This window comes from Ylistrum balloti, unplaced genomic scaffold (genome assembly GCF_031769215.1).
Source record: "Ylistrum balloti isolate Yb309-2 unplaced genomic scaffold, AGI_CSIRO_Ybal_v1 Utg370196, whole genome shotgun sequence".
In the NCBI taxonomy this organism is placed as follows: Eukaryota; Metazoa; Mollusca; class Bivalvia; order Pectinida; family Pectinidae; genus Ylistrum; species Ylistrum balloti.
The window spans coordinates 1,184,653-1,326,690 of NW_026782173.1; the positions used below are offsets into that span (position 1 = coordinate 1,184,653).

The 142,038-nt window shown below is 37.1% G+C and overlaps 1 protein-coding gene across 1 annotated transcript; it reads right to left on the reverse strand.

Annotated features, from left to right (window-relative positions):
• Window positions 1–20,335: 20,335 nt before the first annotated feature.
• On the reverse strand, window positions 20,336–101,079 carry LOC132551368 (netrin receptor UNC5C-like). The gene is made up of 17 exons (XM_060215506.1): window positions 100,980–101,079; window positions 60,189–60,563; window positions 54,392–54,495; window positions 48,785–48,962; window positions 44,754–44,921; window positions 41,186–41,351; window positions 35,349–35,386; window positions 33,384–33,518; window positions 31,049–31,105; window positions 29,682–30,113; window positions 28,767–28,868; window positions 27,704–27,870; window positions 27,301–27,537; window positions 26,911–27,057; window positions 22,241–22,411; window positions 21,845–22,068; window positions 20,336–20,540 (listed from the first exon to the last, which is right to left on the reverse strand). Exons 1-17 carry the CDS (start codon window positions 101,077–101,079, stop codon window positions 20,369–20,371), a joined length of 2,973 nt encoding a protein of 990 aa, XP_060071489.1. The 3' UTR covers window positions 20,336–20,368.
• Window positions 101,080–142,038: the final 40,959 nt, after the last annotated feature.

Here is a 142,038-nt window from a genome sequence, read left to right on the forward strand (position 1 = left end):
GCGGACACATTGTTGGCTCGTGTATGGTGACATGGTGGACAGAGGTACTGTCCTTCTCTGTTGTAGTGTATAGATATATTGTTTATTAAATTGAGTAATTGTTCAACTGCTCAGCCAGGTAGCTGAGGAATTCCAATCGCTTCCGGAGCAGGTAGCTCTGTCTAAATTGAGAGACCCGGCGTGCACGCGCGCTACCATAGGGTGCACGTTACATATTCATATGTTTAGATCGATAACATATGATGAAGTCATCGACATAAAGTGCGCCCTCCATTGAAGGGGATAATGTTTTGACAATACTGCTAACCGAAAGAATGCTACCTTGTGGTACGATAATTTCCTGCTGATGAACACCGGAAAAACTCTGATAGAAAATTTGAAATAAAAATTGGTAGATTACCTGTAATACATATATCGTGCAGATCTTTCATTATGCCATATTTCCACGTTGTGTCGCAAGCCTTTTCCAAATCGAAGAATACAGCAACCAAGTGCCCCTTCTTTAGAAAAGCCTCACGCACAAAGGTTTCAAGTCTAACCAAATGATCGTTGGTACCTCGCTTAGATCTAAAACCGCTTTGTAGGGGTGATATTTTGCGATTGGAAATTTGAGTTTAAATGGGACGTACATATCGAAATGTCAATGAAACTCAACAAAAAATAATACCTATGGTTTCTATTTCTTTGAAATCGTCCCTCATATATTCTTAGCCAATCAAAATGCTCCTTTGAACCATTGATGACGTAGCAGCTCAGCCCACTTTCCGGTCAAGATGTCGATAGATTTAGGTCAGGATATAGGTCAACACATATAAAAAAGGCCTTACATGTTTTTTATGAGCGAATTATCTGTCGAAATCATTTTTTGTATTGATTATTAGTAAGCATACCCGAAATTTGTCATGTCTGTCTCTGAATGGTAGAGGTAGTTATTCACGCATGTAGATCAATCACAACGGACATCGTGAAGAAGCTTCGACTAGTGACGAGAGACACATCCGAAAGTAGTGTCATCGAGGTTCTTTCATATTGGAGATTTGGATTTATGCATTAATCTGTCTAGAATTTCCAGTACATGTAGAAGACAACACCATGTAACACAGTTTTATTTAATTGTGGTATTACAAATGATGTTGATCCCTGCTTAGAGAAAACGGTATGCTGTCGATAGTCTCATATTTCCGTCAAGCTCACTAGGAAGTGGAAAAAAGAAATCGGAATATATCACTAAGATTATCTCCATTGTACTATCCGCCTCACATTTCGTGGACACATCGGAGATTGTCATTAAAAATGCCGAGGTCAATCGTCTGCCTCAACAGGAAAGATGGCCCGCCATACTTGGGCTAGCGTTACAATGATTGTCGTGACAACGATTTGGCACTTCATGAGGATATCGAGGCTAAGATTATGAGCATTATCAAAAAGAAATATATTACATAACCATTATTTCAGAATGATAAATATAACAACCGAACAACCATGTTTATTGTTATAGCGATATAAAAGCATGAAAAATGAATTCAGAAATCATAAAATTAGAATCAAGTACAAATGTAAACACAAACAATTAGAACAAAATAATAAGAAAAGGTGATTGGTTTCCACTATTTCTACCACTCGAAATCACCCCTAACGTTACTCGAGAGATAGAACACTTGGCACAGTTAGATATTACTGATGTCATCATAACATACTTTAACATACTTTTATTAGAACAGTAAATAACTGACCAGCCTTTCTGATATATTATAAAAAAAATTAACCTAAAAATTGATTTTAAAAAATGGATAAAAGGAAAACATAATAGTTTAAAAGAAAAACAAAAAATGGTTCTTGTATAAAACATTATTTGCATCAACTTACTAATCATTAATTACAGTTATGTTCCATTTGAATAATCAAATGGCCATATGATTGAATTTTTTATCATTCTTTTAGGATGATGGATGAAAACTCGATTCCACTATCATAACCGCGACATACTAATAGTTGTTCAAAGCCTCAATCCAATCACTCAGCTAGACGCACGGTGAACCCAAATCCCGGTTGGGAAGCTACATGTACAACTAACAATAAAGAATTTAAATAAAAATGCAAACAGCTGATCTCTCCTGGTTCTTTCTAAATCATATTACAGAGCGAGTTTTTTTCGATCATACAGGATGATACCACAATTGTGTGCCACCTCCGCCAGGAAAACCCCACAAGACACACCGGAACACATTCAAAGCAGATATACAACCGTTAAGGTTATTCCAAAAAGAACGTTACCTTATTTAACAGAAAGCTCTGCCAAGGTGAGAATTTTGGTAAACCCATTCCTCTTATAAGGAAGCACGATCATCATCAACACCATCAATTATTTATAATATTGGTTATGCATACAAAAATGCTTAATTCTATCTACAAAATTTGAGATAATTTTTTTTTACCTCACTTCTATGAAAGAATGGTCGCCCTAGAACGTATTTAAGACAAAATCTATATGAGGTACAATTTGCTAATAAATTGGAAACATGTTACAATCAAGTATTCCTTCAAAAATACTAGTTAATGTCTTTCACCAAACGGCAAGACTGTAATTGTTGTCAAATTGTAAGAATACAGGGACCGTCAGTAACACTAGCTTTGCTATGCATATCTTCAGTAAGTGTACCTTATGCCATCGCTGTGCCCATTTTCAGTCACCCCTACAGACTGGACAAGTATGTTTCTTCATGATCCTGGCGACACTATTCTCTGAACACTCTTTTGTTGCAACTTCCACAAGTCGCATAGGCCTCGTCACTTTTAATTTCCACGTAACTATCACAGTCTGTACAAAGTACCTTCTTCAAAAGTGATACGTTGTAAGCTTCATACCCGTTTGAAGTTGTGAATGCGAGAGCAAATTCCACCCGTTCCCCAGCATATGTCTGTCCAAACAACTTTCCTTCCGTTCGAATTGGCACGAAGAACACCTTGATCCTGCAAAGATTTTCACCTTGGTCTAGGTCGATAAACCCAGTTTGCCTTTGCCTATTAGGTCTACATATTGTTCCTTTGAGAAAAGCTAGTCGTGATGTGTTTGACTCACCCTTGACATTGCGTTCCTCTATATGTCCAAAGAATTCGCTTACTGGTACCAAAGCTTTGATTCCATTTCCTTTCCCCAGCCATTCTCTTGGGAGGCGAGGCTTGGGAAAATATGTTTTCTGAAGTTCCTCCCTCACTTCCACAGCCTCCTGTAAATGATCAACGTTTCCCTTGGCGCCATTAGTACCGATTCCAATGACACTCAATACACAAAAGAGATAAAACTTGGACATAGGACTACGCAAGAATCTGTTCCAATGTCTTACCATCAATAGTACGTCGTCTTGTTTGTAGTTTTGTGGGAAAATGCTATGACGTATTGCGTGAATCCATTCCCTGTAACACATTTCAAGTACTCGCCTTTTTTCAATTCGGCCCTCTTTCTGAATTTCTTCAAAACATTCTTCATACAGTTTGACAAGTTCTTCGATATCGCCTTTGCTAGTTATCTTTTCAAGTACCCCAAGGTTGTCATCCTGTCCATACTTCAGTTTGATAGCTGCTGCCTTAAAGCATCTGGCTCCTATATCTCCTGGCTTTGATATGTATCTAATCATGGGAACTGGTTTGTTGAATAGCGTGTTATACATGGTAATATTTCTGTAATGTTCTTGAGGAAGCTCACTTGCATCGACGGCACTGTAACATTCCATAAATAATTCCGCTATTTCTGCTATACTTTCCATTACGAAGCGTCCTGAAGCAGTTCCATCAGCCATCTTCAAAAATTCCCCGAAGTTGGAAATGCCTTTTGGAAAGTTCTTGTAAATAAAGTTGCATACTACCAAACGAACAGTTATTTCCGAAATATACCCATATCCTTCTTCACTGCCGCTGGGCGTAATCTCCCGTCGTTTTGTGAAATGCTTGCATGCACAAGCAGCCAATTCCATGATGTGTTCGATCCGGGCCGGATACTGGTCCTTCGTTGTTCGTTGCACAGGTTTCTCACCAAATCGGCCAGTAAACTTATGTACGCAATTAAGGTAATACATACCAAACATATGGTATATATGCATCAATGTTATTTTCATGCTTTCGTTGATGTCATCGATAACCTTTCCTTTTGTTTCTTTTTGGCAAAGATCTAGCGCTTTTTCAAAACACCCCTTTGCAATTTCCTCTTTATCAGGCTGACATATCGTGTATATGCGCCCAAGGTGTGCATGGAAATTAGGATTTTCAGGGAATGCAGAAACCAACTTCTGAATTATTTTGATTCGCTCTGTGTATGGCGCGTTGCATGGTATATCCTCTATTAAAGTGGATAAAGTCCTCTTTCTCATAGAAATTTCTCCTTCACCAACATCTTTGTAATCACGATGCAGAAAGGTCCTTGTCAATGTTTCAATGATAATGTTTGCCCTACCATTGGATCTTGTTCTTTTCTTGCTCTCTCCAATGAATTTGAACGCAAATTTCATCAAATTTGACTTCGCTTCGACACTGAGGCCAGTTTCTGTCGGCGATTCCTCGTACTGTTTTGGCCATGTAAGAATTTGATCCAGAATTCCTTCGGCTATGAGGTAGTGACATATTCTAATGTTGTTTTTCCTCCCTTCACAAGGGACAATTAACTCCTGTACAAAATATGGGAAATCTGAGAATGACACATCGTAATTCGACGGTTTCCCGAGCATTGCGGCAAAGTATTGGCACGGCATCGACGTCTGCCCATAGTAATATGCCATGGAGAGAAATCCAAGTATTTCCTGCCCTGGTTCAAGGCTTTTAGTTAAGTTAGCGTCAAGTTGAAGATAACCTCTTATGTAAGAGGTTATTCCACGGTACTCTTTATGAAATGTTGTCAGTCCAAATTCGTAAACTGAATGGTGTTGACCTTGATAAACCTCTTCAACTAGCTCCTGCAAAGCAGCTTTCTTTGTATCGTTGTCACATTTATCCATAAATCTCATGCTTATCCCCGCTGCTTCTTTCTCTGATACTTGTCCTTTCAGGAAGAATTTGTTGTCTGCATATTCAGTCCCACTTATGTGATGAGGGTACCTCTTCACTTGAAGAATTACAATACTTACATGACCTAGCAACTTTGTCAGCTGCCTAGAGAGCTTGTCTTCTCCCCCGTCCACCAACAATACTAATGGAAGATGTGTCTTTTCGAAGAGAGATTCTAAGTCATGTGCCAGGTCCTGAACTGATATTGTGGGGTGGATTTTTACCTGAGCACACGGAGATAACTTCCGCAACTCCCAAAGGACTCGTTGCATGAGAGTTGTTCCTCCTGAGCCAGGGGCATGGTACAGCTTGATGACACCGGATCTGAAGGGATCAAGAAATTTTTCCTTAATCCTTTTCACAATAGAGTCCATAATGTCTCGTTCTGCATCGAAATGACCAGCATTGCATTCGTAATATGCAAACCAACGGAGAGTTCCTCCTTTTAGGAAATTAACTCCCTCTTCCTTCAGTACATCCAAATCGATCGGTCGCGAACGCGGATAATCAAGATAGAGTACCTCCAAATTCTCACGAAGATTTGAGACAAAGGCTTCATCAAATCCTGGGTTGTTTGTGTCGTCCGATGTTGGAAGTTTATAGGGAGTCTTCATCTGTTTCAGATCGTCGACAAGAGACGTGTGCGACAGAGCTTTACAAAACTCTTGAAAATTGCACCGCAGTTTGAAATCCACATGCATCGCTTTATATATCCAGTCTGCTGATGATGAGTGTTGTTGCATTTGTGGATCACACACAATTATTGTAGGGGGAGGCTCAATATACTCCTCTAGCTTCGATACGGTTTTAAGCATGCATTTCAATGTTTCCTCATCTTCCGGTAGTATAATGATACATTTGACAGTGGAATATGTCTCTGTAAATGCAGCCATCATCTCGAAATGATGGCCCAATTTGGCCTTCACTGTCCGAAACCAATCTCTACATTCCTTTGGCGTTTTACTGGCTGCTTCCTGAATGGATCCCCTGATCAAGCACCATTCTGTACAATAATCAGTAAATTTGGCCGTGTCCTTCCATGTGCATGTATATATTGCACGCATCTTCTTTATGCGCTCTTCCAAAACGGAAAGTAGTCCGCTACTACGACTTTCGTCGTCAAAGTCGAATACCGCGAGCCAAGGTACAAGTCCAAGGCAGTCAAGATATTTCATTTTTTGCTTGAAACATACCAACAATATGTAGTGCCCCCCAGCGAAGTTTTTAACAAAATCTAGGAAATCTCGTGGGTCAGTATGAATATCTTTCACGTCATTGAGGTCACTTGACCTCGAAATATTACAAGAATGACTTGGAGACTGTCTTGACACCGCTGTGGAACACAAAGTTTTATCGTGACTGCCTACTGCCGCAGCATACGACTTCATCTCACTAACTTTTTTTTCGTTCATGTCTACTTGGCATTCATCACTTCTGTTTTCTGTTTTTATGTCAACGTCGTCGTCCGAATCTGATTCAAAACAAACATTCTGGGCCAAGGTACTGTCAGGTGCTTTTTGCTCATGTGTACAAGATGGAGGTGGATTCATGGGAGACATTTTGGGCATGACCGATTTTATAAAAGTTTTTATAAAATACTTACTTCCATCAGGATGGATCTCAAACCTATCATTATGCTCTCTCAGAAACTGTAGTAGTTTTTTCCCTGCAAAATTATAAAATGTTTGTTTAGCAACATTTTGAGAACGTAACTCGTTCTGGAACTCAGTTTCAAGCTTTTGCAAGTTCATTCCGTGTGTTTTACTTGGATGGCGCTTGATAATCAATTCCAAACTTCTTACAATCTTGTCTTCAGGGGATTCTGCCTTTTCTTCGAATTCATTTAGGGCTGCCACTTCTGAAATTAACGTTTGCAAACAATATAATATTGGATATCAAAAATGATTGTGTGGATTAAACAGGGAACTGTCAGTTGATTCCAACATTAGCTCTGAAACCCTTGTCCAAAACTGTCATGAGTGTAATATTGTTTTACATCAGCGAAATTGACTAACCAGCAAAACACCAGAACATAAAGCCTATTTATGCCATTATTTGTGTATATCCCAGATACATTTACAAAAGGACATTAGAAAAGGGTGGATGGAATAGCTATATCTGTGTAACAAAGTCACAAGAATGGGTGGCTTGGAATACTAAGTTTTTTCATTGCCTTATGCAAATTTATTTTTCCAATAAAACGTGATTATCGGTAACTTTGATGACCAGAGTAAAGTTTGGCGCCTACCTACCTGTTGATGCGGTGTGAAGATGGACACTCTTGTCAGTGATAGTGTTGGTAGTGCCAATAATCACGTTGCTACAGCTTGAGATGTGAAGAGGTACATTGGCAGGTAATGGTCCTGCAAAAATTAATATGCGTTTATTTCTGTTAGCAAAGCGGCATCGAAAGGTCTATTATACCTCGCTCACGTTGTCACTCTTTCACATGGTTATAGACTTTATATTGTAACTTGATTGTTATATCACAATATCGCTATTACAATAAAGAGTGCAAATCACCAAGAATTATTCTTGTTTTGACGGATTCTCGCGAAAAGTTTTAGTTAGATCCATTTCATATAACATTTCTGAAACTCACGTGTTTTTTTAATTAAAATCGCCAAATATGGAGGCTTCACAATACTGGAAAATTAAGCTGAAACTAGCTGCAGAATGTAAACACTTGACAGTGGGTTAATGTATCAGAGAAAATGTATCTTACCTGTCAGCGCTGCCGTCGGACCAAAGGAAATGTCTTGAATAGCACGTATCATTTCGTCATTGTGAAAATGGCTGTCAAGCGAAACGTCTGAAAAAAAGTAAACAGTGCGAGAAATCAGAATACGAAACTATCGCTACAAAGTATCCTCCACGTCCAAAGTTAAAACACTCACCTATCTTTGACAGATAACTTGGCACGAGTGCTTCCAATCCCATTTTTCTCAGAAGGACACATATGTGTGTTTCCGGTTGTTCTATGAACTCTTTAGCGATGTTTTGCCAGTCTTTCAGCATTATCTGAGCACAGAAGCTGTGATCGTCCTTATAGCTCGTTTCCAGCTGAGCTATTTGATACCGAGTAAACCCAAGTCTTAGTCCTAGGTCCTGCCATGATCTTTCTCCAATGGCTTCGCTCAAATCTTTAATGAATGATTTCGGTGGATCTTTCACTGCAAAGTATATAGTAAGCTGGTTATACACAGCTTGTGACATAAGACAATGCACACTTTGTGCAAATATATTTACATTTAATATGTATCCTCCCAATACGAACTGAGAGTAAAGAGACAGATAAAATGCAACAAAAATGAATATATAGACTTGAGGAATACATATGCATTGATCTTGTCATGAATTTGGAGAAATGCATAATGGCGAATACTTTTCAAATTTATTTAGACTGAGATAATTATGGGGTGAAATTGTAAAAACCTTATACTTGGCTTTTAGGATGAAACATATGATGTTTAACGTTTTGAAACATCCAAGATAAACAAAGATGTGTGTCCTTTCAATGAAATTAGGGATGTTTCACTTCTTATGATAACATTTCTTTATGAATTTAGGAAGAAACAAATATTGTGATAGTGCGAAATCGATGCCATATTTATAGTGCTGCCACACTGAAATATACTGCTAAAGGTCCGCAAGAAAGGCACCCTAACCGGTCAAATTGTACTGAAAACTGGCAAACTAGTCGTTACATTTCCACAATGCTTCCTCACAGGCTCAACCTTGGACCAAACATAAGGCAATGTCATGGGATGAGATAGGCAAGAAATGTTGTTTAGAAAGAAGAAAAAAATATCAGATCCAAATTTTAGTCGCCTCCTACGAATCAATCATGGAAACAAGACATACGTTTTAAACAATAATAGTATACTAACATGGGTAATCATTTTCATTATATAGGGAGGGATATAAATGATGTGTAATATTTTGATTAATAACGCACGAGACAAATAAAATATACGTTTTCCTATGGAATTCACAGAGACACAATAAATGTTTTAATTTTTGAATGTATGAAAGTTATATTACATGGGAACACAAATGTACTAAGTACATGTATTACACGGGAACACAAATGTACTAAGTACATGTATTACACGGGAACACAAATGTACTAAGTACATGTATTACACGGGAACACAAATGTACTAAGTACATGTATACGGGAACACAAATGTACTAAGTACATGTATTACACGGAAACACAAATGTACTAAGTACATGTATTACACGGGAACACAAATGTACTAAGTACATGTATTACACGGGAACACAAATGTACTAAGTACATGTATTACACGGAAACACAAATGTACTAAGTACATGTATTACACGGGAACACAAATGTACTAAGTACATGTATTACACGGGAACACTTGTGTTAAAAAACATTTGTAAATGTACTAAGTACATGTAAACATTGCTAAATAAAAGGACCAGGTTTGTGAATATTTCTTCAAATTGATCCGAGATAAAACGACCGTATACATTTATAAAAATAATTAATTGGAAAACAAATAAAGCACAATGTTAAATGTTATTTTTTCATTATTATTAATTACCTTTATTAAAAACAAACAAATAGGGTGTATACATGTATAATTATTTCAATCAGTTTGTAGAGAAGCGAATATTGTAAACATCTTTTTGTAAATCAAATCGTGAAAGGGAATGTTTTAACAAATAAAGATAAACAAGTGTAGCAATCATTGAACTGGAAAAGTTTATACTTTTTCAATGAAAAAAAAATGTGAGAAAAAAACAAGAAGATTTTACCCTTTTTTCTTGTTCTATTATCGGGTACTTTCCTTCTCCGTGACTTAGACCTATGGTCCATAATATGTCATTGGTGTTACTGCAATATAAACAAAATCAAATGAGAAAAATTTCCTTCCTGGGTAAATACATGATACGACTAGGTAATATCTGGAGAGCTATATGCATTTCATACGAGTCAACATTACACTAACCGTCTACATTATCGGGCTGAGTCAAAACCGAAAGTGCAAAAATGAAACTAGATTTCCTTGAAAGACATAAGAGAGTCCTGTCGTGACATATTTAATTTTAACGCTTCCTATAACACTGGATATACCATGAATTCAACAAAAACAAAATGACATGTCTATGCGTCAAACACTAAATTTTAAAACAAAAACGGTTTATACGTAAATAGCGTTACATTTGCTGAGAATCTGCGATAAATTTCGGTCAAGACCGGTGAAGTTCAGTGTATGTCACATTCAGTGCAGAGTCCACAAGCGGACAAAAGTCAGTAGGAAAAATAATTCACTTACATCTAAAGTAGACTCTCTTCCGTTGCTTGTGAGATGCTGAGCTTTATCTTCTTTCATTTATATCCTTTCAAATTGTAAACTAAACAACAAAACCTAAGTCCCTCTCTATTTTGTCACCGGCGAAAACTGTCCAGTTTGTCTAAATTGATCTCACAAATCTTTAAATACGCATGTCAGGGTATCAGTGATCACGTGGCACAGTTCGATAAGGTTGTTTCGCTAGGTGTTATATGGAGCTTTAAACATACACGTGACTTTGTCCATCTCATAGCAACAAGAAGAGGATTTAAGTCGACTTGAATGTTCTCGATTATTTTAAACATTGGAGCAGAAATTACCTCCAAGAACTAGTCGTTTACGTAAAATTCTTGACAAAAATATAAAGGGAAGTTTTTTTTCGACTGCTTGTCCCACATAAACTATACATGAAACTAGTATATTAACGGTAAAAAGCCGGCGTACTAAGACACAATATCTATAGACATGTTCTGAGAAATATCAGTCAAAAGGGAAAAGAGGGGTGCCCCGTTCTCAACCTTTCCGCCCCACTCTGTGATATAAATGTTTTGTTTTCAGGAAAGACAGTATTGAAATAAGTCGCCGTCACACAACTAATAACGGTTCTATTTTACATCACATAGTTCTTTTGCTTATATATATATATATGACCGCAGTCAGTTTTAGCATTTTTAAAAACTTAATTTTTCAAACGTTATACTTCTCTGGCAGAAATGTCACTAAGAGTTGCTTCCCTTCAACCATGAAAATAACGTCTTTAGTTACTGACGAGCTGACGGGATATGAACATCCATAAATTTAACATGAACCGAAGGCTGGGTTACTAGTATTTACAGTTTAAATAATTGTTGTAAATTGTTGTGATTTATTATTTAAAAAATTCTCGTTTACCTTTGTGCTTTACAGAATCAATTTTAGTGATATTCATTTTCGGTTTAGTTAATGTTCGTTTTATTTAACAGAAGCCTCGAGAAATCAAATTCAAATAGCAGGAAGTTGGTAGTAGCATTGTTTCCGCGAGGTTGTTTTTTTATAACACTGATAAGCGACGTTTTTTGGGACTAGGTCGTCGTGTTCGACAAACTGCGTCGTAGTGTGTTAATCTTGTCCAAATTATGTAAAATGGGTGTGGACATATTGCGATTACTTAGCCGTGCACACTACATATATCTTGTTATTTTCGTGGCTAACTTTTCCTTGAATAACGGACATATCTTGTTATTTTCGTGGCTAACTTTTAAGAAAAAAAAGTTTCGTCATCTCAAAAGGAAATATGATACTTTTGATATAAAAAATGCAAAATTTCCAATGTCTTAAATCTTATCGAATTTGACTTTTTAAAAACTTAATGTATGCTTTGATATTTAAAATAGTGGAGATAGACCAAGTCGTTGTTGAGCTAGGTCATATACCACCAGGACCTCGTCATTGACCTGGTCAGATCACGTCCGTATTGGGCTGGATCACACAACACCAACACCTTGTCGTGGAAGTGGAGAGATCCTCGTTTGGTTAGGTCACACAGCGTCCAGACCTTGTCGTGGAGGTGGAGAGATCATCGTTTGGCTAGGTCACACAACGTCCAGACCTTGCCGTGGAGGTGGAGAGATCCTCGTTTGGCTAGGTCACACAACGTCCAGACCTTGCCGTGGAGGTGGAGAGATCCTCGTTTGGCTAGGTCACACAACGTCCAGACCTTGCCGTGGAGGTGGAGAGATCCTCGTTTGGCTAGGTCACACAACGTCCAGACCTTGTCGTGGAGGTGGAGAGATCATCGTTTGGCTAGGTCACACAACGTCCAGACCTTGCCGTGGAGGTGGAGAGATCCTCGTTTGGCTAGGTCACACAACGTCCAGACCTTGTCGTGGAGGTGGAGAGATCATCGTTTGGCTAGGTCACACAACGTCCAGACCTTGCCGTGGAGGTGGAGAGATCCTCGTTTGGCTAGGTCACACAACGTCCATGGTTGACCTTGCCATTGTGTGTTGAGGTGGAGAGATCACATGGTGTCCTGTTTGGCTAGGTCACACAACGTCCAGACCTTGCCGTGGAGGTGGAGAGATCCTGTTAAATGTTTGGCTAGGTCACACATTGTGTGTCCAGACCTTGTGTGGATGGTGAGTTAAATGGTGGAGAGATCATGACCTGTTTGGCTAGGTCACACATTGTTTGACCTAAATGTCGTGGAGGTGTGAGAGATCATCGTTTGGCTAGGTCACACAACGTCCTGTTTAAGACCATTGTGTTGTTTCTGTCTCCACATGGTGTTCGTGGAGGTGTTTAATGGTTGTGTCTGCCTCCACATGGTGACCTGTTAAATGGTTGTGTCTGTCTCCACATGGTGACCTGTTAAATGGCTAGGTCACATAACTGTAAATGGTTGTGTCAGACATTGTGTGGAGGTGGAAATGGTTGTGTCTGTCACACTGTCTCCACATTGTGTGTCCTGTTAAATGGTTGTGTCTGTCTCCACATTGTGTGTCTTGTTAAATGGTTGTGTCTGTCTCCACATGGTGACCTGTTAAATGGTTGTGTCTGTCTCCACATGGTGACCTGTTAAATGGTTGTGTCTGTCTCCACATTGTGTGTCTTGTTAAATGGTTGTGTCTGTCTCCACATGGTGTCCTGTTTAATGGTTGTCTGTCTCCACATGGTGACCTGTTAAATGGTTGTGTCTGTCTCCACATTGTTTGACCTGTTAAATGGTTGTGTCTGTTTCCACATTGTGTGTCCAGTTAAATAGTTGTCTGTCTCCACATTGTGTGTACGGTTAAATGTTAGTGTTTGTCTCCACATGGTGTCCTGTTTAATGGTTGTCTGTCTACACATTGTGTGTCCTGTTAAATGGTTGTTTCTGTCTCCACATGGTGTTCTGTTAAATGGTTGTGTCTGTCTCCACATGGTGTCCTGTTTAATGGTTGTGTCTGCCTCCACATGGTGACCTGTTAAATGGTTGTGTCTGTCTCCACATGGTGACCTGTTAAATGGTTGTGTCTGTCTCCACATTGCTTGACCTGTTAAATGGTTGTGTCTGTCTCCACATTGTGTGTCCTGTTAAATGGTTGTGTCTGTCTCCACGTTGTATGACATGTTTGATGGTTGTGTCTGTCTCCACATTGTGTGACCTGTTTAATAGTTGTGTCTGTCTCCACATGGTGACCTGTTTAATGGTTGTCTGTCTACACATTGTGTGTCCTGTTTAATGGTTGTGTCTGTCTCCGCATGGTAACCTGTTTAATGGTTGTCTGTCTACACATTGTGTGTCCTGTTAAATGGTTGTGTCTGTCTCCACATGGTGTCCTGTTTAATGGTTGTCTGTCTCCACATGGTGTCCTGTTAAATGGTTGTGTCTGTCTCCACATGGTGACCTGTTAAATGGTTGTGTCTGTCTCCACATTGCGTGACCTGTTAAATGGTTGTGTCTGTCTCCACATTGTGACCTGTTAAATGGTTGTCTGTCTCCACATTGTGTGACCTGTTAAATGGTTGTGTCTGTCTCAACATTGTGTGACCTGTTAAATGGTTGTGTCTGTCTCCACATTGTGTGACCTGTTAAATGGTTGTGTCTGTCTCCACATTGTGTGTCATGTTAAATGGTTGTGTCTGTCTCCACATTGTGTGTCATGTTAAATGGTTGTGTCCATCTCCACATCATGACCTGTTAAATGGTTGTGTCCGTCTCCACATTGCGTGTCCTGTTAAATGGTTGTGTCCGTCTCCACATTGCGTGTCATGTTAAATGGTTGTGTCTGTCTCTACATTGTGTGTCTTGTTAAATGGTTGTGTCTGTCTCCACATTGTGTGTCATGTTAAATGGTTGTGTCCATCTCCACATCATGACCTGTTAAATGGGTGTGACCGTCTCCACATTGCGTGTCCTGTTAAATGGTTGTGTCCGTCTTCACATTGCGTGTCCTGTTAAATGGTTGTGTCCATCTCCACATTGCGTGTCATGTTAAATGGTTGTGTCTGTCTCCACATCATGACCTGTTAAATGGTTGTGACCGTCTCCACATTGCGTGTCCTGTTAAATGGTTGTGTCCGTCTCCACATTGCGTGTCATGTTAAATGGTTGTGTCTGTCTCCACATCATGACCTGTTAAATGGTTGTGACCGTCTCCACATTGCGTGTCCTGTTAAATGGTTGTGACCGTCTCCACATTGCGTGTCCTGTTAAATGGTTGTGTCCGTCTCCACATTACGTGTCATGTTAAATGGTTGTGTCCGTCTCCACATTGCATGTCATGTTAAATGGTTGTGTCCGTCTCCACATTACGTGTCATGTTAAATGGTTGTGTCGGTCTCCACATTGCGTGTCATGTTAGATGGTTGTGTCTGTATCCACATCATGACCTGTTATGATGGTAGTCCTTCCTAGTATTATCCTAACTGTATTGTGTATAAGTGTTAAGTAAAGATTCCATCCAAAAGTTACTCAAGCTTTGAAATTGTGTGAGAATCCTGACTAGAATGATAATGTGTTTGAAACATCTGCGAGTCTTGTAGAAATTTCCACCATGAAGGTAAAATTAAGGCAGGTAATAGAAAGGTAAAACTCAGGCAGGTGATAGAAAGGTAAAATTCAGGCAGGTGATAGAAAGGTAAAACTCAGGCAGGTGATAGAAAGGTAAAATTCAGGTAGGTGATAGAAAGGTAAAACTCAGGCAGGTGATAGAAAGGTATAACTCAGGCAGGTGATAGAAAGGTAAAACTCAGGCAGGTGATAGAAAGGTAAAATTCAGGCAGGTGATAGAAAGGTAAAATTAAGGCAGGTGATAGAAAGGTAAAACTCAGGCAGGTTATAGAAAGGTAAAATTCAGGCAGGGGATTGCCTTAACAATACATGCAGTACAAAACAACAGAAAACAGGTGTTAAGATTTCATTTTTCTCAATTTATTTTAGTGACATTTATATACAATAAACATGTTACCATGACAAAAACAAAATATTTTAATCTTAAAATTGCATGATCATTGTGGTAGGCAGCAGACCTACCTAACTTTACATAATTTACATGTATATATGACATATATATTTATCATACTTATAAATGTAGCTTCCTGCTCATTGTGTATCAAATAACCAAGGATGTCACATATTTATGATAAATGACAAATTCAGTAAAAACTGACAAGTGACACATCATGTATCAAGTGTAAAGGATCAAAGAAAATGTGAGAAAATGAAACACACACAAACTGGCATGCTCCCACACCTGTACCACCACATGCATGATGCCTGTCACTTACACACCTGCATTAGCACATGTATGTGAACTAATAATGTTTACACACTTGTAGCAGCACATGTATCACACACGCACCACACACACACCCAATGAAGAAAGCACTCTCCCACTCCATGAAAATGTAAGACACCACCCTTCCCCCTATAAAAAAGTAACACTTGAACCACCCAAAAGTCACTATAATTATCCCATTATGGCACTCATCATTGGATTAATGAAGGAGAAGATGGATTAGGTCAATCTAAGTCCTTCTCCCTTGAAAAATCTACTTAAAAACTGTGGCACGTTGATTGCTTTCATCAAGTTAAATTTAATTTCTGTAATGTGATTCCTCATACTGTAATGGAATCTGGCCATCTGTTACCAGGAGTACTTCTCCGATTTCAATTATAGTAACAGCCACAGTGCATCTAATGCCTCGGTCAAACAGACACATGTACTCTTCTTCTTGGAGCAAGCTTTTGTCTTATGTATGGGTACATCTAAACCAGTGTGGTATCTTTACTTCAAAAAGACAATATCATGAATATTGGAGTTAAAATTTTACTATTTAACTTGAAATTTAGAATCATTCTACCTTTCCCGTAATTCTGATCATACCAAGAACAAATTTTATTTAACTGTTTGCAAAATTCATCCTCTTTAAGCTGTTGCAGAATAACAGATCTCCATGAATACATGAAGAAGGTTCTGCCTTCAATCTCAAAAACAGAATTCATTTTTGTGTACAGCTGACTTTTCATTGTGATACTTAAATCACAAAACTCTAACTCCCATGCAAGACAACCTAACAACTTTTCTTTATAATATAAATATAAGTTAATAACACACAAATTACATAGTTTAATTTTAGGTCCCACCTCCATCAATCTGACTGAGAAAAAAATATATTAATGCTTATAAAGCATTTAAAATTGCATTACTATACTCAATAAATAAACATGATTACTAAAGACACAATGTTAACTCGTTCACACTATCAACTGACCTCAGAGTACCATGGCTTACCACTCTCAAGAGTCATTGCTTCCTAGCTCCGCCTTGGGTCGCCAAGGGAGACAACAGTTACATAAAATACACAAATTAGATGATATTGGTTGTAAAATCTTTGAATAAAATGCAATTTAAACTGATTTCCAGCAGGAGACTAACTGATAAAAGAAAATAAGAATTCTGAAAATGGGAGACTTTTGGGTGTGGACATCCCCTACTTTACCTTGTTACACTTGTTTATTTTTCATTTAGTTTGTGGCCACACACGATTCATATTTGGCATAAAAAAAAAAAATGTTCAGTGGTTGTTTTTGTATACCTGTCAGAAAACATTTATCTTTTTATACTAAATGGGGTTTTTTGTGTGTGAACACGGCTGATGGATGGTACGAAGGAAGCTTGGTGAGAGAGATGATTTATTTTACAAATGATTCAGAAGGACGAGAATGAGAATGATGTGAATAAAGCTAGATCAATACTTAGACAACAGCATTGTGACATTAATTACTCTGCAATTTATCTCTGAATTTTCTATTAGCACCATCTGTGAGGGAGAAAGCTAGCAGATACCAGCTAGATATACCATGGTACAGCAAGCCACTAAACAACGGACCAACAGCTTTACATTGGCTTTCAGATACTATACACTTTCAAATAGTGTTTCTGAAAACATCTTTGCATATGTAAACAATTTTGAAGAAAAAAAGATTATGATAAACACATAAATTATAAAGCATTTGAATTGATCAAAAGTCAAGCCAGAAAAAGGATTGTTCAACAGAATTCTTGCCTTGTGCAGGAATGTGCATGAAGCTATACTGCCACCCGTCCCCTTATCTGTAGTAAACTATATATTTATTATGAATTTCTCTGTAGTAAACTATATATTTATTATGAATTTCTCTGTGAAACACTATTAGCTTTAACATACATTTTACAGATAAACTAAAAGCACTTTTTTTAGTATGAAAGGGCATTTTTCACTGATCTGAAAACTACAAAAACAAAAGTATTTATACCAATTATGATGCAATAAAACAAAAGAAATAACTTGTCTTTTTCAAGGGTTCAGTTCAGTACAAAATACAAAATTGAGGTCGGCATCACAAACCGTTGAGATATGATTTAGAGCAGGTCAAAGTGTAATACTTGTTACAACTATATATCAGACAATATGGTGGGTTTGCCTTCTAGTCAACAGATGAATGAGAAAAAATAAGATACTGCTTTGAAACACATACATAGACAGGTATAATTCACAAATGACGTGTTGATGGCCCCTAAACTGCTCTTACCAGCAGTCGCATACACATTAGTCCTCACTGGCATAATCTCTACCCCAAGTTCCACAGTCAAATGTCAAATAACACACTCTACCCAAAACTCTAGTAAAATGTCAAAGGTCAAATAACATAATCTCTACCCCAAACACCATGCAGTCAATGTCAAATTACATAATCTCTACCCAAAATTCCACACAGTCAAAGGTCAAATAATATAATCTCTACCCCTATCACCATGCAGTTAAATGTCAAATAACATAATCTCTACCCCAAACACCACACTGTCAAATGTCAAATAACATGATTCTCTACTCAAAACACCAATCAGTCATAAAGGTTCACGGACTTGATTTCTTACCCAAACTTTGCAGAATCAAATGTCAAAGGTCAACAGATAAAATCTTGACTGCAAACCAATACAATCAAAGGTCCAGTATCAGTTAGTCTTGATTGTAAATATGTCCACACTTCCCATGTTTTAGTAGTGACAAGTCCTCTAAAATTGAACATGATACAAAATGACTAGAAATTATTTGAAGATTATATATATATCACTAATATTTTGAGAAAAGAGTAGTTTTTTTTTCTCTCAGTCTCTTTACTTCTAAACCTTGAAATAAAATTGAGCTCAAATTGATTAATTAAATCAGCCAAATTTTTATTTGCTTCGTAATTTGCGAGCTCGCTTTTGATATTTTTACTATTAGTTCCGTCAGCTTGGAGCAATTGAACACCAAATTGATTCATCAAAGAGTTGTGGTGTTTCTGCCAGGCAATACCTGGAACAAGTACCACCATGAATTTAGGATTACACCTGCCAGTCGGCCATATTCAGTCATTATATTGATGTAGTAACCACCACCACACAAAGGAGACATTATGGGCAGAATGTGCATTACCTAAACACAAGTTGCACCCTGTGACCCGAGTAATGTGATGCCACTGATGTTGAAACAATTTAAAACTTGGTGTGCTTGTATAACAGGGGATTAGAACAGTGATTTAGACATATCACCTTTAACTTTGTTTTGGTTGCTTGAACAAATTGCTCTGTTGTACACCTCAGGTTTATCCCACGGGTAAGATGTTAAAATCTCTTTCTCCTGTAGCACTAACAAAAACCTGAATCTGTTCTGAATAACCAACAACCTCATCACATTACTGCTCAAATTGGTACACAAAACTGAAAATGCTTCTATGTTAATAATTTATATGTTAAACACTAGTTCATTATTTATGACAAATCAAAATATGTTTTTATCATAATGTTTATGTTGTAGCATAACACTATGGTGTATAAACATAAGCATGTCTGGCAAAATATTGACATACCATTTCACACCTGGTAAAACGTGACAGTTCATACACATATTTGGCAGTTTGAATTGTATTAGAAATTCATCATATTATTGTATCACAATATTTTTGTCATCATATCAACAGTCACTAGTAAGTGATTTGTCACACAGGTCACAGCAATGACCCCTCTATATTTTGTCCTAGTTGAGTAACTTCACAACATATGGATGTGATGCCATCTTTACTGAAGATGTTATTCACAAAATGTTTTTTCCATATCCATGCATATGGGGGCACAATCATCGATAACCTTTGACCCAGTTTGATGAAGCAAAGGTGAATATTTTCCTCTATAGGCGTTACAAGTCTTTGCCAGGTCTAGGAAAAGTCTTTACCTGGAATTGTCTGCTACTTTGTTGTGCAGAACAGTTTTCTAGGAATTGTCATATCCTGAGTCCAAAGTAAACCTTCTGGAGTTAATTATAGCTCATAAGTTTGTACGAGTTCTTTTTTTTGTCTCCTAAGACGACAGCCTTTTAAGGACAACAATAAATAACACTGCTACTGACATTTTCATCAATATATATATAAGTGTTATTATTTTTCTTCTCTCCTTCAGAAAATAGCACTCTTCATATATTCACTAGGAAATTCACATTTAATGTTAGTTTCATTTTAGTACAATACAGATTTTGTGTAGGTATCACATCCCATAATATGCATCAGCAGTCATTCCATATTAGGATATACATTATATGTATAATGAGCACCCATATTCGGCCGTTTTTTCATTGAGACATTTTAATTACTACAAGTGAATTCCCACGTGGTAGTCATCGGTCTTCACCGATTGGTTTGTCTCATAAATGCCACTTATGAATTCACCTCCACTACTGAATATGATGCATACATCTCTAGTTTATGCATCTCATTATCAAATGTCCTTATAAGGACCAACTGGGCTATTCTACTTCACAATAGTTCTACAATCCAGTTGGCCTTGTGGAGCACCAGTGATGTGTTTGCTTATGAGACATATATCTGCCGTTGGAGTCAAAACTCTTCAGGGTGTGCACAGCCTCTGGAGGCATCCTTTCATACAAGATTCTAGCCTCCTTCACAGAGGTCGCGCACCATCACAGCCACATTGCATAGGTTAGTAAAGTCATCGGTACACTGATCATAACCATGATCCTCTGTCCTCTTCCAAGACAGTCGCCGCGTCCAACCGACCCATTACACGGAAAATGTTCATTAAATCTGTAACAGCTGTTTCTTCTCTGTGTCGAGCCTCCCACAAATCCAGTATGTGTTCTGTAGGTGAACCCTTTGTTGCAAAGAACTGAACATACCTGAAAGCCAAGCAAACAATGTACCATTAAAATTGATGTTTGATGTTCCAGTACAATCATAAGAAATATGTTTCTGGGAGGTTAGCATTTGTTTAATGTTGTTTCAATATCTTTTGACGTAATCCATTTGACTTTGGGATCAGTATTTAAACATCTGACAATAGTAAACAAATCTTTTGTTTTAAAATATAAAGCCATACTTATAAAGATTTTCTCCAATATAGGAGAAATAAATTGTAAGAAATCGGTTCAGAATACCAGTAATCACCCCAGCAAAACAAACCCAGCATCTCCCTGATTCTAACTTTAGTACAAACTTGCAAATGACTGCACAAAGTCATCATCATTTCAAGGCAGTTAAGCTACACTTCCTATCTTTTTTATACAAGCATAATCCCCCATCTTTTCCCCTAGTCATTCGGGAAGCTGTCGGGATTATATATAAGTCTAACTGAGCAAATTCGTCTCTGTGAAACTAGGCTTGCAAACTCTATGAAATGCACATGTAAAGAAACTTCAAATCACACACCATTACCCTCATGCTGCCCAGTCATCCATCTATGTATCCCCCAATATCTCGGCCCTTGAATTTTCTAGAGTGGTGGAGTGATCTCCTCTACTTAATTATACACCTTACCATTTTTTGTAAGTATCCCAGTCTTACACAGCGTAAATAACAAGATTTATGACTTACAACCTAGGACAATATTTTTTCAAATGACACTTTTGTTTGCCAGAGAAAGAATTGAAACATGATCACTAATTCACACCGTACAGAATGGGGAAACATTCAAGTCTGTTTCTGATGTTTTATGGTTTATAACACAATCATATGTATCTGATGGAAGAGTTCAATTCTGACAAATTGTTAAAAGAAATTGTGTTGATTCAATCATTTTAGAATTAGTCAAATCAGGCACTTATAAAAGAACAGGCTAACAAATTTACAGGAATTGTCAGTGGATATTGCAAACCTTGTCCTAGCTCCTAAAACTTGAACAATACAACTACTACAGCTAAGGAAGAGATAAAGTGCAGCTACTATTAGCCCTCACAGTAGGAGAGTTCTCATGTAGAGGTCCATGTCTGCTTCCTGTTGTTTCTACATGATAAATGCTGGATTTACCAACAACTTCACTGATCTATTTTTAATTCCTTCATTATTGATGGAGATTTACCTCCAGGTCAGACCAGTAAATTAGTTAGAACAATAGCTGTCAAGTAGGTGATTGCTTCAAACCTCAGCTGTTTTCCACAGTCAGATATTTATAAAATTTTAAAGACTGTGTTTTTTCAATACATACCTATCTACTGTGAGTGCCTGTGCTAACATCCTCCAGTCATTGCCCCGTGCATTTGGAGGGTCTAGTAACATACACAATCTCGTCCTTATATGTGTTGGCAGTCGGAAGTTTTGACCTTGAGGGTCAAGTGTTACCATGGAGCTGAACCCTGAACTGGAATTGGTGGTTACTGTTGACGACCTTCCTTTGAGTGTTGAGGAGGGTGTAGAACAAGATGTCGGTTTCTAGAATAAAAATTAGATATATCCATTTCAAACATTTTTTCCCAATAAAGATTAACTAAAGTGGATGTATCATTTTCATTTAAATGGACACCAAAACAACCATACTTTGTTGGAACTAGACAAGAAAGTGAGCTAACCTACTTCAAAAAGGAGAAATGGAGAGACAACTCACCTCCTTGAAATTGTTGCTGATGTTGAGGACCTGCCTGTTACTAAGAATAGCTTTCTGGTACACCTGTATTTTACAGCTCACTTTGTGATAGGCACGATCCACTAACTCCAGAGAGAAAGAACAGTGCAGGTTGTTCTGTGTTCCACTCCAAATATGTTGAAATGGAATTTCCTGCAAAGATACAAAATATCAAATATGACTTAAAACTGAAAAATCCCTTCAACAATGGCATCAATCAGTAAAGATGCAGTTCTCCTTAATAAAAATATCAAATATTGCTCAATGTTTTTCAAATCTGACAAACCTATTAATATTAATCAAAACACACATAACCAGCTTGGTAAAGTCTAAGTTATAATTAAGGATACTGATACATTGAAATAAACATGGATTTGGCCATAAGTTATCAACTTCCAATGTTGCCATTGGTGAACAGATATTTCAAGAAAATTGAATATTCAATTATATAAATGCGGGATGCACAAAGTGCTCCATAACCATCCTTATTGTGTTAAGAGACTGTTGGTATGCATTAAACAGCACTTGATCAAATTAAGTAGCAATATCTGGGTACTAGGGACAGCAGTTTTCATCATTTCATCTGTCATATTGACACTGAAAAGTGAATCTATTCTAATCAATGATGGGGAGAACACAATGGTGGAGTCCAGATTGGAAGAAATGAGTCGGAGATGCTTATATCACCTCCATTTCATCTGTTAGATTTTATATTACCCTTATAATTTACGAGCCCCTATACAAAAGTTTGACAAGAAGAATTCCTCTACTGACCCTCTCACTTTGTAATCTAACTAAGGGGTTCACTGCATTATCCTTGTACAAAGGGAGAGAATCAAGTGTCGAATTTATGTATGACAGTGGTGGAGATTTGGTGACATACAGCATAATACAAGAGACTGGTGTACATTACACCTGAACATAAGACCTTTATTTGAATTAAGGTAATCTCTTAACACCTTCTGTTTCTGATGGGCATGAATCCTGATATTTTATCAGGTTTCAGTTTCTTTTATACTACATTTTCCTTAAACCTTAAAGGAAATTTTGCTTGTCGTCATAAAACAAAATAAATAGGGAAAGCGGATATAAAGAGGGGGGGCTTCTCATATTATCTACATGGTGAACAGCTATCTCCATCTCTTCCTCCTCTCCCTCCCCTCCCAAACTGACCTTAGGGTGGTACTGACATGCTACCCCCACAATAACAGACGGCTTTCGCTAACAAAATTAAAAAAACAAAAACAACACACCCACCCATCTGTTTGGGATGTCTCCTCTACCCTGGGAGGTATACCATATAATACCAGTAGAATCTGAGGACAAGAAATGGGAGCCTGACTGTGTCATCTTGGTTTAATAGTTCATTCATTATTGTAAATGTAAAAGTAATCGTAGTATGATCTCCCAGGCAAATGAACAGTTGACAAAACGAAAGGCTCATAAATCATAAACGTGACAAAAGTGACTTCAATTGGGGGCATCTGTTTAAACAAATCCCTTCAGAGCTAGATTGATGGTGTTACCAAAATGATTCCCCCATGGAAATTTTACAGAACCTATTTTTCATGTCTTCAAAATGCACCACCATGTGGAGATGATAGGCATGAGACAGGGGGAACCTCTAGTACACATTAGCCCCTAAATGACCCTGTCTGCACCTTCACTGCCAAATCTCCAGTTCAACCTGCTCATTTGTTAATTTTGTATTATCAGGGCTCAACATTTTAGTCAAAGTGACACAGCTGGTGGAATTAGCCCTACCCAAGTGGCTAGATAAGTCTGTCATTATTCACCGATATCTATCACTAAGTCACTTTGCCTAAATCATTTTACATTTTTAGCCAATTAACATAACAGTATTCTAAAGATTCTACAGAGCTTCCCCGATCTTTTATACAGATAACTTATACTACTCTCTTTACTCTAATATACATAATTACTTCAATAATCTTTTATCAGTGTTTTGAAACACTCAGCAAATATTTTTAACAAGTACCGATACTGTTTATGCCTAGAATTAACTCAGAATCTCAAAACTGAATCCTAAATCACTTATTTCTATGTTTTTATTTGAAATCTTTTTCAAACACACACAAAAGATGTTTTCTAAAATCATTTCTGGCTCCATAGCCTGTAATTCTAACGTCATATAATTTCCATTTTACCTATTTTTTTTGGTTTTAGTTAAACATTGCTTCCAACCTAAAATTGCCACTGCACGATAAATATATCAATTTTCTCCAGAATGCATAAAGCATGACAGCCAAAGTTCTACCCAACCATCCATTTAAACTGCAATGAGAAGTTTATCTGTCAAAATTGCACAAAAAATTCTTACTTTAATTCAAAATGATTGGGAGCCATGATGGAGAATTACACTCATTAGAATCTCTTGGAGAGAAAATTTATCTTGTGGTCTTACATTACTTGAAATATGAAATGTACAATTATATTGTCAGAATCCTGCAGCAGCTGTGTGCAGCATTGCAACTGTGGCGAGCAACTTATCAGATTTGTCCTGTATTAATTGTCTCCCCATCATCTCAAGCGATTTTATTTGTGCAGGTGCATGGGTCGCAGTAATTTCTAACTTTTTCAAATTCCTAAAAAGACAAAAGAATTCCTATGACAATAGCATCCAAATCAGAAAATATTTCCATTATCAATAAAAAATTTATATTGCGACTTATCTGTCCTAGACACATTGGCTTTGCTTCCGCACGCTCGAGATATTTGTCCCATCTGAGCTCGTAAACAATGTCTTTATTTTCTCTCAAAATATGTGCAATGTTTTCTTAGGTCTAATGAATTCATGGTCTCCATATTCATTGAGGAAATGAGTTAGTGTCCAAATTAAATAGACATAGAATGCTACCACTCTGAACAATTAAATAGAACTGATCTCCAAGACCACTACCACCATTTGCCAGTCTGTCTGTAATTTACACAGGCTACTGTTACAACTTCTGGAGATGAGAACAATGGCTGGCTCTCCATGTCTTGTTTTATTAACAATGTGATGTCAAACAATCATCCATCATGGCCCAATTTGTGTTTGGGGGTGAGAATATCTGCTGCAACTCCTCCCACTGCCATGTGGGGAGACAATAAAAGAAGACAAGGTAGATATCTGATCCCACCAGCTCTGTCACAATACACTGTAATTATGCTGATTTATGCATGTCATACAAACACTGTAGTTGTATTAAATGATATGCTCCAATACTTCCGTTTCTATTTGGTATATAAAGGACACAGACATTTATCAATTTGTCCAATTTAGGTGTATGTATCTAGCCTTAAATCTCCACAACCTCCTCTTAATTTGCCCCTACTTTTGTTCACAGGTAAAACATTTCATGCGAACTTTTCGTCAAACACATTTGTTATTTTCTTTCAATAATAGACAAGTTTCAAACAACCAATATTATTTCTCCTCCTACTTCAATCCATCCTAACAACTTCAGTTATTCAACCCTGTGGCTTCCATCCAGAACATCCCCCAGTGACATCGAATTGAGATCAACCAACCTGACCATCCCTCAGTGACATCAAATTTAGATCTACCAACCTGATCATCCCTCAGTGACATCAAGTTTAGACCTACGACCCTGATCCTCCTCAGTGACATCAAATTTAGATGACCCTCCCTCAGAGACATCAAATTTAGATCTACCACCCTGATCCTCCCTCAGTCACATCAAATTTAGATCTATCAACCTGATCACACCTTGGTGACATCAAATTAGATCTACTATCCTGACCATCCCTCAGTGACATCAAGTTTTAGATCTACCAACCTGATCACACCTCAGTGACATCAAACCTGAGTCTACCTTCCTGACCATCCCCAGTGACATCCCACGAATCCCTGTGTGACATCAAACCTGTGTCTTGCACCTGAGCTTTCCATCCTGAAATACCTTGGTGACATCAAACCTGACACTATCTCTCTGCCAATCCCTCAGTGACACTGAACTTGCACCCTGACCACCCCTTTGTAAGATCAAACATTTCCTACCCAGTTAATTACTCAGTTACAGACCTGAGATTCCCACCCTGACAATCTCATAGCCTGCCAATTTCTCTGACCCTTATGGATTATAAAAGGTCAAACGCCATATAAGCTAATTCAGATTTGTATCAGTTTAATGATTCCTTTCATAAATGTCAGTCCAGTCAGCATCACCTCAGTAACTACTACTAAAACCATCTGATATAGTAGCCATTATATATCATTTTATTTATCAACAGTACAAGTCTGGTATGCTTTGTACAGGTCCTCTCAGGCTTTCTCAGCCAGATAGCCATACATAGTGGTACCTCAGGTAATCCAGTTCTGTTGTCTATAATTTACATATCTGTATGATATTTATCCTGTAACAAGCCCATGCTTAGTAAAAAGCATAGCCAAATTTATTTCAATTATTACAGGGTAAACAACATAATGGACCTGAACTAGTAAGTATCTATATTTGCGATAACACATGACAATCTCTTCACTGAAGATGTGATGTTTTTTCTAGACAGATACTGGACATGCTTTGTGCAGTATATCACATGACACAATATCATTTCCACATAGATGCTTTGGAACACCACCTACACGTAGTATTGAAGTATCATTAAGTACAATAATAAAGACATACCTGGTAGTTTGCCGCCAATTTACTTCTCCAACCAGGGGTGAGTTCTTCAATAGTAAGACACAAATTGTGTCCACCATCTTGGAATGGTATCTGCTTGGGCTTATCAAGTAAACGTCCTCCAAACTTTCTCTCCTCTTGTATCACACTCTGGAAAGTTGAAAGGTGAACATGAAAATTGTTTTTATCTCTAAGATAGTGAAAACATTATATTACTTCCAAATTTTTCCAAAATAATATTCTAACCAAATTTCTTACATCAAATAAACCAATATAGATTTTTCAAAGTTTCACACACTTAACATACTCGAGCATGTTTTTATGAATTTTTTATCATTCAATCTATATAGTGAAAACATTTGTATGAAACACGATACTGAATTTAAAACTTACTTCTAATGCATCCTGGGTATCTTCTACTACATACACTCTGATGCTGAAATCCATTGAAGGAGGCATCATAGGGGCAAATGCAGCCAGACGAAGGATTTTAATTGGTTTGCCCCCATGGATGGCCTCCCCTATCAGGGCATATCTCTGAAGGTATTCTGTCATGATGTGACAGTGGCTTGGATCTAGCTGAGCATATATTGGTGTATTTATTGTTTCCTGTCCTAGGGTGACAATTTTCTGCAAGAATTAAATTTGAAAATCATAGATAAGTTCGAAATATGATAAAGATTAAAGCTTAAACGTCAGGTTGTGTTTATTTGGACTCTCTCTTAAAATTTCTTTTCACAGATTTTATAAATAATATAGGTGTTTGTTCACTGGCTGGGACCTTACAGTTACTTACATGCCATCGTGGGGGTTCGTCTGTGGGCGTATCACTGGTACAAAGGGAGAGCATCCATCCACCCTGTCGCATGTTGGCACAGTGTTGTAGAGATAGAATAACCGGCTTCTGCATGTCATGTTTGACAGGACCAACCAGGATCACGGGACTTATTACAGTTTGATGATCTGTTTGAAAATTCAAATTTTATTTTTAGATTAATTTACAAAAGTTCATCCCAAAAGTTCCCATGTCTTAAATTGAATTTATCCCAAATGTCCCCATGTTATACATAGAGTTCATCTCAGAGGTCACCATGTCTTACATAGAGTTCATCTCAGAGGTCACCATGTCTTACATAGAGTTCATCTCAGAGGTCACCATGTCTTACATAGATGGGTTTTCAATCCACCGTCATGTATAAATATCATGTTATTCAGGCATAAATGGTATCACAAGACTTCAAAAATATCAGTTGTTATTCGAATACCTTAATTTTTCAGCATCCTATTTCTCAATGTGAATAATTTGAATATGTAACATCGTTTTCAACAGTCAATCACATATATTTCTTAAACATCAGTTTTATAAAATCAATCAACACTGCTATAAATTACTGTCACTAATAATATACAAATATTTCAACTTTAAACATTTTTTTTTTTAACTGAGTAGACGATTTTCTCTCTACTGCCTATTTAATGAAGTTATGTTTCAGCAAAGAAAGACATCTGCATTTTAATGTCACATCACTGTCACCTCCGATGAAAGATTAGGACATGGTAGAAACACAATTTGAATTTTTATTCACTTTTTGAGCTAACACCATCAAAGATTTCCCTATCACACTTACATATCTGATGATTTATGCAAACGTCATCACTTTCTACGCCATCCCCGGTGATGCATTTCTACCCGTCATTAGCAGTGCGGGAGAGGTTGAGGGAATCATTGAGTTTGATCAAGTAATTAGCGTATTATTTGTTTATCATACTGACTATAGGTAGGCTATCTGTTCAGATCAGAGTCTACCTGCCTGGAGGAGCAAAAGTTCACATCAGATAACGGAGAACACTTAGCATACCTGAGAGTTTAGGCCGGTCTTTGTCGTCGCGACACACCGCAATGAACAACTCCTCTGTATGACCCTTTTTAATGGCTCCCTCAGGCACCGTTAGTGCAACACCTGTGCATAAAAAAAATATTTAATTTCAATACACTTAGTTATAACTCAGTAAGAAGTAAGAATTCTATCACTATCTTTCTGTATGTATATAAGCTATTACAGAAGTACATTGAATTGACAATATGATAATATACTCTACATCATTTCCATTTCAATTTTGAGACGTCCATAAATAACAGACAACCTGTTAACACAGATGTCTGAAAGCCTCCTCTCTCTAGAGTTAATGTGGCCCAATATCGACCTGATTACTAGTTTTTAAGGATTCATCATGCAAATCATTATCATTCTTAAAATGTCAAAAGAAAATCAACATTTCTTGTTGTAATGGATGATGATATCATTTGCATTCCCTCAAAATTGAAAAATTTTATCGTGAGGTTTTTTCTCGCATTAGAAATCAAATTTTATCAGATTATATTCAGACTTATATAGCCTGGGGGTCTGCAAATCAGTAAACATGAAAATGGAATTGCCAAATTATGACTACGATAATTCACTAAACAAAGCCGAGACTCACTAACACTATTAAAATTTATAGTATCAGTAAACAAAATCCTGGTTACCATGGAAACAGAGTTATCATGGAGACCAAGTAAGCATCATAAGAATCCAGTCATATTGCACTGAAAATGAACTTCTATCAGTAACATGATTTCATCAAGTTTCAATGGTCTAGGTCTGATCATTACAGTTTCATTGTATCATAACCCTACCTCGCTATTATTTCTTTGACAATTTTTCAAATTTTGAAAGCAGATTCGCCAGCCTCATTTTAAAGTTTTACAGCTAATGGTGTAAAAGTTTTGTTACCTGACTCTGGGAGTACGAGACGTCCACCCTGATGATTGAATGTGCTCCATGCCACAGCCTCCATGTCGATATTGCTAGGTAACTGAACGGACATCATAGACTGGCGACTGTCCATTACATTGTTGTTTTGTATTGTTGGTCGAGGGCCGAGCGGAACAGGAGGAGGAACATCTTTCTCATAAGGTAATTTTTCCTGAGGTCTATTATTCATAAAAGTAGGTTCTACAAAAAGTGTTTTGCCATTTTTGGTTAGAGTGCCTCCTGATAAACGACAGTCCGGACTGATGTCAGGTTTATCGTAAATGTTTTCCACAGAGCTGACGTTGTTGTTTGGAGCCTCTATACTTGGACTGCGCGAGATTCCATTACTCATATTATTATGTTGAACAATCACCACTGTCTGTGTTAGGTCAGGAGGTACAGAAACCACACCTACAAAGCACACACAGTTTTATAATTTCATATAATAAAACTTTCTCCAATGAAAAATACTTCAACTGTTTTAATTCATCTATATCAATGTGTCAATAAGTCCTAATTCAATTTGTTTTATTTTCTAAAGCAGTAAACAGTCTTCAGTTCTCAATCCAAATTTTTGTCAAAGGAAATAGATTACAGGAAGATCAATGATCAATTTGACCTTGTCCAGTTTGCTGGACCTAAAAATAGATTCGTCTATCTGGCTATATTGGTTCTCATGCAGCAAGAAATACAATCAAGAAATAGATCGACCATTAGTTGTTCCAAGACGTGACCAGTAGGGCCATCCATTTGTCTGGCCATCTCACACCTGCTAATCTCTCGGCCATTAACCCACTAATTGATTTCTATTGTTAGAATACCTGTTATTTCACCTATAAAATACGTCTTCCTCTCTAAAGATGACAAATGATAGATGGCTTCTCTGAAGCACTACATAATGTACACCAAATTAATACAGAACCAAATCTGGTAAAAGTGTTGTCGTGGCCTCAAACAATTACCATGTTACCAACACATCAAATCATTCATATGTTCAAGGTTCTCATCATATTTCATCAGAATCCATCATCTGTGAGGATGGCTGACAAATATATTGGCTGGTCTACAGAGCTTACTACAAGGGCTGAGATGTACAGAGGGCACACTAATACCACTATAGGCTAAGGAAGAAATCCACTTGTGTTGAACCTGATCCTGCTGCTGGGCCAGGATGCCTATCACTTACATCAGAGAGTACACTCTTCTGCAGGTGTCTTGTAAGACAATAAAAACACTTCAAAACCCCCGCAGACATAATAAAACCTCATACTTCTTTTATTATTTTGAAATTATTCTTCATATTCCAGCTACAAGTATTTTCCATTTGTTTAACTTCTGATACATACCATTTCCATTTTTGTTAGCCTTCTTTTCCTCATCAGTCAGAGGTGGCTGATGTCTGTCTAAAAACAGAAATTTCTTAAATTAAAATTCCATGTTTTTTTTTTCACAAAACTATAAACTATAATTTAATGATTGAATAACTTTATCAGCAAAAACCTCTCAAACAAACCCTGTCATAACGTATCCTCACATATCACAGGAGTGTTAATTTGTTCAGATTTCTAACTTTTATGATTGTTTTTTGATAAAGTATGTGGTATTTTTTTGTCCAACATGTAATTAGGATTTCACATCAACAGGATCACAAAACCAAACCTATATCCTTTTTATATCCGTTTTGAACTTGGAGATAAACCTGAAGTTTAGCTGAAGTTTATCATGACGTCAAAGAAAAAAAGCAAGTTTTAAATTTTGATCTGAGGAACTGATATACAGGTCAGATGTTTTTTGAGAGCACCTGGTCTTTGGAAGGTGACAAATGTACCGTTTAAGTGTGGTTTGGCATTTTTTATTGTTCCTTTTGTAAATTTTGAGCAGGCGTGGTGAAGCCCCCATATCTTATCGGACAAATCTTACTCCGGGTCGGATAAATGCTTGTAGACATGCTAGCCTCAACCCTCTTACAAGGTTAGCCCTATCAAAAACTCTTTTCTGAAAATTGAATTCTTCACAAATGGGAAAATTGCAAAATTACATTTAAAAATAATTTACTGGTGTCAGTGACCAATGTCGCTCTATCATTTCGCCACAGAATAAAATGACACGTTTAACAATTTTTTTCCTCCATCTGTCAATAGTTCAGCCAAGGAGCAACCAAACTGACACAACTACTCCTTGTACAAAGTAACACACCTAGTCATTTCTCTTTAATGTGTATTTCACAAAATATTGAACCACAGCTGTTCTGGCTAATTTAAATTTGACCTTCTGGTGAGCTTTCTATCTTATCTCCTCTCCTATCAAAATTGTTTTATTTGATTTTATTTCAAAAACAAGAAACATAACCTTTCACAATTACAAACTCTCATACAATCTGGAAAATAATCTAATTTTTCTTTCATCCATTCAGCAGCTAATTCAAATTTAGAATTTTCTTTATCCATTCTGGTTAAAATGCAATAAATCTCCACGAGCTCCTGACTGTGGTTTTGTGACACACAACCTAGGACTAAATTGACTATCACACCAAGAAAGTCCCAGAAGGCCTAGCTATGGAGCAGACCGGTTTGTTTTAGATGTTTCATGTTAAAAGATTCTATCACATCAACAGTCTATGACCGGCTAAAGGTCCAGTGAGGTGACAATACACACAAACACTTTTATGATATTTCTGCAACATTAGAAAGCTGGTGTGAAGTATTGTCTTTATAAACAACAGGTCCGCCTTGTCAGGACCACTGATAGTACCTAACTATTAACCTCTGATCAGATCTTGTTTATTGGAGGTGTTTTTTTCATTGATATAAGTACCCAAAATCCAAATTGTTTTGATTTCCTATAAACCAGTCAGTGAAGGTGTTAACGAGTCTTTGACTGATTCCTGCCAAAGGTTAATGGATGTAGGGGCTACTTTTAATACCTTTTCATAGAGTATTTTCCATTAGGGGTTACTAATAAGTTCAAAAGGAGAGTGAAACCTTTTCATTGGCCAGTCTATACCTGTAAAGTATATATGAATGGTTTAACCTTTGACCCCAGATGAAATATAGATATGGAAGGGGAGGAGTTAAACTTAAGGTGAGGGTAATTGATTTTATGGTTACAAAGCCCATTTGAGCATGCAGCTGTCAAGATCAATGTCCTGGGTCCAAGACAGACCCACCAGTCTAACCCCCATAAAAAAAACACACACATCTGCATCTATAACAACATAACAAATCTGGGTACTGGCCCTATTTTCAGATAAGTCAACAGTTAGACGGAAAATATGTCCTTTCCTCTCCCAAACCTTTGGTGGACAAACAGCTGACCTACATGATGTCATTCTATAAACAATAAACATTTCCATTGTGTGCCTCACATGTGCCTACTAATTATGAGATAAGGTGACACATTTCGGCCATGGACCTGTGCTGAAATGTTGATGGGACCCATTCTGACATCGCCTGTCCACTTTTCCTTTCTATAACCATGAATCAGTCAATATACAACGACAGGTGTGTCTTCACTTCTCTCCAACAAGCACCCCTTTTCAACATTTTATCGCATTTGAAGAAGCAGGCAGATACAAGATGACACATTTCATTAGGATAAAGCTCTGAATATCTAGATGTGGTTCGTTCTTGATATCCATTATCAGACTCAACTTACTCACATCAGTACAATGTGAATACTTACTGTTGGCATTTTGACTTTTCCTTCTGATTGCCAAGGCAACCAGGATGACAAATATGGCAAGGACCACAATAGACACACAGATTCCAATATAAAGGGCTATGTTTCCACTTCCTGCATTGGGTCCAATTGTTGTGGCTACAACATAAAGAAAACATTTGATATTTCTACACTTCACAATTTGAAAATATCTTGCAGTGGTTTTATTCATAATTTGTTTGTATCAAAACCTAGCATATCTGACAAAGAAACAAAGTTCAAACAAAACTAAAACGGGATTTTCCTAATTAAGTTTGTTTAGTTGATAATATATGTCAAGAAAATTACAAGGTATTTTCATCAAATTCTCTGAACTCTGTGTTACCAGTAATAGAAAACACATGAATAACATTTTATTTCCCAGCAGCAAAAATTGAGCAAATCTGAGATTCTTAATGAAATAAGTATATCTTCCTACAGCTTTTGATCTGATCAGTTCTACCAAGGAAAGGCAGGCAAACACAACCTGGCTTGCATTACACAGTCACTTAGCATTCAAATGTTTCAAAGAAGCAGACGTCTGAGGCTGCGAAAGGCTTCCTCAGGAGAAATACCATGATTTATCTAACCCTCTAAAATTGTGTTCATAAATTTAAAAACAAAATTGGCCAATAAATCTTAAAATGCAAACACAAGAATCCAAACCAGCATCTGTTTAGTCTAATTTAAATGTATGCAAGTGTGAAATATAAAGCAAAGTGAAAATTAACGCGTTTTTTCTTCTCTTGAAAACTTGCAGGAAACTTAAATTTATGAGGAAATATGACAGTAAATCTTAACTCACAGGACATGTTAAGCCCATAGAGTATAATCAGGAGGCTATTGTCTTGGTCAATCACATTAGTGAATACCAATTGGTAAAATCAAAGTTCTCAGGCAAATTGGTTATAAGTGGTAGCTTAAATTTCCCCAAAAATTAAAGTGTTAATCCCAATCATGTTTCTGACATCCCAATTAGGCTTACATTGTGTCTTTATTTCCTCTCCCGTTCCCACAAATTATTCAGGAATCGTAAACATTGATGAAAATTACTCTTCTATAATCTGTGCTATCTGGCTACAAATTTGATGCGCCTGAAGTGCAATGATGCACAATGTTACTAGGCATTCAGCGGGCGACCTAGCTTATCTGACGTGAGAGAAGCTTGACGCTTATAAATCAAGACATATCTTGTTGCCCCAATATCTGGTGAGGCACTGAGACATCTGCTACGTACAGTGCAGTGTCTGCAACTATCTACTTGTGACTTTATAACATAGATGATTCTAACCCTTTTTTTTTCCTCAAGAATTTTCAAAGTGCACAAAATACAACATCTGGCACAGATGATGTGAGTTTTATGCTTTTTATATATGGAGGAGTCCCTTCATGTACAACACTGATTTGACTTTTCTTATACTCTTTTAACAGTAGATGTGATTCTTTATCATAAATTTCCTTAAAGTAACTTAATGATAGAAATCAAATTAAATATTGCTAGTTTACAACTTTGATTAACATTATTTTTTTACTGCATACTATCTGTAGATCAAGAAATTTCAGTTGATTGATCAAAATTCATGATCACACAAACTCAATGAACTGACAAAAACTGTCAGTGTTATAAAACAAAAAAATTCAAAGAATTTCTGAAAAGTTCATACAAATATCTCAACATTTTATAAATTATAAAGCATTAAAATTGTTTAAAAAATAATTGGCATCAATTTCAAAATTTCAAATTACAGGGATCCTGGCGTTTATTTGAGAAATGTGTTATGTCATGTGACCTGTGATTGGTGATTTTCATTCCCAAGCCAAGACTGAGTGAAGTGAGAATGGGAGATGGATGAAGGTTTTGGAAGGTTGTGCATGCTAATTTCCAGGGACAAAATTAGACCAGGACAGCTATCCATCAGATTGCTAATGAGAGGTGATCCGTCAACATACCTGTTTTTACTGGGCCTCTCATATCCCCATACAGTGTTCTCTCTGTAATAAATTAATACCTCATAAATGTCAACTTGTATGCATACCATTACCATAATTTACTTAAAACTTTCAAAGAATAACGTCTGTGTTGGGAGGCTTTGTATCCTATCTACTCCAACTATTAAAACTTGGATAAAACATACATACACTAAAGATTAAATTATAGATCGTTTCTGTCGCACTGGTTCACTTGTATGACCTCCTCAACAGCTGTCACATCATTATACATTGACTTTTACACGACAAAACATTTTTTTAATACAATATTACAAATACAATATAAAGTCAATATTCATGATAAAGTTGGAGTCATAAAAAACCATGTAATGATATGTGATCAGAAGGCCTCCCTTTGCGGCATTGTTGTTTACATATGTTTATTATTTATCTGTGAAAGGACAATGCTGGATGGTCACAGCTGTGTTACCTAATTGGAGCGGCATTTGGTTACACAATATCTAATGACAAGGTACACAGGTAAGGTCTTCACATACAACACTTACACATTCTCTCCACATAACTAGAACATATTAAACGTTATTCATTACAACTACATACTCAACTGGAATTTCTGGATGGAATTGTTAATAAGCAAATTTTTTTTTGTGTATAAACTAGACTTGCAATGACAGAATTAAATCTGTCATGTATCTGATGTCAGCAATGTGATAATCACATTTCACATCATATATTTCATTAGTATTGATTGGGTGACCACTGGTGACCACTGGTGACCACTTGTGACCAAAGAATCCTTATCCTGATTAGGTGACCCACGTTTCTCAGACAAAGGTGGCCCCATCTCCCTGGACAGTACAGTAATACTATGGACACAATCCACATTCAGTATTCTACTCAGGCAGATTAAGTGACCACAGCATCACAGTTGTAACTGAGACAATCTGTGGTCATCTGCAGCTCATCTCGGCTATGATGAAGCAATAGGTATTATCTACAGCCCTGATAATAATCTCCTATAGGACATCACTCTAAATGTCACCACTAGGATGGAAAGCTAAATTAAACAATGCTTCCACAAAGAGCATTACCAATAGTTCAACACTGACTGACAAGTACAAATCCTGGATAATTGTTTATTTGTTGATATTCTTATGGATATCTGATATGACCAGGTGATTCCAGGTCAGTTTATTAATAAAGTGAGATATAGATACACATGTAATTGACCATGGTGTAGGTAGCCCATCACTGCTACCTTTATTCAGGGAGGCCAGAAATATTTTTCTCAGCTATATGTCCAAATGAACAACACATGCTAGAATAGTGAAATAATAATGATATTTCTCTGGTCCACTTTAAGATAAAACTAATGTACTCAAGACAAAAGTACTCAGATCAAAGTGTGGTACCAATTCAGAATCACTGCCCACAACAAACACTTGATTAGATTTTAATCTCTGCCAGTCATTCACCACCAGCCATGGGAAAGGCCCCCAAAATATACCACCAGCACCAATCATCTCATGAAATATTACCTGGTCTAATCACATGATCACCCCCCCTTAATAAGTTGATAACTGTTTCTAATCACTAAAACTCTTTAATCGGGTATAAAATCAAGCCACCTACATTCCACGGGGAATAGAAGCTCTACCTTCCAACTCAAGAGCTTTAATGAACAGTGACAAAAAACAGAGACTGTCTGTCTACCTGTTTCAAGAGCCTATACATTGAATCTGTTATATCAGAACTGCAGGGATTTGCATCATTTTACAAAACTTCTGATAATACAACTTAACACTACAAAGCAGGTCTACACTATATACAAACCCTTAAATGTATGCTTTCCGTTTTTGGGGTTTTTTTTTAATATGGTGAATGTTTTTCACTTTTTCATCATGTACACCCAAACTATTACACTTTCAATAAAGAGGCTGTACATAGATATTGTTGTAACCATCTTATTTTGGAAGTTATGATTCTCCACACAATGGATTCCTAGCATGAACCTGTCAGAATAATCAGATAACTGTCGAGTATAGAACAGTGAAGCATCACAAGAATAACACCCCAATTACATCTACCCAGGTAATTACGGCTACACAGGCAAAATGGACGAGTGTATCCTACTGATGTGTAAGAAATCATTGAATAGGTAGCAGGTTCATCAATGATTGATTAAGCCGTCTGCTCCTGTGGGGTTAATCTGACGAGAGTGGATCGCCAGCCAAATCACATCAAAATAAAGTGTAAAAAGCATCATCGAACCCAGCCTTGTAAACAGGTAACAGAAAAATACACACTGTAATTACCACAGAGGGAGGACAAGTATCCATTATCATCAGGCGTGTACAAAAATCCTAGGGAGCTACTTCATGACCTCTGTATTCTATTTTCACTTCTAAATAGTTTACTTCTAATGTAGAAAGAAACAGCTTCTTACTACTAGACTTTTTCTATAAATCATTATCATTAAATGATATGTAAGCTTTACTTTTTCCTCAGTTAAAGATTTCCTGCCTGTCTGGCTGGCCGTGGAAGAATATAGTGACGTGTAAGAACATCGAAAGATTGTGTAAGTGTTCACAAAAACTAAATCTAGAGGAAACATATTACATAGCCACTCACAACCATTATATAAACATACATCACATCTTATACCAACACAATATTTTCACGAGATCCCAGAATTTGTTTATAGAGGTAAAAATGACACCAATTACAGGGAGAGAGTCTGCTCTGAAACAAACACAACTATCTACTAGACATCAAAAGCTAATTTCCTGATTTTTTCATATACTGTTCTCTGAAAAAATCGCAATCTCTGTTTAATTTGCAGACACTACAGGTAACTACATGGTTGAGTATGAAGCATCATGTAACTGACATGTTGCACATCAGCAGATGTTTACATACCTGTATTAGCTATTAAGTAGTTACCATTTGTCAAGCTTACTAAGGAACAGATTGTTTTTTTTGTCTGATGCGAGTGAAATCTTGGGGCAGATAAACTCCATGTGGGATCCATTATAATCACAAAAATTGGAGATGGGAATCTCAAGTGTGTTTAAAATTGTTATGATTGAGTCTTGAAGTGGTCTATAAATTGTGTTTGTGGGATCTGTAAGGTAGATGCTACTAAGTTTCCCCAGAGGTAGGTTGTACACCCTGACAGTTGGTAACCTCTATGTATACATAGGTTCCCAGTGGGTACCCTTATCCAAAATCAACTACTTCAAGACACTGTTTGGCCCACAGGGGAAACACATCTTGTGTCATAGAAAAGCCTACACTGCACATGGAAAGATATCTCCCTGCCTCACCTACATCTGTGTCAGTCAGAAATACAAACTGCCAGCCCTTATTCTCCATTTATTGACATACATAGATAACACTTTAATTTTCCAATTTATGCCAATTACCTATCAGCACTATTCAACAAGTCTTTCAGAGATCTGGCATGTTAAAAAGATACCTTTTTCCTACCCCTGCTCAAATATACATTTCTCATTCACTATCAGTTTATCTACCAGAACTCTAAACTGTGAACACTAAATAAGAAGACAACAAATGTTCTAGTCCCAAACATGCCTGCTTTTATCTGTATCTATAGCCTTCTCAAAAAAGTCTTGAATAAGATATAAGATATATATACTTCCAATTTACTGGGTTCTTGTCCAATGGGAATTAACAGGTTTTCATATGGTCATTGTATTTGGAGGATAAGGCATAGCTTATCATTGTGTTTAGAGTAGAATTAATACTCTCTAGCCCTCTCACATGGTCAGCGTCTTTGGAGGGTAACCCTCTAATTTGGTCAGTGTGATTAGAGATGTGAATTGTTCAATATTCTCTAACCCTCTCACATTGTCAGCATGTTCTGCGAGTGGAATATTCTCTAACCCCTTCACATTGTCAGTGTGTTCTGAGAGCTGAATATTTTCTAACCCTCTCACATTGTCAGCATGTTCTGCGAGTGGAATATTCTCTAACCCTCTCACATTGTCAGTGTGTTCTGTGAGTTGAATATTCTCTAACCCCTTCACATTGTCAGTGTGTTCTGTGAGTTGAATATTCTCTAACCCTCTCACATTGTCACTGTGTTGGGAGAGTAGGATACTTCTAACCCATAATCACATGGTCAGTGTGTTTGGAGAGTAGCTAACAGGGTCAGTATGCTTGGAAAGTTGAATATTCTCTAACCCATAACACTTTCTGCCATTAATACCAACATCACAAGCCATGCTCGACCATTAATGCAATGACAGGAAGTCGTAAATGCCCAATTTTATTTTCCCATTTTCGGTTCCCTCAACTTTGCTTGCTGTAAGGCTGACAGTTTATTTCCTCCATGGTGTTACAAATGAGCAGTAAGTGTAGTAAAGTTGGTGGATTTAGTAGAGTAGAATTGTCGCATGTAACACGAAACTGTGGTAAATACATGTGTATGATCATCCCCATTAGTGACAAACACATTTACACTAAAGAACTTAGTAAACCAGTCATTTCTCCTTGATTCTATGGAAACCAATTTCCATATTTTGTTTTCTTCAAGCTGTCAGTGCATTAGTCATAGTCAGGCGAATCCGCACTATCACAGGATCAAAAATTTGCTAAAACTTTTAACTGACGTTTGCAGAGTTTTATATAAATAGTTGCACGATAACCATTTTTGTTGGGTATTTGAAGGTAACTCTTGGTGTAAAAAGATTATTTGGATCTATACTTAACCAACTAGTCCCAGGATACCAGTAAAACGCATTTCCAGAGAGCTATGCTATTTTACCCAAAGAAATAGACACTTGACTTTCCTGATTACTTTGATCTTGTCCATAAGCCACATCCAATCAGATGATGAAATCAATTAAAAGCGGAATCTAAATCACCTAAACTATGGCATATTGGTCTCATTGGGACCAGTATAGAGAATAAAAACAGGATGGTAATCTCGTGGCAGAGATATCTTAACATTTTACAATGCAGGGGTTATATCCCAAACATGAAGAAGACTCAAGTTAACTGCTGATATACATGAAGCTCGGTTTGATTCATCAATTCTGTTCCTATTTTCTCATCATTTCACTGAAAATAAGAACACAAAGGAAGTTCTTGTCCCCTTGTGAAATACAATGTTTGTAGACACCCATGGCTATGCTTCTTCCGCAATAATTTGGTAAATAAATATAAAGGACCCTTATCTCTTTATTACAGCGATACAGACTAATGCCTTTAGCTATACTCTCTTGTATTTCCTCTGAATTATTCTATCAGTGAAAAAAGCTTCTCCATTATGGATGAATTGATCAGAGCTGGGTCGTTAATTTCTCCCTCCCCAGCTACTTACCCACCAGACGGCCATTAACGATGTTGGATTTCATCCTATCTTCCTGACTTGCCAAAAATGCTATCTTACTATGTCAAACAAAATTACCACCGAAAACGTTGTCATATCAAGTCTGGGTATTTGTAGCTATATAATGCTATCATATTAAAATGTGTATGTTACTCTATTTCAAATGCAGTTTTGACATGAGGCCAACAAAAGGGAAACTGAGCACCATTAATCAGCGTGTTGTAGGGACATGGGATAGGCTCGGTAAAGGAAGTGATAGGGGACTTCCGTGTGTTTATCATGACGGGATGAATGTGATGTCGACCATTGTAATGCAAAGTGCAATTGTGAAAAGGTATCTGCTTGTAATTTTTACATCTCAAATTATTTTTTATTATGAGGGAGAGGCACATTTTTGTAATAGGTGAGAAAATGAGATTTTCTGCTTTCTGGAAATTTGAAATTTTTTCCATTTTCAACAATTATTTCATTGGAATGACACGTACCTCGACACATTCCTCCTGTACAGTTAGTGGAGTCAAGGTCATTTCCGCTACAGTATCCTCCGCCATTTTCAGGGGGAGGATCATCACATGACCTTCGGCGATGATGAAGACAATCAGGACTGCAGGTTGACCAGGATGACCACATTGACCACTGTCCTCTCACTGAGGCAAGGAAAGATAACTCTTTAAAATATCACTGAGATAAGGAAAGATAACTAACTCTCAGGAGGGTTTTCAACACTAAAAATGGACATACCATTGAAATAAAATATATCAAGGCCACATCAGCAATATACTCTTGTTTCACAGTCAAATCTACCAAAGTTTACCAAGGTAATCTTTCATGAAATTAACATGTAATTTTAATTAATGCTATATAATTCAATAAATCACAAAATTAATAAAATAGCAAGGCTTATCATTTTGAAATATACCTCACAAAATATCAAGGGAAAACAAATCTTCAACAAAAATTTTCACAAAAAGAAATTCACAAAAATGACAACCAGATCAAAGAAACCAGGAAAGAAGGAGTGTAAAATCAGGATAAGGAGTACAGTGTAAAATCAAGATAAGAAATGACAGATAAAATAGAAATCCTAACAGGAGGGGTCAGGAACAGAACCAGAACAAAGGGGTGGCACCATTTGTATACAGACATAGGGGTAAATACAATACAAACAATACAACTCTCCCACAATTCTGTATATATCTAACACCTCTAAATTTGTGGTATGTTAATTTATGGTGGGTAAACTCAATATGATATTTGCCTGCAGGAACTATTTGGATGTAATTTATCAGCCAGGTCAGGCTCACTGGCAGTTTCATTGAGTTTTTACTGCTTCACTTTATCAACGGTCAGCTGCAATTTTGTTTTCTTTATCCTTGATAAACTAAAAACTTTTCGGGTGTAAAATCTCAAAATAGTGATCATAAAATTTCTATTTAAGTGTCTTTATAACAAGCAATTTCAGCACTGAAAAGAGAATCAATTCTGGTACTATGCTCTGGGTTTTTCTGACATGTGTTGAAAGGAACCATTAGATATTATGAAACAAAGACACAAAGATGAAAATATTTAGTAAGTTATCTACTTCTGGGTTGATGTTGTTTCCTATGGTAACTTTTTCCTATGCTTACCTGTATCTACACCACGTCCAGGTAAAGTGAGGCAAAAACAGTAACAAAGCCAACAATTACACAGTGATCTGGTTAACACGAAATAATCGCAGATTTATTAACAGTTCTACTTCACTGTTAACATGTTATTGACTGTAGTAACTCATCTTGTTAACACGTTAATTTATAGGATTCAAGATAAGCAGTCACTGTTAGAAACACAGATAAACACCTGAGGTTATATGACTTTCAGGTAAGTTATATGATCACAGAATTTCAGGAAAATTAACTGGTCAGAAAATTTCAGGCTAATAAAGTTAAATGATTAAAAATTAGCAAACAATGTTGAATGATCATAGTATATGTTACTTTTAACTGACACATAGAACCAGTAAGATTTCTGATTTACACTTTCATTCATTGTATAAATAAGTTTCTGTAAATATCTACAACACTAATATTATCAGCACTAATTGCTATCTTCAATTTTTCAATTAAGGATTCCAAATATATTTAGTCTGAAGATGAAAATTAAAGTGATGATGTTTTTACTTTTGAAATGAAATCCATTAAATATAATACAATTCAATGCTAGCAGCTTTATGTTTATGTACAACATTAAAACTCCAGGTTTACAGTATGTTATATGGATGTTTACTGATAATGAAAACGGGCTTAATGAGACATTTATAATGACTGTGATATCAGCCTGGGTGACTGACGGGTACAGCACATGATGTTAGACCGTGTAAAGCCACCATATCACCCAACACACTAATGAAGATGTACAATCTACAGGCCATATCAAACTGCTATGATATAAACAGGAAGGGCAGTCTTTGTCAAACAAAGGTTCATACGTCATAAGTCATCACATAAAGCTTTTAGGTGATCTCAACCATCACAAACACACTGGTGTAAAACATCTAATTGATCTAGATCCATGGAGATATTATGCTAATACTTAATGAAACCAACACTTTTCAAGCATTTAATTGAACTAGATTAATCAAAACATTATGGTAAATCACCACTACTACCAAACATTTAAATGGTCCAGATTTCTCATAACAAGAACCATAATGATTGTCTTGGTCACTCCACTCCATTGGCTCCTTCTGTCACATGGCTTTAGTGTGAATCGTAGTCAGATGGTCTGAACAATTTTTCACCATAATGGTATTCATCATTGATGATGTATTTTTTTGTGGAAATGTCATAAAAGATTTGCCGTAATTTTCAGTAATATCTTTTTCAAGATGAACCTCCATTTCCTCATTATGTGAGGCGTAAGATGCATTCTGTAATACCAAATTCCAAAACCCATCTTGTTTCATCTGATATTATTAGCATGAAAGCCTCTTAAAGAATGATGATTTGGGGCCTTTAACGATCTTTCTCCTGATAATGAACCTGTGCCAAAGATTTATTTATATCTCTGTCAAATGAAATGACTATTTAGATCACTTATTCCAGTTCTAGAGTTTGGTTATGTTATGGCAAACACTATAGCTTCATGTCACAGAATGAATTATTTAAATAACTACCTAATTTTCTAAGGATCACCATAAAACATCTTGGAATGTTAATAATTTGCAAAAAGATGGCAAAAGAAACTAACAACATGGTGTTCCTGTGATTCCTAACAACAAATCACATGACTTATGTTTGTGCATTCTTGAATCTCCTGGGCTCATGGGAGAGTTGTTCCTTGCCTCTGTTTTTTATTGAATAAGTTGTAATTACAGAGGGAATGAATTTGGCTCCAGGGAATTAGGAATTGTCTAGACACTGGGGCCCACTGGTACTGGTGTATGTAATACAATACAGATTCACTTGGCCCCTTCGACTCCCAAATCCTACCACAGGGTCACTATGTCAATGACCCCTAAAATCGTCCCCCATTTTGAGGTAGAGTAGAAGGGAACCTGTACAGTAGTTAGACTGTGACATATAGAGCCCCTCTGTAACCAGCCCCTCCACGCACACAGACTATTTCTAACAGAACACGGGAGTTTTATACAGAACATGTTTTCAATAAACGGTATGGAGCCTACTTAAGTGTCTCTCAAAACTCTGTCTGGGGTAATTTATGTAGAGAAATTTGACATATGTTTAATAGACAGAGAAACTAGCTTTTATCTGAGAGATGATCAAATGAAAAAGAGAAAATGAATAACTAAAAAAATTATTTTTACATCCCAACCTAAAACTACTTTATAAACATGTTGGTAAAATTGCCTTGTCAAACACTAAGAAATTGCTTTGTAGACTAAATAGAACATATACCACATAGGTACAGCCAATAACAGCAAGCCATCCTGTTAGGTACCTAAAATCTCAGGGGCACATCATTTCCTCCCTGCCAAACAAAACTTGAGAAACTGAGAGAGAGAAAGTGAAGAGATGTCAAAGGATGAGTACAGATGATAAGGTACGTACCTGGACAGATAGCAGTACATTCTGCCTTCTGACTCGTCTCCCCAACACACGGTGCACCTCCATTTAGAGGGGTTGGATTGGTACAAGCTCGATACCGTTTCTCAGTACCACGACCACACTTGACTGAACAACTTGACCACTGACTCCAGGTTGACCAGCTACCATTCACTGCAATCAAAATCATTAGATTTTCAATGTGAATTGTTTTTACTGTGAAGACAGGGTTGGTTACAATGAAGTGGACATCACAGCTGTCACAACAGAACTGACAGATGCAATTGTTTCTAACTTGGCTGTGACATTTAATGTCATTTACACAATAAGTTACTTTTGGTGTTCCCAAAAAAAAAACCAACAATCGGATTGTACCAACATACTCCTAATATCAAGAGTACAAATCTCTCATCATAATGAATCTGACCTAAAACTCCATCAACCTGGAGTCTGACATCCACTCCTTCGAAAACATTTTAACCACTTAATTGAATTGAAATTTTTTAGACTATTTGATCTTGCTGCACATCTCGAAACAGTGGTCATGCTTGATTAGAGCTTGATTGGGATGGGCAATCTGTTGGAGTGCCGACATCTCAGTCTTCTCCAGAGATATTACGCAGGAAAATCAACTGCAGCAGACAGTGATTATATACACTGGTACATTACACCACACCTACTACCCACAACTCTACTCTAAATCAGGTATCATTTTTAAAGCATACCAGCAGCATAATACGCTATGCAGAATTCTTTCCTGATAATTTTTTTTCAATTTTTGTTATACTTTCCAGTTTTCCAAAGACTGAATTTAAAATTAAACTTTTATTTATCTTTTTTTTTTCTCAAATTTTGAGCAATCTTTATAGTCCTTTCATAGAGTCAAAATGTTAAACACACATCAAGTGTATAGGGAATGCAAATCCCTGCCAGGTGTTGTCCTTAAGACTGATCTAACATCTCACAGAGTGACTAAATTATGTTAACTCTCCACAATCCCTCCTCATTAGAGACGTCATTACCAAAAAGTTCTGAGCAAGACTTGTTTATGTAATCTGTTGAGGGCATACTTAAAGCTGTAACAGTCATCAAGCTAAATTCAACTCTGTTCATTTGTATTAAAGTATATGACAGGGTCTCTGGTGAGTAGTAACTTCAGTTGATGTACTTCCACACTAAAAACAGCCATTTGAAAACAGATATGGGCTCACCTTGTCACCCTGACGTGCTGTTATAGATATTGTAGTGATGTACTGGTACTGTATTATGATATGGCTGTTGTACAGTCCTTACCAACAAGGATAGATTTTACAAACAAAAAACAACATACAGTTATTTTTTGTCTTAAGGACAGGGTCTGTCCATTATGAATACACCGCCTTAACACAAATTGACTACAGAGTGTCAGCAAAAAATAATGAAAGTTTTGTGTCTCCTTACAAAGTTAGGATGTATACGACTACTGTGGATGCTATAGTTAATTGATAACAGACCCAGAACTATTTCATGAACACTTTTTTATGTTCTTGTAGATATTCAAAATGTATTTAATGTTGTAACTGAGAACAATCAACAGAGAGAGAGTTTATTTGTAAGCAAATGATTGGTGGATCCTTGTATTAATCACTGTAATAGATCACAGATACGCCCAGTATACATGTTTTTCTCTAACTTGTCTTTGATCACAGGAGCATAGAACAATTAAAAAAAGTTGATAAAAACTTGACTATAATCTCCTGTCATTTCTATCGTAGATGTCCATGATCGGCCTAATCACTCATGTTGGTAGTCAGATGTCAACGGAGACTCATTAACACATTGGTTATTTAAACATTTCAACCGACAATATCTCCTCTATAAAAAATCATTTTACATAAAGCTTTCACAATTAAATATTGGTCCGACATACATCTGACAGATCTTGAGTCCTTTGAATGATGGTAAATTGAAGCATTAATTATTTTGATAATAAAATGTCAAACGAGTTACACTTCCTTCAAATTTCAGACCCTTATGCATTGTCTTTTTTTCTTTGAAAAATTGCTTTCCTTACTGTGTTTTCCTTTTTAACTTTTCCCTAGATGTGTACACTGTAGAATTACCTCCACCTGGATGTACATGTCAAATTAACTCTATTTCTGTATATATTATTGTATAACTGAAGACATGGTAAAAACAAAGGGAGGTTAAAAAATTCACATACAATTTATGCCGAAATAACAATTTTTTTTTTTTTCGCACCAGAACACTCCAAAATACAAACATATTTCTTTGTTTACTGCCACGTGTGTAATCTTTTCTTCGGACTCTATCTGGTGGTCAGATTATGACCCTTACCTCTAATGCCAAATGACCAACAGCAAGCTATAACTGTCTGTTTGCGGCACAAAGTTTTCATTATTAACCCCATTTGGTTCTTGCTCGTCTACAGCCTCCCATCATCACTCACAGACTAGGACAGTTTCCCAGGGTTTTATCAAGGAATTTCAACTGCTCTGATTTTCAACACCACATAATCAGGAGTATGTGTAAAATGTACCAGGAAAAGCTGAGAAAGATCAGCTCACTTTTCTAATAACAAAACTCATTAATAAAATATCAGTCAGGTGTCCAGTTCTACCACCAAAGGAGAAAGAACATCCTTTCTTGGTGAAATTCTCCCTAAAACATGCTGATTGATTATTCAAGGTCAGGATGTTCTCATAAATCCACAATGCTCTACCTCCAGGAACTCGTGTCTACAAGACTTTCCTGAGAAAATCTGTTGATATTCTTAATTGTTACCATGGTGATTATTGACTTGATCAAAGTCTTATAAGCATCAATTTAAACTGAAAAATTAATTATATGCTTTTTTCTGAGGTTTTTGAGTGTCCAATATCTTAAGGCACCCGTTACATTATAAATATCAGTATTTTTCAGATACCCGTTTGTTTGTTATCTTAAATGATACAATAATAACTGGAAAAATAGACACCATGAATCAGAATAACAATAGAATAAACAAGCATCCATTCCATGATTTCTACCAATAACACATCCCTTTTGTCTCTTAGCTTTTGTTACCATCACCAATATTTGAATCATAACAGATATAACGATCTTTACAGTTAATTAATGGCATGTTGTTCCTAAATAAAGACACAGCTATTAGGAACATTTGAGGGGGAGAGGGAAATCAGGATTAATGAAAGGGACTATTTAGTTCAAGGACATCAATCAGACAACATCAATCAATCTTTACTAATGAAAATATTGAGTTTTAAATTTTGTAGTAAATGTGATGAGAAATGTATTGGAGGCCTATCTATATAAGTAGATGGGCATATCCTGTATCACGGTAATTAGCACCAACACAAAACACACCTGCTCACAATAGTACAGATATCCTAAAGTTGTCCTTTAAAGTCAGCTGTAATTTCATGCCGAGGTCAGACAATGGGGTGACCACTGACCACATGACAGACCTTAGAATGGTGCTATGGGTGTCATAACTACGAGATAAACATAATCAATATCATTATAATAACCAAAACACAAACAATTCCTGCATCAAATTTCAAACGGAATCATTATACAAATACTGATTGTTCTATCAATAACAAGGCATCAGAGTGAACTCGGCTGGATGGATTATATACATACAATTAAGTAAATGGGTTATGATATTGCTATCTGTGTGTCATTCCATACCACCACCCCTAGCTACACAGCTCCAATGTAGATAACATCAGAAGCAAAAATACTGAAAAACCTATTAATAAATGAAACTTTTATCAGCTCCATTTCAATTTTTCATCTGGTATTTATCCACTGTGTAGACACTTGTTCTGTCAGATGTACATTTGTAAGAGCACATCACCCTATATAAGAGACACACACCAGAGACACTTGTTCTGTCAACTATAGCTTTACAAGAGAGCACTGCTCCACCACTCTAATTTGACAATATCTCTGTCAGAATCTAATGTGTAGAAAATTCAATCATCTTTGACCTTACAGGTAAAATATAACTATGGGTTTTCATGAATACCTACCATAGACAGTCAAAATAGCTGATTGGCTGAGCCGCTTTGCCACAACATTTCGAGCCCCACAGGTGTAGTTTCCTGTATCAGAAATACGAACTTGTGGAAACAGCAAATTTCCTTCACTCGAAATAATGTTATTTGTCTTCTTGATGTCAATTTCCTCTCCATTCTTCAGCCAGAATACCTGAAAACATAAAATCAATGAATAATGAAAAAAATTCTTGTAACAAAAAATTTTTTGAACTGAGATATCTTTCTCAAGGAATAATGACACAAATTGTGCATGTTGATCATATTCAGAACAGTAGGTATCTATAGAAGGAAGGACAGTGACAGAAGGAAGGACAGTGACAAATAAAGGGCAGTGACAGAAGGCAAGGGAAACAACTCCAATGAACATATGATTTGGGAAATCTTAGAAATCAATTTCGTAATTAACTTTGATTTGAGAACAAAGGCTATTGATTTCTGTGATATAATTTAGAATTAAAGGGACCATGCGTACTTTAGTGTGTCCTGAGGCAGACTCATAAACCAAGAGTTTAGCTGAAAGGTGTTTTTTATGAAAAGATCGCTGTCAAAGATTTTTAATTAGTTATTGCACGTCAGCTGTCTTCCAAGTCTACACCACCCCAAGTATTTCCAGTTTAGAAATCTCTGTCAATCTAAATAAAACCACTGCACTTCCAATATTGACAATAATCTTCGTAATCTTCCTGCAAATGGCCTTGGTAAACAAATGTATCTGATGTGGCAAAAAAAACCTCTCCCTTCTTAACAAAGATACATATTCATTATTTGACTTCAAAATTTCTGTAACAATACAAACATTATGAAAGGATTTTACCGACTGGTCACAAGGCAGTCTACTATCTATAAGATTCTTGATGACTTTAAATATTATTAACAAACTGATTATGACAGGGCGTGTTTATCACACATGTTTGTTGGGTGTTCCATTTTTTTGAAACAATAAGCAGCACTCCTAATACATACACCAGAAAATCAGTGATCTGTAACCACACATACAGATCACATAGGTATTGGTTTCATCAGCACGTCTTTGACGGTGACATTTGACGTCAAGAGTTCTTTATAGGTAACATTTGTTGACTCATTATCTTAATTTTTTTTTAAAAATTTGAAACGGAAATGACAACCAACGACAGATTCTGGATTGAGATAGCCATTTGTTGGCTAATCTGGAGTTTTGAACAGGATGACACAAAATGGTAACACAACGCCTAGTTTAAAAGCAGTCTGAAATAACACAAAGAAACACACAAACATTTGGTCAAGCCCATCTAAAGTTTGTATATAAACCTGAGTTCCAAATGCTATACACAGGTGACCCTACTGACTTTTGACAATTCAATGTGCTCTACATTATGCTCAACTCTCGACATATCACATTTTTTATTTAATATCCATCAATTCGACCACAGAATTTTTTTTACATGTAATGGTATCAACATGATTTTCACAGCACCGTAAATCGAAATTCGACAATGGGATACATTATTAGGTGGATAGAAATCTCCTCTTGGGTGTTCTAAACCAGTGATTTACAAACAAAGAGCTCTCCTGCTTATAATGGACATTGTTTTTAGCAATGTTGTGTTGGGTGAAACAAATATGACCCTAAATAAGATAGTTGAACAAGATTAGCTATATTGTCCGTTTTGCAGGTGTCCCATTCAACAATCATAGCCACTGGAGCGCTCAAGACATTACACCCCCATAACAGAGGTAGGTATATGTGGCACCTCTGTAATGACCTGGTGTTGACATCCTGAGATGTGACCAGTGTGATAACACTAGTATTTATTTCAAATAACTACTTAGGCACTCCACCATATAGCCATACCAAATATCTACCTAGGCACTTTACCACACAGCCATACCAAATATCTACCTAGGTACTTTACCACACAGCCATACCAAATATCTACCTAGGCACTTTACCACACAGCCATACCAAATATCTACCTTGGCACTTTACCACACAGCCATACCAAATATCTACCTAGGTACTTTACCACACAGCCATACAAAATATCTACCTAGGCACTTTACCACACAGCCATACAAAATATCTACCTAGGCACTTTACCACACAGCCATACCAAATATCTACCTAGGTACTTTACCACACAGCCAAACAAAATATCTACCTAGGCACTTTACCACACAGCCATACAAAATATCTACCTAGGCACTTTACCACACAGCCATACAAAATATCTACCTAGGCACTTTACCACACAGCCATACCAAATATCTACCTAGGCACTTTACCACACAGCCATACAAAATATCTACCTAGGCACTTTACCACACAACCATACCAAATATCTACCTAGGCACTTTACCACACAGCCATACCAAATATCTACCTAGGCACTTTACCACACAACCATACAAAATATCTACCTAACACTTCACCATATAACAAAACCAATATCACCAAACTACTATAACAAATAGCCATACCAAATACATGTATCTAACCCATGCAGACATATCAAACAGCCATATACCAAATACCTATCTAATCTTCCAGTCCCTTTTTTAATACTCTTGAGTATATACATTAAGCATCTAGACAATATTTATCTCATCACATCACAAACAACCAAGTAAGTGTTTCAAGTGTGATGAATATTTCCAAAGTAATTACATGTAGAATGTGTATAAAGTATTGCCAGTGTTCCGACTTTTTAGATATACTGGATCTGCTTTCTGATCTACAAATGCTTAGCTACACTATGATAATGTATCATTTTATTTCATTTTACATACCAAAGAAAATATCCTGAATTTGTACAGGGTTTAATTTAATGTGACAAAAAATATAGTGAAGACTTATCATTGCCATCAAAAGTAGCTCCATTTTTCTTCTATTTCAAAAACAGGGAATTTAATGGACCTGGTGTATATTTCATCTAGAGGAAAAACCACTGTGTACGTGAGGCATACATTCCAATAAAACATCATAATACTTTTGGAGATTTGTAATCGAATATCTCTACGTCTTCATAAAACTCTGATAACACTGCAAAAGGCCTTTAAAAAATATGGCCCAAGATTGATTTATTTTCATAACCGTTCCTCATTCAATTTCGTAAAGTTAAACAAAACTTCAAAGACATGCACCTGTATTTGGAGAACAAATTTGACATTGCCTATTGAATTCTATAAGGGATTTAATCTGTAAGTTTTCCCCTTAACTGCAGATCATTTCAACAATGAATAGGAATCTAATAACAAACTATAAAATTTCAATAAAATTATGATAATTTCAAGGTAAAATTGGATCTGTCATTGACAAAGAAGTCTTAACAAACCGAGGAACAGACAGGTTATGATAACCATCTCGGCCCTTGCAATGACAGGTCCGACCCAATCTAAGTCAACAGAGGTGGTTTTGTGTTTGCCAGACCAAGTATATATCAATTATAAGAAGTTCTAATTCTGACCCTACACCATACATATTATGCAATCAAGTGCAAGCTCAAATATACCCATCATTCCGTGTCTTTCACGGCCCACAACTAGACAAACTTTTATCTCACCACAAACCTGAGTGGGTGTCACAAAACTTCTCTTAATTTCTTCCAAAAATGTGTTTTGATTTTTTACATTGATAAACTGGTATGGTTACTACCATCACCCTTTAACTCATTATGTGGAATGTCAGGTCATTTTCCCCAAACCCAATAGCATTTAAAGTTTATGATTCCAATTATCAAAAGTTTGTCAAAAATTCTGTAACGTACAATTATATTTAAATACCTAGAAGCAAAGTAATTACTGTATGGCACGCAAACTAAGGTAAGATCGCTGCCTAATTATGTAGCTGGGTGTATTCAAGCGACTCCCTTCCCTAATTACCCTGGTCAACTTGTACTAATCATAATCTTTGGCTTCCTCAAGCGACATCCTATATTACAACAACATACATAAAACATCCAAATCTTTCCCAAAATACACAGACAACCGACAAGGACCACTTTGTACAGAAAACAAAACAGTGCTCTCCGTACAAGAGGATTGCATGGTGTTTAAATTATCATCCATAACATTCCTGTAATATTCTTCATTGATAGTTTGAAATCAAGAAATATTATATATATATGCTTGATTACATTTTCAATTCCACTTCTTCAGAGTATAGTGTTTGCTTTCTGGTGAAGGAGAGACCCCTGATTACATATTTCTTGTAGAATCTAATTACATGTGAACGTACATTCCCGCAATGACAGCAATTGACATATTAGTTTTAATTTCTAGACTGCCATACTGCCAGTACACTTCCAATGAATCAGACAATATTACCATAGGACAATGTATTTCTGTCTAGAACAATCACCTTACGTAAGATATATTTTCCTTCAAATGAAATTTTCATGCAAGAAAACCTAGGTGATATTATGTGTCTGTGTTGATTTGAAGAAGCATGATTGATGGGGAACTTGTTGTTAGTCATAGATGAATGTATATCCTGATGTATGGAACGATTTATTGAATCCAATAACAAAAAACGCTCAGACTGCACAACACCCGACAGTCCAGGTCTCTCATCTCAACTCTATAATGAGTCACATACTATGATTAAATCATCTGTGACAAAACAGCTATGTAAAACCCTTTAATGACGAAAACAATAAAAATTTCAAGTTAAAAGTATTTAAGAATTTTGCTATCTTAAAACTATAACATTACAATAAAAATCAAGAAATAAAGAATTCTAAATGTCTGAAAACAGGGGACAAATAACAATGAAGACCAGCTGAGTTGAGTATGCCATGCGAAATAAACACCTTGTAGCAGCTAGGGCCACATCTGCTATCGGAATCCTTGGGAACCTGATACGAACTCTCCTGTCATAATTACAGGTATCACTGTTCTACCTTCACGCAGTAGTGACAAGATTCAAAGCAGATTTTGCATTTTTGCTCTTATGAATTCAATTACAGGGCAGTACATCAGTCTTGAGGATACCCGCTGTTTACTTTGTGTGGAGTCTCGTCCATTTTTCCTTACCTACTCTCACATGTTGTTTATTTACCTGGCTTTTTAACCTCAGGTATCAAAGTCACCATGGATCACATGAAGTAAATATGTCCAGCTTACTTATCCTATTTCGAATAATCTCAACACCCTATCGCACTACATATCACAATTTATAATTAGGTTTTATACCAGCCTACCCAACCATTTAAGGAGGATACATGTATAAAAATGAAAAGATGAATTGTAAATGACATGTGTATTGATAATCGGAAGATGGTATTACCATCTGATGTCCATAAATGTATAAATTGTTCGAGTTTTTTATTCAAACATCTAATTCTCAATCATATCCCTTTATTGGTCATATAACCTCGATTCCTCATAAAAGAAATTAGAGAGTTAAGTTGCAATTGATGCAGTGAAGATCAAATGTATCTGAGCACAACTTGTCATCATCTCCAACAGACTAATCCTGATATTATGTGACTTCTGGGTAATTCTAGCTAACTATGAAACCATGAAAAAACATGGCAGCATGCAAAGTCAAAAGCTCAAGAATCAGTGCATTTGTGTGTTCACCACAAAACCTATCCCTACCTCTGGCATCGGTTTCCCTTCTGGAGGTAGACAGGTAAGCTGAGCGTCTGTATCAAGGGCCGCACGCAGCGACATCGGCTGATGTTCAAACCGTCTTCGCATTACTGTAACAAAAACGAAAAATATTAAACCACCTTCAAATCAACGCAAGGAACAGAAACAAAACACCACATTGATATTGTGGTAACAAAAATATCACTCTATATAATACAAAGTATGATATCCTCATCTTCAGCGCTCTATAACATCAAAATTTTAATTTGGAATTGAAAGAATGTGCAACAATGAACATCACTAGAAAACTATATACAAAGTTGAGTGGAATTAGTTTACGATTTCAATAAATATCTTACCTATCTACAAATGCTATTATCAATCCAATAGTCCTGAAGATTTGTGATAAGCTATGAGGCTAAATCTATGTCATGATTTATCTATAACAGGTATTTACCACAATCTCCTCCTACTCATCAATATTCTGTGTTTGTTATTTTCTTGGTTATTGTAAATATCAGTAGATATATAATCAATTTCTGATGAATCAATATTGAATCAGGTGTGAAGCCACGATTACCATCTAACATAATGAAACACTTCCCAGGGTTGGTTATGCTAAATTGCTCACCCTTATTCAAATATTTATCGACTCTAACATAATATTTTATCTGTAAGCACTTGTTTTGTGAATGAACATTTATTTTTGTTAAAATCCTGCCGTTCTGTAGACTATGAATCTGTATGATATATTTCGCTGTTAAATATTGACAGAGGTAGTGTTATGAAAGGCTCCGATGATTACTCTAAACCTGCACAACGCCTCAACAAGGACAGTTTCATGTTGTGACCTCTCCTTTTCAAAGTGTATCACATCTTTCTCAAATTTAGTCTCGATCAAGATAGGCAATAATTGGAAGTCATTCACTTCTGTGTTCTATCAACTAAACACAGGTGCAACTTATTTGAAATGGAAGTTTTGCAAAAAAAAAAATTTAAGTGGAATTTTAATCGTCTTGGGTTTAAAATTAATCCTGAAATTTAATTCGGCCCAAATAACATGTATGACGATGACGTAATTCTGTCAAGAAGTTCTGTATCAGTAAATGCGTCTTGATTACTCTCACTTTCACCGGATTTGTAATGGATTGAAATAATCTCTTCACAGCTGGCTCAGCTACCTCATGATTGGTCAATATACCCAGGACCTATTGGCTAATCTATATAAGGAAATTTTCACTGATAGATTATGCATTTTTTGAAATACAAATATTTTGTAAGTTTATCTTTAAATAATTTCTCATTTATTTAAGGCATATAATATCGTTGGGATATTAAAATGTAATAATTTCATGAACACATTAAACATCCAAATTTATTAATTGTAATAATTCAGATAAAACATTTAACATCCGGTTTTCCTAATTGTAATAATTCATATAAAACATTTAACATCTTGATTTCCTAACTGTAATAATTCAGATAAAACATTTAACATCTTGATTTCCTAACTGTAATAATTCAGATAAAACATTTAACACGGATTTATTAATTGTAATAATTCAGATAAAACATTTAACATCTGGATTTATTAATTGTAATAATTCAGATAAAACATTAAACGGATTTATTAATTGTAATAATTCAGATAAAACATTTAACATCCGGATTTATTAATTGTAATAATTGATAAAACATTTAACATCTGGATTTATTAATTGTAATAATTCAGATAAAACATTTAACACAAATTTATTAATTGTAATAATTCAGATAAAACATTTAACATCCGGTTTTCCTAATTGTAATAATTCATATAAAACATTTAACATCTGGATTTATTAACTGCTAATCATTAAGTAGTTAAAAAAAAGAAAAACATACATGGAATCGTATAAATGTTAACCGTTAGTGGGAAACAATGGTTTGTTCTGTACACCTCCTGGTAAAACAGACTCTCTGTGTGTTCCCAACATCTTCTCTAATGTCCTTAAAACCATTTTAAATGCACTACTTCATTCATAAAGGAGATTTACATTTCTATGTTTGATTGTTTGATCCCAAAAGACATTTTGTTTTTAGATATCCCTGAACACGACACACCTTTGTATTTATGTTACATATATCTAACCTGCATGGATGCGATAGTTTACCCTGTCTGGAGCAGACTGCACAGTTAAAGCAACTATAAAGTTTCTATTTTATGATGGTAATACCTCGATGCCTGCCACAGAATGGCGGTGACCTTCCACAAATGCTTTAGCCTCTGGAATTTTAATTATATTTTAACTGGGAATTTAATTGCTTGTCAGGAAAGTTGAAAACCATTCATCCACTTCTTAATTGACACAATATCCTAGTTTTAATTTTCACAATTTATAATGGTATCAAGGTCTACCCATATAAGGTGAAGAGAGGCAGTATCAAAAGATCTCATGAAAATCATTTCACTGAAAAGGATGACGTTATATATCTAAATATTTCTTCCTACAGAACAGTTTTGCAAGTAGCATTAAATATCTTTTCTTAAATACTTCAATTTGAAAAATTGTGTACACAAAACTTAACAATTTTTTTTTAGCTTTTAGGACAAATTTTCCATATATTGAGATTATTTCCCTCATGAAAATATAATTAATGTTGTGAGTAAAATTATTTCCAAAGTACAACATTAGTACATATTTAACAATCTTGATAATGCCTTGTAAAGCTACACGAACCAGGTTACATGTTCACCAGCCATTTATCAACGAGATATGGGAAAGCCTGGCGTACAAGTGAATGACTCCCGCTCGGATAGCTGGCTTTACCTTTTATTCCTCTGTATTATGGAACCATGCAATTACACCATCTCAACTAGCACATTCAATCGCGGTGTTGGCACAAATGATCGCTTTAATACACCACACGGCCACCATTGCATCACCTAACATGCAATTGAGTACCTATCAGGGAAATAGCATGGATCCAAATCTAGAATTAAGGATGATTTCTATCCACTTAAGATCAATAAAAATTGGATTTTTCCTAACTAACTTTTTATAGTTTAAAGCTAATGATTGATTCAGTTTTCTGCAGTTTCTACAATGACTGGCTTTATGTTGTAGTAAATTGGTAGGTACAAAAATATAACCAATTCTGAAATGTGAATTCTTAGTGTTCTATGCAGTCTTTCCAATAGGAACAGTATAGATTTGTGTTTTAAACGAACATTATAGAGGGGACCTACATTTGTGTTTTAAATGAATCTCTTCATTTTTTCAAATTTGTCCCTTTCTTTCGTTAAAACATTTCCTTTCCATTCCTCCCAAACACAACATGATTTATATGTTTTTTGTCTTTCACTCTCCAGATTTTTCTGATCAAATGAATAACATGAATTTTTTTTATCTGGCATCAAAAAAGTTCATTGCTGACATATCATATAGACTTTGTGCTGTGATGTAGAGTTATGACTTGGTACTAGAAATTTTATAATCATGTGTTACAGCTGGGCTGGATAGTACGACCCTTCCCAACCCCTCTATACCCAGGGAGGTAGAGGGATCATGAATATACATAAAAGATGGCTGTTTCTCTTCATCATCATCTTATACATTTTCCACATCTTAAAAATATTTAACAAGACACTTCTCTCAGAAATGTTTCTCTATAACAATATTATTTCTCTATTACAAGACATACCAACAAACAAGATATATGTCATTAATTTGTACTTTTATTCATACACTAGTGATTTCTATCATTACATGTGTAATAACTTGAAAATAAACGCTGACACGTTTCAGTATTAGAGTCCTCCAAGGGCGCTGTCCCTACATAACGATAGCATAGGGGTTTAGTCAACAGGAAAAACAGGAAATTGACTTCTATTATGAATTTCAGAAAAATCCATGAAAGGTGCTAGATACATATGAACTGAAGTATGATTTTAAATAAACTAACATCATTCTGATATAAAGCAAACTATAGTTGGCAAGAATACAGTTTTTTTTTTTAATTTCTTATAATCTAAGGGTCATTCTGGAGGTCATATAAAAAACCTCACTGTGCAGACATTTGTGATGGATGTAGAATGTAGCATATTTGTTTTACTCAAGATTATCTTTGACAGATATAAATCTAAAAAGTTGTCAAAAATATCCACTTCCTGCCTGCTGCTATCTTTGTACTGTCCATGTGGCCTTGCTTTTCATCATTGGTCTCACTGCCCACTGTCTGATCAGTAACATACACAAATACCCAGATAAGAGTTTTGAGGGCCAGAAAAATTTGACTTTGATTAATTATCCAACAACTTCTTTTTACAGGTTAACCCTGGTCGAGTGAGATAGAGGTGATATCAACAGACCTTGACCCCATCATCATCGCCTGGGAAATGATTAGCTACAAGTAGAATGTTTTCATTTCATGAAAGTTTGGATTCTGTACTCCATTTAGTTTGATATCTTGGAAGTTTTATATAAGGATTTCAAAAGATTATAATTTGTCATAAAATGTTAAGTCTATTTGTTATCTTTCTGTGTTTTTGATTTGATGCAAGGTTCCTCAAGCTTTTCAAGAATGTACCAACTAAAACCTAGAATTTTTTTTTCCTTATATAAGTTTCTGACGACGCCCTGAATTTCAGGACAATGATATATCAATAGGGAAATACATCACACAAACACATAGATTTGTAGAAGTTTTCATGAGGTCAAAACCTGGTCTTGTAAATAGACAGATTTATTGGCTGAACAATAAAAATGTGAAATTTATGCTTTATGACGACTGAGAAAGACAACAGTTAGATGATGGATGTAAAGAAAACATACAGGGTGGTCTTTTCTGTGTATTGAAGAATCATACTGACCAGTAGTGTGCACATGGTCAGAGTGAACATTGACCTCAGCTGGCCAACAAGGTAAGTGTCCTGACTGCCATGGTGACAGGGACATGCACTGACAGTCATGGGGACTATCCATCATGTTCCTTCCATATAAATCAACCTGGAGTCGTGTATAACCATGACAACCATTCAATATGGTGAGTTATACTTATTCATGTACTTATGACACAATGCCTCTTTATCAATTATCGTAATAACTTGATATATAACTGTAATGGCGTCGCTGTCAGTTATACCTCTGATCAGAGCCTTCAGCGATCATAAACAGACACAGTGTGTACATTCTGATTCCACCGGGTAAATTAATTGCTTAATTGAGCACCATCATCTCTTGTACATCCAATGTTTGCTTTTTTCCTCCATTTAAACAATAGATGGCCTTTGTGGAAACGATAGAAGTAAATTAAGCTGATCAAGAACAAACCAATGTGAATTTGTTTGATATTAATATAGGCGCAGTGTGAAATGAGTCTATATGTATCATTGTCATCAGCGAGTACAGCCATAACTGTAATGGATGGTATCCACGTTTTTACATCCAGTATCAAGAAAAGCTGGTCCTATCACGAAAGGTCAGTCTGTACGTATCAATAAAATCCATTTCTAAAGCCTGCAATGTGTTTTAGGTTTGTATCTGATATGTCCAATAACTGTAGCTGTTAATTCAATCTGGAAGAAGTATCAAAGGCAGTGTATTGATCTTACGTAACCAAATCACAATTTGCTTAGCTTCAATAACAGTTATGATAATGGTCTGAAAATGAAAACTGATTACTAAATGTCAATACTATTATACTTAAAAGTTGATATTTCCATCACCCATTACTTATCCATACTGTGTGGATAAAGTTACAGAGTACCAATTATTTCTGATATTCCTTAGTTATCTCCCTTAGTTGAGAATAATTGACTTACTTGCTATTTCCACCAGTCCTCTTCTACTCTTGATTTTCTTTCCATTATTAGTATCCAGTAAACTATTGGTCGCATAACATTCACACCAAAATCCACCCTCTCCAAAATAATCTTGAACTTCATCCCGTGTTACTTCCAGTCGACTAGATATCACTTTTTTATTGAGAGTTGAATCAAAATATTCTTCAGTTATTTCATGGTACTGATCCACACCAGCACATCGAAACTTTATTTGGACTGCACTAACAGCCTTACAATGAATGTCGATTGGTCGATTTTTTACTATGTAGTAGTAAGACTCTGGTTCCTTGATGAACATAGGAGACCCAAGGAGACGTGGGTCACTACTTCCATGTACTGCACCCGGAACAAACTCTGAAAAACATAAAAGTACAGAAATTAGATTTTTTAAATTGATACATATAAAAATTGATGTCTTTCAATTATTTAAGTTATCCTTGTATCAAATCTCAAACTAGTTAGTTTAATAATGACCTGCTTAATATTGTTTTTTTTATAAGGTTCATAAAACATGCAGTGTACCTCATTGTGAGGAGGCCTAGTGTACGACTTCCAGTATGGATGAAGGGAAGGCTAAAGCTGATGACAGGTGAGAAATACAATGTCTGCTAGTTGTTTACCTAACTCCTAACTATCAATCAACAAGAAAAGCTGCCTTCATGAAGATTGGTATTCAATGTCTTAAACAGTTTTATTAATGGCTGGTAGATGTGCACAGCAACACACACAGTTCAGGCAAATGAGTATACATCATTTTTTTTCTGCCTCTCTTCACCTAGTAATTCTTGTGCAGGTTGGCCAGATGGCAGGACTCCTGATGGTTAGCTAACCTATACACCACAATCCCAGAAACACAGATAACAGTGCTTAAAGTGTGGAATACAGCATTGAGATATGGGAGTCTGACACAAAACTAAAAAACAGGAGACTGATACAGAGTATAATACAGGAGTTGTGAAAACAGTGCCGTACGATTTTATTTACACCGATACACACATGAATCTCATGATCCAGATTTCATAATTATCATTTGACCTTATGTTGATGATAAAGAATTTCCATCTAGTCCTTCTCTGCATCTTACATAAGAATTTTACAGTGTTATTAATCAAGAGTACTTTACTGTGATTAGTAAAGAATTTGTAATTAACATTTCCCCATTTGTCTGGCTCTATATGATGCCAGCTTGTAATGATGATATAGCATCTTAGGTATAGCCAAGACTGAAAAACCTCTTTAAAACACAAATCCACATATGTATTGGATTTACTTCTTTAAAGAGGGGCCATTTCATCATTGCAAAACCAGATTCAGATAAAATAATCATATTATACCATATACAATTAAAGAAAGGTGATTTAGATTTTAAATGGGGAAAAAAACAATAATTGTTGCCTAAAGGTTTCATATTGTTTGGTTGTTTAAGAGTAATCAGATTTCAAATATCACATACTACTTTAAAAAACATTAAATATCAATCTAGCATAACATATGTTAGCATTTAGAGATTTTTCAGCCTTCTCCCCACCCCCAAACTGTCTTAGATGGATAAGATGAGGATGGCGATTACATTGCTCCCTATGTAAGGGAAGACAGAATTAGAATTGATAGCCCATAAATACTACAGCAATAGAAAACTTGGGTGTTGAATTCTGATATTTTGGAGCAAGCTTTAACAGGAAGTTGGTGTGGGGAGGGACAGCACACAACATTTGTGAGAACATATTGGATGATTAATGGGTGCCGGAAACCTAATCAGGCCTAAAACTGCCGTACATGTTGAGTGGGACCTGTACCAATGTGTGTTAGAGGTCACACCACACACCAACAGGGGGGCAAGGGGATCCATACCTCCCCACACACACAAGCAAAACTTGTTGATATATTAATGACCATGTTATGGTCACAGTTCCAGTCTATTCCTACAGCTGTGTGTAACTAGAAGATAAAATCATCTTTCAGAACTAGCTGGCAAGGTAAGGACAGGCTAAAAACAAAATAAATCACTTTACAAAACCAAGGACATGTGTACTTGTTTACTGATTCCAAAGATCAGAAAAAACGTTAAATAACTGTCTTAATATTAATTGATTAAGAGATTTATCTGATTAATAAGTTTATAGTTTAAAAGGAAATGTCAAAATAACAACAGTCTTTAATCATCTTCCAAATATAAATTGCACAATCAACATCAAAAATAATTATAGAAACAATCAACTCTAAAAGGTAAGTAATGAATTAACTCCCCTTAATTAAATCTTCAGCTTTCCTAGACAACAGACTCTTGTTAATTACATCATGAAGGGTGTGAGACACCATTAGTCATACACACATCCACCATAAATTGAACAATGGATTTTTACATAAAATTAATAGTTTTGTGTTTAGAGAAATTCTCGCAGGCTAAATTATTTGATGCAGTCATTATATACAGTGACTGCTGTCAGTGTTTTTGTGAGGAATTTAGAAAGATATACCAAGACCCTGAGGGATTGTAGAGATAGGACCAGGCTATACACTGGCTAATCTTCATGGCCCATTTATAATTGGCTGCAGCAGAACAGTATATACAAGAAGGGGGACATATACCTACTACTCATGGGTATGGCACTGCTAGTTATATACACATCCCCTCATTACTACACTATATATATACAGGTAATATATTGTATATGAGGGGTATTAGTGTCAATTATCACTATTTTATACATTTAAAAGACCTTTATGTAAACAACGAAAAACTGCTGCATACCTATGATTTCTCTGTCTATTAGAATATTTTTTGTTATTTGTAAAGGACTTTAAGGTTGTAACAACAAACACATCTCACCTCTAATGATACAATCATGTGACACAAACATACATTTTTGGGGTATGATCAATTTTCAATACGACTCAAATGTCCACAGGAAAAATATTATTGCTGGATTGTACACATCTCCATATAACAATGAAGCATTTATTTATCATAAACTGACACTCAGATAAAACCAACAGTGTCTCCGATACTTTTGGCAAGTCATGGTCAACATGGGTATTTATATTATATCATTCCTCATATAATTTAAATTAAGAAAAAAATAGACCACCAAAGTTGCAAGATGCCAAATGAACTAGATACAATGTGAAATTCATTACGTTACATAGTATCAAACAGGATTCAAATTACAGGATTTAAAAACAAATAAATTTAATCCAAAAACTGGAAAAATAAACAATATAGTGATGATTACTATTTTGCAAGTCATGTCTGTGTAATATTTCCAACTGACCTACCTCAGAGCAAGTCATGAGTAAGGACAGTTTGAATCAAATCAGTAAATTTTTCTGGTAATAAGACATCACAAAGTGGACACTAGAACTTTACTAGTTTGCAATCATGTGTGCATTTAAATTTGAAATCGCATGACTGAAAGCATTTAAAATGAAGTGATCTAGATTTTACAAAAAAACCTGACAATGAAGGGAATTGTGAAACAGTACAAGATATTAGAACAGACATTTAAATTATCACATATTCCAAACTCTAAGAAATATGCCCCTACACCAACTAACCTCTACAACAGAAATTATCTAACTTAAACAAATTGAAATGATAGTTTCTTTTTCTGTATTGATCATTAGTTAAGAGCTTGTAGACAGAATTTTTGTCAGTACATTTTGGTGTCCATTTATATAAGCTACCCTATGTAAAGATCTTCTCAAATGTTATCCTTCTAATTGTGGCCAATTACATTCAACATATTGTTCTAAATGTCCTTGTGTCAAATTTTTCCAGAACATTTACTCAAAATTCTCAAAAGATTACCTTGAACCAATGGTTAACAATTCTGTGAAGTCATTGTCATATAAAAACTAGGATATAGAAATACCAAAGCAAGGTGTGAACTAAGCTATAAACAAACACAACTGACAGGTGTGTATATTTCATCTGACCTCCTGGATATGACATCAGAGACAAGAAGGGGAGGTCACTCTTTCTGTCACTGTACAAAGTGTGAAGACAAATGCTACTACAAATGGAACAGGACAAGTCATACTTCTTCTAGACAACTGGGTGTTCCATTTTGAAAGCTATACAGCACTAAACATTAAGCATTATCTAAGGTAGAAACTGAGAGCTGTGATATATCGCTAGCATTGTCAAACAACAAACGATTATGTTGAATATCTTTAAAGGTCAAATAGTAAATGATGACAATGAATAGATTGGGTAAGATTATAGAGGAATTTGATAAATGATATTTATAATAACCTGATGCCCTATGCTCCCTATCAAATGTACTTCAAACAAGCTGTACAATTGTCAATGAAAAGTGAACAATGATAAGGGTTGGCAAGAGGGACAAGCAGAATAATAAATAGGCTACAGGTTTTAGTGGAATAGTACAAACTCTGCACTTTTATTGGGTCTATTGATGAGGTTGTGAGGTCTGTACAAGACATGTCTACTTTATGAGGCTTTGCTTCATGTTTATTGTCCATTTCACAGAGGATATCAAGCTAAGACATATAGACTGGACGGCCTTATTGAGACAGTTTGACCACATACAACTGTAATGGACCCTCCTGTCCAGCTTGACAAATGAGACTTGGTTTTATTTTGAGATGTTTATGGGTCCCCCACTGGATGAAATTGGAGTCCCAGGAAGCCAGCCTCACCAGATGGGATATTCTGCCTCTGGTGGCACTCCATGCCATCCTATTTCATGCCATTTCCATAATTCTCCCCATATAGGTTAACATAAACACAGTTTTGTTTATTCCAACTGATCCTCCATCCATCTAAATCCTGCAGCTCCACGTACCATGCCTGATATATAGTGACATAAATATTTTGGTTGAGAGCAAGGCATAAAATCTAAATGTGTTCTGTCCTTTCCAGAGTTCCAGCCATTATTTCATCAATTTCCCTGGACATATGTCAATCTATTGCTTGTAGTTACCTTCCATCTCAGCATTCTGACCACATACCGTTTCATGCAAATTCAGCTGTACAATGAAGATCCAATATCAGAATACAAACTCTACAAAATAGGTGTGCAACTTCCCAAATGATACAAGCCAGAGATTTGAGTCATCATATGAACTATCTACAGAGATATACAGGGCTTAGTGTTATCTAAACAGTCACGCAATTTTAATACTAGCAGCTTAGTTCTGTAGAATATCTGAATATGCACTCTCTATCCCTTTAGCAACCATAAATACAAATCCATTGTGACATTGGAGGAAATCTGCTGATGACTACAGGATATGAATTTCGCAATTAAGTTCTTAAGCTTTGTCTCCTGTAGTAGCCTATTGATTGGCACCAGGCAACGGTTCAAAACATAGATTTTAAACAGCAATTAAGTTTCCCATAACATCAAGATCTAACGGAAGATGAGCATTACACACAGAGAATGGAGAGACTGAAGACGTCGCAGTAAAGTCTGTAAAACTAACACGGAGAAAACCCCGACACTTGATTAAGCTTCTAACATCAACCATCAATATGAGCAAGTTTAATATCCTTACTTTTACACACTGAATCGGCAAAATGCCAGAATGTTGAGAACTTTCATGAGAAAACTTAAATGAATTTTTCCTACCCTTAATTGGTAGGACATCAAGCTAGTATGGGGTAATTGCTAGGTATTCCGGTTGCTATGGTGATGCAGTTTCATTGTCAGTGACTTCCTCTACTGTTTTGACCGGAGTTTCTTTTATTGGGGCACTTCGATGCCTTCATACCAATCACATTCATAAAGGAAACAATCAATAGCCATCAAAGAAACTGATGAAAAAATCACACATGTTATGTTAATGAAAGTTTTACGATTTTTTCTCTCCTAGATAGTGCTGTTCTTTTACACATTATGGGAGGATGCAGCAGTTGAGGCGTGATATGGAGGACTGTGATTTATGACATGGCTATGCCAAACCCAGGCAAGGAAGCGGGACATAAACACAGAAATATTGCACTTTCCAACGTCCTGTTATACTAGTACACTGTCCACATGCTGAGCCAGTATAAGCCAATCAATGTAGCTTGGGGATTTTTAACACAGTCTGTCAAATAAAAAACACCAAATGAACATTACACTCAAAGGTTGGCCAATTTCTCCTGAATAAATTGATTGGAGAGTGTCTTTGATGTTCACTGATACTAGTTTATTTCATTTATGTCGGTACGTTATGGACTAACATCTCACTTGGATTCCAAATCTGTATCCGAGGCTTTTAGTCTAGGTAGCACCAGGCCCTGGTGTTCCATGCTCTGTCACGATCAGCCGTCTGCGACATCTCTAGACTTCTGTGACAAAGAACAGCTCGCTGCAGTGTATCACAGAATACATGTTCTGAAGCTCAGCTAACGACAAAAACATAACGAGGGGCTCAAAAAGTCACCGTGTTAATATGATTCTGTAAAAGTAGGATTGATTCTTTGATTCAATAACCATTATTTCTATTAGGGGTGTCTGCGATACAGGCCGGTTCCCAGAGCCACAGCGCCAGGCACACCGCCACCACACTATCATGTTCAAGCAGGCAACTCATTTCCAAGCTCAAACACAGAGAGTAGTGCGACAGCATTTCCTTTAGCTATGTAATCTTGCAGGAGCAAAGTGTGAGATTGCTAACTGTTCTCAAAGGAAATCATAGATGGTGTGATGCAATGATTAAACTCATAAATTCCAAATATATACAGCAATTTTTAGATGCAATGAATTTTCATCACACCTTTGAGCTTCATTTCATTACCTTGGTGACAGCTCATCCACTTACTGATGTACTGCCATTCAAAGTCAGACACAAGTTTGAAACAAATGATGTTCTATCGTAATCCATCATGTTACAGGAAGGAGAACTCTTCTGTGTGATTCACAGACAAAGGCATATTTAAACTATTAAATTGATTCCATCATCACTTTCTAAATCAGTGTTTTACAAAACAATACTGAAGACATGCATGTATTGTAACATCCATTGTAGGATAAGATTTTTTATTTCTCTGTTACAAAAACTCTAAACAAAAAAAAAAGAGTATTAAAAATCTGTATTTAACTTTATTTCTCACTCTCTCTTCAAAGTCAACCTGGCATGTCAGAATGCTTCAAATGGACAGTGAACCTTCTCACCCTAACCTCCTAACAACAGGCAAGCTAGTCCTAAAACACCCCTAAAGCACCCTTATTAAATACGGGCTGATCACCCACCAACCCCTACTCATATCCTAATGATGACATGACACACAAAAGAGTTCAGACGTTTATTTCCGGATTTTGCATAGCATAGTGCTATGAATTATGACAAACAGATTCTAAATATGCAGAGACTGTGACATGAAATATTATTTAAAGTCTTATTAACCAAACACAATAGTCGATAGTTGGATTACTTAATGACACCTTGGCAAGTCCGTGACTCTGGTCAGGTCTCTTCTACCGTTAACTAAAATTCAAAGCTGAGTAGAAAAAATTAATGGATACAAAACTGGTAAAATATGAAGAAAATATGTTTCCTTTATTTTCTGTTTTTATTCTTCAAAAATTTCTGTACTTCTGCTGGGATTGGCAGTGTTTTTGGTGTGAACTGTACAGACTGGATGTTTTTTGGTGCAGACTGCTGTGGCTGGGTTTTTTTCAGGGTGGACTGCTGTGGCTGGGTTTTTTCAGGGTGGACTGATGGAGCTAGAGGTTTTCAGTAGAAATACAAAGATGTTGAACCATTCATCTATTCTGTTGCCATTCTGAACAGTTGGTATCTACACTGTATTAGGTAAAGTTACTGTTCTGTGTCATTATCACCTCTCAATGCCATTGTCTTATAATCTTTTGATTAATACAATCTGTCTAAATTTTCTACATGCAAGTCTACTTTCTTAAAGGTGAAAATATGATTGACTTCTGAGGTGAAAAACTCTTGACAATCAATACAATCAGCTGTGTTAAATATGTCAGTCAGTGAGCTGAAGAATTTCTGTACAGAAAATCTAATCTAGAGATTGTAAAAAGGCTCCCGTGACAATTAGAACTTATCACATACCCAGGAACAATGACTTAACCCACTCTGTTCATCAAAAACACAATTCCATTTATTCTGCCGGGATACGGTTTGTAGTTTTGAAGAGATTTATTTAACTGTGAAAAAAAAATCTGGTATAGAAATAAGTATGAAGATAAACAGTTGACTGCTCAGTCGGCACACATCAAGGCATACATCAAGACCCTCGCACACAACTGTTCTGTGATTGGCTACCCCATAATTATGATGCACCTGCACTGAAACCACAAAACAAACACTTGCGGTATTGTTAGTCTCTGATTCCACCTAGTGGAAAAGCAAGCCACGTCAAATAGAAAGTAATTACCATCATGTAATAATATGAAAAGTTTCATCCATTTTTTATGAAGACAACTGAGGACAGACTCGTTTAGCCCATTTTATACAAACTTGTCATTCCTGTCTTTGGTTATGTTACATGTCACTCAGACACAATTTATTACAGATAGGAGCATACGCCCTTGACCTTTCAAATAAGTTCACAGCTGTCAAATACTAACTATTTTGTCAATCACCTTACAGATGCTATCAATGATATAGCCTATTTACTATAGAAGTAATATCCTCATCTTTTGTAGGAGGAAATGGTGATGGTAAGAGAACACATAAAACACAGCATTACCTGAGGTGCAGTAACAATCATCCTTTACAAAACCTGACAAATAGCTCACACACAAAAGTATGCAATAACACTTTGAAAGAAATGTTACAAAAGTGGTCTCACAACAGACATTAGTTTTTGAACCTTAAACTACAGAAAACAGCATGGACACCACCTTTGACTGACAGTTCCAGCACATGCCAAGCACAGGACATTTAAACAAAATTGTCATCAGACCATCAAATTAGGATTTCAACCTTCTCTGAATAAGAAATAGTGATAGAATATTGTAATTTTTTTGAAACACATTTGAACTGTGACGTGTCATATAGACTTTGTGAGATTACTAGCTAAGGTGTAATCCTGGACCAATAGACACACAGACAATACAACAATACACCTTATAGTAGCTGATGACTATCAGCTGTCAGGGATGATGTGACAACCAACCCACACCTTCTCACAGGGACTGATCACCAATTGTGACCTACTTCTGATCAAGCTTCTTATAGATAGAGATCATGACGACACTAAAGAACAAAAACCTGGGTATCGAGTATTCACACTGTCACACACAACACTGAAATGTAAGTCGTGGTTGAATTGGTTGCCACTTCATGAGAATACCATATGACATTTTTCTTGTTCATTTGAGTATGCTGCCGGAAGGTTTTTTCCTTATAAAAACCTCCCATTTAGTTCAAATTTCGTAGACGCTGTCTGATTCAACACTTCCTTTTAACCATTTGTAACTTATGAAAGGCTAAGGAATTTCTTTTCAATGAACATGAAAATTGTTACATCACAATTCCGACTGGTGATCTGAATCAATGTTAAAATCATTAGACATACCTGACTAACTGGCTGTGAATGTGTTTCATTAAACGGGCCAGTATTATACACCCTCAATGGTAAATTGTGTTCCCTTCAATGTCAAATGTCCTATAGTACCCGAGAAAGAACAGCAAGCCACCCAGGACATTATACCTAAAGTTCTCCCATGAAAACTATAGAAATAATGATTGTATTATATTATAGAGAAGACAATATGTATCAAACATCTCATTTTTCCTGATGTCTTTTAATCTTAATTCCAGACTTGATGTATATGTTATATGGAATTAATGGACTTTAACAACTACCATCAATGAAAGCTCTAACAAAAAATAAACAATGCATTTATACTATATCTACATCTCCGGAATTAATTGAGAAAGTTATGACGAAAACCTTTCCTGTATACAAAATTTGCCAATCATTTTGGAAAATGAAGAGGAAGACCAGATGAACAACTTACGTTTATATACTCGGCCCTCAGATGTAATGCAAGGTGTTTGTTTACTCAACTACACTACAGACAATGTAAACCATAAGGTTACATATCTGAATAGCTCACTACCTGTAATCATCGGGAAAAAAACTTTAGCTCTAAGCTTCCATTTGGTATTGTGTTGTGAAAACGGCTTGATTTTAAAATGAAATCATTAATTAAAACAATGTAAATCTTCTGTCTGGCTATGCAGGAAATTAAATTTCACCATGTTTTTTTATAGAATATAAATGATACCAATCTGTTACAAAGCTTTCAATCGACCCTGATCAGGCATACTTCATCATAAAGGCCCATTCAGGCATGCCTCCATCAACTTTATGTTATTTATATAATATGGAGAATAACAAATTGTATGATCTCCTGAACAGGATGTTTATGAACACTTTTCATCAAATTGCAGTGTTAATTTCATAAACTTTAAGTAATTCTTTTCGCCTGCTCATTCCCGATCTTCAAGGGTGCAATGCACCATAGAAACTGACAGAGTGTATGTCATGTTGGGGACTCCCAAATGAAGTCAGTGGTTAATGTACCTTACCGTCTTTACACAAGCAAACAATGACACCACTTGTGTTGGCAAACTCACCTACTGAAGTTCTCAAATAAGCAGCCAGGTAGTAATCAAATGTTTATCATATTTAAGACTGAACACCTGCACCTTCCAGGTAAAATACACAGGCACAGAACTGCATGAACTCTGGAGAAAGATCAGCATGCCAGTTAGTGTAAACTATTTACTAAGTGGGTCTGGATGTATATATGATGGAGGTTGAGTGGCCAGCCCTGAGGCCCATTTCTGTAGACCTGAGACACGTGTAGGTATAACCCCCCTTCTAAATGTCCTACAGGACTAAATATACTGTACTCAGAATGGTCATTTAATACAAATCGACCACCTTAAGCCGAAACCTGACTGGAAACTAACAGCATTGTTGATTGACAAGTTCAATCCAATATCTTTAATTACAATCATACATTTCACTTTAGATGAAATTGACATTATGTGTGTTCAAATATTGAGTTTTATCGGACATGCTTAAAACCAGTACTCCGATGAACTGACAACAATGTGTTTGCTTGGCCATGAAACTGAGAGCTAGAGGATGGCAAACAAATTGCACACGGTCAGAATAGGCCAATATCCCTGCTCCCTTACAATCTAAACATTTATTCTATCATAACATGATTTCCTCATGTAAACACGACTATTCTAAAGAAATCCATAAGTGTATAGCCAGTTAATCAACAAAAAGCAGTCTGAAGAGTTCTCAAAAGGGCCATAAACATCAATCAAACAAGCTGGTTTTTGGAATTTGAAAATCTAGAATGATTGTTTATACATATTTGATATGTAGGTCAACAATGATGACAGGAGAAGCAATTTGTTTGTGTGACGAAATTAATCATTTCCAGATGTCCTGGTTCCATAATCAAATCAACTGAAGAAAATTAACTTACCAATTATACCTCTGATGAAAACATTTTCTAAAACATTACCTTCTGATGAAAACATTTTCCAAAACACCAAATCTAAGCATTTTTCTTCAATCAAAACACCTACAGGGGCACCTCCTTCCATTGTATCACTTCAAAAGCCCCTTCACATTTCATCACGTTATCTCTCTCATCCCATCCATGCCTAATCTACATAACAAATGCACTGACTCAACTATATCACACTTTGACAAATACCATGATGTAAATATATCTATGGTTTTCCTTTTATTGAAACCTCCTAAAGGCTAATTCTGTATCAATTTATCATGTTTCCTCTTTTTTTCTTATCCTTCTTCCATTTACAGGAGATTTACAACAAGATACCACATTTTGTCATGTACAACTACTCAACAGCCATGTGTGAGCTCTTCAGTATACAAAAGTGTAGGAGAGGGACTAATGCTGATGCTCTCACACTCATGACAGAATGTTAGGCCCCTTCTCACAAACATTTGCAAGCCTTTGCAGAACATGAGATATTACAAATGTGGTCCACTATACCACTGTTTCCAGGCTGATGACCTGCTGGCACTTTCAGTGTGTTGAACTACTCTGTCATTAGATAATTACAGGCTGTTTGCTTACATTTCCCCATGATCTACAAATGGATTTTAAGAATAAGCAAGCAAACAGGAGATAACCCCCAACACTTAGCACAGAGATATGTTGTGCTGATGTGCTTGGACCAGACTGGACCCCTAACAGTTACCAGATCTAAGGGTTAGGTAAGGTTGTGGCTACTGTGTACTACTGTATTAAGTCCCATTAATACAGTGTTTGTAGTCAGATAATATTGTTGATGGTTTTACCACAGAATGCTTATTTGTTTTACTTACCCGCTCAGCAGGAACCATTAAACCACCCACTACTGCAGGCCACCATATTGTTTACAGTGTTGGACTACAGCATCCTTGCATTAGGTACTTTAGATACAATCATTACCCCAATGAACCAAACACATCAGACTTTTCTCTCACAAGCGCTAAATTTCTGAAAGAACCTCTATATGGGAGTTTCACTGACATATAAACAGGATTTAAATACCAGATAGACCCACAACTAAACATTAATGATATCTCTGCCAAATGTATTATTGCTTGCTTTCCCTTGCACCTAAACACAGACTTCTGGAATGCCATAATTATATAAACAGTATTGTTTTAAGATGACAAAATGTGCTTCAAACATTTAGGGGTATTTAATCAGTATAGGCTTTTGTGTGCACTGGTTTAGAGTGAGGCCGGTTGTGGTGTAGAGTTGTGAACATCTTGAAGGTTCCCATGCTCATCAGAACTCAAGGACTTCCGGAGCGTTAACGGTGCATAAACCCCCAACGATCCACCATAAAGAATAACACGTATGACATAAGGAAACCCTACAAAGCTTCACATCACATAAACACTGCTAAAAACAATATCTTCTGAAAAGTTCTGAGGCAAAAAAGTACCAAATCCACCATTGGAATTATCAGATAAGCAAATTCCCAAGTGATATCATCACCTGAAAAGTGATACGGAAAATCCAAACAAAATTTCTTTTTCCTCGGAAATGTATCCTTTTTGTTAAAACTGTGTTACCCGCCCTTCATGAAGATCTAACATGTGAAGGGAATTAAAAGTGAGGAGATAAAGCCGTGTGATAAATCTGGAGTTGAGGAGAGTACATTGTGACACTCCGAACCAGTATCTTAGGATTATATCTGTCAGATCTTACAGGTACTGCCTTATCTCACAGGTAAACAGTTACCTCTCATCACCTGTGTATCCTCCATCACCTGTACTGGACATACCCAAGGTACACAACCCTAACGAAGGAGGGGCCAGGTTATGACCGATTCTCAATGGTCATCTATGTTGAGGAGTGACCACTTGACCACTACAAGCAACCACTGATATGAAGGATAGATTATTGAGTACCTGCACCTGTGTACATAAATAATACCATGAAGTATTGTCCCAGAACGAATCGTTGTATAGATTACACTTATAATGGATAATTAATGGATACACACAAGTACCATAAAGCTCTTTGAAATTAAGATAAGATTCTTGGAGTGCAATAATGAGAATCATTTCTAAATTCAGAAAAGACTACTGTCCTTTTACAAAATCTTAAACTGCAAGTGTGAAAATGTAGGGAGTAATGATTTATTGTTGTTTAAGGAAAGGTAAGTCAAGACAATATCTAGTAAGCTGAATGGTGATTCTGGGCTGCTCAAAGGTTTCCCACAAAGAAAATTAAAACAAGATCAATACCCCTCACTGTTTCATCCTGTGTCACCATGGTCACAGTCCCCTGGAAGGGCTGTCAAAACTGGTCGACCTCCTGTTCCGCATCATCATGCACAGTGATGCAATAGTAATTTTATTAATAGAATAAAAGATGGATTGTTTTTCTGTCTGCTGACAGCACCATTAAAAAACAAATGGAGAAGAATACACGGAAATGGTTGCACAGGATAATGAAAGTCTTGGCTATCATTGTACATGGCTCAATCTTCCTTAAAACAGAATTGGGTATGATAATAGGATCCCTGGCAGAGACAATGATTGGTCTGTGTAGAAGGATTTGATTAAGAATGAATCTAACCACACTGGTCAAAGATTATTACGGAATGGTCATAATAACAAATAATTACCATTAGCTGTCAGAAGTGGTCAGTTGGTTTGACCTGGTATCTGCTAGCTCATGACAAAAGCAGATGGCTACTGTAGCTTGACCAGATGACCAATACTGACCCACTCACTAATTTACCCAACAAACAGTTTGTTTACAATCATCAAGGAGTTTTGTCCACAATCTACTCTCGCTAATTTTACCCTGCTGATTTCGTGATGGTGATAATTTGTGGATAATGATGGCCTGCATAGTATCTATAGTAAGAGAGAGGGCTGGGTGATAACTATGAGAACACTCTGGAGTGATAAACCTAGGTATCACATTAAGTGATGACCATTGTATTACATTAAGTAATAACCTAAGTATTACTTTGTGTGATGACCAATGTATTACACTGAGTAATAACCTAGATATTACTTTGTGTGGTGACCTAAATTCCAAGTGATATTTTGAATGATAATGATAGCTATCACTTTGATTATCTTTGGTCATACAATACATTGATCAACACAGTCAGATTCTCCAGTGTTAATATAAGCCATAACCATAATTTGAGAAAGAAGGAAATTTATCATCTTTCCTCTCCTCCGTCCTGCCTCTTGTTTCCACTTTCCCCCCTCCTGCCTCTTGTTTCCACTTCCTCCCCCTCCTGCCTCTTGTTTCCACTTCTTCCCCCTCCTGCCTCTTGTTTCCACTTCCTCTCCCCTCCTGCCTCTTGTTTCCACTTCCTCCCCCTCCTGCCTCTTGTTTCCACTTTCCCCCTCCTGCCTCTTGTTTCCACTTCCTCCCCCTCCTGCCTCTTGTTTCCACTTCTTCCCCCTCCTGCCTCTTGTTTCCACTTCCTCCCCCTCCTGCCTCTTGTTTCCACTTCCTCCCCCTCCTGCCTCTTGTTTCCACTTCCTCCCCCTCCTGCCTCTTGTTTCCACTTCCTCCCCCTCCTGCCTCTTGTTTCCACTGCCTCCTCCTCCTCCTGCCTCTTGTTTCCACTTTCTCCCCTCCTGCCTCTTGTTTCCCCTTCCTCCAGCTGTTTCTCCACACTGGTGACTACATATCAGGTACAAAGACAGGAATTCCAATTCTCCTCTCCCACATCATTCCAAAGCAACCCCTTACATTCCCTCCAGTAGTGACTTAGGGTACAAATCCACAATTCTAATTATGACATATGGATGGGTCTGGTCATTTCCTATGTTACACTGGTATTCAGTAATCAATCACATAGGCATACCACAGCCTTCCACCAGGTGGGGCTACTGTTTGTTGACTGCTATAAAAATAGGAAGGGGGTGTTGGTTCCAAATTTTACAAATGTTCCTATTAAATGGGTGGCAGAGGTCCCTGGTGTGTGTGAATAAGAATACAATACAATATCAACTGGACAAAAACACGACAATTTTACAATGACCAGTAGTTCTTTTTGAATTGTCCTCGAAGGAATCTTTAATGATACAATGTCAGCTCCACTAGACCATCCATTGTCTGAAACTATCATAAGATAGTATATGGGCCAACATGTAATATTTCTATGACTGACTTAATGATCCAAATAAAAAACTTCTTCCTTTACAAGGGGTTCATTGGCCCCCCTATAAACCAACTATCAGACTCTCAGTCCTGATCTCTAGACGAGACATCCAAATCTCTGCATCTGTTGTTATTAATAGCACTCTCTGATCAAAGTTACAACAGGTACCTTTAAACTTTAATTCTTAATGCAACACTGGCCATCAATACAATCCAATATATGGACCCATTTCACCCCGATTTGACAGGAGGGTGACTAGAATACCACCGTTTACACCATGTGGATATTTTAATTATCTATCCCTCCAACTGTCAGTGCCTTTAGAAAACAGCCCAACAGAGCAGAAATTATCAAATTGACTTTGATATAATAAACTAGTGCATTGCATCTCTCTATTAATTCAGCACACATGGTTTAACTAAACCCCCAGACCCTCCCTCGTCTTATTTCCCATCCTATGGTATCCTCCCCTACTGCAAATGAGGTACAACTTAACAAGGCTGCCATACAAAATGCACATTAGAAACTTGTTTTAAATCATATCCTTTATAACAAGTCTGACATACAAAATCCACCTTTTAAAGTTGTTTTAGACCATGTCCATTATGTCACGTATTTTTAAACACATGATGTAAATTGCATTTTAATCATCAGTAACATAGCAAAGTTTCCCCTGCAAGGAACTTCAGAGCAATACTGTTTCAGGAAGAAACATTTCAGAGAGAAACAAAACATTTTTATGGACTTCAGTTTCAACAAAGTGTTTTTTTATAACAGTCAAATATGTACAGGTATATTATCTAAAGAAAGGGAGAAATGAATTCAAAATTGTGTTTAAACATATGTTACTGGTGGTGTAAGATGTGAGACAGGTGAGAGATACCGGTAGGTAGAGATACAGGTAAGATAGGGGGTACACTGCTTTGGAGCTGATAATGGTGACATTACCGCCCTATTAAGTAGTCATTTTCAGTTGATTAACTCGCCATTTTGTTCAGTTCGACATGGTCATTCAGCTGGTCAGACTGTTCCTGCCCACCTATTTACCTTTGATGTGTAAGCAAGCAGCATTCTCTGGTAGTATAGCTGGACTTGGGTCAATACATACACCACATTGGTCCTGTGCCAGCTGTGTGTAGGAATGAGGCTAGTCTGACCCTTCACAACAAATTATACCCCCATTAATGTGTTGTAATACCTGACTCTATTCAAGTACCATTAGCTCACTCAATTTACTGACCATTCACTGACCAGTGACCACCTTGTCAGTTGGAACTTTTATCACTGATTGTGAAAAGTTACCACTGACCAGTGACAGCCATGTGCTAACAACATCCAATTTAATTCACAAAGACTTCAGCCATTGACTTTTGACAATAAACTCTGAAACCTGGCCAGGGGGCCCTATATGAATTAACATACAGTCTGCAGACATGTTTTACACCTGTAAACCAATCTACCTGTCTATGTGGTCAAATCAATACATATAAACCAATTCGGTATGCTAAAACTAAAGTTGTTATTATAAAATCTTAAGCAATGTGTATAATTAAAACTTCTCGATCAACTAAAAAAAAACCGAATAATTAAAGCATAGCTCCTTTACCAATCTACTAATCTGTTATTACATACAGAACTCTCACCTTGAATGTTGACCATGGTTATGAACCCATTACTGTGATGTAGGTATGGTGAAGAATTTACAGATCAACGTCCATGTTTTCATACATGAATATAACCTTCGGCTTCAGTAAATAAGAACCATAAGCTTGAGCCTTAGATCCAAAATTTACAACTCTCATACTCAAAACTTACAAAAGAGAATATTATGATTCTGTTGTGACAGTTTTAAGTAATAAAAAAGTTTTACAGCTTTACACACAAGCCAGAAGGCATAGCCATACAGTTCAGTGTCCAGCAATGTGCCAGAGGCGGTATCTCTTCAAGGGTTAAAGTGTGACCTAATCTCTGCCTTCACACAGCCCCATAAAATGGGGACCATAAACAGTCCTCGCATAGGGACCAATGCCTGCAAGTCAACCATATGGTTTCCTGCCAGCTACCAACCTTAGAATTCATTAAAAATTTAAACAGAAAAGTTCTCCTTGCCAAATATCAAAGTGATTTTATTAGTTAGATAGAGCCACAGTGCCAGCATGGCCAACATGATTTGGTTTCAGGGTGGCAAATTCCAGACTCTGAAAAATGTCTAACTACTTGTATTCCCTGATAAATATATTAAGACTTAGCAGGAAAATAAATTTATTTTCCCTCCTCCTCAAATCAACTTTCAAGATGAATGTATGAGTACCACTAAATCTTGATATCCCTAACTACTGTTTCTGAACAACTATAACACAAGTTGTAATGAAATTTCCTTAATTAAAACCGCAATTTTCAAATCTTTTCACAACATCTAATTTTCCTGGCATTCTTTGCAATTGGTAATAACACTGCTTTGATAAACTGGTTTTTAAGAATATGAACCTGTCATATTTTTTTAATTAAATTAACAAAATGTAATAATAATGTTGAGAAGCCAGCTATCTCGTCGTGTGTATTGTTCCTGTGTTATGATAACTAAGATGTTAAATTGACACAGTAAATTATCTCCTACCAATAGAGCAGACAAAACAGACTAGTCGTCCTAACAATGGCCCTACGATAATCTAACATTTAAATGCTACCATGTAAATTACGTCAAATAGATGCGATCATTATTTCTATTCAAAACTAGAAATTAAAATCTGATATTTTCCTGAACAAAATCCTTTTTTGGCATGAGAGAAATAAGACTGGTAATAGACGCTATCAGAACTGCCTGATCAATACATTTTTAACAAACATTGATTCTGTAGTTTTATAAGAATGGAGACATATCGGATGTTTTTGTCTGTTTGTGGGGGTGCAGGTCGATCACATGACAAATGTATAAACATGAACCCAATTGCCTGAAATCATATAATGCAGTAGCTCGATGTTCCCATAAAATGCCAAAGGTCTTGCTATTGTAATCTTTCATTCTGCTGAGAAATAATCTAATAATAACAGCTCAAAATTAATCAGCAATATGCAATATTCAAATTTCAGTCTCCTCTCAACTCCGAGTTCAGCAACATATTGTTAAGGATTTGATACGCATATGGATATTACGAAAAAAGTAGACATATACAGATATTTCGAAGTAAATATATGACGTTACCAGACACGAGCCTATGGGTAATTAAAGATCCATGTGATCTTAGCTCTCATCAACAAGCACTGTTTTTATACTTCCAAATTAGTTCAGTTTAAAAATATTACTTCAAAATAGGCTGCCAATCCCTGAATTTTTGAGAAGAATAAGTTGCTTTATAGACATGTGAGGATGGTGTACATGTATTTGTGAACTAGGAGCATAATGCCTTCACTGGTTATTATCAGTTTGGCAGTTATGTCATAATTTAGTCTGTCACTGCCCTGGCTTTACCACAGAGTGTTTTGTTAACAGTTTGTACCATACTAACTGATAAAGTTGTAATTTCAGCCATGAGTGGGCCTGACATAAGACTTCAGCTTAATGACTTGGAGTAGATGAAGAGGTTAGGGTCCCTGCTAGATAATGTGACATCCTAGAACAAGACATTTCTATCATATTCATCTACAGTAATCTTCCATTTCTATCCCTTCTGAACTCTGAAAATTGTTTCCTATCTATTAACCACGAGATACATGTATCGTTTGAACCCTAAAAAGGTTTCTCCATTCCTCAGATCCATCAACATCGTTAACTCAATCTACAATCTGCACTCGACTGCCCCTGTTAACCGGCTCCTTTGTATCTAAACAGAATTATCTATATCCTTTTCCAGTTTTGATGTTTCCTCAGGAAAACGGAGACATGTAACAAAATACAAAAATAATCGATCATTGCAACAAGAAATATAAAAAAGACAAATCTGTCACTACTAGAGGAATTTATTGAATAATAATGATATTTACATCAAAGTCATTTCTTCTACTGAAACATGTTGGCCTTGCCCTGAAATCCGTTTTATTCCACCAATTCATGAGAGTAAAACATCTGTTGGCATATGATAATTCCAGACAAAGCGGACATTTAATCAAACAGTAACACACAATTCTACCAATTTGATATCCCAATAAGTTGTTCCTTATTCTGCAGATCTCCAGGGGAGAAAATGGCAAGCCAGTAATTACATATCGTGCTGCAGCAGAATGATCGTCGCCCTCAATAATTGTATATTGAGCCTTAGATCCATGTTGCTATGGTCAAATTGATAGTTTCCATGCCGACACTGACCACCAATGTAACAATGTACCACCCTAAGTGCAGAAATAGACTTATCTTTTGTCAGACTGACATAAAACACAAAATGGCAGACGTAGAAAAACACATGGGGCTAGCACCTTACCGTTCTCACCTTGTCAATACTGACACTTGTCCGTTAACACTTCCTGTTTTCAGGGAAACCAAACCCCCATCTATAACTGCTTCTGCATGGCTCATGCATTCTTACTCATTCATACAAATAGCTTATTATATACCAAAATAGTCACACACAATATCTCTCCTCCTCCCCCCTTACCTGTCAAGTTTTGAGCTGGTGGAGGGAAATATCCAGGGTTACAAGTCAAATATATATAGTTTGTCATTTTTTAACAAATTTTAATGTCACTTTGCACAATTAAGCTTTTAAATAACTTATGATAGTCAAGGCGTCTCTTTAATTTATCTGTATTGTACAAAAACAAAGGCTGGAGACATGATGGCAGTGTAATATGTCAAATAAAACCCACTTGTTTTCTCTAATCCATTATTGTTTTTATAGCTAAACATTCCTACACGACAAAATTAGCCATGTCCCCATGCCCGAACACAATTCACAAAAATATGCCTGAATGAATTGTAAACATTCTGATAAAGTAGCCTGATAATGTTTCATGCATGATTTACCAGACTTAACTGGACAGATTTGACTCAACATTTCTTCCAAATGTTTTTCTTCTTGTGGTCCAGGCCAAACCAGAAAAAAAATCATTTTAAGCAAGAAGGACAATAATTGTGTATTATTGAGGGCACTTCGAGACAGACGGGAGGCTAGGAGATTAGTAGTCTCAAACACAATGCGTTTATCTCCACCGTCATCTAGTCCAATTGGCCGTAATCTGATTAGCATGCATAACTCCTTGTCCAAGTAAACTTTCATCTAAATATTTGTATTCCTTTCCAGTCATGTTAGACGCTTACACAGTGCTACAATACTGGTCTTAGAGGATGGAGCACGTGTCACTGTTTTTCACACTGCAATTAACGCAGCATGCTTGGCAGATATGCACAAAAGATGCATCTCTTGCACTTGCAGGAATTAAATACAAGGTACAAGCCAAAAGAGGACTTGCTTCATGTCAGATTGTATGGTTTCAGTTGTTTCTACAACAAAATACTGTCTTAAATACACACTAAGGCATGACATTATTTGCAAAATGCATCAGAAATAAATAGCACTTGAAACCTGGTGTTGCGTGACTTCCCCATGATTACACAACACTGCTCTTCAAGAAGATGGACCTTTGTTTATTTTTCTGACAAAAAGTAGAGACATCTGATACGATTTCAAGGCGATCATCTACTAGTTTGATTCTTTTAGCCTCTTGAAACTATTTAATCATATTGACATGAAATACATCATGAGCCTTTTAAGAAACAGTTTTAAAGAAAATCCAATCATTTTGATTTATGAATTAAATATTTCATTGTAAAGTAATACGGAGAGTTACGTTCAAGTATTTGTGAATGAGCCTCAGGGAATCAACCACACAACAATACAGGTGTACAGTAAGAGGGGCTACAGTTTCAACTGTGGAGCAAGTGCCTTGTGTCGTGGAAAGTGATAGGCCACACTTTATTTCTGAATGATAGAAGGCAGACAAGCTTTAGGGTGAACTCTGTGAGAGTATTCCAGATGTTCCTTAATGTATATACACAAATTATTATGTTTTTTAAAATGATCCAAACCTTAAGCTATGCAATACCATACCAAGTTGTCTGACCTATATATACCTATACAAACATACATGTTATTTGTACCTACCTGTAGGCACTAGTTTAAAGTTCACACACTGTTTTATTGCCCAATCTTTTGTATGCTTTCTTACTCAAGTAATCTAAATATTATATGGTCACATTTTAAGGACTCTTATTTACCTTAAATACAAAACTTTCATTTCTATTCCACTTCTAGTGCAATGACCTTTTGACTTGAATGGATATTATAACTTAAGAAATTGAAACATCAATTAAATACAAATGTCCAGACCCCTGGTAAACACAGCATTCACTTGATTGATTTTATTTTTCAAAGTAAGAAAATTAACTGTTGAAAATTGACTTTAATTGTGTGCCTACTGACCCTTACCTGCCCAATAAACCTATATACCTGGATGATTTTAAAACTGACTTGGTGTGGTCTGCTGACTGACCCTTACCTGGCTGGTACACCTGTGAACCTGAATAATTTTAAAGGTACACATTTCGATTACATCCTACAAACATGAATCTTTTGATGTTCACTGTCCCTAAGTAAATGTTCAATATTTGAAAATTAGCATGGACACAAGGAATTATCCCAAATGGCCAAATATACACATGATCAACATGTTTTCCTAGCGGACTTCTTGACATCAATATGCCCGTACAGGTCATTTTGGAAATCTTTATATTTAAAGGTAAAAATTGATTTGCCTATTTTTTTTTCTCTTCTACCACGTAAAGATTTTACAATAAATACTTTGACTTGGATAAGTTATTGACCTTCATTCTAATTGACAGGTCTTACATAAACATAATGGATCTGCTTAATGACATGCAACATGTTATTAATTTATCATAACAGATCAAGATTTTTATTTTCCCCAAGTATTATATACAGAATTAACTGCCGCTGATACACGTAGAATAAATGGCCACTACCGGGTGATTGATTGCGCCAACAATGCTGGAAATTTTATACATCCATTCACCATAATTTAGCCATGTTTTCAACGCTTTCGGCTTTGTTGCCAATGGTTAAATTGTATTGTCCACAGATGAGTGTTGACATCAAATGAATTGAATACACCAGGGATAAATGGATCTGAACATTACTTCTCCATTTTATATCCTGCCACTGTTATTACATACAGGGTGTCTATTTGACCCGCAAGCTTTCCCTACTAAACTCGACACCAGTAGGCCCTAAACCAAAGCTTGCTTTCTTTGATCTTCCACAGGTGAGCAGGTTGGAAACCCTGAAGTGTCAGCAGGGAAGAGACAGGTCATCGGAAGCTTAGCATTTTATGAGGAGCAGGAAGGATGTCACAAAAACCATAAAATTGTCTTATGAAAATAGAAAGCCATCGAGTCTGATTAAAACTCCAGCAGGCAGACATGAAAACTCTTGAGTGTGAAGCACCAATTGACAAGTGTCTGTAACATTAGGTCAGAGATCACAAGTAGTCAAGGTCAGGAGGAGTGTTGTGGATGGTTAGGGAGGGAAGGATTATCACTACGGGGGAGGGATGATCACTACGGGAATGTCAAGTGAACCATGAGAATATCCTGTGGACAGGTTGCTTGTATGAGGAAGGTGCAGAATTTGTTATTTCCTTTGGTTTTGGGTCCGAGACAGCTGCCTGCCTCATGGAAGTGCCTGCAGTAGAGGTAGTCCTGATTTATGTCCCTCCTCACAAGTCACCAGTGCACACTGTTCAGGAGCAAAGCGTGAAATTTAACGATTTCCCCTGTAATCCTGTTGTGCTATATGGGCTTTTATGCACTGTCAGATTAATCACACTGACAGTGGTCACACCCCTTCACACTTGTACATCTCTCTAAGTGTTCACTTGTCTCCTTGACCCTCCCTAGAGCCCCCTATCACAATGCTGCCCAGCTGGCTCAAGTCTCTCACATCCTTTTTCAAAATTTATGAAAACAAAACCTCCTTACATCATGTATCCTGGTGCCAATCCTTGGAAAATCTTTTATCTTTGTGATTAAGGTAAAATCAACCTCTTCCGTCCCACAATACACCCTTTATTGTTGAGCCCCACCCTTGACAGTAGAAGGCAGACCTTAGCCCTCCCAATACACTGATAAACAGAGAGCCTGTCCACCCCATTGATGAAGGCCATGATAACCTACTACCAGTAGTACACTAAGAAGCTCCAGTAGGGGAAAACTTAAAACTCAATGAGGCATGAGACAGCAGGCAAAACACTGGAAAGGGGGGAGCTTTGACCAATGTAACAATATCTCTCTCCCTCTCAGCAGGTGCAGGTCTACCTCAGACCACAATTCCCAGGCCTCTTCCTCCCTGCCGCTAACCTGTTACAGTAAGATCTAGTCTCTCACCAGCTGTCTGTATCAGAGTATCTGTCTGTATCATCAGATAAGGGGAGAAGAGAACAATCCTCCTATCCATAACAGTAAGATAGTCTTCACTAGATTTTAGAAGTGTTTTAGATCAAAAAAGAAAAAAGACCAATTGTTTTAAAATTGAGTGAACGCAGGACTATTTCCTATTTTGTTGCGATACTTTCGTCATTTCCCTTACAATCCTTAGAAAGGAATATTGTACATATCAATGCTATAATTCTACCATTATCACTACTGAAAAGAAAATGATTACCTCCCCTGAAATAAACTGAAAGCAACATAAACCTAACAAATGTCATTTTCCATTGCCACCAAACCCTTCAAGACATTCTTTGTCATTTTTATACAGCAAATATCGCATGAAATATTCATCAAAACGACCGTTTTTTTCTGATAACCAAGTTTTCTAGTAGTTACCATAGTAACAGTAGTTTTGGTGACAAACTTTAGTACTGCTGCGGTCAATACTATCTTCGAGACAGTAAGCCCCTATGTGACTTTAAGAAATAAAGCCTATCCCTTCACAGTGAACGAACAGGATGATCTACAAATAATCCAATAAAGTAAAAATGTCTTGCCAATGGCTATACTGTAATCATTTCTGTACCGAGGGGATGAGGATATGTCAGCCATATTTAATTGAATTAACCCACATTGACATAGCATAGGGATCTACCACCATCTGGCCTTCAGATCCCCCGGTGAAAACATGTACCAGGGTGTGCTTAAGAATGACCTCCCCCTTGTGAAATCATTTCAATTACATATAAAAGTGCCAACACAGTGTCTTTCTACTTTCAAATTCCTTAAGATTTGGGGAGCAAAGGAACCACTCACAAAGTGGTGAAACTAGTCAGCTTCAGGACCACTTTGTAGCTACTCCTTGATGATCCGAGTATAATGAGCAGAAATTATAGTAGATAAGTCATAACAGATGAGAGACAAACATGTTCATAAAGCACTCTTTTAAATATATTCATCTGAAATTACTCACAGAAGGAAAATGTCAGTTAAATGATTTAAATATGATGCTCCCAAGGTCTTGCTCATCACTTAATTTGTCAAGAATGTAAAATGACTAAGGCAGGTGTGTTCTCGGTTACTGAACAAGTTAACACCGTAAACAGTACATGGAGTTTATCAGTAACTTATGTCTAGGTCTAAATGGATTTTAATTGAACAACATGTATCATGGTGGTCAGTTTTGACCTTTAATTGACTTCTGTTGACCGTCTGTTGGGCATTATTTCCAAAGCTCTGGTACCAAATGAGCCTGCATTAACCAGACTGACAGACTAATTGCTATCAGATTGAATGAGAAATGGAATATTTGAACATGACCTTAAATACGTTCTGCATTTCACTGGTATATCTAGGACAAAATCTCCACATTGTCTGATCTCAGTAGAAAATTCTACACCAGGTCAGCTTAGTTTACATTTTATTTCAGAGTAACTAAACCAAGTCTCTGGTCACTTGATCAAAATGATTGGTCAGCTGGTCAGTGGCTAGTCCAATACCACAGCTATCAGGGGGAGTAGATGAAAAGTTGATTGATGGTTTTCTTGTAAAGCCTGATCATGAACCATGATAAGATACATACAGTAATATGTTTGCCCAGCTTTGATCAGGGTATATCATTCTTATCTGCATAATATATGCTCCCAGCTAGCTGTTGTCCACAGAAATGTCCACCACACTACTCACCATGACCGATAGTCACTTACTCTCTTAACTGGTCACAAAATCTCTTCCTCACAACTGTCAGTCAACAACAAAATCTGGACAAACAATACCTAACCCTCACCTTATCAAATGATAAAACGCTGAAGCTATAAATTCTTTCTGTGTCTCATCCAAGTTCACCATTTGTACATAGCCTAAATCTCTCAAGACAATCTTATCTACCCATTTTCTCACTGATCAAAACTTTCACAAAAACTTCGGGCAAATATATTACTGAAATGACACCATAACTCACTAACTGGAAACAGCAAAGAACGCTAATTAACTCCAAAATGGCATTCTACAAGCAATCATGTCTGTACAGGAATGAGTAACATTAATTCTCCAGTACATCTGTTCTCCTCCACAACAAGACTTTCCCAGTCCCGTCCTGTAACTCTTGCACTTCTTGCTGTTACACCTTGTTAGTACATGTTTGTATAATGTAGGAAAATATTTGAAAACACAACTTTTCTGACAGTTGGAAATGAGCGCGGTATGGAGTCCGCTATCTGTAGAAGGCTAACACAGCTATACTCCATGCTTACAGCCTGGTTGGTTTGTTGATAGTACAAACAAGACAAGCCACTTTGAAATCTGCAGAAACTATATCAAATCTATTACTGATGTCTAAACTAAGATCTTAAAATAGGCAACTGTAACAAAAACTAATTAAACTTTTACATTCCATATTTTTTTTCAAATGAAACAACAATACCAGTAAAATTGTTAGAATTATAATCCTAACAGATGTTGTTTGCCTCTTTGTATACTTGTGGACAAATTTGGGATTCAATAGGTGGGTTAGGGAAGGGGATTTGATGTGCCTACAGGTCCACTTTGTAGATTTAGATCTAAACACAGGAAAACAAGCAGGTAAACAGCTCGGATAAGACCCAAGAAAGCTTCAGATTGTTAGGTTCTCCCAAGGACACTTAGAATGTATAAACAGACACAGCAATCCCTCCGCCCAGTCTCCTAACACAAAAACATGGCCACTGACATTTGGCATATTTTGATTTTCTATGTACAGCTATTGAGTGATCCCATTTCAAAATAGCCATAAAATGTAATGACCAGAATTTTGTTTGGCCATGTGTTGCTGACCAATGAGCTATTAGACCAGCATCGGTCAGCAGTGGTTACCATAAACACCCAATAGAGACTTGAACCACATCTGTAGGCAGTTTCATCCATCCACACACTAGGACATTATAGCCATTGAGATGATAAGCTAATTAAGTCTGCCATTCTATTTATCATCAAAAATTGCGGGATTTTACAAACAATAGAATATTTTCTACCTATATTCTTGCCAATTTTAAAAGTACACTCTAAATATAGTGTGCTTTCCAGACGTGTGAAGTAATAGTACATATTTCATGTGATTAACACAAAACCAATTTAGGCATTCTAGATATTGCTTCCATGCTGCTTCCAGATTGATGTACACACCGATACTGTATATAGTATATAAAGTAGAAATATGTGAAATGATCTGCCTCCAGAAAATTCTATTAGAATCTGACCTACTGTAATGAGAATTAATTAGCTGGAATATGCTGTTCAAAGGTTGTTGTTGTGCATGGTTATCAAACAAAGTCATTCTGGGTCAACTAACAAATCAATGTGCTAGCCCAAGTGCATGAAATTGCCTAAACTGTTTGAAACCTTAGGGTAATATCCCTGTGCACGCAGAATTGCCATGTAATTTCTATGGAGTGTGATAACTAACAAAGCCGCCTGTAACAAAAACATGTTATTGGTCATACAGCATGTCAAATGTGATCTACCCAAGAACCATAAAAATAAAGCTTTGAAACAGGGACTAAAGCTGCGCATTTAGAGGGTACATTAGTGACGATAAAAAGATTGTGAAACAGCAATGAGAGGGGATGATAGTGAGAGGGGACAGCCAAACAGCTAGTGGTGTGAGGGCATGATGGTGTGGGGACAGCCAAACAACTAGTGGTGTGAGGGCATGATGGTGAGGGTACAGTCAAACAGCTAGTGGTGTGAGGGTACAATGGTGATGGACAGTCAAACAGCTAGTGGTGTGAGGGCATGATGGTGAAGGTACAGTCAAACAGCTTGGTGTGAGGGCACAATGGTGAGGGACAGTCAAACAGCTAGTGGTGTGAGGGCACAATGGTGAGAGACAGTCAAACAGCTAGTGGTGTGAGGGCATGATAGTGAGAGGGGACAGTCAAACAGCTAGCACTGAGAGGGCATGATAGTGAGAACAGTCAAACAGCTAGCAATGAGAAGGAGAGGTGTTACCTGATATACAGGATATACTCTACGTTTATTACCTTGAACTTTTAAAACCAATCAGCAAAATACTACCGATCTCTTTGATGTTATCCACTGACTTTTTCCTCCAATATTACTGCATTGACTTTCAAAACAAGCTCCAATTTCTAATTCATCATCACTAAACATCTTTATTGGATTCTCAAAAACTGACATCAAGAGAACTTTAAAGCTCACCATAAACCTCTTCCTAAATGAATTTATCTCTCAATCAATGAAAAAATGAAACTCAAAAAGCACAAAATTCAATTTATTTCAAGCTCTGAAATGATTTAGATGGTCACATGACCCCTGTAAAATTGTAGCTGTCTGCAGGTGTTTGTTTCTTTACATTGAGTGTAAACAAATTGATTAAGCTGGTTTTAAAAGTGATGTGGCCATGGCAGAGGAACAGTAACAACTGCTAGGGCCAGTAATTGACTCTGTAATTTGAGCTTGAATGGCATCATTGATTCCAGTGTGTCACTCTAAACTGCATGACAATTCTGACCACTCCACCGTACACAGAATAAATACTCTCTGACCACTACTGCCTGACCACAAAACAAGGACCAGCAGGGCTTCTTCCCGCCCAGAAATACAGCCAACTGTGGCTGTTTACCCAACTGTGTTATACAGCCAACAACCAGAATTCTTATGTTATATTGTAACAATGATAACAGGATAATGAAACAAAATAAGGACTGGAATGAATTATGTACAGCTTCAATATAACTGATCATCAAGTTCTATTAGTAGAGTTTCTAATGTACTGAGGTAGTGAAGAAATTGTCACTACATATATAACTGTCTGGGATTGAAATTAGCTGGACATGAAGCAGAGTGGTGGTCAACACTGAATGAATCCAGACAACAGTCAAACTGGACACACATCTAGCTGGTCAAGCAGGAGGCTAACAAAGCTGGACAGATGACCATGTCATTGGCCCAGAACCTTACAAGCATGCTCTTCCTCTATATGGAGAAACTGTGCCACCCCTGGTGTACCAGACTGTACACCCTAAGTTGTATCGCCTATGGTTGGACACACTTCATCGATGTAAATCACTTTGTTCATTATTCCAGAAGTGCCTTGTGTTGATCAATTGATCACAGTTTTGATACATAACAGTATGTTAGAACAACAGTCCAAAGGTTCGATATGATAATCAGCACAACCAAGACTTCATGTCTCCAATTTAACAAACATATGCGTGAAAAAACCAGTTCACTATGCCAACTGTTTACAATTTCTTACACACCTATTTGATCTACAAAAATGGTCTTGTATAAAAACGCAGCAGTTTATGTCGGTTCTTTCTTCTGTGTTTGTATAACTACAGTGCATTCTACAAATATATGAGAGAACCTGACTTTTAACGTTCAATGCACAGACGTCTAGTAAATACCCACTTAACGCCAACTTTATCGGTTTTAATCAAAAATCACTTTGCATGGACAGGAGAACACCTGATTTCACGACATGTTGGCATTCATTAAGTCATGGTGATGGATGCTTTTACAATAAACAACCATCATTCACACAACCAACCCACAAAACACCCAATTCTAAGATGGTGTTTTCAATTATTTGCTTTGATAGCCTTTTTTTGCTAATATAGAAATGCGACAGGACACAAAACAATCAGGCCAATTTAACTAAAACTCTTTCTTCACTGTCCTCAATTGAGAAATGGACTGAACTGATCTTGTCAATTGGTTTAGTTTAAATAGGTTGTGAGGGTGGATGCCTTTCTGTATCCCCCGGAATGTTGAACTTCACTATAACACCAATAGTTCATTTTACATGATCCACTAAAAACCTCCCAAGTACATGTGGACCTGCATTGTGCATCTGAATGAATAATCCCATCATTTTAAGATAATTGTATTTTTAATCAAGCAAACGAAAACACAATGCATTCATAGAAGCAAATCGCCCATGACTTGATGAAGGACAAAGACGGATGAAGGTCCCCCTCCCTCACCATTAACGACAATTGATAAATATGGTGACAATTTTGGTTTATAATTAAATTATTTATTGTGTGCACGTGAGATCATGCCGAAGGCAGAAAGACAAGAGAAGCAATGGTCTACTCAAGACGCTCGCCCACACCAGCAGCAGGCTGGTGACGCTCAGGCCAAACGAAGGAAATGAGATAGAATTAATTCTCATTATTGGTTGGTCACGAATAATAGTACTCATAACAAAATTCTCGTAACCAGTTTCACCCAAGGCTTCTGACAATAGCCGATTACAACATGAGCCTGATGACATAACAATCTGTAAGGATTCTGATTACCAGTATATATCCGGAGTTACTAAGTCTATTGTTTTTCTTCACATTTAAATTGCTATTACAGCCATAAGTTTAAACTTGGGAGTTAAAATTTCCCGTGATGAGAGTCTTGATCACATTATCCCCCCTGCTGACAAATGTATGAGAGAGCAAAAAACTGCTAATTAAAACTTTTAAAAGACCCAATTAATTTCATATTCCAACAAACAAAGTCATAATTTTATCAAATCTGAATTTGAATTTGCTTTCCATCTTAGATCTGAATTTAGATTAGAAAACAAATAAATGAATAAAGAAAGAATCTAAAAGAATATTTTTCACCCCAAGATGTGTTCGTACAACCCAACCTGCTCCCTTTTCATCACCATGACTTGTTCCCTATCCTCTACATTATCATAATGTGTTCCTCTAACATCCCCATGACATGTTCCCTTCTACAATACCACAATATGTCCCATATTGATCTGTTCCCTCACACACCACTTTTTTTATCTATGTGACTTGTTGGCCACTATTTTGCATAATACATGTTTTTTTCATGTACAGGATAATTTCAAATATTATCAAACAGAAGCTACTTCGTTCGCTAGTCAAGGTCATGGCTAGCGTTGGCATCATTTCTCAAATTTTACTTGTAAACTCATCTACGCCTCCAGACCTCCTAAAAATTGAAAATTGAGCAATTTTACATAAGAAAACTTGGATCATCCACAAAAACATTATCTTCAATATCTTTTACCTCATAAAGTTTGAAAAGCAACAGACTTTATCCGTAAATTTCATAAGGTCGACATCACTGGCAACGTAATACTTACTTAATAGTTGTGCTGAAGGTAACAGCCCAACAAACACCTGCTTTCATCTGCATTTTCAAATACTCCACAAAATATAAATGTCAAAACTGTGGTATAAATTGAAAAATAATAGTCGCACTAATAAACAGTAATTGTGAGATTTGGGCAAATCAAATGTCTTATTGATAACGGCACCAGATAAAATTACCTGGCTAAGTGATAATGTAAGAAAGCAGAGGTCACCAAGAATGCACCCTTGGGGAAACCTGATCAGAAAATGTGTACTGCATTTATGCAACAAGCATTCATTATATACAATCAGCAAGATAGCACAAACTAGCCATGTGGAGAGGGGGTGATGGGATCACATCCCAACAAGTAACAGAACTCCACCTCAAAGGGCAAAGGAAAAGGGCCCAGGGTCCAGAAGGGACTTACTAATAAGCCCCTGGGGTCCAATATTAGGAAAATCCTATTCAAGCCTCGACATTGATGAAGGATTTGGTGCCTCCCGTTTCTCTGTAGTTCAGGGCCCATTTATTTCACTGGTAAAGCAGTTTTTCTGGGTCTCTGACAACATCAAACACATTTGTCTGCTCGGTTACTGATTTTTATACATATGCTTGTATATTTATCTATCACAACTAATTCTTTCTTGTATGAAATACTTATCTTGTATAACAATAAACAAAATATTATCCAAATGTTACAAGTTGTAAACCAAGTTCATAATCAGGTTTGGCTAATGTCATATTTGCAGCATTTTTTCCATTTTTACTTGTTTGTTATGTGGTAAATGTACATTATTATGACACAAGCTACACATAAACAGCCATAGTCTGCAATGTGATATGCACAAGACATCAGAAAAATATACCCATCACTTTACTGGTTTCAATGGGATAACACCAATAGCCCAGACTCATTCCTTTATACACATTTGTACACTAATTTTCATCTTACCAAATGTTCTGTTTCTATTTACTTTCCTTTCTAAAAGTCTTCATCAGACATGATCACTTCGGATGCATTAGGCCACAGGAAGAGCTCTTACAGATATGGTAGATATGGAGTCCAGCACCTGCTTAATCTGGCTTGTGATGAATTGATTATAAGTGCAGTCTATTTAATTCAATTATGTACATAGCCATTTAGCTGGTTGACAAGTTTACCTTTCTCTATAAACAGTGAGTTTACTTTTAGTCAAACAGCTTTCCCAGCCCCTTACTTCCCTCGTCAAATCAATATTTACCAAACGCTTTATCAAATCAATCTTTTTACTGTAAATTTCACCACATTTTTCACTTCCTCAGGAGGTATAAAACATTAAGATTTTTTCTGCTCATTTATACTTGACTATCCTGATGAAAGATCTGGTTTGATCTTACTTTTCTTGCCTAAGGAAGCAATTCAAAGAATCAGCTGGAATGCAACATAAGAGATCTAATTTCTTTTCCTGCAGAATAATTCTGCTTTTTATGCTCATTACATAACCCTAAACCAACTAATCCCCAAACATCTAGGTGACATTGCTAAGAAGTAAAGCATTCCAGGGATTTAGATCAATGATTGGGAAATCTATACCATGAAGACTCCTCTAAAACAATTTGAAATATATCTATTATGTCTTTGAAATTTTAAACTTGGAAATTAAAAACCAAAAGATAAATATTAATCTCAAAGGATTTAGAGACAGGTGAAGCCAGGATATTTTCAGAATCCTGTTTTAATGGTGTTATTTTATAATATACAAGTAAATCAGCCAAGTCATTCAAATTGCAACAGTATTGAATCGACTTAGGCATTATGTGTTTCCTTTGTCAGTATGGCCAAAAACTGTCATTGTCATTTTTTAAATGATACTGAAATGGTGTAACCTTAGCCATTGTGGGCATTGAGAAGGACATAAAGATTGTCTACAACACATAAAACTCAACTAAGGCTGTTCACATTTTATAGGGAAACACCAACACCCTGTGTGTATCGCTAACGACGAACACCTGCACGACGTTTGTACACTGTTGAGGACATTGTTGATCACAGTGCGAGTCCCCCTTTAACAGGACTATTGAGTGAGCACAACCAGGTGACAGCAACGTTTTAGGTGCTCTTTGGAATCTCGGCAACTCTGCTCGAGCTACCTAGCTTTTACCTGGACAGGTTTTGCCTGCATGCTCAGGTATGCAGATTTAAACGTCTTATCTTTAACTTACAATCAGTGCCTCATTTTCCTCCAGCCATGTTAACATCCCGTATTATCACAATTAATTACAGATACTTTACTACTGAACTTTCACCCCTTGTACCACTATACCTAACACTAATAACCTCCCATCTCTCCTACCTGCAACTCTGACAGGTTCAACCCCTACTTCTTGGTCGTTATCCCTCACCACTAACCCTTACACTAAACCCGCCTACACCCTATCTAATATCAACCCCTACTTCTTGGTCTTTACCCCTCACCACTAACCCTTACACTAAACCCGCCTACACCCTATCTAATATCAACCCCTACTTCTTGGTCTTTACCCCTCACCACTAACCCTTACACTAAACCCGCCTACACCCTATCTAATATCAACCCCTACTTCTTGGTCTTTACCCCTCACCACTAACCCTTACACTAAACCCGCCTACACCCTATCTAATATCGACCCCTACTTCTTGGTCTTTACCCCTCACCACTAACCCTTACACTAAACTTGCCTACACCCTATCTGCTATCCTCGGGTATCCTCTATCCTCTCTCCCTAAAAAACATATGAAACCACCTTCCACATAATGACAGCTGTACACCTGAAGTTACTATCCAGTAAGCATGTTCCCCAGATGGTGCCCTTTTGCTAGACATGAAAAGTACATCAAAGGTAAATTGCTGAACTTTTTCCAAAACTTTCCAACTTTTCAATTTCAGGGAAGGCACATTAAAGTATAAAACCATTATTGAAGTATAGGATGGACTACAGAGTTATCACATTAAAATGTTTCTCTGTCTTCAACCACAACAATAATTCTGTATTCTTTTTCAATTAACAGGAAAGCACTGACACTACACAACAGTAATACTGGATTGTGGTCTGGATATTCTTGTCCACTTACTGACCAACAGTAGGTCTGATAGACAGATTTAGAAGTCAGTTATTTTATCATTATGACATACAAAATCAGCCCAGTTGTCCACCATACTCTACTTATAGCACTGTTTACTCTAGTTTTTGAGCAGAGCAAAGAGGATTGTGTTGAAATATCCAACATCAAACAAACCGCGTAGATATTGACAAGTTAGATTGAACATATATAGGCCTATATACAACTTAAGGCTTATATAACTTAACGTGTGGCAGAAAAAGTGAACTTTGAGTAAAGGCTGTTATGTTCTCCCTATAATAAAGTTATACAAAGTCAACATCACGATCAAAAGGCCTCCCTCATATAGTAAACCATCACACATCATAGCTCAGGCAGAAAATTATGCACTTATGTATGCAAAATTGGTTAGAAATTCTCTACGACTTTGAAAAACGGTGATAAAAGATGGCAAACCAACGGAACACAGAACACTGACAAAAGAAGAGTCATCCTTTAAAGTTATAACACAGTATCATAAGTTTTCCAAGGGATAACGCAAAGCAATTATCAACAAGGACTACCATACATCAACTTTAATAGGTTTATATAAACTGACGGCAAGCTAATGTCTATATAATAACACAATATAGGAAATTTTAATTGTAAATGTTCTGAAGAAGCAGACGTTTATTTGACCAGCCCAACACTTAATAAGGACATTTTCTTTATAATATTACATCTGACAAATTTTGTGAATGGAAAAATAACCACAATGTTTGACCCTGAAGATTAATATAAAGATTTCTAGACTATGAAATCAAGATGAAGATATCCTAGCTGTATGTAAATGGCTGAATATTTGGAAGGAGCACGGCTAAGTCTAAAGATACCAGTCTATTTTTTCATTAGGTAGGAATATACCAGACAAATTATATAAGGAAAATCTTTCATATGTAATGTGTAAGGACCGAGTAGCATTCAATTATAAAGGATGTATCACCCACAACTCTGTACAGAGGATCACCCTGTTAAATGATTTTCCATTCAAACTGTCCCCTCCCAACTCTACAACAATGTAAATGGGTACCTATGATCCTCGGTTATATATAGCATAAGTTAGATATCCTCCAAAATCCAGGTACTGATGGATTAACTAGGGATTTCAATGTGCACACCTGGCATTTACAGCCTAATAAAGCTGAAAAATACTGACAGCAAATATTTTCAGCTGAAAAAATGAATTTGGCTAATTCAACAGAAAAAGAAAAGAAAACACATTTGAACAGTGAAGTTTTCTGCCAGTTACAAGTCATAATATTAATTCTAGTCAGTTTTTTTACTGCATGTTTAGAGAAGTAGAAGTAGACAGCACATTTAACAACTGTTGTGAAGTTTTAAACTTCAGCATTTATACATTGTATTGACATTACAAGCCAGCACCATTTCCAAATCACCATACCAAAATGTCCAACTTGCTTATCTTTGTAGCACACTGTATTTCTAAAATAAAAAGTTTTTAGGGAAATGAGGTGGCACCAACTTTGGGTCTTGTCAGTTTTGTGCCAGGCAAGTGTGGTGTTACAGTAGATTTATGGGGGACCTCAGAAAGTCTCACCTGACAACACTCCCTGATAAAATCATCTCTCCCTCTCACTTCTCGCCCTAAACTGCATTTCCATATGGGCTTTTCTCCTATAAAATGGCCACTGTTGCAGTGCTGGACCTTGACAAAGTGTAACTACTCTGATATTTGATTCCACTGCCTCCATTACGTCCAGTCAGACATAATTATGGAGGCATGGCAGGCATAAGGATACCAACTTACATATATATGTTATATAGATATTCAAAGGTGAGAAAATGTGTGATATTTTTGTACTGGAGCTGGGGTGGGGAAGGCAAGATCTGTCTAGTAGTGTATAAGTTTCATATTTGTTGTTGTAGTTACAAGTAATGTTTTCTTTCCATACTTAAAATAACATACAATGTTTGCATACTTAATCACCAAATTATGATAAAAGAAAAAAAAAAAACAGATTATTTTCAAATTTAATCTTGATATTGAATTCTGTGCCAGAATTTCTCCATTTCTGTTATGTATAGTACTTATTATGCCATTAGAAATTGTTCATTTAACTCTAGACAAATCTGTTGAGAAATAAGGAAAGCATTTCACATAATTGTGTTGTAAACTCCTTACCAACTGTTAAATGACTGTTATATAAAAGTTTGTGGTAAGCATCCACTAAGCACACAAACACCTGATTTTTATTTCTCTCTCCAACCAAAAGTCTGTCAATTACTTGATAATTTATCTGGAGAACAACCCTGGAATGTATGTGTAAACCCACTTTCATTTTGGTTTATCATTTCAAGCTGCTATCACCAAGAGATTATGGAAAGAGGGAGACCCTTCAAACCCCTAAAATCTGCCCACCTGGCCACGTACACCCCAGCCCTTTATCTAAAAGGGTTATCATTATGTTTATGAAATGTTAACTTTACCCCCATAACAACTGCACCTGTCTCCAGGTTAGAAATTCTGAAAAATCTTACTTTCAAGGGCCCATTTATGGTAATTACATTATAAATCACCCAAGTCAAATATAGACATAATAAAAGCTTAGACACTAACTAAATATCAATTTATATCAAGTGGCGTACTAAATATTAGTAAACAAGAGAGGGGCTATATAAATAAAATATTCTATTTGTATGGTAGTAATTTGATGGGGAAAAATTTACTGATTTTTATGCCTGAATATTTTATAAGATTTGCTCTCAACTCAGGAAATAGGGTGTGTAATTCACCAATACACACATAAATAATTCACCTGTCTATAAAACTATAATTTAGACTAATGTTGTACTTAAAAAGAAATTTTGTTTTCAGAGAGTGAGAGGAAAGGACAATCCTTTGTTTCTAGACTGTATATAGAAATTGTTAAGTTATCAAGTGAATTTCAAACGAAACAATAGGAATACCAACATCCATAGATATTTACTACATAAATTAACAGTAAGTTATTCAAAACAATGTTTTTGAACATGAAACATATTATTGGTTATCAGAATGAACTATAAATATGAAGATTGTAAACTGTCCATGAAATTTATTTGAATATACCAATGAAGTGCAGGCAGTTTGTACACACAATATCACCCAAAATCATGTCAGAAAAGATAGTAAATATATGAATTTGTTAGAAAAAATTGTGAAATATCTTCCACTCAAATGATCAGGTGGAAGTTTCACTCTGCATGTAAAAAAAATTCTACCTTAAACTACACAAGTTGGGCCTATCTCAAAAACATCCTTTACTCTAAAACGGTTTCTTTTCATCCAATAGCTTACAAAAATACTCAATCACTGAAAATTTAATCCCTCTACAATCCCTAGCCTTTTGTATTGTAATAGAATGAAACCTACACCGGCGGAAATCAGATTAGGGGAGAAATGGATGTTGATGAGGGATACAGTATAAGTGTTGGAGGGTAGAAAGATCTAGATGATGAGCGCTATTGTAAGGTTAGCACAGTGAAGTAAAATAGATTTTTGTGGAGTTAGCAGAGAGCTGGATGTAGCTAGTGAGCCACAGAGGAATGGGTTTCAGATGCTGAAGGCATACATTTCACATTCTATCATCGAAAAGATCAAGCGGTGCTGCTGACATTGTGTGTGTATCTGTACCAGGTGGGGCGTATCACATCCCCGATATCATCTACCCTATCATCTAAACACACCTGGATGTCCATGTTACTAGTGGGCAGAGTCGAGAGACTTGTGTTAGGTTAATTCTTATGTAATGACAACTGATGACCTTTACCAATGATTCATGCATATTTCAGAAGATTTTCGAAACATTACTGATAATACATGATGACTGTATATGAAATTGTATATAACACTACTATACAGACAATGGTTTACACCCTGTGTAGCGTTATCTAAACGAGGCATGATGAATTCTCACTAATCTTTTCCGGATTACAATTGTGCACCACAGAAAAATGATTAAATTTCATGGCTTCTGTGAACTTTCCATCAAAAAGATTTCCCCATATCAATTTTGTTTTTGAGGAAAGGAAGTGGTATTTTATGGAAGGAATATTATGGGCATCTGTTTAGTACCAGAATAGGACTTAAACAACATAAAGAAGTTCGCTTATATGATAGACACTTAAAAGTTTTTAAAAAATCTTTTATCTAAAAAGTGTTTTATACTGAAATAAGTTCAATGCACTTGAGAGGAGATCATTTTTAACATCAATTTATTTTAAAACAAAAGAATGATTATAAACATTTCATCTTTTTATTCTGTTTGTTCTCAGGATTTTTGCAATATTAATAAGCTTTGCTGCTTTTTTTAGAAGTTTTTACTAATAAAATACAATTTATCTTTTCATTTGATGACTTTTGTGTTATGTTTTTACATCTTTAATTTCTTTTTTTTTTTTTTTCTTTTAGGTTTAGTCGATACCATTACCAACTAAAAATGTCAAAATTGTACAGAATTTAATCTATGAAAAGCACACAATATATGGCTATCAACTCCTATCTATGACATTTTTGTGATAATGCCAGAGAGATGAGGTTATCTTCTCTCTGTTTTCATAATAATATATAGCTAACAGCAATTATAAGCCTATATCAGAATCTTTATCAAACATGTTGTAAAAACAGTCCCACATGTCCCCTGTCAACACAATCATAGAAGTGACAACCAATACGTGTAGTGGTCGGTAAGGACACAAGGGGTGGACAGTCCATCTGACAGGGACCACGCTGACCATATGAAAACGTGGTTAGAACATTGTCTCTAGGCATTAGGTTGCGTAAGGCTTATCAGATCGGCCATTCTTAGGTCATCGGCTTTAATCGCATTACAGGTGAACTGCTCGGCGGGTTAGAGGGGTGCTCCCTCCACCACCTACTGTCATCAAAGAACTCTTCCTAAGGTGACCATAGGTAGCACACGGCACATTAATCACACTCAATTAGTGGTCACTACTGCTATTGTCCAGTTTTATCCGTGGAACATTTGTCAAACAACCTTGTAATATCCAGCAAATTATCGATCGGTAATTGATTTTGGTGTCCAGCAGGCAAAAGACCTTCAAACAATTAGAACAGACTTCGCGCCTAACAATTTTCTTTTTGAATATGGATGGAAATTCTTTCTTTGAAGTAACATTTATCTTCTCTCTCCCCATTAATGTCAAGATTTATAAATAAACATACACATAAAAAGACTGCAATATTCCTGTTCTAGATCGTACTATTCATGAAATCCATTTCGACTTTTCTAAATAGAAATTATAAACTTTCTTCGTGAAAAAAAGAGAATATTTATTTGGATTTTATCTTGCTAACATTCTATGGTTATTGGTTCTAAATCACTTCACAAGTGCGCGTTAAAACGGCTTCACTTTGCGTGTATTTATAAACATGTATACAAACTATTGATTGTCGGTTCGCCACCGACTCGAACTCCCGATTCTTCTCTAAGTGACACCGTTTTAAACAAACGATAAATAATCAATGTACAAATCCAACTTTCTACATTAATCAAATTTCCTAATCTACAAAAAAATAAACTAATTGATGGTTACACAATTAACGGCGAAATATTGAATTTAACATTGAAAATCAATATTATAAATCACAGGGTTTCTTCGGCAGTATATTAGTTTGCTGACGAGAAACATCGATGTTATTGCTTGTATTTGTGATATCAATAGGCTATATAAAGACATGTTCTCGACTTCAACTGCGTGTGCTCTGCAAGCCGCCGTAAGGAACCATCATCGATTTTGCACCTTGAGTAAAAACGTTTCTTAATCACTGAAGTCAGCCTCAGAGTGATACTTCAATAAGCGTTTTAATATACAAATGGCCATCACGAAACTTCCGTCAAGTACCAAAGTTCAAACGGAGAATTAAAATAGTGATTTTTTAAATCCTTACTTAAATAACGATGGTTAATCAACCGTGATTTTAATTGCATGGTGCCCGTGTTGTATTTATTTTATTAGCATCTTCTTTCATAAACATACTAAATACCAAGATGTAGGGAATACATAAAATTAAATAATTCCGTAGTTTCTTGATTTTTCTATCATTTATTAATTGATTTTTAAGCTTTTGAAATGAACAGGTCACTTAGGATGTAGCGGGTTTTTTCCGTCTGCTCAGCCCGTCAGTATTTAATTAATCAATATGATTTTGTATTATTCACATTTTGTTAGATATTTCAAAAAGAGTTTTTTATTATTATTATTCAAATAGAATGACAGAGGTAAGGGATGGGGGTACACTTGCAGAAATAGAGTTCCTCAAATCGATACACTCAGCAGTGTTGAGAGATGATTGAAAGGAATTGTATTACACCTTCTCTGCGGGAAGTAATCGACTAAGAAAACTGAGTGGTTCTTTAGATGAACGCAAAGAGCCCTTATAATATTCTTCACGGCTTAATGTCTCCCCTATGACAAATGTTAAATAAACAAACATAAAAACAAGACAATATTATTGTTTACTTACCTCTACTTTCAGAATGTCCACCATTGACTAGAAAAACAACAGTCAAACACACATTAAAAACAGTCGTTGAAATAAAATCACTTTTCCTTTTAAACTGCATGTTTGCAGATTAAAATTATTAATTTCCAAAAATTGAGTGAATATCATGCCATGAATGTATTATGAATTAAAACACAACAGTTGATGTGTCCGGTATAAGTAATCCACTATATACATAACTGTGTGTTTATATTCCTGATATACTCCCTACGGGCACACTGCGATACACATCCAATCACTTCCACACTTTACAAGTTGGTAGGTGTAAATGCTATTTTTTCACGTTTTCATACTTTTCACATATGCATATCATCAAATCATCAGTATCCACAAAAATAATCCTCTACTTCTCAGTAGTCTCCTCTCCGTGTCGTTTCGGCTATCCGATAGAACTTGCCGGTTCTCTAGCCATGTACTCCAGCCCTGCAATGTGACATTACGGTTATCAATTTCAGTGTGTTGATTTTTCAGAAGGAAGTTTTGAGATCCCCACTAGCAGCTCCGCTCTACTATCGAAACCCTAGTGGTGTGCTTGAAGCGGACAAACTAGCCTGGCGTAACCAACCGTTTAGCACCGAGAAGGCTGGCAAAAACGATAAATCTTTGGAAAAAGGCGGTAAAGCCACGCCTACTTCTCAGATCATTGGTTCGCATTGGCTGGGCGTGTCTTTGTTCATTCATGAGAATTTAGTAATACAGCAGTAGTACGGACTTGTTCGTGTTAGCGTGTATATATTACAGTGTATTCATTTGTAAAACTTCAATTCAATGACTTATCGTTGTGTTAAAATGAGGTAAACAGCTATTAATCAATTTTGATAATTTAAAAGATAACTTGTCGTTGCACATTTTGCATATGATAATATTTTGATTAATTAATTATCCATGACACTAAATTAATTGGTTATTTTTTTAAGATATGATAAACGTTATTTAAAAACAAGTGTATGTAAAAATTATACTTATATGATATTGAACATTGTGGAGATGAATGGAATACAATTTTTTGATTGTGTTGGTTTTACTGATTTTGTGTGTGTGTGCGTGCATGGTTCTTTTTTTTCTTTCAGTTTAGATATGAAAATTTGTAAATTTATTGATCAATGTAATTTTGCAATATCGACAGTAAAGAATTTGATTCTACACTCAGATATATCAGTATATTGTTGTCCCAGTGTATTTTGAGCCCTATGATACACCGACCCCCGTAAACAGTGGATATATCATAATATCTATACTATATATAATATACTGACCACCAATACGGTGGGTACATTGTAATATCTATACTATAACACACTGACCATCAATACGATGGCTACATTATAATATCTATACTATAACACACTGACCATCAATACGATGGCTACATTATAATATCTATACTATAACACACTGACCACCAATGGTAAACAGTGGAAATAATTTATATCTATACGGCAAGAAAAATAGATAGAAATCACTATATCTATGAAATATACAGAACAAATTTTGTATATACTTAACTTCTTTAATATGTAGTTATTAACGTGAAATTACATATATATTTTCATTAGAATGGTTTCTACACTAAAACTGAAGTCAGGAATTAGTATCGATTCCTGACTATTCAGATAAAAATAGCGCGGTATGTCAACCCATCCACACAATAAGATAGTAATACAGTTGTATTTTTATAAATTTTGCCAGATATTGTGCGGTGTGCTCTTCCTTGTGTCGTGTTGCGTTATGTTGACTTCTCTCTGTTTTACATCAATATTTATACTCTGATAAATGTGCTTTTAGCATTTTCTTTTTTTCTTCTTCTTTTTAATTAATTTATTTACCGTTATTTCGTTTCAAATTAATATGTTTAAATGTCGACTTGAAAACTTTCATTAAAACCAACATAGAAAACCATTTTAATAAAAAGATATTTAATTTCTATAATCCGTCTTTATTATTCCCTTATTTCCTCCAAGATTGAAGATTGCACAGGTAGAAAAAATAGAATCAAAATACAATCCACATTTAAACAAGAGTCGTATTAATATACATAGCAAATAAACAGGGAAAAACATTACGTAATTAATCATGAGAGTGAAGTTTATAAGTTTTAAACATTTGATACAGAAATCTTGTATTCATTATTCTGTATAAACCCAAAACTCGATCATTATTGCTGTGTGAGGGTTACGCCAGAATGAAACATATAAATATCACACGGAACAAGTTGTGATTAGAACTGATTACAATTAACAGCAGAAATACGTTTATACAGCCATCAAACGCTCACAGCAACACTTTATTGTCACCACATAGAAATACGTCTAAGTTGAATTAGAATCAACAGAAAATTATTATTCGGAACATGTAGAATATTAAAGTCATGAACTGACAATATAAAGGAGAAGTTCTATTTCGGGATAAAATTGTTTTGAACCCGTTGTTTTAAACTAAATGTATAATACACCTGTATTGCGATCCGGATGATGGGAATGTGACTGTAATTGATCTGTAACAAATGATTAATTAGACTCAGTTAGGACGTTTATTTGTGTGTTACAGTAAGGTGACGCATTACTATAATTATTATACTTATTTTATACATATGGAAATTATTTTGTTCAGTAAGTCAGAGGCGTACATGTTATATACGTCTCTGAACAAATGGAATAGGGACCTGTACAACTTTTGTGTATGTCCCTGGCTGGGACGAACATCGTTATCTCATTATCAGTGAACTACCTACACAATCTATTTTTCCTTTGGGTTGGGTGATATATATAACAAGTAACAGCCAACTTGCCTGTAAATAAATTGTGGCCGGACAGGACGAAAGTCATAGATTGAGTGTTACGGAGGGATACACACGAATGTGTAACTGTTGTGGATCCAGCAATTGAACAAATAATTATAATAAGTACAACAGGAAAAAGAAAATACAAATTGGAGAAATGAAATAGTATGGTTTTAGGTAGTAAGTTATCTATCGTGTTACGTCTGCTATTTAGACCTTCCGACAATTACAACATTTCATTGGGTTTATTACACTACAAGTATTTAGAATTGAATATAAAAGTTTATTTTTAAACAAGATTTAATACACAGTGTTAAATGCTCTATGATAACGTCAACAGATGAGATAAAAATCGTTAGTTTACAAACAATGCGTCCAATTTTACATATGTTTTTCCCCAATCCTGCAAGTCTTTTTTTCTAATTCTCATTTTTGGAAATACCATGAAGACTGAGAAAGTCGAGATTTATGAACAAAGTGGTTATCACGGAGACAAAGAGCTAACCAGCAGAAAACAGTCTCCAATTGAAAAAAAAATAGAATAAAAAGCCCGAAACTAAAAAAAAAAAACAGGAAAAAGTAGTGTCACTTTCGTTTTACTAATAAATGTCACGATAGTTTGTCACATAATAAAGAAACATACATGTGACGTCAGAAAACAAAAAAAAAAAAAGATGTTCATTGAAGCATACTTAAACCATGGTCTTCTATCGATAAAAATATTCGCCGGAAACATTTTTGATGAGTTATATAACCTCGGCCAGGGCTGGGACAGAAGTAAGGCAGAGACATGCTGACTAGGGATTATCTGTGTGGGGCCGATTAGCTTCTCGTACTGCCCACACCATACAAAGACTACTTTAGCCCCAATGAGATTATCTCAAGGAGATTGAAAATGATACAATCTTATTTACCTGTTTCTTTATCCCCCGTTCAAGTATGACTTAATCGTGTCCTTTCTGACGTTTACTCAAGCCATGATAAAAGGGAAGTTGTAATCAAAACAATCCCGGGACATCAACTTTCTTCTATCCCTACCCCTTCCCTCCTTCCTTCTTATCAAACGGACACCTATAATCTTCTTTCTGTTTCTCCCACTCCTCAATCTATCTCCCCACCCACATCCTACACGTTCAGATGCTTTGTATGCAATGTACCCGACAGTCTGTACGGTATTTCTGGTGACAGTTTTGTAACCATGTACCCGACAGTCTGTACGGTACATCTGATGACGTTTTTGTAACCATGTACCCGACAGTCTGTACGGTATTTCTGGTGACGTTTTTGTAACCATGTACCCGACAGTCTGTACGGTATTTCTGGTGACGTTTTTTAACCATGTACCCGACAGTCTGTACGGTACATCTGATGACGTTTTTGTAACCATGTACCCGACAGTCTGTACGGTATTTCTGGTGACGTTTTTGTAACCATGTACCCGACAGTCTGTACGGTATTTCTGGTGACGTTTTTGTAACCATGTACCCGACAGTCTGTACGGTACTGCTGATGACGTTTTTGTAACCATGTACCCGACAGTCTGTACGGTTCTTCCGGTGAATTTATCCGACAGTCTGTTCGGCACTTCCACTGATTTGGTTACGCGGCATTCGTACCAAGCTTTCGCTGACACAACATGGTCACTGTCTTACCGACAGATTGTACGCTTCAGGTGACATAATATCTGCTAGCTGTATTACAGTCAACACCTCAATATGGTCTTCTTTCCAACACTATATTGATTTTACCTCCATTTTGGCATTTTTTGGTGCAATCTAAGATAGTTATTGCGCGGTAAATGTTGCCCCTCTCCCCTCCATATGTCCTATGTCGTAACTTACGGTTTTATGACGTAATATAACGGTACTCGGAAATCCTCGGCAGAACGACTGCAATAGAAGCTTATTCAGCTAGGCCGGATTATCATCACTCCCTAGAGACTGGATATATCAAAATTAAATGATGATTAAGATAACGTCTTAAAGAGCAGATTTATTCTAAACAAGTCACTCGAGCAATCTTTGCAAATCTGGATTTCCTGTCAGTTTTATAGACGTATATTTATCTACAGTATGACATCACTAATTTTAATGACCGCGGTCTGTAATTAAAATGCAATCTAAATCCCCGATACGCACCGAACGGAGCCTGGTATTGGTGCCTCCTCTGTGCGCACTACTTAGGTGATCGTTTGTAAGTCTGCCTGACTGGAAGTGACACCAAGCTAAAATATTACACATAATTAATGGACAGTAAATATTGTATAAGTAATTTGTTAACATTTCTCGTGTGTGATTTTGTACTAGACTATCAGTAGTAATGTTTTATCTACGAATTTATGCAGATGTTTCCCTGTTTTTTAATTATCTTGTTTGTTTTCATCATTTTATTTGTCCTCTGTTTGTTGTTTGTTTTCGAGACATGAGTACGATGAAATCGATTGGCGCTCATCCACACAGTGTTCCGACACAGGTGTTAGTGTAAACTACACACCCGACAAAGGCACACCTGTCCAGTGGTCTACCTTTCATCTACGCCGATAGGTCACTAGATTTTACATCTATATCTTTTTATGGCCTTGTCTATGTTGGATATGGCTTTGTTTTAGGGAAGCTGTGAGACTTTCCCGACATGCCCCTGTGTCGTAGGGAAGCAGCGAGACTTTCACGGCAATGTGTTCATGTGCCGTAGGGAATTGATTATAATGTTCTTCAATAAAATAAACCAATTGCTTTCGTTGCAACAACATATCCAATGAACTCCGTACCCCCAGTCGAAACTCGTTTGATGGCGTGAATATGACCTTTCGTTGTGCCAAGGCTTGTCTGCAAGTGTATTTTAAAGTTGGATCCATTGGGTTATTCACTAATAAACTGTCAATATCATTGCCACACAGAGATATGTATATAAAACCAGGTGACATTTTGATAGAGACTATTATTATGACATGTAAAATCATAAAAAATTACAAGACAGACGAATGACGTGAGGCATTGAGAAGACTATATTTACGAAATAATGTGACATGAAGGGTATTGTTTTGATATACGTTGTATATTGGCCGTTTTCCTGAAATCTTTGACAAAGAAGAGTTGATGTTGCTGACACTGGGAGCCAGTGCACTTGATGTGCTGTCATGACCTGGCCGCTAAATGTGACATTTGAAAATGAAACCCATAAATTGGTGGTTTTTAATACGCCTCTAATAGAATAATCAAATAAAGTTTACAGACTAGTGTCGTATCCATTTTATCGTTCTAGTTTAAACCTGACACTTTTAATTACATATCAAGTTTATGAAATAATTTTCTACATTCTATAGTTGTCTAAATCCGGATATGTCAAAATAGTGTCAGGCAGAATTTTTCACCAAGTACGTTTACCAATCATTACGTCTCCAGATAGAGATTGTAACTATGGTTTCTTTTACAAATTAGTTTAGGGAACGTCAACATTTATCCTTCAATTTAGGAGTTGCAGTAATATGAAAATTGGTAATTGAGTGTCTAGCTGCTGAACAATTCCCTGCCATCAAACGGTTACATCCTGAAAGACTTGTACATGGTACATTTTCGTTGCAAAAATGAAAGCATTTTTGTCGAGTTTTGATACAACAGTGGCAAAAAATGGCATATCATGTTTACCAGTATGGGAAACAAGGCCAGTGTTGATAGCAAAATATCCCATCTGTGGAATGAGGAGTGAAGGTTGGAGCTCCTCTCGCGATTCTATGCAGTAGTATGTTTTCACAGTAATAAAAGAGAATACTGTCGAATTCGGGCAAAGGAATTAGAGACAAGTGTGAGAGTGAACAAGAGACCAGCATGTCGTTCACATTGACGATGACACGATGTGTTCAAAATACGACCAAGGCACGTTGTTTTCGTTAGAAAACAGACTTGAAATAATGCTACACGATGCTAATATACAAACTAAAATATAGAAACATTTCTCAAGATAACAGCTTGTCAAATAAAAAGAGTATTAAACAAGACCGATTGGTAATTTTTTTAAATTTTTAAAATATATTATCTTAGTTTTTTTTGTGGGTGGGGGGGTTGTCTAAATTTGGGAACATTAGAGACCTGAATATTAAACCCTCTCATATTTATTTCAGTTATGTACAGTACCTATGTATCATAGTTTGTACGAGCAAACCATTGTTATTGTGTATTATGTTTTCCATCTAGAGTTGTAAAGCAGTGATTCTGTATGTTCTCTTTTGTCAATGAAGGCTAGCATAGCTCAGAAACAGTTGCTACTCGGGCTGAATATGTCCATTCGAGATTCGTGAGAAACAAACAAACTTTCTCGAGGATGAGAAAACGTATATCAGTCGTAATGATTTTCGTTACAGTACACACGGGACAACGGGACCTACTCTCTGCCCGGGATTGGGGTAATATGATATAAAAGACTTTTATCATGGCCGTATGTAATTTGTGTACCAAATGGTACACAGTCACGACACGACATCACTACTCTATACCTTAAACATCTTCCCGGGTTTGTATAACATATACCTCTTCGTCATTAAAGGTGATCCTTGTAGTATATAAACTTGTATATCCGGGTAGTCAATGGGCAACTGATATGGTCTACAGAAAGAGGCGACTATATCCTAGTATGTTGGTTACTATTCACTATAGTGTAGTAGTCAGTATAACCTATTCACATATTATAACACAGATATCACATTTGGTCCATCATTCATTAGTGAAGAAATTCTTCCATTTATTCTATTTAAAGAAAGAGTCGTGTTTTAAGTGCACGTATGTTCTTTACATACAGAAGTATAACGACTATGATATACGTCCTTAATATAAAACAAATGTAGTATGTGACGTTTGCGATCAAACGTTCATCCGCGCTGATGTAATGTCCGCCTAGACGTCAACTGGTATCTGTCATGTTGATAGGAACGTGCGAAGCATCAAACCGCGATATCTACACCCTCACACACCCAGGCGCTATCACACGGTCTCTGGAACTACCCATGCTACAGCGGTACCGGCATTCACGGAAAAGTGATGAGCGAGAACTATTCCCGTTTAGATATCTTGGCGATAAAAGACGCAATCTTTGGTAGTACGGTTTTATTCTCTGATAAAAACGTCAACCTTGAAAAGAAATATATTCCATTTGTGCATCATTCATCATAAAAGGAGCAGCAGCGGTAGAATTAGACGGCTTTATGACTTATAGACTATTTATCGCACAGACAAGTGCTGCTTCACCATTTATTATATTTCACAGTCAAGTTTCGCCAACAATGACGTCACTTCCGTTAAATGTGAGTATGGACGCTAAGGATTGCATAATGGGCTCACATTGCATCAATATATACAAAACGTTTATTCATTGCATGCACATTTAAATTATATTTAAGCTTTGCAATATGGCGTTCCGTATTGTCTCGTCTTACCGGACATTGAGCGCCACCTAGTGGGAAATACATGATGGATTTCTTACATGATACATTGTCTGGGGACGATGTGTCAAAATTAATGACGTAAGTTTGGAAATGAGGAGATTGTGTTTGACTGAACCATCAGTCACCGTACTTCTGCATACACACGAACGCGTTTCTTTAAAAACCAAACGCACTTTGGCTTTCCATCAGATCATGTGATACGCGACATCAAAATGGCGTCACTGCGGGGAACAACGTTAATTGCGAACAAGGTTACAAAACCGCAAGTACGTATGTATCCAGTGATGTATTTATAGAAAATTATAAATACGCCGAAAAAGGCACATGTGAGTGTATATCAAGGGATTCACAATTAGAATGACAATAAAGGAAAAAATAAAAATTTAGTTAAAATTTTAAGAGCTGATTGCATGTAGATACAATTGTGTACGATCCCTTATGGCGTACCGAGCATAAAGACACACGATTCATATACACCAACATTAATCTTTATTTCTACTGACATATCGAAACAGCAATTCAAAATCATGGACTTACTGACGATGGACAGTCTAGCCATGTGTCGGTATTACCTTGCCTCGGGGGAGCTTACTTAAAGGCGAAGTTACCAACTATTTATCCAAACCATCAGGCTGGTATATCTACCAATATCATTTTAATAACGTTTGTGACGGAGACATCTGTCGGCGGGGGAAAGTATCGAGCTAAGAGTCGGTTTCTACAACCGTTATATTAACTGGCAACTTTATACCATAACTAAGATCTTACTGGAAATTCATTCAATGTCATTTAACGTTAATCAGTCGTTAGCCTGATCGACCAGGGTAGGGTTTCAACAACGCTCCTATCATAGAATCTATTTGTTGGTCTCTCGGGCTATGTCTAAAGCAGAAATTAAATGCCATCCACGAAAGTCAGAGACAAATTTGAGAGGGCGCCCAGTCTTCGAGTCTGCTATGACCAATAAAGATGTCGAGGGGTTGCTTTCTGTATTTGGGAATCTTGTGCACACTAAGTTTGGCTGGTGCCGACTGCTCGGCGTTGGTGGGATCGGGACTTGGGATCAAAGCAGGACCGAGCCTGTCTAGATAAGGATGGAGGTGGTTACGCAATGGTACCGACTAGTAATACATGTTTATGGGTGCCTTATCATGAACACTGGAACGGGTCATTGTCAGACTTGTAACTTAACAATGTGGGAGAGTGTTAGAATACAAGATATTTCATTGAAGGTCTCGCTAAAATCCGCTTCGATACAACAATTTACAACCTCCGCACAGGCAAACGAGGACATTGTAGACGCTTCTAGTGTGTTCGCTTGTACGGTTAGACTTACAATGCTTAATTAGCGTTGCATTATGCTATCGACGACTAGAAGTTGCCAGGAATATTCTACTTCATTTTGTGTCTGGTGCTGCCAATATCAGTAACTGTCCAAAGTACACACACCTCACATACTACACGTGTTCAGGGAAGCTTAGAAGCAAATACAGCTGTAAGCGTTTCGATGGGATGGAAAATGAAATAGTGCCTGGACATGTAATGATTCAAGCTTCTATGAAACTTGGATTTCTGCACTCAAACATTCCGTGATTCCGTTAACAGTACAAAAGCTACAGGCGATGTGCGTGATTCTGACATGACATGGTATTATCACTAGTACTTAATCAAATTGTCCATTGATTCTGAAAATGCACTTTTCTATACATTTTCTCTGTAAGTTTGCTCACGATGCACCGTGTAACAGCCGTATATTGAAAACTTTCTAGCCAAAAATATTTTTTACCTTTTTTTCGCTGACTCTTTGCCCCAAGCTTATGTTTAAAGTGCATGGACCGGAGCAAACCCTTCTCGGCGGTATCTGTGTAACGTCAATATCTCTACAGCCATTGAACAGCTCGTTCTATACATGTACACAAAGTAACGTCAGACTCGAAGTACGCCGCAATATTTACCATTACATCCTATGAAGTTCTCCTAAAATAGCGACCGTAAGTGATAGTTGACGAGATGAAGTAGAATTGGCAATGGGAAGTAAAAACACTAAAAAGGCAAGCCGAAGTTGAAGTTTCGCGGGTCGATTTGGTACTCCTGGCAATAATTGGCGAAATGTCTAGATCTCTTGAGTGGATAAGTGGGGACGGATTTTCATGACATCAAAATCAAGACGTGTATCTTTATGGCAACATCGTGAAATGGATCGAAGGAGACGTTCCCGCGTCTTTTGTGCATCCGGTCGTCTGCTTGAGGATTAATATTAAATTAATGTAAATTGGGTATATTTTATGTAGATCATTTTGATTGATGATTGAAAAGGGTTATGAAAATAAATTAAGTTTAAATGAAGAGTTCAAGTGAATTAAAGTTTAATATGCTCACGGAAATCGCCTGGAGAGCTAGTCTACAATCTGTTAAGATATAAGATATGCTCAGGCTCTACATTAATCTATTTAGGAGGAGATCGACGATTAGTAAGCAGGTACCATGAAAAATGGCATTCTGAACGATTAGCAACATGTCAAAGGTCAAATCATTAAGATTGTTAACTCGTTCTCGTTAATATTACAGTGCAATCGACATAGAGAAAAAAGTGTCGGACCCACGTATATAGTGAAGAGGATATTGAAATAGAATGAAACATGACGCAAAGTTCTGTCACATATGTTATTAAATTATCGTGTATTATATCGTCTTTAACGTTAAGTCGTATGTCAGCGGGAAGAATGGGCCATTGATCCTTAAATGAAACAAATAATAGCAATGATTTGAACATTGATAGAGAGTTATTAATCGGTAGTCTTGTCTGGCTCGTAAATCATTTTGTACTATATACCGTGCTATATCCCCTGTTTCGTTTTAACAATAAAATGTTATGAGAAATATCTATCCATGTTTAAGTATGTCTGGTTGTTTGTATCCGAGTCTCTTAGGTTTATTTTGTCCATAAACTCCGCTTGACCTCCTGCGGTACATGTAGATGGCGCCAATAGTTATCAGTGACGTCACATGGCGACGACGTAGTAAAACTGGTTGCTTGTGTTGACATAGTTTGATTGATGCAGGTGACGCGTTGTGAAGGTGTAGATGGGGAAGGTTTGGTGTATGTGTGACTATACCATCGCTTAAACAGAATAATCTGGTTGACTCTCGATATTCAAAATCGTCATTTTTAATTCATTCATCACGAAAAAAGAATGACGAAAAACAAAACAAAGTAGCGTCACAATGACAAATTACTGTGTTATCGTCTACATTTATATAGACATATGTCATTATGATATTATATGGCAGGAATGTATGCATGTTTTGTATATATAAAGGTAATTACCACCACCGAGAATGTGACAATAGGTCTCCAGTAACCATATATTAGTAGAGATACCATCTTGACTTTCAACAAAAACTTCAATGTGCCAGACCCCTCTACACTCTGGCATAAACATATACAGTTGTCAAGATGTAGATAACAACACTCAGAAATCAGATATTTTCTTCTGAAATATAAAACAACACGACACTCAATATGTAGTTCAATATAAATGAAGGTACCTTGTGAAAGAAAAAAAATCTTAAAGTTATTTCCATAAAAAGGGATAAGATTGCATGCAAGCGGTGTATTTATGCTGAGAATGGTTCGCATTGTTGCAGATATAGGATATTACAATAGGGTTTTATATCTTTAGAAAACATTCAAAAGTTAACTTGAATTGAAATCGGAGTGGAGGTTGTTTGCGTTTTAAAATCGCAATGTGTGTGTTCAGAATGATCATGAATGGTGATCATTGCTACCATACGCCAGCGATTTGCAATGTCACATTCACCGTGAACTGTTGCAGGTGTGCGCTCAATTATCACACTATATCTACGCCCGTCTTTTTCAATGATATTCAATGTTAAAATCCTACTTTCTCTCCATTGAAATTGCCAACTTCCAATGTCATGTTAATTAAGCCGGTAACCTTTTTTCGATCTGTTTATATCACAATCGGGTCCAATCTACCGCCTGTGTAACCTACTCTACAAACGAAATAGCCCAATGTTTACACGCCCGCGTAAATTACACGGTTTTCACCATTTGCATTCTGGTGCATCTACGCCCATTTTGGGTCAAACCTCGCGACTGCTGTGACGTGCCACATATTGTCCAACGTGGAATAAGCGATATACAGATACAAAAAGAGAGAAAAAAGGGAAATAACGAATATTCACAGCCAATCAGGTTAAAAACCGGAACTCGTTCGTTAGGACATTCAAGACTTGATCATGAAGACAAATTACAAATCTCTATAATAATGTAATCGGGAAAATATCTGGAGAAGTTAATGGCAGATTATGTCATGACCGTCCGTGTGGATAGATAATGGTATCGTCCATGTTTGTGGCACTGTATCAGCATTGTTCGTGGGAACTGATGCTGGCATGTCTTGGTGATACTGAATCAGCAATATCCTCGTGTTGAGATGAACCATGACACGTATTTTGGTGTTCAATAACACAACATTGAGAACCCAAGATTGTTTAGATATGTAGAATAATGTGATCTTCTTTCGCGAGTTAAAGAGGTATCATACTCTGTCATACTCTCTAGTGTCAGTCAATCTTGTAACTACAAACTTATAAAAGGCTAACACGAACATACTAATTTAGGTCAACACTACCTTACACGGGTATACACCTACCCTTCTAGCCGGATTTCATGTATTTAACCCGGTCTTATGTCCCATCCCACTCTTTCTTGCCAAGATCCGTTTCAATATGCACACCATTTAACACACGGCATTTTTGTTCGGAATCTGACGTGAACCAGAAAGCCTTGGCGATGTTGCATGTCATGCGGTATTAAATTGCCTCCCTTTCAGCTCCATCGTACCAGCATGCAACAGTAACGGTGTAACGAGGTAGACTCAACAGGTGTTTAGGGTATCGTTTCCAAAGGACTTGCCAAATGCCTCCACACCATGGACGGGGTATTGTCAGATCAGCGAATCGCTTCAGAGCTCACATATAGTCACTTTTGCGTGTTCTCGAAATTAAACGCTGCTCGTGAGCGTCATCAGGTGAGAAAATGTTTTTTAAAAAAAAGCTGATGCTGTACAGGTTATTTCTAGTGACGGGTTGCTCTCAGATATAAGCCACATACCTAGACAATGTTGAGCCTAACGGTGAATCACCGACTTACCGTGACAGCTAACATTACAGTGAAAGTGTGGGGGACCTTCAACGTCAATGATGAACAATATGGAAGCAGACGATACCATCGACCGCCATATGCTGCAGATTTTGGCATGTTTCCGGTTAACATGCATTTGTATTTCGTTTGTAATCTTTAAGTCTTTTGTCATTGGAGAACAAAGGAAATGTACCCCTCTCGTCCTCTTTACCAGTCGGAACACATGTGATACATTTTTATTGCTTTGTTTTGTGTTTTCTGATAGTGCAGATCGAGGGGGGATAGGAGCGAGACTCGCGCTGTTGATTCGAGCGGAACAGTCACGGTCTGGACTGCACTTTATCTGCTAGGGTGTCAATTTCATGCTTTATCCCCGCGTGTTAATTTCCTGCATTGATAATTTTTTTTAGATGAACATTGTGTCTGGATAATATTGATTTTAGTTGTTAAGTTACACAACAGAGTGGATTCGAGTTGTAGAAGCAGTTAAACAAGACTATCAGATCTTCGTTACATCTGTTTAAAGACGTCTCGTGCTTTTCTGTCTCACATGCTATTATACGCTACGTAAGTATTACAATACAACGGTCGTGATTGCCGATAAGAACTACCTCAATTTAGCATCCCTCGCGACAATGTGTATCTACCGTGCCATTACATCAATTTCCATGTACTTATATAGTCCACTGTAGGTCATTACTGCGTTAGATATTTTACTGCTTTAAAGATTTAAAGTGCAAGAGACATTTAACCTACCCACTGTCGGTGATCGATGGGCACCTTTCTCACCTCTTCCCACCCAGATCTCTGCGCCAGGTGATAAAAAGGACCGGTACGTCCAAGCAGTGCACTAACGTAATGTTATACCTACCTATAAAATGCGTTAGTGCATACCTGTTCGGCACGTGCACAGATGTACAATAAGAAATACTGTGCGTGTGTTACGACCTTGATAAAGAGCAGTCTACAATCTATAGGTCGCTATATACAGAGGTAAGGAGAAATTGGTACTATTTTAACATATGAATTAATTCACAAACTAAATCAAAGAACACGTGTGTGATATTACAACCGTTAAATATATGTACATGTATAATATTACGTAGCCGTCGCTGACAAGATAGTTAGGATATATTACAAGGTTGTGTTTCAAATATAAGAAAAGATGAACGACGACACTAGGGTCGAGATTTTGGCAAACCTTTGGAAGGTCGTGCCGACACAGGAATCGATGTCGACCCGTATAGAGGCAAAGGAACCAGCTAAATATGACGTCAGGTGCCACTGAAGTAACGTGTTTGCCGAACACACCAACATCACAAGTCTTATCTGAGGCTCGAGTAAGGGGCTTTCTTGACAATACGGGCAAGACAAAGCTCGGTGATCAGTAAAATCGACTTGATATGAGGTTTTCAATGTAATCCCCATGTTCCGGTTTAGTGAGTTCAAGTACCGGAATTGGATCGGCCACGTGTGGTCAACTAATTTGGAAACCCACGTGTGTCCATTCTTTTGGTCACCAAGTGTCATATTATATCACATATCTTTCCAAATATGGATTGCTGATGTTTAGCGCGTGTCGGAAAAGTGGTGAGTCGCACGTGCAGTTGATGAATGATCATAAAACATAATGAGCAGACAAATTGTCCACTGGTCCCCCGCTAAGGGAATATAGCGTATCACCGACTCCGTGCAAAACGGACGGTCGTCATAGAAATTATAATGACCAATCTCTGGGACGTGTTGAAATAAGTGCTGCTCCAGCGACCATCTTCATTTATTGGTGGACTGTATTGAAACTGAACGGCAATTAACATCATAAAACGCGTTCACGTGCGAAAGTATAACGGTCTCTGGTATCGGAATAAATACCAAAAATCACATAAATCATGTTGAAAGATCACGCGGGATTATTCCATTAGATCGCACCAAAGTGACAGACCACGGTGTCGCCAAGAATTGTGGTTGTTGTTTTATTCGACAAGGTCTGTTTTCTTATCTCTTTTCCGAAATGGACAGGATATTGACTTTTTTCACTATTTTTGTTTCGCCGATATCTAGGGGACGTAGATGGGCGACAAAGATAGTCGAGTTGAAAATCTTTATGAATACTTGACCAGTTCCGTCGATCCTGTCGCGATAGAAGGCGTGAATTGACAGATCCTGGCCTAAATTTATAGCACTAACACGTGACCTTGGGATAATTTGATTTTCTAGAATGATATCATACTGTCACTAGTTAATTAACTTTATGGTTTATTCGAACAATGATCGTCGTCAATCGTACCCTTCTACGCAAATTTCTGATAATCAATACACGACTGACCAGGGATTTTTTTCCTTGGGTTTGATGTCCTTACAACAAAGGAGTTAGGTAACGGTCCCGCGGAAAGCAGACCCGTTTGGTTCTCTTAGCTTTCTTCATAAACACTGATATTGACATCCCGAATCTTTAATTAAACCGATATTAGCCAAGTCTTACAACAACATATTTGGCATATATTTATTCGTAACTCAATGATATCTTAATCAAACGATTGTGTCCAGGAGATTGGAGAAAATCAATGATAAGTCGCATACACTACTTATCAAGATGTCAAAGTGTTTCCGCAAATTCCAATGAACACAAAGTAACTCTACTGACGAAAGGATGTACCACTACTGACTAAACCAAATGCCACTACTGACCAAATTACGTGCCACAACTGACCAAATCACGTGCCACTACTGACCAAATCACGTACCATTACTGACCAAATCATGTATCACTACTGACCAAATCATGTACCACTACCGACCAAATCACGTACCTTTACTGACCAAATCGCGTGCCACTACTGACCAAATCACGTACCACTACTGACCAAATCGCGTGCCACTACTGACCAAATCACGTACCTCTACTGACCAAATCATGTACCACTACTGACCAAATCATGTACCACTACTGACCAAATCATGTACCACTACTGACCAAATCACGTTCCACTACTGACCAAATCATGTATCACTACTGACCAAATCATGTACCACTACTGACCAAATCATGTACCACTACTGACCAAATCACGTTCCACTACTGACCAAATCATGTATCACTACTGACCAAATCATGTATCACTACTGACCAAATCACGTACCTCTACTGACCAAATCGCGTGCCACTACCGACCAAATCACGTACCTCTACTGACCAAATCATGTATCACTACTGACCAAATTGCGTGCCACTACTGACCAAATCACGTACCATTACTGACCAAATCATGTATCACTACTGACCAAATCACGTACCTCTACTGACCAAATCGCGTGCCACTACTGACCAAATCACGTACCACTACCGACCAAATCATGTACCACTACTGACCAAATCACGTTCCACTACTGACCAAATCACGTACCACTACCGACCAAATCATGTACCACTACTGACCAAATCACGTTCCACTACTGACCAAATCATGTATCACTACTGACCAAATCACGTACCTCTACTGACCAAATCGCGTGCCACTACTGACCAAATTGCGTGCCACTACTGACCAAATCACGTACCATTACTGACCAAATCATGTATCACTACTGACCAAATCACGTACCTCTACTGACCAAATCGCGTGCCACTACTGACCAAATCACGTACCACTACCGACCAAATCATGTACCACTACTGACCAAATCACGTTCCACTACCGACCAAATCACGTACCACTACTGACCAAGCGACAGATATTCCAGTATCCCAGCTCAGGTAACTTACCTGGAGTCTTAGCTTGTACTCTATGTTATCCCTGACACTGATTCCTAGCTCCTATTTTTGTTCTGTAATGTATATGTAGGTTTTAATTTAATTAAGTATGTTAAATAAACCTTTATTTGTCCTAATGAGTTATATTTCGTATAGAATATTGTCCATGGCTTGTATGCACGTATAGTATTATAATCTAGAAAGCTTGACCATGTGTCGCCGAGTGACGTTTTTATCATAAAGATAATTTGCAGGGGAAGTTTATCCTCTGATTCTGTTGTTTCTATCAGATTTCTACAAATATTTACACCCAGAGAAAACTATAACCACAAAATTGATATTGTAAACACAAAATGTTTTGATTTCGGATTAAGATGACAGGTATACAGGTGAAAAACATGTACAATGAGTTTAGTGGACATCACGAGTGGCCCAATGACTTGATACTGCTAATGATGACCTCAAACTCTCCCGATACTCGACACACCTTGCCGTATCCATTGGCGGTTTTGAGTCCCAACATGACAAGTTTAAGTAGGTATTTATACTGGCACGTCAAAACTGAAATGGCCCTCACGAAGTACAAACATCTGACCACGGTAAGGATGACACACGAAGACGCTACATACAGTCAGGTAGACAATTAGAAAAGTCAACAAAGTCAGGCCATCGTATAAATATTACAACATATGCTAAACTTACAAGAGGACAACAGTGGTCATTATCTTGTTTAGAAGGTAAACAGCAATTAAACGGAAATCGTCAGTCGTCAGAAAACCGGATCCGGTACCCATCTGATCCGGTACCCACTTTGATCGTTAGGAAATCGTATCCGGTACCTACTTTGATCGTTAGGGAACCGTATCCGGTACCCACTTTGATCGTTAGAGAATCGTATCCGGTACCCACTTTGATCGTTAGAGAACCGTATCCGGTATTTTAATCAGTAAGGTACCAACGATACCCATATTAGTCTTAATGGAACCTCGCCCTTTGCCCTATAAGTCGTTAGGAAACTTATCCGTTACCTACTTTAAACCGTATCCAGTGCCCTCTTAAGTCATCAGGGAACCGTATCCGGTGTCCACACAAACCGGCGTGTAGCAGTGGTGACACCCACGTTCTGTCAGTTATGTGATGAATTCGCCTTATAGGACTCCTACCGAAACTGTTTGGTTGTCGGCGGGCAAATTAAGTTTGGGTTTAATTCGGAGAGGAGAGAAAAAATCTTGGGTCAAACGGAAATTACAGTCGTAAAAGGGAACGAGTGAAAAGACATCTGTCGTTTTATTATTTAGTTACTTTTCATCTCCACACAAAATACGTCTCAACAGAGAAGGCAGGCTTTGGTGTGATACACACTGTGATGTAAGGTTTCAATATCACATAGCATGTCGATATATCATCGCCGACGAGGGATGTTCACCCATCATAGAGCCATACTGCACATGTAGGCACCACTTAATATCTATTGCGCCATAACACTTACTCAAACGTCCGGACGGAGCTACCAACCATTGGGACTAGGTTTGACACCTCTTAAAATCTCAGCGGGACGGCAAGAGCTCCATTGTAAGATAGTGTATCTACCTTGCTGCCTGGAATATTTATTATACATACTTCATATTTGTATATAATTAAGACACAGGTGCATCATTCATGCTAATTTGATACAACTACACTCGGTAATAACAGAGGCCACATACATAAGGATTTGTTTACATATAAATTGTTCATAAATCCTTCCGTGAAAAGTTGTAATACATCGTTTTCGATAGCATGCGACCCCGCCAGCACGTCAAAGGGCTTCTTTGATCCAGGAAGGCATTACTGGCGATATCATGATGTGACGTCATGTCTGAGTATATTCTATTGTCATTTTCCTTTGTAGTTATAGAATGTGTTACAATTAGTCTCTTATTTTCGTTTTCGTTTGTCTTAGTTACTACTGTGCATTGTTGAACATGTCAGCTAAACATGTATTGGTTTTCACTGGGTACATCGATGGGCGCGTCCATGTATTGGTTTTCACTGGGTACATCGATGGGCGAGTCCATGTATTGGTTTACATTGGGTACATCGATGGGCGCGTCCATGTATTGGTTTACATTTGGTACATCGACGAGCGCGTCCATGTATTGGTTTACACTGGGTACATCGATGGGCACGTCCATTGCACATGTGTTGGTTAATACCGGGTACATCGATGGGCACGTCCATTGCACGTGTGTTGGTTAATACCGGGTACATCGATGGGCACGTCCATTGCACGTGTGTTGGTTTGTTCTGGGTACATCGATGGGCACGTCCATTGCACGTGTGTTGGTTAATTTCGGGTACATCGATGAACACGTCCATTACACGTGTGTTGGATTGTACTGGGTACATCGATGGGCACGTCCATTGCACGTGTGTTGGATTGTACTGGGTACATCGATGGGCACGTCCATTACATGCGTGTTGGTTTATACTGGGTGCATCTGACGTGTCTAATTTTATAAGATGCTGTTTATTGCTACATTGTTACCTTAGACCACTAGATTTTAACTGAAAAAATATTTGACTGTAAACTTAAAAAAATACATATTCGTTAATTTTCTGTTACATATTAACTCCTTAACAGTGTCATGTGAAATCCAGTTGGGAAAATACTCTGATATTTGACAGTATTAATAGTGACGGTATTCCCCAATAAGCACGTATGGGACGAGAAAAGCATTGCCATTCGTCATCAAACAGACCCAAAACAGGGATAACGTGACCCCAGTGAAGCCCTTGCTAATTAACATAACTCGACAGGACTAGATCGGAACCCACCCCCTTGTCTGATGACATCGACTCGGGTCGGGTTTGATGACATTTCCTTCGCGCTTTCAAGACAACTGAAGACCTAGTGAACACGCCATGTGTTACTAAAAGTAAATTTAGCTGTCTCCGGTTTTGTGTATTCGGAACATGTCCGAGAAGTTGATGTTTAAAGTCTGTTACTAATTTCCACTAATTTCCTATGTCTGATCTACGACTGTGTTGGAACTATTCGGGTTGGCAAGAACAACAAAGAAAATTGCACTGTTTCCCGGTTTGTCAACGAGCGCCCAGTCGCGGCGCACAAGGAGACGACTCGGCGCCTGTCGTCTGCTACGCGTGAGTGACAAGGGGGTGGTGTGAGGATGATGGAAAGGTTGGGGAGGACGAGCGGGACCAGCGAGGGACAATGAGCTCAAGATGGATGACATTTACCAAATTCCAAAAAAACCTTTGTCGCGTTGCATGTGACATGATGACGAGAACAATAAACACTGTTACAACAGAGGCCAATTAAGGCCAGCCATTATTGTTGTTTCGCATCTGGCTAAATTAGAACTGGCCTAATCCTTATCCAGCCTGGCTCCAACATTCCTCTCCACTCTATGGCGTGCTAAGGGATTTTTCTTCTTCAAAAATGCCGTATCTTAATCTATACGTTCACACGGCGCTACTGAATTATTTATTCAATCCTTCTCCTCTCTCACTGACAAACGGGTAATTTTCTACATTTCTCTTGCATGAAAGTTTCGTCTAGAGAATTAAGATTTAGAGCTTTGCATGGAAAATTCTATTGATAAAAAAGGTATTGTCCTTTTTAAGTGAAGTCGATATTGAGTGATTAATGGAAACGTAACGTAAAAAGAACATCGCCGTCAGGTGTTGCTTTGGAACAAACAAGTGTCGGAATTGGGGAAAATGTTAAAAAACAAACAGCTCATTTCTGCAATATTTCACGTTTACTTGGTGTTTCAACAACTAGAACATGGCATTACAAATTAAACGCTAGACTTTCTAACTTTCTAATTTTGAAATTCACTTTTGTTCGTTATAGATGTCATGTTGAAGTGGCAGTGACCTGGCGGCACTGACATAGCGCGCGATATGCCGTGCACAAGTCGCTACGTACGTCCATTGTTGGAGTGTGGTATCTGGGGTACCATCTCCCAGAATTAACATTGTCAGTTACACGTTGGCGTGCCAGCAGATCGATACAATCAATGGATTTTCCGTTATAATTAGTCCCCCCTCCTGTCAATTTAGTGACATTTCATTTCATCGTAGTTGCCAGCGGATCGGTATATCATCCAAGTCTTGATTGGTTATTGCTTCCAACCGCTGACACTGATATGTAGGCAAGTTCTCTTACGTCAGACCCGTCAGAATAACGTGAGAAACTCGGCATCTTACACTCCCTCCTAACCAGATACAGTATACTACCGCTAAACCTACTATCTACCACCATCCACCATCATCATTTGCTGACGACTCATCTTCTCTCATTTGTCACGTTCCATGAATGTACCATCGTAAAAAACACAACCTCATCGGTTCCCTACCTTCAGTTTTCTATGTGATAGACACAACTTCTTAGATATACATCACCTGTCACCTACCTTCAGCGTTAAATGCATGAAACAACCTCATTTGTGACCTACCTTCAGCGTTACATGTTAAAAACAGCCTCACCTGTGACCTACCCTCAGCGTGACGCGTAAAAGACAAACTCGTCTGTCACCTACCTCCAGCATATGTCAGAGACACAACCTCATCTGTCACCTACCTACAGCATATGTCAGAGACACAACCTCATCTGTCACCTATCTCCAGCATATGTCAGAGACACAAACTCATCTGTCACCTATCTCCAGCATATGTCAGAGACACAACCTCATCTGTCACTTACCTCCAGCGTTTGCAAAAAAAAAAAAGACCTCATTTACTTTCGTTGGAATCTGTGTTACCCTAAATCAACGAATGTCCAGGAAATTATAACCAGATCAATGTTAATTACAATGCTAGTGAATCTTGTGAGTAAGATTATCAACGATGAATACTTCAATGCAAATGGATATTTTTGGAAAACTGCGAAATTCTAGCCCCATGAAAGTACATGATTTTACAGTTCTAAAGGCACTCTCACCATCAGAGTTTGTTGGCTTAGCCAAGAAGGGTTGTCACTATGACAAATGTTTCTATATTTCCTCTCGCTAAAGCTTCCGACGATAGCAACAGAAACAAAGACTGAAAATTGTCTGCTGTCTAAGAGACAATAATCCATTGCACCGGTTCCCAAATTTCGGTTCCCATCCCCGCTGTAGTGCAACACGTGCACTCCCGATAAGTTTTTTGGCATTTATTACAAAATATGCAGAGTTGTGGACGGCCACAGATGGTCTCCTACAAGAGCGGTTACATCTACATCAGCGGCCTTCTCACTTTTGAAGTCGTAAGATCACAAAACATTAGAGCCAGCCCATTGTGTATCTTCAGAGAACTACACTTAGTTGAAAAGGAAGAATTTTAAATATTCCCTTGTTTACGTAAAAGGGGGGTTCATGTTGGTGTTTTGTGCATGCCTGGTATCGACCTCAAAACACTCGTTAATTTGCTTGGCGTAACTAAATGTATCAATTTCTGAAGAAAAGTTCATAAAAACCGCCTGCCTACAACCTCCTGTGTTTCACAACTCGACACATCATCAGTGTCTATACATCCAAGTAATTGTGTCGATTTAAAGACGATACTATTATCATCGTCTCAACGTGTCGATCGAAATCGCTATTAAGTCATAGTATTGATATAAAACTTTTTTATTACGTGCATTTGATAATAATCAATTGGTTTAAAGCTATCTCTTTATTCTTTCTCTTTTTTCACGCGACGTGTTCCCAAAGTCTATTTCTAATATAGAAGATCAGTACTTGTTTTTGGATGTACATGTATGCGTGGCCCACACGAGCGAAGACCCGGATGTCTCGCGATTGTGTCGCGCACCAATGTGAACTTGGAAGACGTTCTTTGGAATGTTCGTGAATTATTTACATGTAAAAACGTATTTAATTGACGAAAAAGATCCCGAGAGAGAGGGGAGTATTCTTATTTTGATTTGCTACATCCTCGTTTTTCTCTTAATATACATCTGCTGTTCTCATTTAAACGGCACTGGGCCGTTAGCACGTTATGAGGGATACATACAAAATTGCATTCAAAGATAGCAGACCAGTCTGTTTGTGGAGACAAAAACGAGCGCCGTTTGATAAACTGTTAAACACTCCAATATCGAAATGTACACAGAGAATCATCGATGTGGAACATATTAATAACTGTATGGAAGTTACAGATTTGAGTTGTAATTGGGAGGTAGTTTTTAGAACTGTACTCCACTATCGCGCTATCTCCTTTCATGCAGGTGCGCGGTAGATGTAATGTGCGCATTTCCAGTCAAATTGTAGAAAATATCAGATTTCTACAAATATTGTTGGAATTAAATTCCAAGTTATTTTTATGTTTATTCTTGGTTCTTATAGCAAGCGAAAGGGAACTACTGGAAGTTACTTAGCTAGCCACTACTTGTAGATGTTACTTAGCTAACGACTACTTTGTGAGCGCGTATATGAAAAACGCATCGCTGTCTGTACATTCCCTGAAAACTGACGTCAGTTCTCCGTTATTAATGAAAGACAATTTCATAAACAAATATGAAATGTGAAGGATGATGTATGTCGAAAGATGATGTATATAACAGCACGCTAATGTTGGGGAAAATGGTTCTAATTAATGAAGTAATACATATTACTGCTGTTTAACGGTTATTGCCTACATCAATTAATCATACAACATACGGGTTTTTTTTACTGTGATTACAGTAGAAATATGTACATATTCCACACAGTGAAAATACATATCTTAATACTTCATTGAATACACACATCTAACATATCATGTACAGAATACACGCATCTTACACGTATATATTATACATCGGATATCATACATATCGTACAGTGAATGATATCATACATATCGTACAGTGAATGATATCATAAATATCGTACAGTGAATATCATAGATATCGTACAGTGAATGATATCGTACATATCGTACAGTGAATGATATCATAAATATCGTACAGTGATTGGTATCATACATATCGTACAGTGAATATCATAGATATCGTACAGTGAATGATATCGTACAGTGAATGATATCATACATATCGTACAGTGAATATCATAAATATCGTACAGTGAATGATATCATAAATATCGTACAGTGATTGGTATCATACATATCGTACAGTGAATATCATACATATCGTACAGTGAATGATATCGTACATATCGTACAGTGAATGATATCATAAATATCGTACAGTGAATGATATCGTACATATCGTACAGTGAATGATATCGCACATATCGTACAGTGAATGATATCGTACATATCGTACAGTGAATGATATCATACATATCGTACAGTGAATATCATACATATCGTACAGTGAATGATATCGTACATATCGTACAGTGAATGGTATCATACATATCGTACAGTGAATGATATCGTACATATCGTACAGTGAATGGTATCATACATATCGTACAGTGAATGATATCGCACATATCGTACAGTGAATGATATCGTACATATCGTACAGTGAATGATATCATACATATCGTACAGTGAATGATATCATAAATATCGTACAGGGAATGATATCATACATATCGTACAGTGAATGATATCATAAATATCGTACAGTGATTGGTATCATACATATCGTACAGTGAATATCATACATATCGTACAGTGAATGATATCGTACATACCGTACAGTGAATGATATCGTACATACCGTACAGTGAATAATATCGTACATATCGTACAGTGAATGATATCGCACATATTGTACAGTGAATGGTATCGTACATATCGTACAGTGAATGATATCATAAATATCGTACAGGGAATGATATCATAAATATCGTACAGTGAATAACCACAGTTAATACTGTGGATAATGTCATGTGAATGTTTGGAGAAAGAGTTGTAGGCTAAGTATGGGGACGACTATGGCGTTTTTCTTCCAAGCTTGAGAGTTTTATTATGTCAATATGTATTGTGGACCCACCCATGTTACACAACATAAAGTCTTTGTTTTATGATAAAGTAAATAAGGCTCACCTAAACATCATAAATGATGTTAAACGTTCGTTCTGATTGGCGCTAATTATACATCTATGTAAAGATACCAAAAACAAGTGGCATTTTACTCTTCCAGGAACATGTTCCACCTATATTGAACTGAAGATACAAAGGGTTTAACGTTAATTGGTCACCATGACCCTTGGACAGAAAAATGCCGTGAAGAATTGTTAAACAGACCGTTCTAAGATCTGAAGTTTTTATTTCGAGAAGACACTGAATAAACCGTATCTTTATTTGTCCCGAGTATACACTGAAGAGTTCCTTAGACCGGAAGTCTTTACCACGGGTATACACTGAAGAGTTCCTTAGACCGGAAGTCTTTACCACGGGTATACACTGAAGAGTTCCTTAGACCGTAAGTCATTACCACAGATAGACAGTGAAGATCGCTTTTGATCTATTGCCTAAACTAAAGTCAGAAGTCTTGAAAAGTTCTTCAGACCACAAGCCCTCAGATTGTAGGCACTTCAGACCAGGCATTTTGCCGTCAGTGAAACATTTCAAAATGTTTCAGACTTTAAGTTATTGGCCATGGAATTTCAAACTATAAGCTATGAGCTCCAGTATGTACAGCTTGTCCACTAGAAGGAGTGTTCCGACTAGAGGTGTTTTGCTATGAGTGTTCCAGACCAGTGTTTTTGTCGTGTCTGCTTCCGATTTTTAAAGTTCTTTATCGGCCTGAGGGTTTCAGACTGTCAACAACGTTTTTTATCATGCTTCCGATGTAACTATGAGTATTTCAGTCCAGTTGTTTTCAGCCCTGAGTGTTCCAGGCTCGATGTAATATGACTATTTTACTGTCCTTGTGGCAACTGACTTAAATCAGTGTGAATTGATAATCAACAGCCAGAAGTCAATCTACGTCACTAATTTACATTGTTGGGCGTGTATTTCTCAACAGCTTACGGGGAAAGTATCGTTCATCTGCATGTATACCGTCACTGATGCAAAAACAACACTTTAATTAGATTAACCCCGGAAAACGCAAAATTCGCGACACTCGAAATGCTGGTTAAGTCTTGTGTGGTACCGTTCGCTTTCTCTTAACTGGCGAAGAACACTCAACATTCGTAAGGGACACTTGGGAGCAACACGACCAGGAAATCTCGGAAGAAAACCCTGACAAGAGAAACCCTCGCGAGAAATACTGATGAGAAACACACAGGATAGAAACATATAGAAACAGCGGAAGCAACATGACGATGAACACTCTGGAGAGGAACAACAACATGCAGGGCGACATTCAGAAGTGCTACGATGATCAGCAAATAGAAGCAGCGCAAGAACCATTCTGCTAATGAAAGGAATCGTTTTTACCTCACGAGGGACAAGCAGGAGAAACATAAGAGTTTTTTTAATGCATATAATTTTCATGACTGTCCTAACACTTATGTGTTTGCAGAGTGGGGAAGGAAAAGACCCCGAGGTTGTACACGACGCGATGCCATATGGTCCTAGCGATATGCAATCGTAAACTCTCTTTATCAAAAATGCCCTAACCATGCATTGACAATTCGGAAAGTTCAAAGGCTCGGGTTACATCCACTACTCGGGTAGTATCAGTATGGACGATCTCAGTATCCTCTGACTCAGTCGTTAACGGTCAGTCTGTATATTATGAATATCAATGAAGTGCAGTGGGCACGTGCATAGTAATATTACACAGACCTACAGGGTATCGGTAATCCCGTTTGTCCGACACGTGTCGTCCCGTACCTAACATCAACCGACCCTGTAAAGGGATTGATTTCCGTATGTTAAAGATTCGCAGCTATTGATTCCCAACGAAGGAATTCCCAATTACGTAAAACCTCGGAGAGGCTGCACAAATAGTCAATGACTTATGTTAAACAATACAAAGGCAAAACTGTCGAATCTTCTGCGAGATGACAGTCGAATGTTCAGATTAAGCTCCTTCTAACCTGACTCATGTAATCGATTGTTTATGTAACTGACAGACAAATGTCGTACACGTTCGGCATATAGATATCGTCTGTATATCAAATCACTTCGTATTTTGTCTGTATGTCGATCGATTTTGCCCCACTCACACCCCTTAGTTGCCCCCCTACCCCCCCTCCCCCACCACCACCACTTAAACTAAAGATATCATTCAAAATGTGCATCGCTTTGTGTCGTAATTCCCCTGTATATTGATATTATCATACAAATCTCTGTCACCTTATTTCGTAATTCTTGTATATCGATATTGTCATTCAAACGTGTGTCGCCTTATGTCGTAGTCCCCGATATATCGATATTTTGCATATTATGTCGCTATCGTTTGCCTCTTTATAGTTTGTTTATTACCTGGTTTATAAAATCACAAGGGAAAGTAAGTAAGAGAGTAACGTGATCTGATCATCCGTGATGGACCTCCTCGACATTATCATCAATCTTAATCCCGGAGATACATATGACAAGAAAATCGACGAAATATTTAAGATATGGAGGGGATTGGTATATATGATTAAAGTAATTAATTAACTGGGACACAGGAACGTAAAACAAACAACACACATGACCTTCACAATCAAAGGTTACAGGTTTATCACAAATTTTAATAGATTCATCATAAGAAAACTTGAAATATGTTGGGTTTTTTTTCTTCGAATGTTTTTGAAAAAAAAAACATGGATGCTTCGTTAAGTAAATCAAAGAACATACATATTTGAAAGCCGCATGTGTCCGTACGTGGTGTTGTGAATCACCATAGCTGAGTTATTAAAACATGCAAAAATCAGTATTAAGCCTACCACTTCAAGCGGAGATTCGTTAAACCTGTTTCAGGATACATTAATGTCTATAAACAAGCTTACATGTCTTAGGGAACGTTGAATTTGTTATATCCTTTATATTCACGCCTTAATTATATAGAATTAACATTCATGTGTGTGGACATTCTCTGGTGAGCCATGTGGTATACAATACATTAAAAAGGCATAACATGTCCCTGTGGCACGGGACTCGTGTATCAGCAGACCAACAGGGGGCGGGGCTATTACGGCAGCTCGCACTGTACCATACAGCGTGCGCGTGCGGCGACAACAGGCGAGGTAAACGGGTGTGAAATTGATCACTCGTCACGGTGATCGAAAAATGCATATAGACTATCAAATATCAACAGGGAGATGAGAACCTGTCCAGGTTCACAGAGAATATCGATACAGGCTATTGTTGGTGTTGATACAGTAATTAAGATACTTCCGTCAGATAGGTACAGATGCTTGGCATTATCTAACTTCGGACAGCAGGGTGCCCTATTGTAACGTCTTTGTAGAGATGGGTATACGATGCGCCGGATGATAATAGAACGGCCACACAGATATAATAATATTGACATGCTCCATTGTAACGGCCCGATTGCGGACCCTTTGTGGTTGCCTTTGATCCTGATATAAGACAACAGAATATTTATCTCAGTTTGCAGAAATTTGCCAACATCTCAGTGTGAGGTTTACAATATTGTATACTTATACCGGCTGTCGATGAGGCTCTAGAAACAAACAGCCTATATGTCCCTACCCAAAGACATTTATCGCAATGGGGCACCTTGTGTTACGATCTTGGCTCGACCCAAAACTATTTCCTCCAATTATTTAATTCAAAATAATATCATTAAGTGCTCATTTATCTCTTAATGTACAAGGAACTATTAACCGTTCATCGGCAAACCATCCAGTAAATTAGCATTGCGCCATAGCAGGGTTTAAGGTCACATGACTTGCGAGCCAAAGTACGTGATGTCGCGCGCTCAAATATTCTACCATCTCCTTCATTCATTTCAACTTAATTAAGTACACGAATTGCATAACTTGCTACACAAACAATGACGTGCATGGAATTGACATTAGAATACCTTAATGAACAGTATCCTAGTACACACTGCCGCTAGTATACTTTGTCTACAGCAGAGTCGTGTAATCTTTCAGAAATAACTCCAGCAGTGCATGTACATTTGTATTTTCCAAATAATTTAGTCCCATACACTTTTTTAGCCTTCAGTTTTGATTAAAGGTCACAAACGCTCACCTGGGGCAGTTTAGTGGTGTAATAATCATATACATAGACACTGACAATCAAAACTCTATAATATTCTCCAGGTTACAAAGTCTGTCTCCAGACAAGGTTGTGTCTGGGTTTTGTTTACATCTTAATTTGGTTTGAGTTACAACTATAAAAAAATAAAACGCGAATAAAAATGTGGAAAAAAGTTTGTAGAAAAGGAAATGAATTCTTTAACGGTAATCAGATTTATTAAGCGTTTATATGTCGATAAGGTACCACTTCTAATGGCCACGTTAAGGTACCACTTCTCATAGCAACAATAAGGTACCACTTCTCATGGCAACAATAAGGTACCACTTCTAATGACCACGATAAGGTACCACTTCTAATGACCACGATAAGGTACCACTTCTAATGATCACGATAAGTTACCACTTCTAATGACCACGATAAGGTACCACTTCTAATGGCAACAATAAGGTACTACTTCTAATGGCCACAATAAGGTACCACTTCTAATGGTCACGATAAGGCACCACTTCTAATGGTCACGATAAGGTACCACTTCTAATGATCACGATAAGGTACCACTTCTAATGATCACGATAAGTTACCACTTCTAATGATCACGATAAGGTACCACTTCTAATGGTCACGATAAGGTACCACTTCTAATGGCAACAATAAGGTACTACTTCTAATGGCCACAATAAGGTACCACTTCTAATGGTCACAAGAAGGTACCACGTCTAATGGTCACGTTAGTGTACCACTTCTAATGGTCACGATAAGGCACCACTTCTAATGGCCACGTTAAGGTACCACTTCTAATGGCCACAATAAGGTACCACTTCTAATGGTCACAAGAAGGCACCACTTCTAATGATCACGATAAGGCACCACTTCTAATGGTCACGATAAGGTACCACTGCTAATGGCCACGATAAGGCACCACTTCTAATGATCACAATAAGGTACCACTTCTAATGGTAACGATAAGGTACCACTTCTAATGGTCACGGTAAGGTACCACTTCTAATGGCCACGATAAGGTACCACTTCTAATGGTCACGATAAGGTACCACTTCTAATGGCCACGATAAGGTACCGCTTCTAATGGCTACAATAAGGTACCACTTCTAATGGCCACGATAAGGTACCACTTCTAATGGTCACGTTAAGGTACCACTTATAATGGTCACGATAAGGTACCACTTCTAATGGCCACGATAAGGTACCACTTCTAATGGCTACAATAAGGTACCACTGCTAATGGCCACGATAAGGTACCACTTCTAATGGCAACAATAAGGTACCACTTCTAATGGCCACGATAAGGTACCACTTCTAATGGTCACGATAAGGTACCACTTCTAATGGCTACGTTACAGTTATATTCCTATGATACCAATAGCCAACCTGACTGCTGCCAATTCCATGCTAATTCCATCAATAGCTGTTTCCACGTATTTCAGTTTAATTGAAATCAACATGTCTAAACTCTCGTAAAATTGGTAGAGATTGAGAAAACGACTGTATCAACGGACATTCATTCTCAATAAAACCATTCTCCGTGATAGTTTCAGCCGCCAGCCTCGACAGCATATAAGCCGTAAAAAGAGTCTTGTGTTTGATTTTAAATGATTTTTTAAATGAAAAGTGGGTCCTAAAGACTGTCCTAGTTGTTTATCGATGTTTTTTAATTTCAGAGCGACGGTTTATTTCCGGGGCGTGTGGTTCCAGTCCGATGATATCTTTTCGGAGAATAACTGCTGTGTAAATTGAAGTTATTCTTATGAAAAATAAATATGTGATCGTCCCAATCTACTAAAAAAAGGTAGCTTGGAAGACGATCTTCAAATGATCTCATACATGACGCCACAGTTTGGTATGTAGTGCCGTATGCTAACGGTGTTTCCTAGTAGTCATCTTTGCAATTTGACGTCTGTTCACATATTTAACAAAAAAAATCTTTGAACCGGTACGCAACTCTTTCAACTGACAGCTTTCGGTTGTCAGACTTTTGGGAATGAAATTCATTGCGCTATTTCAAATCCTATGATGAACAATAATTGTCTTAGTAAAGCCTATTAAGCTAGAGTAGTGTAGCAATAATAGGTGGTGCGACTTCAACATTGTATCGTGATCAGTATAATAATTATAATCTAGATACATCCCTGGTTCCGACATACCTTCCCCTTTCCCACACGGGGCCATGCTTCGTGCGGGAACAACAGATTTCGAGGGTCGCTGTAATCTCGGGACCCGTAGACGCAAATTCAATTTATTGGTAACTAGGCCTGGAGCCTCCAGACAAGTGTGCCTGCTGGCTGTCGGGGGGCAAGTCCCAGTCTACTTTCTTCTAAATTAACGACAGCAAATGAAAATTTTCTTAATTTCTCATGGGCATATGGATAGTGAATGCTTAACCTGGTACAAGTTTCCGTAAACATCTACCAGCGGGTGCTTGATTTTAAGGAATTTGAATAAAACGCAAGAATCTGTTTTCTTCCCTGTATTTTCTTCATAAAGAAATCAGGAATCCTTGCTTTACTGTCCCGGTTTCTATGGCAATGTCCAGAGCATACCTCCATTTTTACGATATGTGAATTAAATATAAGATTTTTTAGTAGTCGTAAGATTTGAAGACAATCGACGAAATGATGATGAAACTATTGGATAACAATTTACATGGGTGTGCTGTTACCTATGGCTGTATATATTGGCGGCGAAGGGTGGTCTCTTACAATGTTTGTTATCTAATTTACGATTGCCAGATAACAATCTTCACCACAATAAAACTTGTAGTAAACATGTTTATATATTATATACGTATTTAAAGTGGATGCAAGTGTATATATCAGCTTTATAATAAATATCGGTAAATCACACTGTTCCTTCGAGACTCCGCCGTCGCCGCCTTCATAAAGTAAACCATGTCCGTAAATTTCGTTCCGTTTCTTTGTACTGTGTCGTAAAAATGATAAGCCGGAAGTAGAAAAACACGCCGTGAGAGGAGGGAACAGAAGTTTGTGCGCTCTGTAGCTATCAACCTAATCAAACTTTACTACGCCATATTTCATGTGCATGTTATTTATGTCGCGTTGAAACACATGTCCTGTCGATAAAAATAATCTTTACAGTGACAAACCAGGACCAGATCACTAATTTATTGACGTTTTTCACGTGCAAGAATCTTCCGAATTATGTTCTTTGAAAGAAAACAATTTGTAATTGGAAATCGTCTCTCTATTATGACGACTGGAAATCCATTCCGCGGAATACTGTAGCGTCACGAATCACGCGTCCGGTAGATCGCATTTGCCCGACGTGTCCAATTTTACACGTGCGTAGTGACGTGCAGTCACAACTGTACTTATTTACGTCATAATCAAGCTAATGGGCGATTTACGGAGACAAAATCATCTTCAAGGTGATAGCTTTAATCCTTCTACCAAGTCGAGATATTTCAAATCATCGCTGACATTTAGCAAAATTCATGGTCTTTTTCTGAAAGGCCCAGCCATCTGTCCAGAGAAAAAACACCCTAGTGAAATCGTCCTCGATTCCCGTTTATGTGTAATTACTGTTAATTATCTAAATAACATTTTTGTAAAATGATAGATACATCGGTGAAATAATTGATTCGTAAGTAAAATAATATATATCGTAAATGCTATCACAATATTATATACCATTGTGATATTTTTGAAGGGTTGTAAAATGATAATATTTGGAGGAAACGACATTAGGTCGGTACGAGTCTGTTATTTGTCACAACAGAGAAATTTCCAACACTTGATTCTAACACATAACATCGAAAATTAAGTAAAAAAATATAATTATCGACAATTATAGGCAATCAGATCATAATTACAGAAAAGGTTATTAAGATTTTGAATGTACGTGTTTAATTTTGCGCATGGTTTGAAATGCCTGCCCTATACATGATTTACACGATCCTGTGATCTGTGATATGGAGTCGGGTGACAGCGTTTAAGGACGGTGATATCCGTATCTTTAAAAATCTGTATTGTAGACTGGCAAATGTGACATTATAATAACTCATAGGCCTTATTTCAAATTTTGAAATGAATAAGTTCCTTTGTGTTCGCTTTTCTCTGTAATAAATTAATATAAAATGGAATTCGAATTTTACTGATAACATTGAAAAATAGGTCAGCTTATGGTAATTAGTTATGAATAAAGGTAATGATTGGCATGTCTTAAAATCTTGACAAGGAGAAATCCAATCAACGTGACACACACGTTTTGTAGTCACTTAATACGCTAATCCAGTTAAAACACGATATATCATAGTAAAATAGAACTAATGGTGTTCACATCTAGACTGATGATCAATTTAATTTGTATATATATAAAGTTTAAAAACTTATCAAGGCATTTCCTAATAACAACCGTTGATTGCTGAATGTATTCTGCATTCAAAGAGATTTGAAAATATTGCCGGCACAACAAACTTAAAAATAATCTTCAGTTTATGTCAAGCATATTAACATGTGGTCTTTTTGTTTGTGTTGAAACACATGACACATTTTGCTGTGACAACGAATCTGTATCACTTCATATTTGGCGGCACTGTCCGATTACAACATTAACTGCTGGACATACGTTCTCCTGTCCGTGAACATTTACTGCTGAACAAATGAGCGAATCGGTCCTTGACCATTGTCACGCGCCCGTGTTGTAATCGATTTCACGGTCCTAGTTGGACTAATTGATAATGATGTCCGCTGATTGATCATCACCAGCACAAGACACGAGACAACAGCGGCTTCTTTAAAGTAAAATAGCCCGGGGCTTATTCTGTTTAACCGTCAAATCTGTCACTACCTTTACCTGCATGCTCAGGTGAGAATACTAGATTACGACATGTTGACATGTTATTACGTATGTAAACAATAATCTGGTCGTTACAGACTGAACTTACAACACCACATCTAGTTCGGCTGTCACGACACGTAAATCGGGGTTAATTCTCACTTATGTCTGTCGATGTAGTATGATTCTAAATTTATTTATTTATTCATGGTTGAAAATCCCTTTTCCCCTAATACAGAGCCGCTCATGTTCGACATGGTGTGCAAGTACATCTCTCGATATAAAAAGCTAGTCTTTGTTCGTGGTTTTCTTATGAAGAGAAATCGTACTATTTTTCTTGGGTTTCTTCTACATACAAGCGGCACGCTTATACCGAATGGCTCCCACAAATTGCAGTTATACTGAACCATTACAGTAAACAGCAGCTATACTTAATAACTCCCACAAATTGCAGTTATACTGAACCATTACAGTAAACAGCAGCTATACTTAACAACTCCCACAAATTGCAGTCATACTGAACCATTACTGTAAACAGCAGCTATACTTAATAACTCCCACAAATTGCAGTCATACTGAACCATTACTGTAAACAGCAGCTATACTTAATGGCCCCCACAAATTGCAGCTATACTAGACGATTTCAGTAAACAGTAGCTATACTTAATGGCTCCCACAAATTGCAGCCATACTAGACGATTTCAGTAAACAGTAGCTATACTTAATGGCACCCACAAATTGCAGCCATACTAGACGATTTCAGTAAACAGTAGCTATACTTAATGGCTCCCACAAATTGCAGCCAGCAGCTATACTTAACGGCTCCCACAAATTGCAGCCATACTAGACGATTTCAGTAAACAGTAGCTATACTTAATGGCTTCCACAAATTGCAGCCATACTAGACGATTTCAGTAAACAGTAGCTGTACTTAATGGCTCCCACAAATTGCAGCTATACTAGACGATTTCAGTAAACAGTAGCTATACTTAATGTCCCCACAAATTGCAGCCATACTAGACGATTTCAGTAAACAGTAGCTATACTTAATGGCTCCCACAAATTGCAGCCATACTGGACGATTTCAGTAAACAGCAGCTATACTGGGTCGTTCCCACAAATACATATAGCATGAGTACTGAACCAATTCTATAAACTGGAGTTGGACTGAACTGCTCCCATAAATAGCACTTGTACTGAACAACTCCCGCATATCGCTCTTATTAGAGTTGAATACTTCCTATACATTTCTTTGGATGAAATGTTTATTCTAGAAATTGTCGATAACACGACGCGCCGTGGTCTCGCTGGGCACGAAGGTCATCCATCTGACAAAGAAAATCAGAAATATTACCAAAATTTGACGAATGGCGTTATGGGGACCTTTTGTACTTTGATTTTCCGACGGGAAAAACCTCACGGACTTCAGTGTCCGCTATACAGAGAAAATTGAACGATGAGAATGTGATGAATTTCAGACACTGCCATTTGTTTTGTGGAAGATGGAAATACGTAATCCATTTCGGTTATACATTTAAAATCAACCTGAAGATGGAGACATCTTTTGGGATGAATGGCTATTACAGAGATCTGGCCGCGGCAGGGTAGGGAATTCCCGATCAACGAAAGTGCAATTCCATTTAAACCAAATGAAATTCATTGTATTAAAATGGACGTAAATGTAGTAGAAACTGTATCAAGTCTCTGCGGTAAAAATGTTATCTGCCCGTGATTTATCGATCTCTGACACATTCTACAATTTCTATCGCAGACATATTAATGTTTGAGAATGGGACAGATTGAAGAAGCACCCTTTATATTTTGGATTCTTTTCATAATGTTATTTCAAATAAGAAAACATAATAAATCTAATTGTGTCATGCTATTTGACTTACAATCCACTAAATTTCCTGAAATCTGTATTTGTTCTCATAGACACCATGGCTATTTGTCCTCCCTGTAGACTTTGGTACAGTCACTCTGCCCACTTCCTATTCATGTAGACTTTGGTACAGTCACTCTGCCCTCTTCCTATTCATGTAGACTTTGGTACAGTCACTCTGCCCTCTTCCTATTCAGGTAGACTTTGGTACAGTCACTCTGCCCACTTTCTATTGATGTAGACTTTGATACAGTCACTCTGCCCACTTCCTATTAATGTAGACTTTGGTACAGTCAGTCTGCCCTCTTCCTATTCATGTAGACTTTGATACAGTCACTCTGCCCACTTCCTATTAATGTAGACTTTGGTACAGTCAGTCTGCCCTCTTCCTATTCATGTAGACTTTGATACAGTCACTCTGCCCACTTCCTATTAATGTAGACTTTGGTACAGTCAGTCTGCCCACTTCCTATTAATGTAGACTTTGATACAGTCACTCTGCCCACTTCCTATTCATGTAGACTTTGGTACAGTCACTCTGCCCACTTTCTATTGATGTAGACTTTGGTACAGTCACTCTGCCCACTTTCTATTGATGTAGACTTTGGTACAGTCACTCTGCCCACTTTCTATTGATGTAGACTTTGGTACAGTCAGTCTGCCCTCTTCCTATTCAGGTAGACTTTGGTACAGTCACTCTGCCCACTTCCTATTCATGTAGACTTTGGTACAGTCACTCTGCCCACTTTCTATTGATGTAGACTTTGGTACAGTCACTCTGCCCACTTTCTATTGATGTAGACTTTGGTACAGTCACTCTGCCCACTTCCTATTCATGTAGACTTTGGTACAGTCACTCTTGCCCACTTGCCGTCTCTGTTGACTTTCGAACAGACATACTGACCACTTTCCGTCTCTGTCGACTTTCGAACAGACATACTGACCACTTTCCGTCTCTGTCGACTTTCGAACAGACATACTGACCACTTTCCGTCTCTGTCGACTTTCGAACAGACATACCGACCACTTTCGGTCTCTGTAGACTTTCGAACAGACATACTGACCACTTTCCGTCTCTGTAGACTTTCGAACAGACATACTGACCACTTTCCGTCTCTGTAGATTTCGTCTATTTATAGACATTAGTACAGATAGCCTGTTCACCTCCCATTCCTTTGTCTTTGTCTCATCAAGGATCACTATAGCAAAGTTATAGCTATTGGGAAATATATGTCATCTTCTCTCATCTCCTTCATTACCCGTGCCCCGGGACCAGCCGTCGTTATATCAGTCTGTATTACCTATCCCCCGGGACAAACCATCGCTAGTTCAACACATAAGGAGTCGTAGTAAGTACATTTAGAGTGTCGCAGACACAGTCATTGTTCGTGAAGGAGAGACATATTACGCACAGAATAAATGTATTCTCCGTTCTCTCAGTATTAAAAAAAAAAATCCTTTCGTAAAGTGGTAGATTTCCCACATTTAATTTAAACTGAAAGGTTTGCCACGCTTTGGTGTGTATACTTTGTAGCTATGTAGATGTACAGACATGTCATAATAGTAATGGTGTGTAGTCCCACATGCAATGACGCTCGCCTCACCATGAATCATCATACAAACAATCAACACAGACAATTCCTTAGTACTAAATTAGAATGCCCATGGTGATATGATAAACTAAATGCATCATTCTGACTGTGTATATACATATGAGGGTGGGACGCACTTCAATATTACATTATCAATTATTTTGATACATAATTCACCATTGTTGAAGTCCCTCTTCGCTTTTTCACTCTTTTGTCTTTCATTTTGTTCGTTTTGATTTCATACGGGGTTTTGACGGCTAGTTCTGAAGCAAAAGATTCCAAGCATCTAAAACTAATTTGTAAGTATCAATAATTGCACTGACCGAAGACCATAAAAAAAATTAAAAAAAAAACGATGTCCTAAAGCAAAAACTTCTTGTAAGATATTTGTAAATATATATAATCCATGATTGGTAGAACAGGACCGCGTACCCACGAGATTGTCATTCCAGGAGACGCCAGACAACCTCTGGAATGACACCTTTACACCGCAAGTCCAAACTTCGGGGTTTCCATTCAAACAAAGACTTCAATGGAGTCAACCCTAAGTTGGTAATTAAAGAGATGCTTCTGTTTAATTACACGTTTTCACAATTATATCATCACATGTACAAGTTTGAGAAAGGAATGCGTAATCTGTGTTCACGTACTGTAACAAAAGAGCAACCACCAAAAGCAAATTTGCTAAAAATTCTTTGACGTCGTTGACCAAACGGTCGACCCGAGTGCCCCCGAGTGGTGTGTCGTCATTCAAGCCTCTGTGTGAGGTAGGTGACGTTACCAACACATCATTAGGAGGGGACCGGAACTGATTCGCGTGACAGCCACATTGTTACCATCGTGTCAGTGCGCATTGTACCTTCAACGTTAGAGATCAAACGTTTGTTTTCTAAACTCTGAAAACATACCGGACGTTTAGCTGGGAACTGGAGCTGTCATGTAATACCCTGCATGCTCTGGATAATTAGGGGTCTAATTACTTTCGCTTTTGAAGATCTAAAGTAATCTCATCCTTTTCAGTCAAAACACTAAATGGGCGTAGCCAAGTCATGGTGCTTTACCACGCCCCCTCGACTCGCTACCCGTTATCATTCCGAATTTTCTAGTAAAATACGGGGGTAAATGACAGCGTTTGTGTGCTTTCATATCTTTAATTCTTAGTCTGAAGGCCGCGAGTAACTCGAGAGGTACACATACGACGAAATGGGCTATTAGGGAACGGGAAATATATCCCACTTCCGGTTCGCGCCGTATCACCTACATTGACTCACATGAAATACACCCGCGATGTTCGAACACCATGCTTATCGCTGATCAGTGCGGGTCGATTTTCACTAAATGTCTTTTTCAATGGGATAACATATCACCAAAGAGCGGATATAAATGACAAAGTAGAGCTCTAGTCGGCCGAGCATGGATTTGCGTGTTCCCCTATAACCAAAGGTCAGCCCTCTATACTGTCACCTGTACATACTTCCTCGCTTGTCCAGATATCATATAAAACGGAGACATAAAGCACAGTAACAGCCTGTCAACAGATGCTTATCTTGAGGCCGAGATATAGGACATCCTGTTCAGGATTCGAACATTACTGTTCATTTGCTGGAAAAGGACTATTGATGGAAAAGTTGTAGAAATAAACAAACATGTCTACATTAAACAAATTACAGATTTATCTTCATCCAGTCGTTTACAATGGACATGTAATTATTATCTGGCTTTAATTGTCTTTGGCAAATCCAAGCCGATAGTATTATTTATTTTCCAACTAAACCTTGAAATCGTAATGGTGATTATACGACACCACGTACATCTCAGTCCGCAATATCAGAGATGACACGAATGCTCTTTATTTCGTAGGCGTATATTATTGTGCTCACAAAATCGTTGTCTGTTTTTTGCGCACTCGTGAACAACATAGGACGATAATGTTAAATTGATAAAGTCTGGACGAATTGTTGTCGCTACAGGGGCGTGGATCGAATTGATAACCAATGACAGACTTCTTACCAAAAAAGTAGATATTGTATACTCATTAGAGTAGGGCGGTAATGCTGCCTGTTTTTACTAGTGTCCAGGAGTGCTCCCCAAGTACGATACACGGAAACTGGCGGCAGGATCATGGCTCCAAATAACGAGAGCGGCGTCATTGGTTCCCCTCTCCCGTACCATCTCTCCGGTAGCGACCATTGGTATAACATACAATCCGGAGACATTGAGCCGGTACCGTTTTAGACTTAAGTTGTTTTCACGTTATTTTACATAATCATACACAATACACCAATTACAGACACGTGCTTTCGGTTTGGCTACATTGCTTTCCAGTATTGACATCAAAGAACTAATGAGAAAAGATCCTACCCATCTATACCATAGAGGTCTTTCCACAATTTCTACAATTTATTTCAAACGCACGCGAATTGCATGTTCGGTAGGAGAAAGACTAGAGAAAGTTATCAATCTTAATCAACATTTTGGAATTTAAGACTAATTAAATAACGACAAAGAGAAAAGTTGTAGCTGTTTTTAAGCGTAATTTCCGCATGATAATTTACACAATATCATGGAAAATTGAATTGCCATAAAACATGTCCAATTTTAAACTTTACGTGGTTTAAGGTTTTATTCAAGGATCCCAATGATGCGGTTATTGCAATAAGTTGTAATTTTGCCAGACAAGTGAACACGGACGCTGAGTGGTACCGGTAATTATAATTAAGTAGTGCTCTCTATAACGGTTTTACACAGAAGTGCATGGGAAAGTTGGATGCCGACGATGTAGTTTTCATGTAGTTTAGTGGTCGATACAGCCTTGATGGTTACTAAACTGCCGTAGATATTGCTGTATTTTGTAAGAAACAAAGATCGTTTACACTCCTCATCTGCTGAAAGATAAAAAGTGATACGACAAGCGAGAAAGAGAGAGAAAAGCAGAACACTGTCTCAGCATTTGAATAACGTCCATGTTTTTAATACCATAAATAATCTGATACTTTATTTCCCATTCTAAATTGAAAGTGCCCCATTTAAGTGTGTTTTTATAGAAGTCCTTGATCCAACGATCCATGTGACTTGCAGTCGGACCATATTTGGTGAGCTATGTGTGACTATTCTGCGACAACGATTTGAATTCTGAAATGATTTTACTTTCGTTGGAAATTTCGAATAGGCATGAAAAATCGGTTGAAATGCAGTATTAGAAATTTTCTTCTCGAATTCTGTTTTTAGCACATGTACTCAAGCTCATGGCACGTGTCGAATTTGGTACACGAGCGTGATTGGCCAACCAAACGGGTCTCGTTCTGATAACGGAGATAAGACCAACGCAAGTACCTTGTCCGACAGAAGAAAAACCGACACTTCTGATGAAAATAGCCACAAGGAAAAATGTCTGACCCTAAGCGTATTATCGGGCAACACATAAACCCTTTCACATGAAATTGTATACAAACTTAGATAGGTAATATCTGTATGTAGTTTGAACTGACACAAGTGCACAAACAATTCCATCTAATTTAATCCCCGAGTATATTAAATGACCGCTGT

Excerpts from the sequence above, each read along its gene's own strand:
- LOC132551368 (XM_060215506.1), bottom strand. The coding sequence starts at position 101,079 with ATGCAGTTTAAAAGGAAAAGTGATTTTATTTCAACGACTGTTTTTAAT. Across the intron at positions 60,564-100,979 it reads TGGACATTCTGAAAGTAGAG|AGTTTGTTCCGGGTGCAGTA; the intron begins GTAAGTAAACAA and ends TATGTTTTTCAG. Across the intron at positions 41,352-44,753 it reads ATGTACTGCTATCTGTCCAG|TGAGAGGACAGTGGTCAATG; the intron begins GTACGTACCTTA and ends TCCTTGCCTCAG.